At 46.5% G+C, this 136,791-nt stretch overlaps 1 protein-coding gene across 1 annotated transcript; it reads right to left on the bottom strand.

The window, feature by feature from the left end:
* Nucleotides 1-15,246: 15,246 nt before the first annotated feature.
* LOC142802989 (uncharacterized) lies at nt 15,247-108,203 on the bottom strand. The gene is made up of 8 exons (XM_075888082.1): nt 107,920-108,203; nt 68,262-68,616; nt 59,487-59,705; nt 56,605-57,188; nt 55,466-55,726; nt 46,458-46,688; nt 40,941-41,084; nt 15,247-19,438 (listed from the first exon to the last, which is right to left on the bottom strand). The coding sequence occupies exons 1-8, from the start codon at nt 108,201-108,203 to the stop codon at nt 17,749-17,751; spliced, it is 3,768 nt and encodes a 1,255-aa protein (XP_075744197.1). The 3' UTR covers nt 15,247-17,748.
* Between the last annotated feature and the right edge of the window lie 28,588 nt (nt 108,204-136,791).

The following is a 136,791-nucleotide window of genomic DNA, read 5'->3' as shown; positions in this document are numbered from 1 at the left end:
TGTAATTTATCGGTCAGGCCGCAAGCATTCGGACGCCGACGCTCTTTCTCGCTCGCCACTTTCCCACGATTATGTTACAGCGTCTGTTTGCAGCTGCGAATGTTCTTAATTTGAGCATGCTGACATGTCCGCTGAGCAACGCCAGGATCCATGGATAGCATCTCTCTTAGAGTACCTGTCTCGGACGTCTCCACGCACCGACAACCGTTTACTTCGACGAACTGCTCGCCATTTTACCATTGGTGATGGTCTTTTGTACCGGCGAAACTACCTATCTGATGGCCGCTAATTGTTGCTGGTAATCCCCCGCCACCTACGTTCTGACGTCTGAGCCTCCTTCCACGCGGATCTGCAAAGCGCCCACGCAGGTGTAGTGAAAACGTATGCTCGCCTACAAATTCGATATTACTGCAGTGCGGAATATACTCCTTTCTTAGGCAGTACGTCTGTTCATGTTCTTTGTGCAAACGCCGGAACAGCTTCCCTCGCACAACCACAGGACCACTCCGGCCACTGCCTTTTCCCTTTCGGCCTTTTGGCTGCATCGGAATTGACTTGTATAGTCCCCTACCATACACACCAAATAGAAACCACTGGGTCATCGTAGCCATGGACCACCTTACGTGCCACGCCGAAACTTCGGCGCTTCCCGAGGCCACTGCGCGTGAATTCGGCTTGTTCATTCTGCGCAACCTCGTCCTTCAGCATGGTGCACCCCGCGAACTTCTCAGTGAACGTGGGCGTTGCTTCTTGTCGGAAGCTGTAGAAGTCCTCCTTTTCAACTCGACTAGGAAACATTTCAGGTTGCCCAGGCTGTGACGGCTGCATTTTTGATGGAGGCGAAAATAATGTAGGCTCGTGTGCGCAGATTTGGGCGCGCGTTTAAAAAACCCCAGTTGGTCGACATTTGCGGAGTCCTCCACTATACAGCGTCTTACATATTCATATTGCCGCATTCAACCTGCAGAGAAAAGCTCACGCAGCAAGAAAGGAAGATTAAGTTCTTGCCCGGTCATCTTTACGAGTGTCTTGCATGTATATAAAGTGAGCCCTCTTATATCCAACTTATGCTGTGACTGCATCGTGACACTGGTGGAGGAGCTAGGTACATGTCCAGTACACCTTTCAACAGCCTGGAATCTAGTTCACAAAGGCTTCTAATCGTCGAAACACCCGTTCACTGCGCCAGCCACTGAGGATTAGGCCTGAGCCCAGAGTTCGGTCCCTGACCGGAAAACATGACCGCACCCGGAAGCAATAGCCCCACCATGACCAGCCCAAGCATGACACAGGTGACCGTTTTCACCCCTAAAATTCCTGTGGACTTCCACGGCAACACATATGAGGACGCAGATGACTGGCTTGAGGAGTTCGAGCGCACAGCCAACATTAACGGGTGGAACGCCGCACAGAAGTTGGGTTACGTGTATTTCCCTCTTCAGGACGGGGCTCGCACATGGTTCACGAATCGCGTGTCGTCAATGTGAGATGAGTTCCAGCGGAAGTTCTTGGACACTTTCGCAAACACCGAAAGGCGGGGACGTGCACAACGACTCCTCGAATCATGGATCCGAAAGCCGAACAAATCTGTTGCTGTGTTTCTTGAGGACATGGCTTGTCTCTTCCATCGAGCCGATCACGATATGTTCGAGAGCAGAAAGATCAGCCACCTCATGCGCGGTGTTAAAGGGCAGCTCTTTGCGGGTCTCTTGCAGAACCTACGTTTAAGCGTCGACGAATTTTCGAAGGAGGCAACCGCCATTGAACTCTCACACAGCTACGCTGCCACCAGTACGACCGCCCAAACAGCGAACAAATCAGCGCAACCGCCGTGACCACTGTGACACCTGACGAGTGTTCTTTGCGGGACCTGATACGCAAAATTGTGCAAGAAGAGGTGAAGCAGCTCACCGCCACACTGAATGACTGCTCGATTGCGTCGGTCCCAGAAGTTGTGCGCCAAGGGATAGGACAAGCGCTTTCACTTCCCGAACTGAACATTGACATGGTTAGGCCAACCTATGCAGATATTCTCCGTCTACAACCATCTAACGTGCCGCCACCACCGCAGTACCACCTCAGCAAAACCTACATCTGGCGTACCCCTGACTACAGGCCCTTGTGCTTCCATTGTGGAGAAGCAGGTCACATCGCGCGGTATTGTCCTCATCGCCTCGCCGGGTACCAAGGATTTTCGTCCACTACCCATCGGCACTATTTCAACGGAAGACGCAACGTTGATACGAGCACGACGATTCCGCGGGACGTTTCTCCTGGGTTCCGGTCACGCTCGCCCTCTCCTGGTCATTTTAGCCAATCTAATAGAGGTAGCACCACGGACATGGCGAGAGGAAGATCTCCCACTACACGCCGGAGAAACTAAAAGCAGCGACCTTAGGAACGAAAGTTGCGAATTGCCGAAGAGTTCAAAATCCCCCATTACCAGCGCACGAAGCGCCGCACATTTCGAATGAATCGATGAACGATAAGATTGTCACCACCGACATTACACTTTCAATTGACGGTCACGACGTGACGGCACTGGTCGACACTGATGCGGACTTTTCCATAATGAGTGCGCATCTGGCCGACAAACTCAAGAAGGTGAAAATGTAATGGACGGGACCGCAAATGAGATAAACTGGAGGCCAGCTGCTGATGCCTACTGGAAAGTGCACCGCACGAATCAAGATCGGCGATTCACCATTCGTCGCAACCTTCGTTATTCTTTTTGAGTATTGTAAACAGGCCATCTTGGGTATGGATTTCTCGCGGGAGTACGGTGCTATCGTAAATATACCGGACGGTGTACTGACCTTCTCAGTGGACCATAGCGCAGCGCTGCAGCACAAGTCCATGCGCGTCATTGACGACGTGACAATGACACCATTATCATGCCGCCTCGTCTCTGTCACATGTAACACGCAGCATACTGGAGAAAGTGTCCCGGAACAAGTATCGACGCTTTTATTCTTTCGAGGAATTGCTATTTCCAGAAGTCTCGTGAGTGTAGTGTCTGGGCAAGCAGAAGTCCTGTTGACGAACTTCAGCAACGAGCGTCGACACATTACAAAGGGTACCACAGTTGCATACTTCGAAGAAATTGTATAATTCCGCGAGTGCTACTCAGTGCAATGGGCAGAGACGCCAGCCACTTCAGCATTACCACCAGTCGACGTAAGCACAAATTTATCGCCAGCGCAGAGGCAGAGTCTTCTAGATGCTCTAGGCCAGTTCGAAGATTATTTTTCATCGACCTCGAGGATAAATCAAACGCCACTGACAAAACATTGAATTATAAGGGAAGAGACGGTAAAGACCAATTCAACAAAACACATAGCGCGTGGCACCAAAAGAAGAAGCAATCCAGGAACAAGTCCACAAAATTCTCGACGATGACATCGTTCAGTCGTCAAAAAGACCTCGGGCATCACCGGTAGTGCTGGTTAAGAAGAAAGACGGCAGCTTACACTTCTGGGTGGTCTACCGCAAGCTGAACCATGTGACAAAGAAAGACGTATACCCATTACCGCGTATTGATGATTCGCTTCACAAGCTGGGGCATGCACGCTTCTTCTCGTTGATAGACCTGAAAAGCGCATATTGGCAAATCGAGATCAATGAGGGAGACAAAGAAAAGACTGCTTTTGTTACGCCTGACGAGCTTTACGAGTTTAAAGTCTTGCCTTTCGGATTGTGCTCAGCTACAGCAACATTTCAGAGACAGATGGATAGCGTCCTATCAGGCCTCAAGTGGCAGACGTGTCTGGTATACATCAACTACGTCATTGTTTGCTCAGAAACAGTCGAAGAACATCTAAGACGACTGCCATTAGTATTTCGAGCAATACAATCCGCTGGCCTAACGCTGAAACCCGAGAAATGTCATTTCGGTTTAAAGGAACTCCGATTCATAGGGCATGTGGTGAGCCATAAAGGTGATCGTTCGGACCCCGACAAGATCGATTCCGTCCGAAAATTTCCGGTAATAAGAAGGCCGTGAGACGTTTTCTTGGCCTCTTCGCCTACCACCGCAGATTTATCGCCAATTTCTCGCCCCTAGCGTCGCCCTTAACACGCATAGCGATAGACGATGGTCCATTTTTATGGGGCGAAGAGGAACAAGCAGCATTTGACGATCTATGACAGCGCATGCAGACACCACGTGTGCTTGCTCATTTTGACGAGGATGCTCCTACCATGAACCACAGCGATGCCAGCAACGTAGGTTTAGACGCTGTAGTCGTCCTGTGGCAAGACTCAGCCGAGCGAGTGATCGCATATGCAAGTAGGACGCTTTCCCGTGCCGAGTCCCATTATTACACAACGAAAAAGGAGTGTCTTGCTGTAGTATGAGCAGATATGAAGTTTCCCCCATACCTCTACGGCCGTTCCCTCCACGTAGTCAGCGACCACCACTCCCTTTGCTGGCTGAACAACTTGAAGGACCCATCTGGTCAGCTAGCGCGCTGGAGCTTTTGCCTTCAAGAATTCGAGATGACGGTCGTCTATAACTCGGGACAGCAGCACTCCGATGCTGATTGTTTATCTAGGTCACCTATAAAGCAAGACGATGTCCCATAAGAGGATGACATGGCGTTTTTAGGAGTGATCGACGCGGTCACCACTTTGTCTAAGGAGAAAGAAGACAGCGAGTTGCTTCCTCTTATTTTCTTAACGGCCAATCTACAAGCGTTCCCAAGATATTTGCAAGGAGCCTGCCGTCATTCTGCTTGCGCAGTGGTTTCCTATATAGAAAGTTTTCCTCCTGCGGAAGTGCCCACTTACTTGTCGTCCCGACATCCACTCGCGATGAGATCCTGAGCGCTTGCCACGATGAGCCAACCTCCGGCCACCTCGGATACAAGCGCACATTGGTCAAAATCTAACAGACGTACTACTGGCCGAAGCTTCCAAGCACTGTAATGCATTATGTCCGCACGTGCCTTGCTTGTCAACGACGAAAATCGCCACCTTTAAAATCAGCCGCATTGTTGCAACCAGTTTAAGAGCCCACCGTGCCTTTTGCACAAATCGGAATGAACCTCCTTGGACCATTTCCGACTTCGCATACTGGAAACAAGTGAGTAATTGTCGCTTTCGACTATCTTACTCGCTACGCAGAAACAAAGGCTTTATCAAGCGGAACCGCAGTAGAAGCGGCAATATTTTTTATTGAAAATATCGTTCTGAAGCATGGTACTCCTAGAATTATGATAACGAACAGAGGCACCGCTTTCACGGCCATGCTCTTTAAGTCAGTGCTTGAGCTCAGTAAAACAGCGCATCGAGAAACTACCTCCCACCACCTACAAACCAATGGCTTAACATAACGCCTCAACAAGACAATTGCCGATATGATGAGTATGTACATTAACGTGGATCATAAAAATTGGGACGACATTCTACCATACATGACGTTTGTCTATAATATGGCGCAGCAAGAAACTACTCGAAGCACGCCATTTAGTCTTCTTTATGGCCATGAAGTGACGAAAAATGCTTGATGCCGTGTTGCTGCACGACTGCGACGATACAGACAAGGATGCTTAAGCCTTTGCCCAACGAGCTGAAGAAGCGCGGCAGCCTGCACGCGTGCGAATCACCCGGCAGCAAAGTTACGACGCACAACGTTATAACCTGCGACACCAATACGTCACTAATCAATGAGGCGAGGAAGTGTGAGTCTGGAGCCCTATTCACCGACGCGGCCTTTTTGATAAGTTACTGAAGAAGTACTTTAGACCCTACAATGTTGTACGGCGCCTAAGTGACGTGAACGTTGAGGTCATCCCTGACAGTTCCTCGCGAACTCGCCAGCAGAAATAAGAAATCGTACACGTTGTGTGGATGAAGCCATATTGCAGTGAGCCAGTTGCATAATACGTCAACTATATACACCGCGTATTTTGTAGCAGAGCATCGGGACGATGCTCTTCCTGGAGGGAGGCAAATTCCGCATTCAACCTGCAGAGAAGAGCTCGCGCAGCAAAAAAAGGAAGACGAAGTTCTTGCCCGGTCCTCTTTACGAGCGCCTTGCATGTAAATAAAGTGAGCTCTCCTATATCCGTCTTCTGCTCTGTCTGCGTGATAATATGATGGTTTCGGGACGTTAAACACCACATATCATTTTAGGTTGGGAACAGGACATTTGTGAAGTCCGGCAAAGTTTTCACCTGAAAGTGTTCAACTATTGAGGGGCGTTTACACTAGAGAGACACGACACCGATTTTGGTCTGCTGACTGTCTTTGCGAGTGTCTTTTGTCTTGACGTCGTCCTATGCACACTGCGAAGACAAAGTCTGCCAATAGTCTCTCGAAGACTCCGCCCGCACTTTGTTGTGCTCACAGTCTTTCGTTGTCCAATTCTGTAGTCACAATGGAGGCACACGCAGTGACACCAACTAAACTTGCACACCTGCACCTCATTTTTAGCAATGCTCCCTGCCCTGCCATTGTCCCTCCCTCTCCTGCTACGGCGCCATAATCCACGGTGTCGAGGGACGGGGGTGGTAAGACATAAAAGGGAAGCCAGGAGGCCTCGGAGGGGGCATTAAATGTCATATTGTCACGGGGTCGTGACGTGACCGAAGAAAAGAGACTTCGTGTTGGGATTAAACTGTTTATTTGGGCGAACCTGTGCCCGGCAAACGGAAAGTCCACTTACAGCAGTAGTCTTGCTCAGATAGCAGTCTCGGACTGATAGCGGTGAACGGAGCGTCGGCCTTCGATCAACAACTGACAAGCGGCGAAGCGCGTCGGCATTTATACTCTTGCTGTCTGTCGAATGTTCTAGCGTTATCGCTGGCGGTGGCGTAGGTTCCAGAACAATCTGTACCATTCGCAAAGTGGGCGTGATCTTATCGAAATAATATACTACAGTCCGGAACCTTCTCGAAAACTGCAGGCGCGGTTTGCGCTGAGAATCGTGTGGTGTTTTGGGACGATAACAAAAACTTGGGAAATGGAACGTGGCATTTCCCCCCTCTGAAAAAAGGCATCGTCCTGATGCTTTAACTAAATATGAAGGTACAAAAATATTGCAAAAAGTGCAATGAATAAATTACGATACAACAATAATACAAAAAAAACACTGTTTCAGTTTGTTAACGCGCATGAAACGGCTTGAGGCGCGCGACATGTACGACTTCAGGTCGTGATCAGCGTCGTTGAGAGTTCGTGATGCCGTCGGGGACAAGCTCGTAATCAAGTGGGCCGAGACGTCGAACCACCCTGTACGGTCCGAAGTACCGTCGCAGAAGCTTTTCACTTAGTCCACGTCGGCGTATCGGCGTTCACACCCAAACACGTTCACCGGGCTGGTATTCGACGAAGCATCGTCGAAGGTTGTAACGGTGGCTGTCGGTCGTCTGTTGATTCTTGATACGGAGACGCGCAAGTTGTCGGGCTTTTTCGGCGCGTTGAAGGTACTCGCTCACATCAAGGTTTTCTTCGTCGGTGACGTTGGGTAACATGGCATTGAGCGTCGTTGCCAGGCTCCTTCCGTAGACCAATTTGTATGGAGATATCTGCATCGTCTCCTGCACCGCCGTGTTGTATGCGAAGGTAACATACGGAAGAATGGCGTCCCACGTCTTGTGTTCGACATCGACGTACATTGACAGCATGTCGGCTATCGTCTTGTTAAGCCGCTCGGTGAGGCCGTTGGTCTGTGGGTGGTACACTGTCGTCAGGCGGTGGTTTGCTTGGCTGTATGCCAAGATCGCTTGAGTTAAGTCGGCAGTGAATGCCGTTCCTCTGTCGGTGATAAGGACCTCCGGGGCGCCGTGACGTAGGACGATATTTTCGACGAAGAACTTAGCTACCTCGGATGCACTGCCTTTTGGCAGGGCTTTTGTCTCGGCGTAGCGGGTGAGGTAGTCGGTAGCTACCACGATCCACTTGTTCCCGAAAACCGACGTCGGGAACGGCCCCAGTAGGTCCATACCAATCTGCTGGAAAGGTCGGCAAGGTGGATCAATTGGCTGCAGAAGTCCCGCTGGCCTTGTCGGCGGTGTCTTGCGTCGCTGACAGTTCCGGCATGTCCTCACATAACGAGTGACGTCGGTGGTAATACGTGGCCAGTAGTACCTTTCTTGTATCCTCGCGAGCGTGCGAGAAACACCGAGGTGCCCTGTCGTCGGATCGTCGTGCAGGGCCTGCAAGAGTTCTGGTCGCAGAGCTGAAGGCACCACAAGGAGGTATTTAGCTTGAAGCGGTGAAAAGTTTTTCTTTTGTAGAAGACCGTTTCGTAGAAAGAACGACGCAAGTGCGCGCCTGAATATCTTCGGGACTTCGGCGGTCTTGCCTTCGAGGTATTCTATTAGGGCCTTAAGTTCCGGGTCGGCCCGCTGTCGTTCAGCGAAGTCGTCGGTAGTTATCGTTCCCAAGAAGTACTCGTCATCCGGGTCGTCGAGTAGCGGTTGGTCGACAGGCGCACGAGAGAGACAGTCGGCGTCGGAGTGTTTTTTTGCCGGACTTGTAAATGACAGTAATGTCATACTCTTGAAGTCTCAGGCTCCATCGTGCGAGGCGACCTGAAGGGTCCTTCAAGGTGGCTAGCCAACACAAGGCGTGGTGGTCGCTTGCAACTTTGAAGGGCCTGCCGTAGAGGTAGGGGCGAAATTTCGACGTAGCCCAGATGATGGCGAGGCACTCCTTTTTTGTTGTGGAATAATTTGCTTCTGCTTTGGATAGCGATCGGCTGGCGTAACTAATAACTCTTTCAAGTCCGTCAGCCCTCTGCACAAGAACGCCACCAAGACATACGCTGCTTAGGTCAGTATGTATTTCTGTCTCGGCGAATTCATCGAAATGGGCAAGTAACGGAGGCGTCTGGAGGCGATGTTTAAGCTCCTGGAAAGTGTGTTCCTGTGGCGTTTCCCACTTGAACTCCACGTCGGCCTTGGTAAATTCAGTGAGAGGATCGGCGATGCGGGCGAAGTTTTTCACGAACCGCCTATAATAGGCGCACAGGCCGAGAAATCGGCGCACGGCCTTCTTGTCAGTGGGCGGCGGGAAGTCGGCGATGGCGGCTGTTTTCCGTGGATCGGGACGAACTCCAGACTTGCTGATAACGTGTCTCAGAAACAAGAGCTCCTCATACGCAAATCTGCACTTTTCTGGCTTGAGTGTGAGTCCGGACGTCTTGATGGCTTGAAGTACAGCTTCAAGGCGCCGAAGATGCTCGTCGAAACTCGAGGAAAACACGACGACGTCGTCCAAGTACACAAGGCAAGTCTGCCACTTCAATCCTGCCAGTACGGTATCCATAACGCATTGAAAAGTTGCAGGCACTGAGCAAAGGCCGAAGGGCATCACCTTAAACTCGAAGAGGCCGTCCGGTGTTATAAACGCCGTCTTCTCTCGGTCTCTTTCGTCGACTTCGATTTGCCAATAGCCAGTCTTGAGGTCCATTGACGAAAAGTACTTGGCGTTATGGAGCCGATCAAGTGCGTCGTCTATTCGTGGGAGAGGATACATGTCCTTTCTAGTGATTTTGTTCAGGCGGCAATAATCGACGCAGAAACGTAGGGTCCCATTCTTTTTCTTCGCTAACACCACGGGGGATGCCCATGGACCATTGAACGGCTGGATAATGTCATCCCGCAGCATTTCATCAACTTGTCTCTTCATGGCCTCACATTCTCGCGTCGAAACCCTGTACGGACTCTAACGGAGTGGTCTGGTATTTTCTTCGGTTATGATGCGATGTTTCGTGATTGGGGTCTGCCGAATTTTCGATGACAAGGAAAAGCAATCTTCGTATTGCAGGAGCAGGGCCTTGAGCTGTTCTTGCTTATCGTTCGGAAGTCTGGGATTGATGTCGAAAGCTATGGGAGGGCCTTGGTTCCTCTGAGCAGGTTCCGCAGAATCGGCGAGGGCGAAATCACTGGTGGCTTCGACAATTTCTTCGATGTATGCGACCGTTGTTCCTTTGTTCACATGTTTGTACTCATTGCTGAAATTCGTGAGCATAACCGTTGCTTTGCCTCCCCGCAGCTCTGCAATTCCTCTTGCGACGCAAATATTTCGGGTGACCAACAGATGCTGACTGCCTTCAACGACGCCTTCCAAGTCAGGTGATTTAGGAGCGCCGACTGAAATAATGACGCTTGAGCGAGGCGGAATGGTGACTTGTTCTTCCAGCACATTAAAGGCATGGTGTCCTGACGGCGTGCGCGGTGGTAGTGCTTCTTTTGTGGATAACGTTATCGACTTTGTTTTTAGGTTGATGACAGCACCATGGAGGCATAAGAAGTCCATGCCAAGGATGACATCTCTCGAGCAACGCTGTAAGACTACGAAGTCTGTAGGATAAATACGGCCGTTAATGGTGACTCTCGCTGTGCAGATTCCTGCAGGCGTTACGAGATGACCTCCGGCTGTGCGGATTTCAGGGCCTTTCCAAGCTGTCCTAACTTTCTTTAACTTCGCGGCGAACGACCCACTGATGACAGAATAGTCGGCTCCAGTTTCGACTAGAGCGGTCGCACTGTGGCCGTCGATAAGAACGTCGAGGTCGCTAGTTCGCCGTCTCGCATTACAGTTAGGGCATGGCATCGGGTCACGGCTGCGTCGGCTTGTTCCGCTGCTTCCATGTTGCGTCGTCAGGCCACCTTCAGTAAGTGAGCTTTCACCGTCAGGTCTTTGCCTGGTTGGCGTTGTGTTCGGAAAGCTCCGTCGCGGCGTCGTCGTCGTCGGAGTATCTTCGGTAGTTCGTCGCACAGCAACCGCACCTCCACCGGTTGCTGCCCTTAGTATCCCGGATACGGGCTAGGAGACCGGCCCCGCGTTGGGCCGGAGTACTGCCGGGGGTGCGGTGACATGCAGCGGCTGGGCGACGGCGAACGGGAAGGACTTCGGGGTGTCCATTGAGTTCCTGTCAGGTAGTCGGCGATGTCATGTGGACGTTCCCCGGGCTGCGGACGTGGTGCACCGACGGCGAAGCCACGCAGTCCCATCTGTCGGTACTGGCAATGGCGGTAAGTGTGCCCGGCCTCGCCGCAGTGGTAGCACAGTGGGCGGTGGTCAGGGGTGCGCCAAACGTCGGTTTTCCTCGGACTGCGTTGGCCCGCTGGTGAACGGTAGGTCGTCGGTGGGGGTGGTGGCGGCGGTGGTGTCTGGCGACGGAAGTGCGACGGGGCGGCGTTTTGGCGTGGACGGGTAGGAGCGTTGTGGCGCACTGCAGCGGCGTAGCTTATAGTTTCTGGCTCGGGCAGCGGTGTTTGGGGAATTCGAAGTGATTGCCGAACTTCTCGCACAATGTCGGCGATCGAATTCACTTGAGGGTGCGCCGAAGGCAACAGTTTGCGCAGCTCTTCCCGCACGATCGCTCGGATCGTTTCACGCAGGTTTTTGGAGTCACTGGTTTGAGCAGCAGCGCATTCTGGAGTCAGGCGACGATTATACTGTCTGGTGCGCATGTCAAGAGTTTTTTCGATGGTGGTCGCCTCGGATACAAATTCTTGGACGGTGTTCGGTGGATTCCTCATTAGTCCCGCGAAGAGCTCCTGTTTGACCCCTTGCATGAGGAAACGAACTTTCTTCTCCTCAGACATGTCTGGGTCAGCGTGACGAAGTAGGCGGGTCATCTCCTCTGTGAAAATTCCAACCTTTTCATTTGGTAGCTGAACCCGGGTCTCTAGTAGAGCAGCTCGCGATCGTCATTCATCAACCCAGGGAACCACCAACGTTTCATGGGTCATCCTTTGAAGACCCGGAAAAATACGACCGTGTGGCCGCCCTCAACCACTGGGACAACGAAGAAAAGCTCCGTCGTGTGTACATCTACCTGGAAGACACCGCAAGGACCTGGCTGAGAATCATGTGGTGTTTTGGGACGTTAACAAAAACTTGGGAAATTGAACGTGGCAATATTACCTGAGACTGCCCTCTTCGTGATCCTTTCAAGCAAAGACCTGGGCACATTTTTGCTCAGCCGCAGATCTCGCAAAGACACGCCGACGACAGGTCCGTCGATGCGTTTTGCTGGTGTTTTCGGTCTCTCATCATAATAAACTACGTCTACGACGACATGCTGTCTTTTGAGGCATCGTCTTCGGGCTAGAGTGACCAGAGGGCCTGGTGACTTCGTCAGCGGGCGACATGTCGGCATCTGGCTCGTGTCTTCATCGGGCTCGAATCAGTGTTACATCGCTCTAGTGTAAATGCGCACTTGTCAGTGCTTAAGGCACGTTTACACTAGAAACATGACATAACAAGAACTTTCTAGGGGCTGTCCTTAGGCAAGGATTTTACACGTAATGCTGCACCAAAGGCTTGCTTTTTATGGAATTCGTTTCAACTATTTTTCCTGTTGTATTTCACTTGTAGGTGATTCTAATTGGAATTAGTTGAAGCAGGCGTTTAGATTTTAATCTGTCGACTGTCTTTGGGAGTGTCTTCTGTCTTGTCATCGTCCTATGTACACTGCAAAAACACAAACAGTGCGCCGATGGCCTTGTCGTGCTCAGTCTTTTGTTGGCCGATTCAGTAGCCACATTGGAAGCACACGAACGACACCAGCTAAACCTGCACACCTGCATCTCATTTTCAGCCATGCTCCCTGTTTTCCAATTATCCTCTAGGGCTCCGCCGCGAAGCCCCCACCATAATTTATGGTTACGAGGGACCGGAATGACTAGACACAAAAGCGAAGCGATGACTTATGTGGAGTGCACAAGATACCTATTCAGACGCCGCGGAAGCCTCGGAGAGGGCCTTGTTACCTCTCCCAAGATGGCCCTCTTCGTAGTTGATTGCTATGTGGGGTTAAACGTCCCAAATACACTATATGATTATGGGAGACGCCATAGTGGAGGACTCCGGAAATTTTGACCACCTGAGGTTCTTGCCCTCTTCGTGGTCAATTGAAGAAAAGACATGGGGCAAATTTTCGCTCAGTCACAGATCTCCCGAAGACACTCCGACGACAGGTCTGCGGATGCGTTTTGCTGGTGTTTTCTGTCTGTCATGCTACACTACGACGACATGCTGTCTTTTGAGACGTCGTCGACCTAGTATGGCCATGACTACTGGCGACTACGTCAGCGGGTGACTGGTCAGCCGATGGTCGGCGTCTGCCTAGTGTCTTCATTGGGATTATGTCAGTGTCCTATCACTCTAGTTTAAACGGGCCTATAGGAGCGATATTTCCAGACCTCAAAATGTCTACATGTTCGATGGCGGAGAGCTGTACTTGCGGCACTCACGCTCGATGCAAAGTGCGCCTATAAGAAGTCAAAATAAATCACTTGTGCGTCATCAACGATTAGGCCACTTTTTTTTTTCAACGCGCGGCGAGTAAAGCGCGTTTGTTTGATGTACGCGCCTATAAACAGGCAATAAAGCAAAAAAAGAGTAAAGCGCGCCCGATGTGCCTGCCTTGATTGATTTGTGGGGTTTAACGTCCCAAAACCACCATATGATTATGAGAGACGCCGTAGTGGAGGGCTCCGGAAATTTTGACCACCTGGGGTTCTTTAACGTGCACCCAAATCTGAGTACACGGGCCTACAACATTTCCGCCTCCATCGGAAATGCAGCCGCCGCAGCCGGGAATCGAACCCGCGACCTGCGGGTCAGCAGCCGAGTACCTTAGCCACTAGACCACCGCGGCGGGGCCCGATGTGCCTGCCTCGCGCACCCTTTACGGAGAGGCAGAGGGTTAGGATCGCGGCGCCGTCACTCAAAGAAGCGACGAGAGGCATGTACTACATTCCATTCGAAAGCCGCAAGAAGCGAGCGCACAGGTGCCGTCTAGTCCGGCCTTGATGGAGCATACTTCAGAGCAGGAAAAGTAGTTTTGGAGCAGCCTCTAGTATTTTTGAGCTGCAAAAAATCCTAGTTTAGCACAGCTATCAGTGGTTTAGGAGCAGATAACTTTGCCGTACATTAGAGGGCTGTTGAAGCATATCGTAAATATTACTTATGGAACATACTTAAAAAGACAACCAATATGAATTTTATGACGCAAGCAATGGTGGGTTCTCTAAAATGTGTTCCAAAATGAGTTAAAGTTTAATATACCAGTGTTTGTGGCAGAAACCAAACCAATCCAGAATAGTCCAGTGCTACAATTTTGAAGCAACCGCAGTCACATTTATATAACTGTTGCCACTGTTGCTAAATAACCACTAAATAATCGGTTCGAGATAATTGCAATGCTGCTCATTTTTCCATTCCACCGCCTACATGTCTAGATGCGAATAAAAAAATGGCCAAATAAGCTATACGCTTAATGTCCAGTTCTTGTTACACAAAAGATCAGAGCCGTTAATGCTGCACTCTAGCAACACACTGGGATGATAGTATACAGATTATTTTCAGTATCTTTAGGACTTACTAGTTGGTCAAACAGTATACAAGAGCTTGTATTTTCATTCTCTCAGTGTCATTTCGTAGCAATTACAAACAAAATCTACCGTTTTGAGTAGCATTTCTCCTTAGCAGTTTGGACCAATTGGATCAGCATTTTCATCATGGGAGTGTTTATAGTGCAAATCATGTAAGCGAAAAATGTCCCTTCTGGGGTGCCTTAAAATCATGCCATTACTCATTGCAGAACTAGTGGGCATGGCCGGTGTGCGTATGCCAGTAAAACTACCCCTGCAGCGATTCAATACATTGTTTTCTCAAAATCATGCCATTACTCATTGCAGAAGAACTAGTGGGCATGGCCGGTGTGCGTAAGCCGGTAAAACTACCCCTGCAGCAATTCAATACATTGTTTTCTCAAAATCATGCCATTACTCATTGCAGAAGAACTAGTCGGCATGGCCGGTGTGCGTAAACAGGTAAAACTACCTTTGCAGCGATTCAATACATTGTTTAGAACCTCGAGGTAGTTCATGCATGAAGGTTTCCTCTCCATTTTTGGCGTCCCCAGATTGATCATGCATGAGCAAAGAAATTCTGTACAAAATATGAAGTATAGTTTATTGCCTTTATTTCATAAGTGGTAGCGGCACTGGCCATTCCCGATGCCTCGAGATTATGTGTGGTGAGTGGTGTATTCTGCTTCGTCGCCTGCTTTAACACTCCCCATTGCCAAAGAAGTTGTGCATGCAGCTGTGTCTGACCAGTGGTGACAATGAATGACATGTCGGCTATGCCGAAAAGTTTGACAGCGCATCACCACAGACAATATTGAAGCAGTTGTAAGATCAAGAAGCTATGTGGACAAGCACTGCCCAGTGCGATTTTGAAAATTGAGGACAAAAAATCATCAAGCACAAAAAAGTATGCACTAAAATACTGCAAACAGAAACGAGCAGTTTATTTCCACATGACATGTACATCCAAACAATAATGATCTTATATGGCTTGATGCCCACTGAGCTAAGAAGACAAAGAGAAATGAGGAAACATTTTATGATGATAATCTCTGGCAAGTAACAATGAGGACACTATTCACAGAACAAAAATATGCATAAAACTTTAACATTAACAACTACAGGGCTATAGAAAATGAATGAATATAGATGTTTACTGTTTGAAGGCACAACCCTTTGCCACTTGCTGAGCCGAAAGCAAATGGCTCTTGAAAGACGAGCAAAAAAGGAAATGAAATCAAAAACTTCAGAAGGCTGTGGAATACCAAAGCTTTTGGGCAACTTTGCATAGGCTACAAAACCTATTCGTGCTTCACCAGCTAGTGCACATGGCAATGGACATGCGGTCTTCAATTATTTGATGACTCAAGTGGTCGTGATTCTTCAAATGTAGCCAAATTCACTGCATATGCACATCCCATCGCAGTAATTTTTAAGCAAAAAATCACACAGGCTCGCGGGACTCATTGCGTTTCTTCCATTTTCGAACTACGTTAACTGTGCTCGAAAGCAATCACAATACCAACAGAGAGACTGTAAGCATGCCATGAACATCGCTAACCTGGAACTAAAATTATCCCTGCGTACACGACAGTAACAAGGCTAGATTTCTTCTAGCCAAGGCACACAGCCTGTGCGCCCGTTCAGGAAAGAAAAAGGCTTGTAAAATAATTTGATAAGCGCTTGATTTCCAGCAGCATATATTTCAATGTAAAAATTATTTGCCACTTTTCTGCCACTGCATCCATACGACACTTAAAGTGCAATATGTAATTTATTTGCTAACCCAAAAGTGCCTAAATAAAGTGCACATGCTGCAAAATCTTCCAAGGAGCCACGTATATGAAAAGATGTGCAAATCTTTGAAGCATGAAAGCCTGATTAGTAAAGCATAAATTTCGATATAGCCCAATCGAACCTTTGGAAAATTCTGGAAAAAAATATTCATGTCCAAGGCCATTTTGTGCGGCATGTACAGCATTATATACCTCGTTAGTACATCTACAGTACCATGTGCAGGTGACACATCTACTATCAACAACTCCTGAGTGATCTGTGCACAATTCCCTTTGCTTGTGACAACTGTAACTTCTACAGGTAACAAACATTATGTGCTGCAGCCAAATCACTCACCAGTCAATTTACTCAAACAAGGTGACAATAACATTTCGGCACGTTTCCTTTCAACCAGCTTGTCTTCTGCTTTCACAGACCTAAAACGTTTAAGTAATAAAAATGTGGCCGGCAGTCATATCTCCAAGTTCTATGTAGGCATTAACTTTAACACTCAACATCAACTTCTGTACACTATTACAGTACTTCAATAAATGCAACACAAAACTCTTGCACCAAACAAAGCGAAGAAAAGGGTCTTGTATAGGAACACACAAAAATAAATTCAACAACTAGTAAGTTTTGCACTGAGCACATAGATACGATTACACTTTGCACAAGTCTTTTTTTTTAATTGTCAAATGAAGTAACAGAAATGAGTATTATAAAATTCTGGCACAGTGGCCTCTGGGTGCAAATAACTTAAATGCAAAGTATACATTGAGATGAATGGTAGCCTAAATATGCAAATTTCCCATCACTGTTACAAACACACAAATTGCAACAAGTGTTGCAACCTTAGAGGACTTTTCTGAAAATGCAGCTCATCTGCTTCTCTTGAGAAAGCCTTGACCGTAGGTATCACAAACAGACACCCTGTGTAAACATATTGGCCAGAAAAAATGCAATGGCCGCTGCGATTAACTGCCACAGTTAAAGTACGATTAACTACCAGAGTTAAAGTACTGATCACTCATAACTTATTGCACATAATGCCCAACACAAAGCTTTACTGTCACAGAAGGCAGTCACTGTGGCAATATGCCTTGCCCTGAATTCGAAGTTGTCCTGGTACAGGCTGGAGCACTAAGCCTTCCCTTGAGATCTGCTGGCTTGGCAGTCAAAGAGAAGTGTCACCACCATCTTCTGCAAGATGGCTACTGGAAACTTCAGCTTAAGCAGGAGGATCATGAATGGAGGTCGGTGGATGCCATGTTGACTTGCTTCGCTCTCTATAGGCCCTGCCAGGTACACCAGACCCTGCCATTGAGTTAGGACTTTGCTGTGGCGCAGAAACTTCTTGTTGCACTAGTGCTGAAGAGGAAACTTTGGATCGTGCCCCAATGTTCCTTTTTCGCCCTGACACAGATGTATGGGGCACCGGTGTGCATTAGAAATATCACAATGTGCGGTGTACTGTCACAGAAGGCAGTCACTGTGGCAATATGCCTTGCCCTGAATTCGGGAGTTGTCCTGGTACAGGCTGGAGCACTAAGCCTTCCCTTGAGATCTGCTGGCTTGGCAGTCAAAGAAAAGTGCCATCACCATCTTCTGCAAGATGGCTACTGGAAACTTCAGCTTAAGCAGGAGGATCATGAATGGAGGTCGGTGGATGCCATGTTGACGTGCTTCGCTCTCTATAGGTCCTGCCAGGTATACCAGACCCTGCCATTGAGTTAGGACTTTGCTGTGGTGCAGAAACTTGTTGCACTAGGGCTGAAGAGGAAACTTTGGATCGTGCCCCAATGTTCCTTTTTCGCCCTGACACAGATGTATGGGGCACCGGTGTGTGATTAGAAATATCACGATGAGCGGTGTTTCTTTTTGGCTCTGGCAGAAAAACTTGGTGCATGAACACATGGTTTTGTGCCTCCGTGGTCTGCCAAGGATGGGCCTTTGCATCTACTCTGTACTCGTCTAGACTTTGTTCTGCGGCATTCTCTGGCAACCCCGATTTGGGCGCTCCATCCAACTGCCGATTATTCCACCTCTGCAGTGTATTCTGACACGCTGAGTAAGGCTTGGGCTGTTTCGACTGAGCAGTCCATGGTCGCACGAATCCTACAGGGGATTCTGATGAAGTGCTTTCTTCAAAAATGCCTGCACTGCTGTTGTTCCTGTCAACCCTTGCCTGTGCTGAAGAGTCGCATGAGAGCTCTACAGTGGAGTCCTGCAGCGGTCGCTGGTAGGATTGACAGGCTCGAAAGTGCCACTGCTGGGCCTTCTGGGGTGCACTTATTGCAAATGCATGTAAAGCATTATTTATCTGCTGCCGCAAGAGCAGTTCTCTTTGAGACAGCTGCCTTTGTTTCAGTGCCTCAGAGTGTCCTGGCTGCTGGACAGGAGCTGCTTTTCCAGCTTTTACTTTGTTCACGATCTGGTCGAGATAACTTTGCATCTGTAGCCGGTCTAGTACTTCTTTTTCTACTTCAATCAATGCAGTGTCCATGGGGACAGCTCGGAAACCATAACTTGCCGACGGTGAAGGTAGAAAACTTGATGCATTAGTATTAGCTGCATACTGTTGTCCTCGCTCATGCTGCTGCAGCAAACATGGCTCACGCTCTTGGAGTTGTGTGTGTGCATTGCTAGATCCTTGCAGTAAATCTGACTGTGGTGAGAAACTCTGTGCATGAGCAGGTCTTGAAGCATCACCCGATAGCACTGTTCTTCTAACCCAACCGGGAGGCACATGATATTGCTCAGCAGTGCTGTACGGAGGTCCTGCCGAGCCTTGCAAGTTTCTTGGAAAAGTATGGGCATTCGCACTCATCCAAGCAATCTGCTTTGCAAGCTCTTCACGCTGCCTTGAACTCATGACACTTTGCTGTACGGAAGCCATTTCATTCTGCCCAGTGTGCTGTGGCCCAGTTGAGATGAGTTGTGAAGGGTCCTTCAGCTCCACATTTACTTGGCGGCCCTGTTGAGGCTTGCCAGCAGCTGAATATGCCAGCTGTCCTTGCCTAGAGCTTTGACTTGAAAGAACGCCTTGTAGAATGGCTTGCTGGCTGCTCACTTTGGCAACTTTCCTCTTTGGTGCCTGGGTGCTGTGCTGGGCTGTGCTGCAAGTGTCACTCACATTTCCTCTTGAACGACACCCTAATGGGCTTCGAAGTGCACTCCTGTCTGGCTGCTGTCTGCCTTGCATACTTAGGTCCAGTTCCATTCCAGCGTCAAGCACTGAATGCTGGTTCACACTAGGTGCCATTTTTGGTCCCTGATCCCACCTCTGCTGTCTACATTCAACAGCCTTTTCCGTGAATGGGAGTCTGAAACAGAGCATGAAAAAAAAAACGTAAATATGGATACTTATCACTTAAGCCACACAAAGAGTCGGTAGAGTGAAAAACCTGCAGCCTGCCATGATACACAACTAATCAACGAAACAGCACATGCCAATGCTATAAGCCCACACTCTGTGCCAGAGGACCTCTAACGTGCTCATACATTATTCGGACATGTCATAGGAGTGAGGTGCACTAAACAGGTGGTAATTTTGAATATTTATCAAATGTTGCAATTGTAATACATTTGTATTCGAGCCGAAGACCACATATTCAAATGTTTCAAATATTCTATCTTTGCTAATGTCCAGTTGCATATGTTATTGTAAAGAACTTCTGATTTAGTACCTTTATAAGGATACTAAACCAAATAAATGACCTGGTTTACATTAAGAACTCTAATACCATGTGTTTCACTATTGTAAGTTCATAAATACCAGATGAAATGCTTCATTTTTTAATTTTCAGTTTCAAATAGTGCGCTGTACTGTATGCGCTTGATGTCAAAAAGGTTGAAAATTATTTTTCGTATTTTCATGACATTCGCCGATAAAATTTTCAGAAGCTTCGTATGCTAGGTCGCTGGTACCCACAGATCACAACGTACTTCCCTTTTTTTCATCTAGGAGCTACATAGGGCCCGATAGACTCCTTGAAAATCGATGACGTCACGTGTTTGGTACAGTATTCTCAAAGTAGCAGCTCCACTCTAGTTTTCTTTTTAGCTCCACTCTCATCTTTTTGCGCATTTGCTCGCTTACCAAGCATCGTGCAGTGGTAAGAGTTTTGTTTTCGAAATTGTGACATTGTGCCTTAGCATTACAAGAAAAATGGTTTTCCTCTTTAGTGTCCCTTTAAGATAAGTGCATCAACAGTTGACCATGCAATGATTACTGCAACTTCGGCGCAAATGTCATGATCCCTACACATAAATACACGGGAGCGTGACGACTTCTACCGATGAACGTGCCGGCACATACGTAATCATGACTAGAGGCCAGATGTTTAGGCACTAAAAAAGCGTGTTTTAGGCGCTAAAGACAGGTAGACAGGTAGAAGACAGGTTTTAGGCCTTCAGTATCATAAATATAGGCACAATCAAGTTATACAAAAATTGAAATATTTTAAAACAAAGACTGGTCATTTCTATTTACAATAAGAAGCAAAAAAATGGTATTGCTTAAGGTACCACAAAGGCACTAACGGTTGAACATAGGCATGCATTTCCCACGCGATTTGCACATTACGGATTTTAATTTTATTGTCCAGCATTTTGAGTCGTGTCCACCATCCAATCCCCACTGTACTGGGTTTCTTTTCCTTCGTCCTGGCTGGGAAAGGCAGAGCAGGAGTAAACAACCAGACCACTGATACCCCAGAAGAGAGGGATGCCAGGTTTAATCACGTGAATTCTCTGCTGTCGGTGAACAACTTAGAGGGCTCCTCACTAGGTATGGGCATTTGAAGCTGACAAGTGTAATGAATGTACTGGGCACTCGGGATCATGCCTGTTAAATTTTGGAATGCTAGGTGTCACAGAAATACGCAAAATTTGTACTGAATGCCACTTCACCTTCTCGCGGGCATGCGTTTCAAGATGGAGGGAGGGACGTAGAGCAAAGAATGATCCTGACATTACGTCGCTCCTTTACGTTGACATTGGTGCTCTGATGTCACTCACCATACAATCTTCATCAGATGTTGGTTAAATGCTGGCTATATCTAAAAAAAGATGAAAAATGTCCCACTTCCCGATTATATCTTGCATACTAAAAAGCTACTACACTAAGAGCGTTGAACGTGAATTATTCTAGTTGGCATGTGTGATTTGTGTATTCTGTTGTGTAGCATAAATCAGGAGTACTTTGGTTTGAGCTAGCTGCTTCCTACCATTTTGAAAGAGAAGCGCAAAGACAAAGGGAAAAGAAATACAGCGTTCTTTCTCTCTATGTCTTTCTTTTTCCCGAATCCTTGCGCTGCCTTTTCAAAATGAGTATAATGATTTAGAGCTGTGAAAAATTTTAAAACGTGCGAACAGAATGCCAGCTTGTTATTTTTATTTTCAGAGGCTAATCGGTTCTCATTTCACATCCGCCTCGGTGGACCAGTGGCTATAGGGTGCTCCTCTGATGACCCAAATATTGCAGGCTGCATTCCGACCACACATACCACCACTACTACTTCAAGTATTATATGCTACCGCTGCTACTACCACATTTCTCTTGCGTTTGTCTTCTCGTCATTCCTGCATCGTGCCTTTGCCAACCCTGACAGCACTTTGCTTGTGTTTTGTGCGTCGTCTCTGACAGCAGTTTCAGCAGAGCAACGTCGTGTATCGCGGTTACAATACATGATGCGTCCCAGCCTCTCCAAAAGTACGACCACTGTCAGATCTATCCCACAGAAACGGGTAACACACAACAGAGACCGCTGAAGTGGCACAACATCGATGGCGCGCGTGCTCTAGTAGGCTGGGGCACGTCATGTGCGCATGACCTTGCTTGCACATGTTCTTGGTGTGTTTGCATCATGTGAAACTCCAGCCCTGATACCGAAGATAGCAAGGAAGGGATTAGGCTCGCGGTGGCTACATGGGGCAAGAGCAAAGAAATTCAAGCTTGCCTCTTTGCATCATGGTTTTGTGGCTAGTAACGAATCAATTTGAAAAATCAGTGGTAGAAAGCTTTTCATTGGACACGCAAGAAGTTCTAGTGTCTAACTACAACTTATGTCCCCTAGAGAGATTGCTTAAAGAAGTAAATTACAAGTAAAACAAAAGCCGCACGCAAATCACAAAGAAGTAAATTACAAGTAAAACAAAAGCCGCACGCAAATCACAATTTTTATGCAAAAGCGCTGCAGCAGATGGGTTGAATTGAATTGTTTATTTTTTTGGCAACAAAAGAGGCTGCCTTGCGCAACCTCTTTCGGCAACATTTAAAGTTGCCTGACTAGGCCCCTAGCCCCAAGCAGCACAATCACACAAGCAGCAGTTTAATACAAAATGCAAATAGCTTAGAAACCAATTGAAAAACCTTCTACAATTGTATGTTCAACCATACAACACTATCAGGCAAACCATACACAGTTTGTATTCATTTCTGGAATCTGTAGTCAAACTTTGTAAGCATAAATCTGTGTAATAAAATAACTTTTGTTACACACCAAAAAAAAGTTTTTTAACACGAAAGCATTTTTACAAAAAAACACAAAAACACATTCGCACACAATAATAGAACTACAAAAGAGAAGACAGAAGAACATGACATTATTGCTCGAGTAGAAGCTGTTTTAACTTTTTTCCGGAAGACTAGCAAAGAAGAGCAGCTGTGCATCACATCAAGTAGAGAAGGGTACATAAGAGTTGGTATCTGCCATTGGAGCAGTTGTATGCCATATCCTGTCCTAGTCTGAATTTTTTTAAATGCAGTGTGAGACTATAATCAGGATCAGCATTAGTGTATAAAGATAAAGCATTAGTGTATAATGATAAAAATATTTCTGGGTCCTACTTCAAGTTCAGGAAGGCAGTTTACGCTAGGCATTGATTATATATGTCCTTAATAGTCAATATGTAGCTATATTTAAAATAGGAAGAAAAATGTTGTCGGCTTTATAAGTTGTGAATGAATCGTAAACCACGTTCTTGCATTAAATAAAGAACATGAATGTTTGTTTTTGACGTAGCGCCCCAAACTAGTATACAATACTGTAGCCTTGTGTGAACAGTACAAAGGAAAGTTTTCGTTTTATGTTTTTGGGTAACAACATACGAAGTTTGTTTAGGGCGCCAATTGTTTGGGCTATACTACGTTTTACATAATTTACATGATACGTCCACCAAAGGGATTCGTGGAAATGGACACCAAGAAACTTACATTCTGAAACTTGTTGTAACACTTATGACTCGAACGATATAGCATCTTGACATTCGACCGGTTTATTTATAGCAGAAAAAATAATATACTTAGTTTTTTGTGTATCTAAAAGTAGCTGATTTGCACTTAACCACTGCGATAAATTTTGGAGGTAAATATTAGCATCACGTAGGATGACTATTAGATCTCTTGAAGAGAAAAACGCATTACAATGTCAAATAAAACACGCCTTCATTGATACGGCACACTTGTTAACTTTATAGGCCATTTAATTCAGTCTTGAAACTAACAAAGAACGAAGTGTATAAAAATTAGATCTGATACCACAATCTTCAATTTTAATACAATTACCATTGCGCAAAGAGGACTGTTTTAGGTACAATCATTTTCTAATGCGAGTTTTACCATAAAATGTTAGACATAGGAGCTTTAACTGCAGATTAATTGGACGTGATGATAGCACTTCCCTTCCTAGTTTATTTTTCATATTTGGTACAGCTGTCATTTTTTGACTAATGCCTTACGTCAAACTTTGCAGCCCGGTTCTGTACTTTATCATCTTTGTCACTTAAAGACATGTACCAAGGGATCTCATACAGCACAAGCGTATTCAGTCATAGGGTGAATGTATGCCAAATACACCGTTGATTGTCCACATGCCGGCGCCTGCCTCAGGCTCCGTTGTATAAAGTAAATGTCGACTTTTGTACATGAATAAAGGTTTCAACTGACGCTCGAAAACAAAATTTGGGAATAAATAGCGCTCATATAGGTGCTTATTTGAAATAGAGGCATTTATACGCACTTATAGGCATTTAGGCATGAAAATCTAAAATAGTCATTCATAGGCACCATAAAAACACCACAAAAGCCGTTCTTAACCTCTAATTCATGCTCATATATCAAAACGGCATTATAAGGACGCAAGGAAGAAAATAGGCATTTGCCTATGATCCAGTCTCTAATCATGACATATCTACTAATGATAGACATATTAAAAAATCGAAGCCATGAAGTGCCTCCTTTGCAGTATGTGTGGCTTGGTGGTTCATCACTGTTTCCGCTCGTGTAAACGTACTTTAAGTGTACCGAACCCACTGTTCACCGGCGCGCCTTTGTGCGCGAAAATGCTTCAATAAAGTGTGTATCACTTATGGAAATCAAGGCAACTCACCGCCACTGCATTGGCCCAACAAAATACTCATAGTACCTATGCCCGATCTAGGGCTGATCAAGCTCTCCAAAAAAATGTTACTGCACGAGGGAAAATGCACGCGTATGTTACAACGGATGGCCCTGATGGAGTGAGCTTGGGCGACAGGCATTGCAAGCAACTAGCTAGGCACGCTCAGCTTGACAATGCAGCAGGTAATGTGTATCTTTTGTAGCTGTGCCATTTTTCGCTAAGTGATTGTCGCAAGAACTTAGTTGCATGCACCGACGAAAGCCCGACAAGTCGTCTGTCAGCTGTGCAACCTTGTCAGTAAAGTGAGCATAGTTAAAAAATGATTTGATGGTTGCGCACAATTGCCAACTATGCACATGTAAGGTGAGAAAAATTTGAGGCACTCGCTACATGCTTATGCCGCGTTCCCAACAGCACCTTTGGAAATTTGTAATACGTGCATCAAACTCTCAAGGCAGTATCTCGTGCAATCAATCCTCTGTAACTATGTTTCAGCAACCTCGCTGTTTTTGCCAACGTCAGTTTAGCGTCATCAGCAGCCTATGCATCAAAGGTGGTCACATTGCAGCAAAATAGTGCCCTTGCCAGTGGCAGTTGTGGCTCAATTTAAAAAAGAAAGGCCTACTAGGGGTGTCTTATTGTCGCATAAAGTAATCATCCATCTTGCAGGCCTTCCTTGTGTTATTACCTTGCGCCCAGTACGGCCTGATCATTATTGCAAGTCCATCAGCGTGACAGAGCACTTTTGATTGTAAAATGGCAAGCGCGTATATGTACCGTAAAAACCGGAATATAAATCGAATTTGCGTTCGATGCAATGAAAACACAATGAAAAGTTGACCCTCGTCTTGTGTACCGGTCATTGGCAGAAGAAAATGTGAAAGTATAACAAGAATGGGCAGCTGACGTTGAAAGCCTCTATCTATTGCCATCATGAGCATAAGCAGCCGAGTCATTGGACAAGGCTAGGCAAGGCCTGCAGTGTTCTAGCAACGCCATTTTGCCTCGGTTATCTGCTGTAAGTCTGCGGTTTTTCTATTTCTTTCAGAAATGAGTAGCAGTCGACGAAAGTTCATGGATAGGCTTTTAAGAAAAAAGTTAACGAGTGTGCTGAAGCACAATGCAACCTGGCGGCAAAACTAGAATTCAGTGCATCTGAGAAAAGCGTTTGATACTGGAGGAGCCACAAGCAGTACAACACATTCAGCAGCAACCAAAAAACAAACAACATTTCGTGTACAGAATGCTGTGCACCCCAAACTAGAAATGCTACTCGCTGAATTCGTTCGGGAGCTGCGTGTAAGGTCGCTACCCGTAACAGCATAACGTATCCGCCTGAAAGCTCTCGAGATAGTGCGCGACTCTGGGCTCACGAAGAGTAACTCAAGGGATCGCCATCGTGGGTGCACCTATTTATGAAACGGAAAGGCATTGCACTGAGGCAGCGTACTTTCGTCTTCCCACAAATGCTGCATCAGTTATGCACCGAATAAAACAGAGGACGATGCACTCTTGGACGTTACTTGTGGAAAACAGACGTCGTTGGACTGAAGTTCGGACAAGTCTGAGTGACAGCTCTTTGTAGTCTTCTGGTGTTTAACTACGTAATATTAGTGCCCAAATAAGAAGAAATGTTACTCCGGTGCAGCTGGTTGTTCGCGTATTTACAAAGTTAGGAATGTACCACGATACTCTGCGATTTTTAAAAAGTTATTTTTCAGAGTTCAAAGTTTGAGGGGTCAACCTATATTGCGGTCCTATCTATATCTCCGTTTTTACGGTAGCTATTGAGCAAGGGAACAAAAGCAAGCCACATAAGGAGCCTTAATGTGTAGATGAAAGATCAGTGAAGTATGCCTGTTGGCCTCAGTGACCAAGGGAGAACAGGGAGGGATAAAATCTGGAGTCGTACATGACAAACCTGGTAGTGTGAAAACCTTGGTCAATTGACCACCTAGAGTGTTTTAATAATAGCTTTGAGTGCACAGCCATCAGCTGTGACATTTCGCCTCATTGGAATGTGGATGCCGAATCAAACCAGTCGTTTCATACTGAATGGTCATCATGGCATGCAGGTACAAACGGTTTTTGTTTTGTAACACATTGCTCCCACATAAAAAAATGTTTAACATGTGAATCGAACCTTAAAGTATCTCAGTCCCAAGCTCAACTATTCAACACAGTCAGAAGCTTCCTAGAAAGTAGAGATAGTGGCATTTTTTCAGAGCAGTAACAGACCAGAATCGCTAACATATGTACTGTTTTTCAACATAAATATATGGTAAATAAAAATTGTTGGTGAAAAAAAGTTCTATCTTTTGATTATTCGATATGCAATTCATTATTGGAGCTATGCATTTGCAATTAATTTGTATTAAAAAATTTGATAATTTGCACACCCCTACAACAGTTGAACCTGCTTATAATGAGCCTCCATTTCACGAATTCCTCAGTATAGTGAAGTTTTCCTATTCCCCACCGTTACCCCATAAAAGCGCACGTATTTCCGACTTCTGTGCATTAAAGTAACAGTGGGAGACATCTTTGATATAACAAATTTTTGCAATAGACAATCTGGGAATTTAGCCCCAGAATTTGCCATTTGGACATGACCATGCAACTTCCACGATTGCCTCACCACCGACAAAGTGCAGAACGGTGGCGGCATGCTCATAGCCCCGGCGATTTCAGGAGAGAGAGAGAGCACTTGTTATTGCGCAAGATGCGGGCAGGCTGGCTTGCGCTTCACGAGCCAGTGCAGCCGTTACTCTTTTCGCCACAGGCGCATGCACAGATGTGCCCTCTCCCTCCCTCTATTGGTATGCACGAGTGACGCAGACGAAAAGTGTTGAGAGTCTCGATACCAACTAGCTTTATTGTTCGTTCAACTCTGAGATCCATTTCCCTTTCCTCTCTCACTATGTGTCTTTGTTGACAGCTCTGTCAGCAGTGTTGGCAGTGCTGCGGCGTGGTGCCTTAGTTCACAAAAGTACTCCCCCCTTAGTGAGAAAAAAAAAGTTAAATGCAAGGTCGGTCACTGGCTACAGGTCACCGAGATCTGGTGCCCCAGCCCGTTTTTCACTGTGTGTGTGTGATAATACTTAGTCTCTTGGGGAATTACTGTATCTGTCGCTCCGGTTGGTGCGGGATGTGGCATTGTTCTGCAGGTTTCAGGTGGACAGGCGGAGATTGCTGTTGTGGACCAGTTGGCTTCCATGTGCGCTTGGCTGGCTTAAGCTGGTCCAGTGACAACTTTTTGCAGCAGCGCATTTTGCTGATAATCGTCCTCTTTTCATGGCGGTGTGACCCAACTTTCACCGTGATGTAACGTAGGTGTGATAAATGGCTACCAGCAGGAATGTGGGCTTGTTGTCAGTCAGGCACAAAAAACTCACCAGGCAGAAAGAGAGTTGTGCCGTAGACATGTTCTGCAGCACTGCATCCGACATCTGCCTTGAACGCAGTGCATATGCCCCACAGTACAATGGGCAGTGCTTCAATCCTACAGTGTTCTTTGCTTGCCATCAGTGCGGCTTTCAACTGCCGGTGGAATAGCTCAATTCTGTTACTCATCGCATGGTAGGTCATTGTTTCGATCCGCAATGTACTGATGAGCTTGCTCAGACTGGTGAATAATGCGGACTCAAATTGGTTTGCTTTGTAAGTTATGATGGATGACAGCACACCGAAGTGAGAGCCCTAACAAAAACATGATAGGCTAACGAAAGCATGTGCAACCGTTTCAAATGCGATTTAAAAAAATGGGAAAAGCCTCGACATAAAGTGTGAAATGATCCACAGAGGTTAAGGGGAGACCCGGGTATGGGAGGCCGAAAATTTTCCGAAAAACCGATTTTTTGAAGCTTTTTTTTTTTCATAATCATTAAGGTCTAAGGAAGCTGTTCCTAAAATATTATTGCCCTGTAATGCGTATTTGTCGAGTTATTGGGTCGCAAAGGCAGTTTGATGACCATTTTCGCTTCCAAAACCACCTCAAAAACGGTCATATTCAACGCCGCAGCGCGCGAGAACCGCACCAAGTAGCATGGCCATTTTGGTCTCATTTTAAAGACGCATTTTTCTATTATCATTTCCTAGCAGAAGAACGTTTTTCATCTAGCAACAATGCAGCTATCGCGCATAAAGAAAAACTGAATACTCGCATGTTGGGCTCGAACTTCGTGCGTTCGCCGAATACCTTATGTTACCCACCCCGCGGCCGGCGACCCCTTGCCAACAAGAAAGCAGGGCCACCGGAATGCGGGACGGGACGATGACTGTCTGCTGGCCACAAAGGACGCGACAACTCCCGTGCCCCAAGGGGTTCAATTATGGCGCCTTACAGGAGACCAAGCCAGGCTGCAGGTGGCCGGTACACGTGGAAGGTACACGTAGAAGGTACATGTACGCGTCCGCCGGACAATCGGAATCAGCGGAGGCGACGGCATTGGCGCACGGGCCAATTGTATTGATGGCCTGTCAGCCCGGCATCGCGGGAACTTACTCGGAGGCGCTTTTCCACGACCCGGCAAAGCCCGTCGTCGACCATTCCGGGAACCGGTGTGAAAGAAACCTGAGCGACGGCGGAGAACCGATGAGTGGGCAAGAGGCGGTGGGTCTTCGAGGTTGTGGCGAGGAGAGACACATCCGTGCGTTCCGATTGGACTGTAAGAGTGGTGCGTTACGATTGGACTGTAAGAGTGGTTGAATGCGGAGACAAAGGATAAAACCAGGGGTGCAGGGACAGTGAGGGGAGAGAAGAGAAAGGAATAAACGTCTCTTTATCCAGATGATGTCGGAGCGGTCCTTTCCTCAAGGTGCCAGCAGATGAAAAGTTCTCGTCTTCAGCTTCCTTGGCGGCAGCAGCAAATGTCGCGCAACGAGCGAGAGGCGAGTGGAAAGAACCAAACGGAACGTAACTCTCGCACATCCTTGATGCGTTTTTGTCACGTGGGGCAGTTCCCGGTTTCCTATTGGACGCGAAAGGATTCGTCTGCTAGACAGCGGCATGCAAGCCGCCATTTTGCGTAGAAGCCTAACAACGGCAGTGCATTCGGTGCAATGGCAGGAAGTTCCGGAGTGCTCATGCGTTCGGAAAAAAGGCGAAAACGGCGTCCGAGCGCCCGCACCTTATCACCAGCAAGACCTTCTGCCGCCGAGAACTCGGAAGAAGCAGGCTGTGGCAGCGCTATCACCGTCGCGGCACCCGCGATAGCCGCGTCCAAAGATCACACGAGAGCTGTGCGCGTCGACACTCCCCTGGTTTCCGACGCTGAAAAAGTGGCCATCGAGTGTCGTGCGAGCGATGTTCTGCAAGATCTTTCATCGAAGTCTGCCACAAAACGCAAGCGGTCTTTTTTTTCGAGACTCGGATGGAGCCGCAACGCCTAGTACACCATTCACGGTCATTAGCTTAGAGTTGGTCAACGAACTTCTTCAGTGTATGAAGTGCGGTGTGTGTGGCGGGCCTGGCAGAATCTCCAAGGAAGACCGCGAATATGGCATAGCCGCGAAACTTGTTCTCACATGTGACGTGTGCGGTAAACTGAGTACCGTATGGAGCTTGCCGAGAGCAGGGGGAAACGCAGCGCACGGCCCCTTCGAAATTAACGTGCTCGCGGTTCGCGCGGCAACGTGCACAGGAAACGGGCAAACTGCGCTCAACAATATTTTTTCCGCCCTAAATATTTCACACCAAGACATACCAGGATTATGTGAAATTGAAAATGAACCCTGCCGCGCGGAAGGCTGCCGCGCGCGTTATTGACGACTGTGCGAGCACCATGAAAACGGTGTGTTCCGAACTCAACTATGGAAATCCTGGAAATATCGCCGTTTCCTTTGATGGGACTTGGCTGACCAGGGGCCACTCATCCCATATTTGTGTAGAGACCGTGATTGAACTATTCACGGGTTATGTGCTCGACTTCGTCGTCCTATAGAACTTTTGTTTGGACTGCCAGCTAAGGCCGAAGAAGGACAACCCAAGTTGACAAAAGAATACCTCCAGTAAGCCAGGGCAAATGGAGGTGGAAGCAGCACAAATTTTATTTGGCTGCTTATTGGAGAAACATGGGCTCCGCTACACAACGATGTTGTGTGATGGAGACAGCCGGGCCTTCAACAGTCTGCAGGAGGCACAGATATATGGCTTTGTGCCAATAGAAAAAGAGGACTGTGTCAACCATGTGCATAAGCGCATGGGCACAGCACTTCGAAACCTCCTGCAAAAACAAAGAGCCGAAGAAAAGCCAAGCCTTGGCGGCAAGGGCAAACTGACAGGCGAGCTGGTCACAAAGCTCAAGTCATTATGGATGGGCTTTACAAAGCAACCAAGGAAGCATTGAGGCCATGAATAATGCTGTCTGGGAAACCTTTCATCACGTAGCATCTACTGCTGCAAGCCTTCAGCACTCTCACTGCCCAACTGGTGAAGAGTCATGGTGCAAGTACAACAAGGCTGTTGCCAAGCAGGAGACTCCTCCGAATCATCGCTACAACTTGCCGGAGTATGTGGTTGATGCCTTGCGGCCTATTTACACGCGCCTCTCTGACAAGAAATCGCTGGAGCATTGTCAGCTAGGCAAAACACAGAACCCAAACGAGAGCCTGTACTCCGTCATCTGGTCGCTCGTGTCCAAAAACAAACACTCGTCGCTTTTCACCGTTGAAGCTGCTGTGGCCGAAGCTGTCGCAAGGTTCAATGCTGGCAAAGGGAGAGCAGATGCCGCCATATTGAAGGAGCTGCACCTGCAGCAGATTGTTGTGGCCACTGAAAGATGCTCAGAAAAGGACAGTCGCCGACTAGTGGCATCGGAGAAGAAGCATGAGCATACTGAAAACTTCAAGCATGCCATGAAAAGAAAGCGCACCAAGGAGAATGATGATGACTACATTCCTGGTGGCTTCTAACATGGTTAATACACCGATTCACACCTTTTCTTGTTAAGTATATTTGGCTCTGACAGGATGGCAACGGCCCGGCAATGTCGACGAATACACGGTCAAATTAAGCATCTGGACTAGGAAATGTCTCCAACAGTATCATCGAGTGACGCTGTACCTTGGAGCATGGGAAAGTGAGACATTCAGGAGTCCATTGTTGGGAGTCAATGATTATGCTTGGCCATATGAAACGTGCTGCGAGGTGCTTTTGCATAGCCCCGATTACCGGGTATAACATCTTATGTAGCGTTGCAAATACCTCGTGACGAAAGTGCGTGGGCATGATTGGTTGTGCCTTGCCAGTAGACGTGTCGCAGCAAAGGCTTTCCGTACCTGGCGAGGAAAACCACTGCAGGTTTAGCGGTGTCAAGGTTTCTTGTAGGCAACACAATTCATTATCATTGTGTTGAGCAGCTGCCATTTTGTTTAGATCTATTTCTGTGAGCAAGATTATGGCGCTAACAAGGCTATACAAAAGGGCATCGGCAACAACCTTTTCTACTCCTTTGATGTGGAGGATGTCCATGGTAAATTGAGATATGTATGACATCTGCCTCAATTCATGAGTAGCATTGGTGTCCCCCTCAGTACTCGGTGGCGGCAAAGCATATGCGAGAGGTTTGTGGTTCATTAGGATAAAGAACACGGCACCTTTTAAGTAATGCAGGAGATGTCAGACTGTCACGTAGACGGTTAACAGTTCGGGTGCGAAGGTGCTGTACTGCTGTTCGGTGGGCCACAGTTTCCAGGGGAAAAAAGCGATTGGTCGCCATACTCCTTTGATGCATTGTTGAAGTGCGGCACTCATAGCTGTGTCTGATGTGTCAACCATAATAAACTGTAGAACTCCCAGTAGTGGGTAAATGAGGAGCACGTTGTTGGCAAGACGTCTCTCGATCTTCTAGGAAGCTGCTTGGGCACCCTCTGTCCAGTGGAGCTCCTTAGCGGCACCTTTGCGAGTCGACAGCAGGAGGTTAAGGGGCAGCAGAATAGTTACACACCGAGTTATGAAACTGTATTAATAGCTCACAAGGCCAAGGAACTCACGGAGCTGATGTTTAGTGTTGGGTCGTGGGAATTGCTGAACTGCTTTGACCTTGCCTGGATGAGGTTTAATTCTGCAGCTCGACCAAAAATGTCAGCTCGTGCACCCCAAACTCAAGCTTGCTCGTGTTCACCAGTATTCTATGCTCTGCCAGGCACTGAAACACAGATTGCACATGGACCTCATTCATGCTCCTATGATGAGCTACTTGCCATGAGTAAATTATCGAGGTACGCAACACAGAAATCATGGCCGTGCAAAACACCATTAATAAAGTGCAGAAATGTCTGTCCAGTGTTTCTCAAGTGAAAGAGCATGTGGAGGGAATCAAACAGGCCAAACAGTGTTGTTATCGCTGTCTTTGAGGATGTCATTTGGGGCCATGGGAATTCGATGGTTGGTGCATACGAGGTCGTTCTTCGAGAAAAGTGTCACACTATGCACGTCGGCCATGACATCATGAATATTTGGTAATAGACAACGGTAGGGCAGGGTTGCTCAGTTAAGGGCTCGATAATCACCGCAGGGTCGCCAGATTCCTGATGTAGATTTAGGCACCATGTGTAGTGGGGACGCCGAAGGGCTAGTGAACGGGCGAATTATGCAGAGCTCGAGCTTGTGGTTGAATAACTGATGTGCTACTTTTAGCTTCTGGGGGGTCAGGCAGCATGAACCGTCTTGTGGTAGAAATGTGGTGGTCCGTGGCAGCGACGTCAGCACAAAGAACTCTCGTAAGATAGCCATAAAATTGGCAGTGCCCGGTCGTATCACGAGCGTAGGGCTGACAGGCAAATGCTTAGTAGGGTTTCTGCTTGAGAGAGGGGATTTTAAGAGAGGGGACATTAACAAGAAGTCTAAAGTGACTGAAGAAGTCCGCTTTCAGGATAGCAAATTTTATGTCGGCTACCCCAAATATCCACATGAATGCCCTCTTGAAGCCAAGGTTTAGCGAGAAAGAGCGGTGCCTGTATACCGGTATCGTCGTGATATTTACAGCTTACAATGGCAACGGGCTCGGGCCTGTGCAATGGGCTCGCGACACCGGCAGCACGCTCACTTTTGACCCTGTGTCGGCAAGGTAGCGGGTGCCTTTTTTGCAATCAGTCAGGAAGAAGACAGACGAGTAACTTTGCCCCAAGCCGGTGGAACCTGTCGTTCTCAGTGCTAGGCTTGGTGCATTTCCTGATGTCTCGCACGGTGTCACACAGTTTCGTGCAGTGCCACCGAACTTACAGTGGTACCAGCACAGCTGTCGCTGTTGTTATGCTGCATACTGTGTTCTTTGGCTTCTGCTTGATTGTAGTGCTGCGACAGTGTCGGCAAGGCGAGAAATTTCTGCCCCAATCTCCAGCAAGGCGAGAGATGGCAAAGCTTCGGCAAGGACGTTGGCGACTGCTGGGGGGGGGGGGGGGGAGAGAGTCGGTCAGCTTGTTTGGCGATCTTATGAACGTCCACCTCTCCCGAGGCAGTGACGTCTATATACACGGTCGCAGGCAATCCCTGAAGGGAAAGCACCAAGTGACTGCCCAAGCTTGTTGTTCTTCAAGCTAGTTGCTGCATCTGGCCCAACAGTTGGCTTGAGCGGTACTCGCGCAGTTTTGCTTCGCGAAGTAGTAGCTGCTGTAGACACACCGACTTCGAAGGGGTGAGATAACAAACTGGTACGTCTTTCAGCACTCTATACACATCTGCTGGTGGGGCAGGCAAGATGTCGTGCACCTTACTTGCTGTGGCAGGTGGAATGTTAGCCACTACGTGGTGGTATTTGGTGGTGTCGGCACTGGCGCAGTGTGCGGTGAACTGAGCTTCCACCTCGGTGAACCAAAGTGCCGGGTGTCTGGTTCAAAAGAAAGGAAGCTTCATGTCTAATACAGCCACTATAGGGCATTCTTCGCAGTTGTATTCCATGTTCCGGACTACAGGTCACCAATTGTTGGTACGCGCGACTAACGCAGAGATGAAGCGTGTTGCTAAGTCTTGATACCAACCAACTTGATTGTTCGTTTAACTCGGGACTTGTTCTCCTTTCCTCTCCCCCCCTTCGTGCCTTTGTCGGTGATGCAGAAGGAGGGAAAGAAATGTGGTCTGCAACATGTTGGAAGTGAACCTGCTGCGCCGTGGCACACTTGAAGTTCACCACGCCTCCAAACCAAAAACAAAAAATATTTGTGTTAGCACTACCATGCTTCTAGCTAGTGTCACACATATGAACCATGCTGCATATGGAGCACACTTTACAAATTAATTTTCTACAGTATCCGTGTCATTCGCTCTTCGTTTTCAGCACCGTGCACAGAAGCATGGTGTCAATGCACGCACATGAAGTGGCCCCTGGGAACGTGAAGCTTTGCTTTTTTTTCCTCTTTTTTTTAAGTGGACAACTGTGCCATCTCTACTTAGGGAATGTCAGATCAGGCACTGATGGAGGCTCTCCGAGATACGGGTGACGACGGATCTTCAAAGGTCGACTCGTCACACACTTCCATCATGCGCCGCATGTTTGCGGGACCATAGCTTTCGCAATTAACCAATTAGCTCTGGCAACAACACGATGGTGCATTGAATGCAATGCAATGAATGCCATAGCAACAAATTGAAATGTTATACGAAGTAAGGCTGGAAGCCAACTCTTTTGGATTCGATATTGCCGAACTCCTAGAAAATGCCAGTGTAAGCAAACACCGCCACTCCAAGGAAAAGTGCTTTTTTGATAGTCTCTTGGCATTGAAAGTGCTCTTATGCTGGCAGAGATAGCATGCGTGCCAGCGATCGTGACCGTGCCCTTAAGGGGAGACGCGGGTCGAAAAGTCGCGTTTTTTTTCCAAATTTCACCTTTTCTGTTTTTTGTTGCTTTATCATCTTTATACATTATATTTTGACATCTGAAAATATCACAGCGAAATAAGCATCAGAAGTCAGTGAAAAACGCGTCTGAGTGAGCGGCAGTGACGCGCGGCATCACGAAATTTACACAAAACGGGCTGCTGTTCGCGTGCTCGCGGGGCCGCGAAGAGAGCTGTCCGCCATATTGCGGCCGCTGGCTCGTGTAGAGTTGTCCTTACTCTCCACGATCCCGGTTCTTGAAGTCTCGTACGTTCACGAAAAATCTAAAAAAAAAGCAACAAAAACAGTCTTTTCCCGCCGTTTCAAACCGCGCGCCACTAACGCAGGGCCGCCATTGGCTGACAGCACCCGTGTTTTCTTGCCGTAGTTCGCTTCACTGTTTTCCGGAGTTATTTTTCGCTGTTTTCGTGCGATGGCAAGCCCGAAAAAGGCCGTTGCCGACCATCGGAAATACAGAAGTAAGAACAAGTTCAGAGGGAAGCGGCGGAGGACGTACAAGAAAGCCACCGCCAACGAAAATGTCCGCGACGGGCCAGCGGCCGGTAGGCCTAACATCGACCACGGCAACTGCGACGACGAGATCAACGCTGCAGTGAATTTTGTGAGTGCATCGCAGAAAAAGATCGCGTTATTCGAAAACGACGTCAGGCCGAATGCCGATCGTGCCGAAAGCGTAGTGCTGTGCGAGTTGGGTGCATTGACGGCCGTCGTCGCAGGCGCGGCATGCCCCGTTTGTCACGAGAGTAAACTCGCAGTTCGGGCACCGAATAAAAAGCGGAAAGGCCTTTCGGCGTTTCTGGAGCTACACTGCGAGAATGCAGAGTGCTCGGAGAGCATCCTTTCGTCCGCGTACTCGTCGAAGCGGGTCGCGTCAGATGGCGGCCGCGGTGCAAGCAGAAGCTACGACAGCGGGAGTTCGCGTGACGCCTTTGCCGTGAACCTGAAAGTGGTGCTTGCAGCGCGTGCCGTCGGTATCGGGCATGAGCAACTTTCACGATTTTGTGCAGTAGTTGGATTGCCAAACCCTATGTACCATAAGACCTTCCATGCTATCGGCAAAAAGATTCACAGTGCGGCAGTGAAGGCTGTCTGTGAAAACATGCAAAGGGCACGCAGCGTCACCAAAGAGGTGGCTGGTAACAGTGACGTGCCAGTCATGTTTGACGGCACATGGCAAAAAAGAGGCCACAAAAGCCACAATGGTGTGGGAACTGTAGTGTCCTTGGACACTGGTTTGTGCCTGGACTATGAAGTGCTTTCCAACTTCTGCCTGGCGTGCAGTTTGCATAACGACATGGGAGGCGATGAAGAAACATGGCAGGCGTTTCATCATCCCGTTTGTGAGAAGAATTGCGACTGTTCTTCGCATGCCATGGAGGCCGAAGCTGCAGTGCGCATTTGGCAGAGGACTGTGGACTATGAGACACCCCTGCGGTTCACCATCTTCCTAAGCGATGGAGACAGCAAGGCCTACAACGGGGTCTGTGATGCCAACGTGTACCCTGACACTCCAATTGAAAAAGAGGAGTGCACCAACCACGTGGCGAAACGTCTGGGCACCGGCCTGCGGAAGCTGCCAACGCCACTTCCACGAGGGGAGAAGCTGAAGGAGACCACCATCCAGAAGCTTCAAACTTACTTTCAGGTGGCCATTGTGAACAATCGGGGAAATGTCCACAAGATGTACACTGCCATATGGGCCTCATGTTTGCACTCGTGCTCAACAGACGGTGCTGGAAGTCACAAGTTCTGTCCTGCAGGCCCAGACTCGTGGTGCAAGCACCGACGTGCTGAGGCGCAGGGCCAGCCTGCACCGTGCCACACCCCCCTCCTGACCAAGGCCCAGGGTTTGGCAGTCCTCCCAATCTACAAGCGTCTCACAGATGCGAAGCTGCTTGCCCGGTGCCTCCACGGCAAGACACAGAACGCGGCCGAGTCCCTGAACAGCAAAATATGGCTGCTGTGTCCAAAGACCCGGTTTGCTTCCCGGACTGCTGTGGAAACAGCCACAGCCATTGCAGTCCTGTGGTTCAACCGGGGCCACGCGAGCTTTGAAAAGGTGCTGGAAGAGCTTGGGGTGCTTCCTTCGGAGGCCCTGGTTACCCTCAGCGACCGCCGAGACAGCATGCGCATGCACAAGATGAATGTGCGTCAGACCGCTGAGGCGAGGGCACACCGTCGCAGTGCAGCCAAGAGGGCCCGGGTGGAAGAGTCCTGCCGCACCAGCCGGGAAGGGAAAACCTACGGTGCTGGAGAGTTTTAGACAACTGATATTCCCTCTGGACATGTGTGTATGTGTTCAGCACAAGTTTCGTGCTACTGCGTTTTTCATTTTTGTAAATACAGACTTTCAAACTTTCAAACGCGTTTTTCTCATTTCGCAATTTTGGCCAATTTGCATTTTTTTCGGGAAGTGTTTCGGGCACTTAGAATGGTCATACGACGACGAAATTTGGCACACACATTGAGGAGAGTGCGTAGGGTGCCGATATCTACTTGAATCAGCACAACCTATCAGCTGTAAATATCTATTAATAAATTTAATGGTGGTCGAGTGGAAAAAAAAGGGTACTTTGCTACACAGATGTTTTTTTCATAGTTTCAAAGTTGGAGCACAATTTCTAGCTAGATATCGGCACTCTATGGCTAATAGGGAGCAAAAGGAGCCATTGAACAACTCTCTGCATGAACATTTAGTATGCGCGAAAGTTCCCGGAAAACTTATCAAGTTTCACCATTACTTGAAACACAACTCCCAAACTATTGCACTTATGTAAAAACTGATTACAGATTTGGAATCAGGAGAAAAAACTGCATCAGTGGTCCAATTTCTGAAGCTCTAAGTTGAATAACAAAAAAAAAGTGCTTTCGAGGAGCGTCTCCCCTTAAAATCAACGTTCACTGTTGCTACTCAATTGGTCAGTTTTGTAATATCCAGGTTTAACTGTTGTCCCCGTTTAAATAACTGACTTTTGGTGTTGTGGTACGGCTAAAGATAATGAATGCACCTTATTCATGAAGACATGGACGAAGAATTACTGTCGACTAGCGTCAGCTTGTCCTAAGCAGAGTTTGCTGTATTGTACAGAACTTTGTGAAGGGCAAATCAATAGTAATATCCAGCGCTGAAAACCACAACACAATCATGAGGCACGCCGTCGTGGAGGACTGTGAAACTTTTGACGATCTCACGTGTTTTAACGAGCAACGACATCGCAAAGGATACGGGCTTTTAGCATTTCACCTCTATCAAAATGAGAGCGTAGAATTGAGCCAGTGAGAAGGGCAAATCATGCCTCAATGTCAAGAGGTTTCATGAAAAAACTTTGGAATGTTTGAACAATGCGCATTTCTATACATTTATAATGGACTCCTGAAATGTAGTTGAAAACCTGCACACGTCCTATATTTTTGTGCTTTCACTATCCTCGTTCTTTGTGCTACTTGTCACTCATTTTAAGCAATAAGCCTCCTGGCCTAATCCTAAACCTTGTTGTGATATTGTCCTAAGTTGTGTGCTGGAAAGTGTCCCCAAGGTTATAGCTGAGGCTATGGGGGGCAAGGCAGTGAAAGTAGTAGTGGACGAGGCAACTGACGACAGCAAGAATGGTGGCTGGTGCCGACTGACTACCTTAACTAAAACTATCACTGGACTTGAAAGTTTGCACATCTTTCAAACAATGGACAATGAGAATGTAAAGAAAAGTTTGCAATGTGTTTAAAACGATCCGCTTCTGTGCAAGAGTAGCAAACCAAAATAATATGGCCATGTCTTGGAATTGATTAAATCAATGTATCTACCTCAATTTTTACTGAATTGTGATATAGATTTGCCCAAATGTTGCATTTATTTGCCACATTTTTTTTTTCACAAAAACTATGAACGAAGCTCTACTGCACATGTCCATGCAAAATTAAACAGTTTTCGGGGAAGCTCAAAGCCCCATAAGCTACACTGACCAAATACCAGACTGTGACTTGATGTGATCAAAACGTTGCAGTGACACATTTCAAGCACTTTTATTCTTTTCTTTATCCAAAATACCGCTGAATTAATGCCTTGGTGTAGACTTGCAGCACATTAGGAAGCTTCACAAGTTTAAGCACTTTGCGCGTAGGATTGAGGGGCATCATTTTGTGGACCTCTACGTGTGCTCTAATTGACTACCGATGCTGCAACATCGACCAGTTAAAAAAACTGATATACACTCACGAGGAAGCCATGACATTTTTTCGACAGCAAAGCACAACCTTCAAGGTTTGTGAGGGCTGTGCTCCTCATTGATGAAAGAACTTAGTGAAACCAATTGTTTTGATGGAGACATTTTTGTAGCTTTTAGCTGTTAAAACCTACAAGTATTGCTTCATACAACCACTTCATTGTTTGCTGGCTTTGTAAAGTAGTGTACACTCCAACCTCATTATAACAGTCACATCTGCTACAAAAATACTTTGTTATATCCAAAAATTACTTATAAACAAATTTGTGACACTGTATCACACAGCTATTCTTCACTTATTTCGTCATAACTGATGATTCGTTATATCCGGTTTCGTTATGGCAAGGTTTTAGTATAACAAAGAAACGAGCCTGCAGTCAATCCACCCTCTTCCTTTCATTCAGCGACAACAGATATCACATGAAGAGGGTCATAATGGCTAGCAAGTGGCATCAACTAGCTTAGTGGGAAAAGTGACGACCAGTGCGAGATATGGCAATGATAGCATGTAGTTGCGAGTTATCCATTGGAGCTTCAATCTCCACGTGAACCATTGAGCTCTCCAATGAATGTTTCTTGAAGCTTTGTCTACCTGTGTACCGTCGTTTGAATAACCGAAAAATAGGAATTGTTTAGTTGAAAATGAAGAAGCTTTTAGTGAACAATGATTAAGCAACTCACTCAATATAAAGGCAATGAAAGTGAATTGCGTGAACAAGTAGCAAATTATTCAGTATGCTACAACAGAAGCCAGAGGTTCGGAGCTATTCTCGCGCTCTTCAATCAGTGGACATACCAGCCTTCCCGGGATGGCTGGAGCTGGCGAGCAGCACGCCGGCTGTTTCCAGTCTTTCTTCCGCAACGTCATTCTGACGCCACACGGCTTTCACTACTCTCGACACAAACGAAAAAGATGGAATGCAATTTGCCACAACGAATGCTGCACCCAGAGATGCGCTTGTAGATCCACATTTCCGAGGCAGTGCATGGACCGATTACTTTACCCTTGAATCAGGTTTAATGCGGCTGCTCGCCTGATGCCCCTGGAAGGTCTGTACGCATTCCCTGCAGCGCTCTTCAATTACCTCAACACGCTCATACGCACTCTAAATTTCATGCACTTTCCTTTTACGCTGAGAATACGCTCGTGGGTTTGGTGCCCCGATGTGGTCAAGCAGACCATAACATCACGACTCACTGTTACTTTTGCATAACTGAACGTGTTCCAGCAAATCAGACACCTCAAGAATAGACCCCCCATTACCTCTTCAACTTTTTAAATTTAAAGCTTCGAAGAGTGAAATTATAAGTATACAACGTAACATCAGTAATTTTATACCACAGTAAAAAAAAAAACATGAAATTTCACCTGTACTTATCAGAGCTGTTTATTTGAGTTGCTGCAACTGCAACCGCTGTATCTGTTGGTACTCTGGGGGCCTCCTTTGCATTGACCACCCTGGAGACCTTGGCACTAGAAGCAGCATCCAGATTTTTCGGCTTCCCTGTCAGGCTGCAGAAGCAAAAGCCAAATATTATTGAAGAAACAATCAGAGAGGAAATTGCTTCTTCCACACACTATATACATAAAAAAATGCATTCAGAATGCATACCTCCTCAATGCATGGTATAATGCACTTAAATAATTAACATGTTGGTTGTTCACCAGAGGTAGACCCAGTCACTCATTTTGCGGGGGTCACTTGAAATAAAACCGGAGGAAGAGGGGCGGGGTATCACGAAAACACCATCTTAACGTAAATACTGTTACTGTATGCTCACAGTGGTCCCACTCATTTCTTCTAATTGGTGACCGGAGGTGTAAAACAAGCATGGAAGAAAGGGGGTGGGGTACTGACGACACAAGCTTCAGAAGTGGGGAGTGGTGCAATCACCCCTACTGTCTCCCCTCTGGGACCCACCACTGTTCTTCACTATGATGCAACTGAATTCTTAAAGTGAACGTGAAACAGCACGCCTAGACGGGACAAAACGTTACCAAGAATCGCACACACAGTGCTGCTAACTGTACGTACGTGTGCTTGTTGTAGTTTGTTGTTCCATCCAAGAGCCCAGTTTCATGTTCAGTACGAACAAGCTGGCTCGCAAACAATCTATGTTGCAATCAATTTTTAAGCATTTAGCCGGGGAATGCTCTACAGGTAAAAGACACCAATTTTCACTTTGTTTGCAAGTCATTTATCCATCACACTTACTGGCTAAATTGCAGTCAAGCTAACTACGACTATGGTTAACCACGGCTAGAAGTAACGTATGCTGTCGGGCTAGTTGGTGTGTGGCTGTGTAAAACATCATTGGCGCAAACTTGAAAGAAGACGAGAGAAGAGACTCAGAAAAGCGCACACTAGCAACTGACTTATGTTTAACCGAAGATCACGCATGCACACAACTACACGAAAAGCCCAAACAACTACAATCACAACCTATCAAATAGAAAAGCAAATTCATTATCATACAATGACAGGGAGGGAACACTGATAAATTGTTCACCAAATTGCCTAATACACATCGCCTGTGCCTATTCACGTGCCACTTTGTCTTTGCTTCTTCGCAAGATTCTCGTACAGTCCAGTAGCGATTCACACGAGCACTCCCTACAATGACACGGCAAATGCGAACCCGTGCCGTTTCTCATTGACAGCACATGTTCATTAAGTGATCGTTTATACAACGGCCCGGCTGGCAAATGTACACCTAGCCACAACTGAGCAGGATCAAGTAGACAACACCTACCAAACAAATCAAATCCTTCCTTTCGTGCTTATTTACACAATGAGCAATTGGTACACAACACGAACGAGCACAAATACGCGAAAGCCTCCGAGGTGCCGAGAACATGACAGGGACCTCAAAACGAGAGGCGAGGTTCTTCAATTAATGAGCCACTCTGTGCACATAGGGAAGCTTCGGTTCAATAAAAGTCAGTTGCGAGTGTGCGCTTTTCCGATTCTTTTCTCTCGTCCCCTTCCAAGTTTGCGCCAACGATGTTTTACATGGCTAGACGTAGCTACACAGCAGAGACAACAGTAGCTAATCTTCTGACCGCAGTTATCACAAGCTGAGCTAGGCAAGTGCAGTTTACCCTCACAAACAGAGAAGCTTACAAGATGGCAGACAAGCTGCAAGTGCACCAGCTGTGAACCAGCGCAAGTTAATTGGCACCATTGGGCTTTTGAAGGATTTTTACGGAACATGACTACAGTCGTAGAAAGTGAGGTTTCAGTGAAAGGCTAACATTAGAGATTATTCCAGTATCAGTGGGGGTATTGAGAGAGAACGGCACTTAGTGCTAACTGCAAAATCACGCGATTTAATCGACTTGCTCAACTGAGCTAAAGCCACACTGTAATGAACATTATCCTGACGAGTCAGCACAGTTCCACTGAGTTGGCAAGCTCTGCATCCTGCAAGCAGCCTAAATCACAGAAGTTGGTGCTGGGGTCGCTGGAGAGAATCTACTCTACGCTGTCTAAGCCTGCAATAAGCAGACAACGGATATGCCGCTACTACGGTGCAAATTGCTGCTTTGCAGCTTACTGTAACATAACCCCGACATGACAGGTATCAAAAAAGCCGCGCCCTTGACAATGAAACCAAAAGTGTCCGTTTCAGGTAGCAGTATTGAAAATATATGCGAAGCATTCGCAGGCCCCACAGCACTTTGTTTAGGGCTATCGACACTCGTGTTCTCATATACAGCAACAAGTCCAATATATTTTACCTTCGTGTCTCATTTAAGAGGAGGTGCGGGTCTTGAAATGGCCAAAAAAAAAAAGTGAATTTTCGAAAAAGTGTAGTATCGCGATGTTCAACCATTTAATAATCTTCCGGAGAAATCTGAAAGCTGTATTCAATCTAGAAATATTTAAAAAACAGCATTTTACATGCTTAGGTAGAAGCAAAATGACCGAAAAATGGCTAAATATGTTCGAAGTTCGCGCGCCCATAACTTATGAAGGCGGCAACCGGGTGCCGCCATCTTAGTGTTATTTTGAAGCTGCTTTCTTTGTGCGCCTTTTCCTTGTCTTCGAAATGGCACCGGTGCAGGGAGAGTGGGTGGTGCAGGGAGAGTGATGCTACCACTCCTTTTCCGAAGGTCGCCTGCACGCACATGGTTGGTTATAGCGCGTGCTCGCCCCGCGCGCTGGCCTCCTATTGGTTTGTCGTGTGTTTTTTGTTTGTTTTTTTGCCCGGTTTCACGTTCTGATAGCGCACTCGCTTGGCTCGGGCTTTCGGCTGCTCTGCGACATTCTTCAGGTTCACAACTTCACTATCAGGTTTCAACTACTGTGATTATTGAACTGCGCAAATGTTCAAAGACATTCGTCTTAAGAAAACCACACGCCACGTATTTGGCAAGAAACGACGGTGACCATGGAATGTCCGACAAAATTCGGCCAAGCATGCCCCGCAATAGCCGCTGGACGGAATGAACACGATCTGCATCCAGCGTGGACGCCTCTAATGCCAGCACGGCACTCATCATAATTGCAGAATTGCCTGTTGACGCATCAACTACAGCCCCGCAGCCCACTACATCAAGTGTGTGCGCCTCGTTCAGCCATGCTTTGAGTGCTGCCGCAAAACGCATCGGGGATGGTCAGTTGACGGTTTGTGCACGAAAGCGCAACTTGGCACATGTAGTATGTATATTTTGTAGGCCCAAGTCTCGTGTGTAATCAGAAAATGCGTCGATAACATTTTTTTATCGCCTGAAGAAAATGGCCAGCATGCAGCAAGTGCGGCCGACGTGAAGAAGCACTTGGCGTCAAGTCGGAAACTGAAACAGAATTTGAACTTTTCGGCGTCGACAAGGAACAGGGAAACTTCAGTGATAGTAGATCGGAGTTCTCCATAGTAAATTTGAGCGTGTTTAATTACTTTCTCGAACTTATGATTTGCGCCGACTGTGACAACAGCGTGCAATTAGGAAAGAAATGAGGACTTTAGTATAGAACTCGATGACGTGCTCAGCGCGCGGCGCGCGCAAGTAGCGATTTGCTTCACCGAGGATGACTGGAAATTCTCAATGTCATTTATATATGCAACAACGACAATGCAGCCAGGAATGCCACAAAAAACAAGCTCGTGAAAAACAAACACTGCTTACAGTTCTGGTCAGCTGTTAAGTATAGATTCAAGCCCTTAGTCATTGCGAAAATTCAAATAATGTTATTTTTTCTTTTTTTATTTTTGTGACCCTGACTTAGGTGCAAATAGCGACAGCACAGACCCCATAGGCATGTCATTCTTATGCACAGTGTACACATACAAGCTGAAATAAAACTGTGAAGTGTTTGGTAGCAGCTTTCTCGCACTATTTACAAGGACTAAGCATGCTAATACAGCAAATTTTTTATGGTTCCTGTGACGTTGTAACATATATGACATTATCTTGTTCCTGAAGGGCAGAGCTACATAATGATGCCATTTATACAGTTATGTTGGCATAGCTCATCAATTTATGGCAAACTAAAACTTCAAATGCATTTTTCTCTGTTTCATGATTTTCGATGTAATACGTAGGCTTACGGGGCTTTTTGACATGTTTTTATTGACTCACAATAGCAATTTTAATACCAATGCAAATGTATTGAATTGATCTAGCCAGTGTAGCTATTCATTTTCTTCCATATGTTGTTCTCCAAATTGTAATTTATGATAATTGTAAACAATATAAGGCAGAAATATTTCACTCACATTTTTATTCCTTTATTTCACACTTGATGTTTGTTGCAAACAATAAAATTAGCATCACTGGCAACCAGCTCTCTGGCAATCTGGATGTATACTTTGTTTTTGTGTTTGACATGGCGAAATCACCAAAAAGCCCCGTAAGAAATACGTTCATTGTGTATTATAAAAATTTAGTATCTTCTGTGAAAAACTGAATAAGTGTATTATGTTTCATTCAAATCAGATAATTCTTTTAAAAATTTTTTTCAACCTTAGTGGGACTGGAAAGACAATATGCTGACAGAATCAAGCATTTTTTTCATGATTTCAGTAAAATTTCTCTTTTATTAAATTGCTTTTGAAATTCACAAAATTAGCATGTCAAGCTACCTGGTCGAGAAGCCTTGGCACTGCGCGAATGAGTAGTTCAAAATGCTGCGAGTAGTCTGCCATTGCCTGGGTGTCTAAATCTATGCTTAAACTTACAGTCTGTATATTATTGGGCATCCCAACTTTATTCTGTGCTCATTACGAGGTAAAAAGGAGCAGACATCGCAAAGAAGCACTGTCTTCATGGCAATTACTGGATCAGAAAAACCTACATCAAGACAAATGTGAAAATACATTGAACACGCACAGCAATGGCAGCAACACAGGTTTGATAAACCCATCATTACTTCATGTTCACCCACCAGTGCTCAAAGCATTGGGTGTGAACATCACCGATGCTAAAAATTGAGAAAATCTGATAAAAGATTAGTAACGGCATTTTCAACGTAAACTTTTTATCATTAGACACTGACCAGCGAAGCTTTGCGCTGCACTAAAAAAAATGGGTACCATGAAAATGAGTTAATCAGTCCATATTAGGCCAAGTCAACGCAACTCAGCCAGCAGTGGGCCAATCCATATCTCCAAGAATAAAAGGACTGGAAGCCATGGCAGTATTCAAGACTTCCTTCAATTCCCAGTGTTGAGCACCATTTAAGCACGATAAGTTTTACACAGTTACTGCACATTACAGCCCTCCCTCTCTCACTGCTTCATAGGTGCTGGAGGCCACAGAGATATCTTCTCGCACATAGCAATGTTCTTGATAACTCTAGACACAGACAGGCCCAAACATTAGTAGTGCAAGAAGATGCTCCCCATAACATCACTATTAACAACTTTACTCAACATAACTTACGGCTTGTCAAAAACGAGATTCTGGACAATTCCTGTGGCAGCATGTGGTGGACAAGTGATCCCCATGCTCAGCTGTTCTTGCTCAACGGGAGGGACATCAACAGCAGCTGCTGTATGTGCTGTGCCTTGAACTGCCACGTCAACTGTCCCTGCTTGTAGCGACTTCGGTTGGCTAGCGATTTCATCCTTTCCTGACACAGTCTTCGATGGCTGCCGCAGCCCAGAGATGCTGCTGCAGTCCGGATAAAGGCCCATCAGCAAAAATTGAGCATAGAGTACATAGTAGGGAATATCGCGCTAGTGTCTATGTGGGCTCTTTCACCGGTGCTTGTACCCCTATGGGAATTATGGGAAGTACAAGCTTCGGATCTGCTTCAGATGGATCACGTTCGCGAGATTCGAGACACTTGTTTGCGTAGTGTAAAACAACATGGCAGTAAGTTGTACACAATTTAAACTTGCTTCATTCCTTTGTACATACATAATATCGCAAAACATTTTTGTGACTAAAACCTGGACAAATTTAACCACCAGGGTACACATCGCTACACCATTCCAATCCAAGTTTGTCTTGAATTATTTTTCTTTTTAACACAATAAAAGAAACATGCTTGTTTTTCCCTCGAAAGAACGCATGATCTATTTACGAAAGAACAGTACAATATTAGGTGAGAAATGTTTCGTCTGCTGTGATGCCAGGTAAACCTATGCAAAGGATTTGCCCCCAACACATTTCTCGTTTTGTTAAATAGAGTCAAAAGAGCGCAGCAGTGCATCTGGTTAGCCTTGCCATGGTTTTGCAGTTGATTTGAGAGTTATGACAAGAAGGAATCATGAAAAAAAGTGAACTCAATGCAATATCCTGCACTGGCAGGGGCGCTGAATCTATTTGCAGCAGTGAATGGACAACCCTTCGATTAAACTGTCAAATAACCACTTGTGAAGCGCCAACATCACAGCAAATCAAGAGACCTAGCGGTCTTCAGCCTTATGAAACAGCAAAGGCACTGTTTCAGTGCTTTGCACTGCACCCCACAACACACGCCGCATGAAAAAGGAAACTGAAACTGTTAAAGATATCTATAGACAGTTTGCTAGCAAACGCTACCTAATCTGTAGTATGTACTCATAATTCCCAGGGGGGTACAACGATCGAAGCGCCAGATTCCTCTCTAGGTAATGTTGTAAGGAAGCACAATTCAGAGCTTCAAACCTGCTTTGTGAACATTGACAACATAACACTTTCGAATTAAGAAGTTTGAATAACTAGAACATTAAAATTGGCCCGGGTAATTTTTGAGTGTGATAACTATCAATGCATCAAACATACGCAATGCACATTATAACAGGGTAAAAAGGAAAGGCCCAAAAAGCTAGCCTTGCATTGAGAGGTCATGTTTCGTAAGTGCAAGCAAGTTTCAGACTTTCAGTCTCTCTCGCAATCTTTTAGTTGCCTGGTATTGGTCTCGAAGACAGTGTGGTGCCACTTACATTGTGACATCACTCATAGGATGTCAGGTTATGTCGTCTGCTCGAACACGGCACTTCCAGTGCTTCTGTCATTGCGCGAGTGCGTGTGTGTTAGTGTACCACATGTTCTTGTTATGAAGCTTATAGGTTAAAGAAGGGGTATGTAAAAATAAAAAAATGTGGACTCAATGCAATATTCTGCACTGGCATGGCGCACTAAATTTATGGCAAGACGCGAGTGGATGACGCTTCGCCTAAACTCCGATTACTCCAGGGGAAATCGCATGTGGCATGTTACAATCAATCGTCCCCTAAGGCCGGTGCAGCTGATACCACAGAGGACGATGCCAGTGATGTGACAAAATCTAAGCTGCTAATAGGTTATCAAATACAATTTTCTTGTGAGAATTCTAATGTTATTTATAAAACGTTAGAGTGAACTTGCACAAACAAGGGAAATGAGCCCTGAAAAGTATTATCTTTCGCGAGTGCAGTACAAAGCAGAACTGCCAACGAGCCAGCATGAATGGTGAGCAAATTATCACGGATAATTGGAAGTGCTGGTGGGATTTGCCAAACAAAGTGCCAATTTACTCTCTACTGCTCAATTTTGTTGTGCTCTGACTGAGCATCATCAGTGTTTGTTCTTTTTCTTACTACTGCTAAATTTACTTTTCGTACTTTTTACCCTGGTTTATCACTTGTTTGCAACGTATTGATGTTAGATTTCAGAGCTTTCAATGAGATCTACAGAAAGCTAACGCAACAGTTTTTTTTTGCAAGGAACTTGCAGTGAGAAATTTCTTTTCACTTCTTTTCGCTTCTTTTGTTAATTTACGTAGTGTTATGATTATGACTCGAACTAACACATTAAACAGATAATCTACGACAGATGGGTGTCATCTGCCATTTTATTCGAACTTCTTTCTTCAGTCCCCCTTCCTTCAACTTCATCCTTATTCGTGCGCTTATTGTAGACTACTTCACTCTTCCCACCTTCTCTGATTACAGCTCCGGGTGTAATACTTGAATACGTTGCCAATGGAAGCACACTCTCTTTGACCCGAGGCTGCAGTGTACACCTTCAGAATCCCGTGCTGAGATACGGTCTTGACAACTTGGAACGGCCCATAATATTTGGTATTTGAAGAAAAAAAGGATATAATCTCCCAGCTGAATGGGTGGTATGTCGCTGTTGTGCCTCTTATCAAAATTTTTCTTTATCCGCTGCTTATATACTTCTTGACCTTCAGCACTTTTCTCAGCTTACGTAAGTTGGAGTTTTTCAAGGAGGCCCAGATCACGATCTGCCAGTAGTATGGATGCTATTCCAGTTGTAGCGAAATGAGGACTGCATCCTAAACCTGTGGTGAATGAACATTTGTGGAGCTTTACAGCGGCCTCAAAACAGCCTTCCACCCTCCGATAAAGTCCGGATACATCTCCAAAAAAACTGTTCAATGACCCGTATGGCCCGTTCTGCTAATTTTTTTGCTGCCGGGTGACATGGAGAAGAATATGTACTAACAATTCCTTGGTCTTTAGCCCATCTTGCTAGCTTCGTACTATGGAGAGCAGGACCGTTATCGCAGACTAGCGTCTTTGTGCGCTTAAAACACGCATCTTTTCGTAGACTGATCACACAAGTCGCGTCTTCTTTCCCTGCTTTGGCTACAGTAGTTCTGGTACATTCATCAATAGAAAGTAGAAAAGCTTGCATTCGTCTGACTCCTTCGACTGCTCTGCGAAGTTCAGATACCACTTCGAAGGTACCTTTCGATAGGTACCACTTCGAAGGGTACCTTTGAACATTCGGGGTTCGTCATGACATCTGTCAACTGCTTGCACTTCACTTTGTTTATCTGGCAAAGACGGCATGTCCAGATATAATTACTGACGTCATTTTTCATGTCTGGCCATTTGAACCTCATAAGCAAATTTTTGTATGTGCGCCAGAAGCCATCGTGTCCACGCAATTTAGGGGTGTTGTGGTAGAGTCGAAAAATCTTTTGAACCAGAGTGGGTGGGACATGATACTTTCCATCAATAGACGGTACATCTCCTATCTTCCCATAGCTTAATATGATCGATCATTACTGCATTTTCGCTGGTTCAAGAACAAGGAATTTAGACAGCACATCAGCATCGATGAGAAGCGGGCCTGGACGGTGCAAAATGGTGAAATCCAATTGTTGGAGATAGTTCACCAATCTAGCAATGCGTCCTCTTGGTTGTGCCATATTAGAAAGTTGTGTAAACTCCTGATGGTCCATGAAGAGATTGAACTAGTCCCTTCGAAATAAGTTCTGAAATACTGAACTGCTTTCAAGACTGCCAGTGCTTCCTTTTCTATAGAAAAATTAATTTCAGCTGGCTTCAGCGTGTAGCTGTAAAATCCCACCACATAATGTTTCATTGGATCGGCCTATTTTGGGGGTTACCGATACAAAATTGCACCAATTGCGTAGTGTCATGTGTCTGTATTTAGTACGAAAGGCAAGTTCGGTATTCACAGGACGGGATATGATGATATTAGCTTTACAAGCTCAAAATAAACAACTTCGCACTCCTCATTCCATTTGAAAGATATGTCTGTTTGAGTTAAGCGTGTAAGGCATCGTGTCTTCAGTGCGCAGACCTTGATAAAGGTTCTGAAGTGTCCTGCCAGGCCAAGGAAGACAAGCAAAGAGTGCACATCATAAGGTTTTGCCAGCTGAGAAATTTTGTCTACTGATTCTCGTTTCGTGCTTTTGGTACGTCTGTCGAACACCCTTCTGAAAATACAACTTTGTCTTCAAAGAAAGCCCTTTTCGTGAAATTGAAATTGACTTTGAGTTGCGAAAAGCTCAAAGTATGAAGAACTTTTGAAGAATGATCCCAGTGTTCCTCTTTTGTCTTTGAATACACGACGATGTCATCAATGCAGACGTTGCAAAATACACCCAAATAAGGTTCCAGAATATCAGTCATCATTTTCTGAAACCATGCCAGAGCAGAAAATTTTTTCAACCAAATCGTAAGCGGTTGTATTCAAATAAGTCAAAAGGGGCTATAAATGCAGTTTACTTCTTTGTTTCTTTAGTGAGTGGGATTTAATAGATATTAATATGAAGCCTCTTCATGCCTGGGTGCGACAAAACAAAATCATAGCTGACGTCGGGGATGGTTAATATGCTAGCCATAATTGTTTGGCCTTAAAATTTATTGTTTAGGGTAATTCATTCATTATGCGTGCTCAATGACCGATCATAGGCTTGCACGCGCAATGCTCTACCAGCATGCAGTCGACTACCATCCACTCTACTCTTATTGATGATAGAGACAGAAGCCCCAGTGTCAACAAGGGCCTTCATTTCAGACTACTTTAATGGTTGATGATAGCAAGTAAACTGTTACGGTGCACGTTTCTACTTAGGGCTTGCCATCGCAGATGATTACTTCACGTGGAAGCTCTGCATCCTGTACCACTGAAAATTGCCCCTTTTTATCGAGCGTTTGTTCCCCATCTTCTGTTCTCGTGAAGAGAATGCTGTCACTAAGGTCTGCACGCATCACAGAAGATCATGAAACGTTCCTGGATCACCGATTTGTATCTGTGGATGTCGACGGAAAAACCTTCTGATACCAAAGCTACAACATCAGATGATGAAAGCTTTGGCTCTGCAAAATGCAGCAGGCAATGCTTCTCGAGACAGTACTCTAGAAAAGAGCCAGACAAGTATGTAAAGTGTAGTGCCACATCCCATCTTTCTACAGCATTGCTTTGGAAACTCGCCAAGAAGTTGCTCTTCCACCTTTCCCAACACGTTGGTGCTCTGTCCATAAGTTGGAAGTCATACCACTTCCTCACCATGGCACTCAAATAATGGTGCCTGTTTACAACCTTTGTGTGGTCACTTTTCCCCATTTTTCTTTTTGCATGCATACTCAAAAAACCGCATCCGATAGTCTGCATTTTTTGAGCCTCCTTAAAAAAAAGTCTGGTTCTACAATCTGTTGTGGCTTTTCTTGGCTAAGCAACTTGATCAGCATTTCAATTATTTCAGTCTATTGCCTCATGTGTCACTGTTGTCGCTCAATAGCCGTCAAAACGATGCTCACCTTCTCGGAAGCTGTTTCTTGCTTGAAGGTGCCACGGCGAATGGGTTCCAGAACAAGTTCGCCGAGTCTCTGGAGCTGCAGGTTCACCTTCACTGAGCCTGCTTGCACAAGGGTTTGACAGCGCATCGAAGCTTCTTTCAGTACTGTGTCTATCAATCTGGTGGAGCTAACTTCACGAGGAATGTCCATCGCTGGCTCATCGTGGACTTGGTACCACATGAAAACTAGGGGCTTCGTTGAGTCCTTGACGATGAGGAAGGTAACCCACATTTCTGGCTCTTACAAGCTGACGACTGCGCCAAAATGTAGCGTTCCGACTAGGAGCTAACACATTAAACAAAGATAATCTACGAGAGACAAGTGTCATCCTCCATTTCATTCCAACTTCTTTCTTCAGTCCCCCTTCGTTCCACTTCATCCTCTTCCGTGTGCTTATTGCAGAACGCTTCGATTTACAGAGAGCATGTCATTTTCCATCAACAGCAAATTCATAGGCAAACTCATGCGATGAGCTGCTGAGAGCGCTCGTGAGCATGCGCAAGTTCCAACCAAATATCTTTGCTGCCGGGCATACACAAAATCTTCTTCCAGAAAGTGCTTTCCACGGACCCGCGAGCTAACATTGGCATCTTTTTTTCTATTTTTGCCTTACCAGCCAATTATTGCGCATTTTTTTGCATTTGGGTTAATGATGAAAACTTACAGTAGTTGCATTCATCTGGAACTGAAGCATCGAACAGTACACTAACAAACTGAACCTGGTTGCAGTCCGCCATGGTGGTTTAATGGTCCCGTTTCGAAGGAGGTGAAATGCTGAGGGCACGTGTTCTGTGCGATGCCAATACACATTAAAGGGGCCCTGAAACACTTTTTCAAGTAAACATGGAATGAATTCACTAGAAGAACTTATTGCCTCGCGAATCTTCTAACTTAGCCCCTAGACCCTTGCGGCAGGGCTAGAGGCTGCTCCAGCCGAGAGAGCTAGTGGCAGAGCCATAGCCGCACTCACAGTCTGTGCGACATTTGCGGCTGCGAAAGGACATGGTTCAGCACCCCAGCGCGTCACATCAGCAAAGGAGGAATCTGACTAGTTATGGACCGAGGAGCATTTGATGGCCTCTTGGAAGGACGTGATGAATTTGACTTTAAGCTCTACAATTTCTTTTCTTTATCACGATCGGCATTATCGTGAGTGGGCGGGGTGATCTCCTTCGAAGTTTGCACATCATCATCATCATCATCATCATCATCATCATCATCATCAGCCTGACTACGTCCACTGCAGGACAAAGGCCTCTCCCATGTACCTCCCACATGCACACGTCAAATAAGTTTGCACAATGGGCTGCTAAAGCGCAAGTGTCTGATGTGTGCTCATTGTAGGCACATTTTTCTCAAGTAGCGCACCCTCTGCAGGTTTACGATTCATGTCCAAGGCACTTACATTTGAAACATCGACACGTACTTGGGACATCAGGTCTGACACGGAGTTTACAGTAACCGGTTTCAATTGATTCGGGTAGATTGCTCATGGCGCCGCAGCAAGCACATGCAGGCGTGCTACATTGAAGATGCTTGCATAGCATCTCCTCAATTCTCCTGTTAGAAACCCAAGTGAAAGCAGTCTCTGTGACAATATTTATAATCATTTTTATACATTTTACAACCAGCGAGGCAACTACAACCATCAATCTTGAAGACCTTCTCAGCTGCTCATAAAATACTTCAGAAAGTGCCAACAGGCGGGGAGACACAGTAGTACAGTGTGTTGTGACCGTTCTGGCAGTCATGGCATTTATCGCCCCATTCCCGTACACCATACATCTTGGACAACGTGCTCTCTGTAGTAAAGTGGTTAGCGCCGCATGCTAAGAATTGAGAGGTCGCTGGTTTGAGTCTGCGCGACAGATGCTTGCTTTCTGGTTTTTGTTTTTTCAATCTATTACTACATATTTTTCCGTGACAAACGTATGTCAAGGGCGCTGTGGTGGACCCTGGCATAAAACACTTTCGTGTTAATAAGCGAAAAGAGTATGAGAAAGCACAAATTGCAAGTGAGAGAGAAAGAGGAATATGTGGGGAGAAAAAGAGATGGCAAAAGGCGACTGCCGATTTCCTCTGGGTGCGTCAAATCAGGGGTGCAGTCTGCGCGATGCCGGGGCCAAAGAAATGCGTTGCCTCTGCCAGGGGGCCTTAAAGGTACAATCACCTGCCATTGGCTCAACCTCCAGGACCCCCTTTTCCCCAGACATGGCTCAGCAACCCACAGCTAGGCGTGGGCTAGACTTGAAAGTCTGGGGCCTTTCCAAGTCAATGAGATAGCCCACTCCAAGGCACGACGTTTACACTTACCAAGCCGTGACATGAGCGGCCAGACAGAGAAGTCGATCGATGATTGATATGTGGAGTTTAACAACCGAAACCACCCTATGATTATGAGAGACGCCGTAGTGGATGACTCCAGAAATTTTGACCACCTGGGGTTCATTAATGTGCACAAAAATCTGAGCACACGGGCCTAAGGCATTTTCCCCTCCATCAAAAATGCAGCCGCCGCAGCCGGGATTTGAACCCGCGACCTGCGGGCCAGCAGCCGAGTACTTTAGCTGCTATACCCCCGCGGCGGGGCTCAGACAGAGGGGTTCGCCCCTAGCCTACATTTTAGGAACTACATTCAATAAGGTCACAAAACATTTTCAAATGGGTTGTAGGTATTTTCCACTACCACACAAAAAGTTGTTTAGGCCACAGGCAAACTCCCTTCACATGCTTCAGATGGAAGCATACGCCAACTTCAGTTACGGGGCTGAAGAGCCCAGTCCTCCAACAACGCAAGATTGTTCAGAAGACCCACAATGAGGTGGTGCGGCTAGGCTTCCCTGTGCCTAAGTTCAAACTGCAGGTGGCACAAAACGAGCGCACAAGTATACACAGGACAAGCGCGAACAACTGTAACGATTACACCTGTGTTGTGTGTCAACAGTGCAGTCCTTTCGTAAACGCAGTCGTAGCACGTATGAAGTGACCTTTGCCTTCTCCTGGGTTACTAATCTGATAAGCACATGCGCAGTAGAGGCCATGCTCTGTGGAGGCTCACGATGCGGCTTATGATCCTTCCGCTAAAAAACGGGGAGCAGAATCCTTCAGCACCTCAGTGAAGGTGTTCTTCATACATCTATTAGTTCAATTTTAGCTTTCTTGGCTAATAATGAACTTATGATAGCGGAACTTGTGACAGTTCTCAGAGTACAGCTTATTAATCTAAACCAAGCCATTGTTTCAATTTAGTGTCCCTTAAAGAGTACTAGGTATGTCAGCTCCTGTACATGATACATCCCAGCTTACCAATGCAAGAAATCAGATTTCACGACATGGCAATTATCTTTATATTAGTGCATAAAGTCTCGCTGAAGCCAAAATGAAAGACTGAAGTCTTACCCAAGTCTTTGAATCCTGTTCCTTTGCACCCCGGTTAATGTCCCTTGTGGACTTGCTGCCAGTGCATCAGTCATCAGCCCCTCATGATCAGCATCATCAACAATTATAATTTCATCATCATCCGAATTTTCTGTCGCACAGAAATCCACAGAAGAAGCAACAGAAACTGGCGATGCCTCTGCTCTCCCAAGCTGGCCAACTGCCTCTGAAGTCACATCTGCTGCAGGGTTTGACTTTGTGCGGTGTTCGAGTACATCATTGCTGAGAGAAATTGAGAGAGAAAAGATACACAATGAATGTACTGTGTTTTTTTCCACTCATGATGAAGTGGGACATGCATTTCAACAATGTGAATAATCCTCCCAAACTTGTTGACTAGGTTAGTTTGCGATTGTGATTAACATCAAGCCATAAACAAAAAGAATGCCAAGAGGGGTTCTCTTCCAAGGAGCTGGCTCACTTCAATTATACTTCGTGCAATCCCAGGTTTCCCAACAACTTCAAGTTCAATTGGTTATGTTCTGATGAACAAAAAATTACAATAATTTTGCAGCAAATGGGTTCTGCGAAAACCCCACAAGGTGGCAGAAGACACATCAGGCATCCATCTTTTCCAAGAAAATCTGTAGCAACTTCGTATGGAAGTGAACCCTACAGAAACCTGCGTGGATTTTCCAAAGGTAAAGCTCTCTAGATAATGAAAAGTTGGAATTCTGCTGACTTCAGTTAAACACCGAGCAATCAGCAGTGTTTCTAACAACCTTAAAGTCAACAGGTTACGGCCTAAAATGATATTACAGCAACTCATGCCAGAATTGGGTTCTGCAGAAATTCTACAAGTGCGGAGAAGAGTTACAAAAAGGGAAATTGGGTATCCACCCAAATGTAGCAGAGCAAGGCTCCAAGAAAATTCATTTGAACTTCCCAAAACAGAAGTTTTCCAACTAGAAACCTTTGAAAACCCGACAGAGATGTGCATGCCAAAAATATAAGTATGACCTCAAATTTAGGTGAAGAAAAAAAGAAAGCTTTGCTAAGTGAAACAACCAAAATAGTTGGTTACACAAAGAATGTGGGACACTGCTGAAGTTCACAGAGATAGCAACATGCAGCCGTGACAAGTTTTTCAAGGTTCTCACCAGTTAGTACGCTGCTCGTCATCTGCCACTGGCTCACCAGGTGGATCGGCCAGAGTCGGTAGCTGAGGCTCAATGCACGCCTCAATCGTCATGAAGGCCGGCAGGTCTTGCTCTGTAGTAGTCTTCGAGAGGCTATCCGCCTGTTCCATGAGCAGGGAGAAGATGCCTTTGTCTAGGTCCGAGACTCTGTCTCTTCCCAGAAACTGCAATTCAGCCTCCATTTTCCACACCAGCTGAATGATTGTCTTCAATCCGACAATGCCGTGAGGCAACAGGGCACTGACCAATTTATCACGATAGCTTGGTGCACATTCAGATAGGGACATGAGAAATCCCTCTATATTTTTGACGTACTCATCCAGCAGCTGACACAGCACGCCTCCTTGGCCAGCATGGCCTTCGTCAGTGGTGCCAATTGCATCCTTTGATATCACAAAGACAGTGTCCACCAGAGAGACTATGTCAAGTGAGGCATTGCTACCTGAACTGTCTATATTTCCTGCCAAAGACCTCACTGACTTGGCTGTATCACTAGAATCCCGAAAATTCTGCAGTAAAGCATTTCTGAACCTTTGACTGTTCACCTGAGTTGGGTGCACACAAGATGAAACTGTGTGCAATGAATCCAAGTGCAACTGAGCCACCCTTGAAGACAAGAGGTCATCACATCTACTCGGGGCAGCTGTATCTGCTGTGATTTCGCTGTCGCTGTTGAGGCAAGGCAAGGGTTGCAGTGCAAAAGTAGACAATGCATCACGTTCCTCTTGTTTTGATGAACTAGGTTCCTCAGCCTCTGTTCTTTTTATCTTTGCTCCTGTTTTCTTTGTGTGTGTGTCTGTCAAAGCATGCTCTTTGTCAAGATGAGACTTTTCAACGGCCTGTCCTTGGTTCAAATTGAAGCCACCCTCCTGCAAGCTTGCTATAACAGCAGACGCATAGTCTGCGCCACTGGAAGAGGAAGGCCCAACTTCTTGAGGCTGCAGCCCCAGCCCACCCACTTCATTTGTAGGGAAACCTTTCTTTTGATTACTGACACCATCACTGTCTCGAATAGTGACAGACATTGTACCATCGTCCTCAAATGATAGCAGGAATGGCAGTCTCATGGGACACTTCGCTGTTGCATCAACAGGCAGCCCATTAAATGTGACAGTAGAAGTATCGGTGACCACTGCAGAAGGTAAAACTGCCTTTTCAGCACACTTCCTAGAACTTGCTGATGCATGGACGTCTGACAGAGGCAAGCTGTAAGCAGGCGTGACTTTGGTAACTACGCTTCTAACCACCTCGGAGTTGAAACTGTTGACTGAATCATTTGCCATGCTTTCCCAGTCTGTCAAGCTGAGACTACAGCATGACGCAACCACTAACGCTGGACTACTTGCCAAGACTAAAGAATCTGAAGCAAGTCTGCTCATATCAATGGCAACTTCACCACTTTGCTTTGCAGATGCCGATTCTGATGCATGTGCGAGCTCAGTATGGTCACCCTTATTGCTTTTAAACTGTTCATGCTCTTCAAGTTGAGGCTCTGCATCAGCATGGTTACCATTTAAACTTGCAAGCTGTTCACAATTTTCAAATGCTTCTTTTGCCTCAGTGCAGTCGCCCTTAGCACTTTCTATCTGTTCACGCTCTTCGAGTGTAGGTTTTACACCAGTATGGTCACCCCTAACCCTTTCAAGCTGTTCATGTTCTTCAATTGTACGTTTTCCATCAGTGCAGTCACCCTTAACACTTTTAGGCTGTTCATGCTCTCCAAGAGCTGTAGGTTTTACACCAGTATGGTCACCCCTAATCCTTTCAAGCTGTTCATGTTCTTCAATTGTACATTTCCCATCAGTGCAGTCACCCTTAACACTTTTAGGCTGTTCACGCTCTCCAAGAGCATGGTCACCCGTCACCTTTTCAAGCTGTTCACACTCTTCAATTGCACTTTTCCGATCAGTGCACTCACCCTTCACACTTTGAAGCTGTTCATGCTCTCCAAGAGCACGTTTTGCATCAGTGTGGCCACCACTCCTGGTTTTACACTTTTCAGGCTTTTCGCTTTCCTTGGGTATCGTACAGAGAGTCTTCCTACTTTTCGTGCACTTCTCTAGTTCACCCAGCGTTGTCAAATAGTCATCTGTGTCCTTTGCTTTTCTCCATGCTTTTCTCATCACTAGCCGCCTTTGCTTCTCTTCTTCGCTCCCTTTACATTTATTCAGCTGAGCCTTCGGTTTGGCTGTCTTACTTTGCGATCGCCGAAGCTTCGCTTCTGCTTTGCCATTTTTGGAACCGGTAGTCAGAGGCTTCTCGGAAATCTCATCGATGCCCTTTCGGGGTGGCTCTTCTCTCATATTCTGTGGACTCTCACTGAGGGCCCTGCATTTGCGTTGTGGCCTAGCCTGCTCAGACAGTGGCAAACTCGCACTACAAGCACTCGCAGCCACAATGCAGACATCATCCTCACTGCTGGAAGAATGGTCACTAGATGAGATGATAGGCTTTGTAAGATAGCAGGTCTTGCGTTTTCTTTTTTTGAAAATACTTTCGTGCTCATTTGCCTGCAGCACTGCACTGCCCACTGTATCTGTGTTGCTGGTCCTCGATTTTGATTTGGATCTGGACCTTGGCCTGGTAGGGATGTTAGCCACCATCTCCTTGTTCTCAACATCTGACGAGCTTCGACGTGCTGATAGTTCGGCTGGCATAACTGGTTCACAAACAGCTAGCCTCTCCTTCCTCCCCTGCTCTTTTATTGCAGCCTGTTCATTGTTAATCTCCTCGTATAGAGAGCACCTGACACAGGTTCCTTGACCTACTCTCTCAGAAACATTTTTGCGTTTGCACAGAGTGCAAATCTTCATTTGTTTCTTCTGTTTGATCTGACTGCTCACTGGTGCACAGTCGATGTTAGCAGACTTCGATAGGCTCTGATTGTCTTCAAGTGGGCACTTTGCAGGGCTCTTGGGCATCTCATTAACTTGATTTCGATGGGGACAGTAGCTGCTGCCCGAAACGTAGCACCCAGAGATCTTTGGGTAAGCCTTGTCCATGTCCTTTATTATTTCGTCCACAAGCGAGGGGCAGGTTCTGGATATATCACTGCAATGTTCCTGCAATAAGACAGAGGACAACTACCGATTAAATGAGCAATAGAGCTACATCAGGATCGCAAACAAGTGCATATAATCTTCACTCTTATCACACTGTACTGGACTTTTTCCATAAATATTCTACTTTCAATAAATGAAATTTCAATGTAACCAAGCGAGCAATGATGCAAAGCCAACAAAGCATAGGTTGTCTTGATCTTAAAAGAGCCTAATTTTTCAATTAGAGTTGCACTAGAAAACATACATTTACTAGCTACTGCTACAATAAAATAACAGAGGCCTTCAATAAAAATTTGTAAGCATTGCAGAATATTGATGCACTGCCATGTGTACATTTTGACGTGTGTGAGAAAGCACCATGAAACTGACTTGCATATGTTGCATTCATATTTTGTCTGTAAGTTCTGTCATAATACCCTTAACACTAAAGCATTTTAGCATCTCATATAATAAAAGCTTGTGAATACACCACACGGTAGCCAGTTGAAAATTTCTAAAACCGATTAAAATGTGTAAACCTGCCCTTACTCATTTTCTCCTTTAACCTGACTAACTTAAAACCAGTGCACAACACTTAGCAATGGCATATAAGATGCCTTTAAAAATGTTGAGGGCCAAGCAAAGAGAGGAATGTTCAGTCTGTGGCCATTGAAGTTGTGCTCTTCATAAGTGAAAGAATAGCTCATAAATAATTATTGTTGATTAATTCAACACCCAGTAAAAGAATGATGTGCATCTAGAACAAATGGGTGGCCTAAGTTGTATTGAAGCTTCTGCACCATTCTTCTGCAGCTTCTGCACACACTTGAAGGGACCACGGTCATTTGTTCGTCCTATCAGAAGGTCAGCTTATCAGGATGGCCCCCAAAAGGAAATGTTGACATGCCAAGAGGATTCAAATATGTTACATGAAAATGCTGAAGAGAGTGTATTTACTATGGGGGGAATGTCACAAGAAAAAGCATTTATTTAAAAACTATGCCTTCAGGTATAGTACTTAATCAAATCCAACGAGTCCCGAAATTTGCAAGTTTATACCATGCTCATAAATAAATTGCTACTAGATATTAAAAGTAAAACTGTAGCACAACCATAATTTGACGATTAGAAAAAAAAAGAGACATGCATAACATGTGATTTTACTGGCTTTTGCATCACTTTTGGATACTGTCGTTATGAACGCACTTTTTTTTTTCCAGGAAATCCTAGAAAAGTCATAAGTAAGTTTATCATGCGGGGCGAATTCGATGAAAACTTTTTCAGGATAAGAAAAAAATACAGTAATGGGGAAAAAAAAGTTAGGTCGCTTAGCCTTTCACAATCGACATACACACACACTGTTTAGAAACAGCTTTTAGGTTGCACTTCACTCAACTTCAGTGGTTGAAGGCATGCTATCTTTTCAAAGCCGTCCCTGCACCACCCGCACACTCCATAATTGTGTTTCACCCCTTTCTTTTTTCGCGACCGTTTAACCGCAGCAATGGTATCTGCTGTGACCTCTAGGGTGACTTAGAAGCATGTGCTAGGATCCTATGATGCACTTTGCCAACTTCGTAACAACCTCGCATGACGATCACGCTGCCGCCATTGACATTGAAGCAAATAACCAACATTGCAGCAAGCAACCACGGAAGCTTCAAAACAAAGCATCAATAAAAAGATAACCGACAAACTATGGCCACCGCCTCCCTGTCCACATTAGAAGTTACCGTAGAAATGGTAGCTTACGTGTAATCATAGCCTACAACTTGCATTCTTCGAAGTAGACAAGATAACAAGCATTATGAGCAAATTGCAGCCGAAGTGAGAATCGGGGGTGCTACCATGTTACAAAAATCGACGTGATCTTTTGTGGGCTAATTTTTCTGGTTTTCCAGAAACCTGCGACGTGGTGGCAATGAATGGCCCATCGTGACAGCCATGGCAACAGCAAATCTGTTGTCGTCCCTCGAAAATTGTGTCCATAAGGTTAGGCCTGAAAGTTGGGCCTTTAACTATGGGCTCTAAGACCCATGAATTGCACTCATGGCTGTTGTGCAGTTGCATATAAGACCCCTGTGTTGAGGAAAAATATGAGTCATTTTTGAGACACTTTATAAAGCCGTCGTGTAGTCCCCTGACCCTCATCAAGTCAAGTTGATGCTGTTTGATGAGTGCTACAAATAGGTAGTTTTCAGCATATGAGTATTGTACTGCAAAATCAATAGAAATAGTGATCGCCAAATATGCTGAATGGTGGACTCCGATGATAGGTCAAAAAGATCTTCTGACATGTGGACTCAGTCACATGACCCTCGATTGCCGGTTTGGAGAGGCCATGGCAAGTTTGTGGCCAACAATGTTTTCAAAACACGTGCTACCCGTCCACACACTTCACTGCAAGCTTCGCGGGAGTAGTGTGTCAACAAGTTTTAAGTGCCTCATCAAGCACGAAAATTGACTGTTGAACTGAATGCAAGGAATCGCATGACAGTGTCACTATGCCACGTTAAAATTGAATAGCATGATATCACACGATGATGTCACATGCCATTGTCACTAGATTAAATGTGGGCTTTTTACAGAAAGTGCAAGGACAGGTTATATGCAGAAAGCTTGCAATGCCTCTAATTCTGGAGTCAGCGCAAGGCACTTTAGGTTCAGAAAGCATTCAGAGGGGTCTGAAGAGAAGGTTAATACATTAATTTAGAAGTAAACAAAGCAGATGGCTTTAACCTTTAAGTCGTCTTAGGCAGATGTGCAAGAGACCCTGTCAGCTCGGCACCCAAAAGTTGGGCACGTCGACAGCTCTTCAGAGCATGTGGGCTGAATAAAAAGAAAAACACATGCCCAGCAATGTTGGTGGTTAGAAGTAACCTTGGCACACTTTCACTATCATTTTGACTAGTTGCATGCAGTATAAGCTGTCGCGCCGCTAAAGGACCTCCCAACTGCACCCATAAAGGTCAATTGTGTTAAACCAGCATCGTCAGTGAGTAAGAACGAGTTTTGCCTTGCAGTCCCTTCAATGCCTTCATGCAGCAGACCTTAGCAGCCTAATCCCTCCGATAATTCTAACGGGAGTGCTGGCAAATGACCGGACGATAAAGAAGAAGTGGCAGCAAGCACAATAGAAGAAACAGGGTCCTCAGAGCGAGTAGGGAGCCGGGTCTCAATGGCCTCATACGTGTAAATATAAGTCTCTTTTAACTAACTTGACGGAATCGAGTACTTCCAAGGCTGCTTCATGCCATATCCCTCGTACCTCTTTCTCGTAGCAACAGAGATGATGTGACAGCAAAGGCAAGGCAACTCTTCCTTCTCAAGGCATAAGAGGCATTGGTCCCCTTCTCCGAGAATATTTCCACAAGTGAAAGGCCAACCTCACATTGATTTCCAGCTAGACAGTGTATGTTGGTGGCTACTTATGTGCGACACTCCTAGCGGCTTTAAATAAACCAAACAATGAACTATGTATGAACTATGTATAGCACTACCTCTTACTTTTTAGCAAGACATTGAAATGCCTTACGCATTGCAGCTTGACTTACTACAAAATCAACGCACCTTAGTTGGTGGCACCTGTTGTTTTATCTTTGGGATCTTGTAATAGCGCAGGTCTTCAAAGCTCGAACCAATTTTTGTCACAGGATTCCCTGTCGGTGAACCTTGTGAGGGATTACTTGTGAGGGAATGGCACTGCTTGTCCTGCGTAACAACGTACAATATTAGCGAAAACAGCCTAACAATGTGGACGTTTTAGCTGCTTCACACATTCAGCAACATAGTGAAAGTTTTAAGGGGAGACGCTCCTCGAAAGCACTTTTTTTTTGTTATTCAACTTAGAGCTTCAGAAATTGGACCACTGATGCAGTTTTTCCTCCTGATTCCAAATCTGTAATCAGTTTTTACATAAGTGCAATAGTTTGGGAGTTGTGTTTCAAGTAATGGTGAAACTTGATAAGTTTTCCGGGAACTTTCGCGCATACTAAATGTTCATGCAGAGAGTTGTTCAATGGCTCCTTTTGCTCCCTATTAGCCATAGAGTGCCGATATCTAGCTAGAAATTGTGCTCCAACTTTGAAACTATGAAAAAAACATCTGTGTAGCAAAGTACCCTTTTTTTTCCACTCGACCACCATTAAATTTATTAATAGATATTTACAGCTGATAGGTTGTGCTGATTCAAGTAGATATCGGCACCCTACGCACTCTCCTCAATGTGTGTGCCAAATTTCGTCGTCGTATGACCATTCTAAGTGCCCGAAACACTTCCCGCAAAAAATGCAAATTGGCCAAAATTGCGAAATGAGAAAAACGCGTTTGAAAGTTTGAAAGTCTGTATTTACAAAAATGAAAAACGCAGTAGCACGAAACTTGTGCTGAACACATACACACATGTCCAGAGGGAATATCAGTTGTCTAAAACTCTCCAGCACCGTAGGTTTTCCCTTCCCGGCTGGTGCGGCAGGACTCTTCCACCCGGGCCCTCTTGGCTGCACTGCGACGGTGTGCCCTCGCCTCAGCGGTCTGACGCACATTCATCTTGTGCATGCGCATGCTGTCTCGGCGGTCGCTGAGGGTAACCAGGGCCTCCGAAGGAAGCACCCCAAGCTCTTCCAGCACCTTTTCAAAGCTCGCGTGGCCCCGGTTGAACCACAGGACTGCAATGGCTGTGGCTGTTTCCACAGCAGTCCGGGAAGCAAACCGGGTCTTTGGACACAGCAGCCATATTTTGCTGTTCAGGGACTCGGCCGCGTTCTGTGTCTTGCCGTGGAGGCACCGGGCAAGCAGCTTCGCATCTGTGAGACGCTTGTAGATTGGGAGGACTGCCAAACCCTGGGCCTTGGTCAGGAGGGGGGTGTGGCACGGTGCAGGCTGGCCCTGCGCCTCAGCACGTCGGTGCTTGCACCACGAGTCTGGGCCTGCAGGACAGAACTTGTGACTTCCAGCACCGTCTGTTGAGCACGAGTGCAAACATGAGGCCCATATGGCAGTGTACATCTTGTGGACATTTCCCCGATTGTTCACAATGGCCACCTGAAAGTAAGTTTGAAGCTTCTGGATGGTGGTCTCCTTCAGCTTCTCCCCTCGTGGAAGTGGCGTTGGCAGCTTCCGCAGGCCGGTGCCCAGACGTTTCGCCACGTGGTTGGTGCACTCCTCTTTTTCAATTGGAGTGTCAGGGTACACGTTGGCATCACAGACCCCGTTGTAGGCCTTGCTGTCTCCATCGCTTAGGAAGATGGTGAACCGCAGGGGTGTCTCATAGTCCACAGTCCTCTGCCAAATGCGCACTGCAGCTTCGGCCTCCATGGCATGCGAAGAACAGTCGCAATTCTTCTCACAAACGGGATGATGAAACGCCTGCCATGTTTCTTCATCGCCTCCCATGTCGTTATGCAAACTGCACGCCAGGCAGAAGTTGGAAAGCACTTCATAGTCCAGGCACAAACCAGTGTCCAAGGACACTACAGTTCCCACACCATTGTGGCTTTTGTGGCCTCTTTTTTGCCATGTGCCGTCAAACATGACTGGCACGTCACTGTTACCAGCCACCTCTTTGGTGACGCTGCGTGCCCTTTGCATGTTTTCACAGACAGCCTTCACTGCCGCACTGTGAATCTTTTTGCCGATAGCATGGAAGGTCTTATGGTGCATAGGGTTTGGCAATCCAACTACTGCACAAAATCGTGAAAGTTGCTCATGCCCGATACCGACGGCACGCGCTGCAAGCACCACTTTCAGGTTCACGGCAAAGGCGTCACGCGAACTCCCGCTGTCGTAGCTTCTGCTTGCACCGCGGCCGCCATCTGACGCGACCCGCTTCGACGAGTACGCGGACGAAAGGATGCTCTCCGAGCACTCCGCATTCTCGCAGTGTAGCTCCAGAAACGCCGAAAGGCCTTTCCGCTTTTTATTCGGTGCCCGAACTGCGAGTTTACTCTCGTGACAAACGGGGCATGCCGCGCCTGCGACGACGGCCGTCAATGCACCCAACTCGCACAGCACTACGCTTTCGGCACGATCGGCATTCGGCCTGACGTCGTTTTCGAATAACGCGATCTTTTTCTGCGATGCACTCACAAAATTCACTGCAGCGTTGATCTCGTCGTCGCAGTTGCCGTGGTCGATGTTAGGCCTACCGGCCGCTGGCCCGTCGCGGACATTTTCGTTGGCGGTGGCTTTCTTGTACGTCCTCCGCCGCTTCCCTCTGAACTTGTTCTTACTTCTGTATTTCCGATGGTCGGCAACGGCCTTTTTCGGGCTTGCCATCGCACGAAAACAGCGAAAAATAACTCCGGAAAACAGTGAAGCGAACTACGGCAAGAAAACACGGGTGCTGTCAGCCAATGGCGGCCCTGCGTTAGTGGCGCGCGGTTTGAAACGGCGGGAAAAGACTGTTTTTGTTGCTTTTTTTTTAGATTTTTCGTGAACGTACGAGACTTCAAGAACCGGGATCGTGGAGAGTAAGGACAACTCTACACGAGCCAGCGGCCGCAATATGGCGGACAGCTCTCTTCGCGGCCCCGCGAGCACGCGAACAGCAGCCCGTTTTGTGTAAATTTCGTGATGCCGCGCGTCACTGCCGCTCACTCAGACGCGTTTTTCACTGACTTCTGATGCTTATTTCGCTGTGATATTTTCAGATGTCAAAATATAATGTATAAAGATGATAAAGCAACAAAAAACAGAAAAGGTGAAATTTGGAAAAAAAACGCGACTTTTCGACCCGCGTCTCCCCTTAAACAATGGGGTACACCAGCATAAAACTCTTGCTGCAGACCGCTGTGCATTTCATAAGCCAGAGATCATGAAGCAGTGAAATAGCGTAGGCTCACCTAGCGAGTTTAGTATCATAATCTTGATCACCATTGACTGATTGATCTGTATAGCCAAAAGCAACATTAGAGCTACGGAATATGTTTAGTGAAAGCAAGGCCACCCATGGTTTCCTAACACGTCAACTCAAGCACATTCTGCTTCCATTTACTGCAAAATTAACTACAAGTAAGACGTTACCTGAGCTCGATCACAGAATATGTAAAACATTGCCCCCCTGTATTCCTAATGTACCATTACTATCATGGAGGGTGGCTAAGGAGTTGTGAAAGAAAACTGCCAAAATGAAACTACTGCTTGTTGCAGCTCTGAAGTCAGCGGCTACCAGTGCAATAAAAAAAAGCAAATGCAAAGTTCACTTTCACCGTGTAGGAATGAAAATGAAAAAAGTTTGCTGCATCCGCTGATGTTTTGGCTGCCAACGTCGCAATTTTTTCAAGATTGTGGATGGAGACAACACATTTCTGAAGGCTCATGGCATCACTAACCTGAAGGCCACAGGATCAAATGTCATTTTCAATGCAGGGGAAAATGCTTGAGGCATGTGTACTTAGATTCAGGTGCACATTTTCAAAAACATAGTGAAAGCTCAGCATTTTCAACACAGGGGGTCAAAATTGCTGGAGTCTTTCACAACGGCATTTCTTATAATCACATCTTGATTTTAGAATGTTAAACCCAAGCTATTATTATTAAGCCTTATAGTGATCTTGATTGTTCGTGAATGTCATTTTCGCTCCTTTGTATTGCACGTTTTTGCACCTCTTTGCACTTGGTACCCTCGTAGGCTCATCCAAACTAACCTGAAATATAATTTAGTTAATTAGATTGACATCATTAATTATTATATATGTTGAGACCGGAGTGTGTCTGAATGATCAAATTCTTTAAAGAGGGTCAAGTTAACGAGCTTTCACTGCATCACACGAAATTGTGCAATAGAACTGTAAATTAACATTGTAGGTTTAAATTTAACGCAAAAAAAGTTGCCACTCCACATATGTGTGATCTGCCTAGTAATAAATGTTGCTTGTCAAAATTGGCAAACACCAAGTTAAATTGCTGTTTTTCAATGCCAGTCGCATCACCCACTTAAGCATAATGTGTGCGATAATGCTTACGCTACACCTTTACCACAGTGCAGTTTCCAGAAGCTGCCTAAAGAAGCAGACTTCATAGCTGAACCGAAAAGTATGTCAACAAAAACAATACCTGGTGAATTAGGAGGTACTACAACTGTGAAAAAGTCAACAAGCTATTCAGGACAGCTGCAGCTGTGGTCAGAACATACAGCCTAACCACTACCTAGCCGCTTCAGAAGAGGAACTTCAAATAAGCTTAATGCTCTTTAAGCAGCTGAGAAACTTGGTATAACTTCACCACCCTGTTGCATCTGAAGCAGTCTACTGACATAAATTTCTGGAGGTTTACTAGCAGATGCACCAGTACACCAGTATCTCCAAAATCTAGCTGAATTGAGGAGATATGAGAAACAGGTCAGAATCACTGAATCACTCATAAAGTGTGCCTTCTATTCGTAGATGTGAAACTAAGAAAAATAAAAAATATCACCTACTCGTTTTGAAGACTGAGCATAACTCAGCCGAGACTTGAGCCGAAAATCGCTGAAAATTTGTATTGTTGCCATGCAACTCTTAGGTTGCCATGGGCTTCTAAATTCGCCAATTTGGCAGAAAGGAGCCACCAGTCGCAACCTTACTGCAGACATCCCACCTGTGTTTGGGGTTTGGCAGGTCCAGTATAGTCATCCCGCATGGCACAATCCTCAGTGGGCTCTGGCAGGTACTGCTTGTCTACCCTAAATGACTCTATGGCAGTGGTGGCTGCACCTTCATCTGGAGCTTTCACGTTGCCACACCCGACGAGTGTGTGTGTATTGACTGCTGTGGCGGGCCTCTTCTCCGCCAAATGGGACCCAGAAGCAGCGGTAACGTGGACCTCTCGCTTTCTAAAGCCGGGTTCCCCAATCTTTTCCAATGACGTTGAATGTGCCCTGGGCTTGTGTCGGCGTGGCTTCCGTGTGCCCCACGACAGCTGCTGGAAGTTCGCTGGATCCTTTCCTTGCACACTACAAAAGAATAAAGACACCAAGCCATTCTTGTACCAAAGGCTTCATGTTTTTAAACGTTAAATCTTCAGAAGAATTTGAGATCAGTGCTAAGGGCAGTGCACAACTGCCACCAAGAGATGAGTCTTCGGGTGTGTCTCTGTAAGAGGCTCTATGATTGGAAGTGGCCGCCAACATCAGTGGGAGAGCAAAATGCGAAAGGGAACATTCTTTTCTTTTATCCCCTGAATGCTGATAACTTCCTTTACTGCGCACCAATTTTAATCATTCTTGTTACACCCGTATCTCAACATTCAGTACTGCACACACTTCAAGCGCTGTAGAATGCAGACAAAAACACCCCAGGGCCTCTTTAAACCTACGAGTGCACATCTTTAATGACGTGCAATGCAACTGCCACTTCAGGACGGGGGTGAAACATATGGCTACAGCCTGCCAGAATCCACATCAGAAGCACAGCTTCTCCATTTTGCCAGAAAGCAGGGGTGAAGGTGGATAGGGTGAAAGTCGAAGTGCCAATGTAGCTACGTGTTTACAGAGGCATTTATTCTTACGAGCAATGTCTGAAGTTTACTTAAACAAGGTTTGTCGTACCCCAGTCTGCAACAGAATATATATACAGGACGCATGTGTTTGTGAAGCATGAAAGCTACTTTAACTGTACTTTCCAACAGAGGAAGTTTTTTTCACTGTTTTCACAAGCAGAGGAGGTGTGACCAGGTGGTAGAACATTAGCTTGCAGTGCAAACGACCTTGGTTCAATCTCCACTCTCACCCTAACAACCCTGGTTCGGCCCCACTCGGCTCCAGAGTTTTTTATCATTTATTTGATTTCATTTGCATGGTTCTCAGTTTTTTGACCACACATGAGAATTTTCGCTCATGACCAACAAAGCTGATGCAGGCATCGAAATTTCTGCGCAACATTTCTGCTATCGCGTTATAAATCGATATTCTTACAAGGAAACGTATATTTACGGATATTTACAATGTTTACACGCGGCGACAACCGCTGGCACACTGGCGGACTGGGACCAGTTTCTATCCACTTCGTAGTCTTTTCTTCCAGGCAGAAACCTTCTACCGCTTTATGCTCCAATCCCACTACTGCCTTGAGGCACTACCCCATGGCGTTAAAGCACTGACCCGGTGCTTGTCACGGAAGCGGAGTGTTGGGTGACACATAAGGCTTCAGTCTTGTGACGTAGACAACAGTAGATGGTGGTGGCATTGAGTGCGCTGCATGACTCGATGTATCTCGTAGGCGAGGTCAGTGACCTTGCGCAGGACTTTGTATGGTCCATCATAGCAAAATAGAAGCTTTTCAGAGAGGCCGATGTGACGACATGGGGTCCAGAAGAGTACAGAGAACCGGGTGTATGTGAAACTTTATGGTGGCGATCATATCGATCTTTCTTAGAGGCTTGAAAAAGTATGAGCCATTCTCGTGCAATCTGTTGCGCTGTGCCGGCTCGCTCTATGGCATCGCAGACGTATGTGACAAGGGAGCTTGAACCAGCGGGCAGGAGTGTATCAAGAGGCAGAGAGGGTTCACGTCCATAAAGAAGGTAGAACGGGAAATAGCCTGCGGGGTCATGTCTGGAGGAGTTGTAAGCGAAGGTGACGTGGGGTAACGTTGTGTCCCAGTCACAGTGTTCTGGAGAAACATACATCGACAACATGTCAGTGATAGTGCTATTCAGGTGCTCTGAAAGTCTATTAGTTTGCAGATAGTATGCCGTTCTAAATTTATGGTTCGTGGAAGAGGAGCGTACGATATCCTGGACGACATGAGAGAAAAAGTATCGGCCTTGGTCAGTAGCAAGCTGTTGAGAAGCACCGCGATGCAAAATGATGTCATGCAGTAGAAAGTCGGCAACATCGGTAGCGCAGCTGGTTGGGAAAGGTGGGTGATCACGTAACATGTCCATAGTTGGTCACCACGGTAACCCATTTGTTCCCAGAGGCAGAAGTGGGAAATGGCCCGAGAAGGTCGAGTCCTACGCGGTAGAATGATTCAGCAGGGATCTCAATAGGGTGAAGGAGGCCAGCTGGAAGCGTTGTTGCTCGTTTTCGACGTTGACAAAGGTTGCAGCTGGCGACATACTTTTGCACAGAATGATGTAAGCATAGCCAGAAAAAATGGCATCGCACGTGATCATTAGTGCGGCTGACTCCCAGATGACCGGCGGCAAGTTCATGAAGCTGTCAGAGAACATCTACATGCAAATGGGAAGGCACAACGAGAAGGCGGTCAGTACCATTAGGGCACATGTGGCGGCAGAAAACCCCTTCATGAAGGAAATACAAGTTCCGAGAAGTGGGTAGAGTAGCGGAACTCAGGCTTTCTATGATGGGAAGCAAGTCTGGGTCGCAGCCTTGCTCAGAAGCGATATCAAGAAAGTCTGGTATTGACAAGTCGCAAGCCTCAGTAGCTCTCTCTGTGGCGTCTGGCAGATTCACTGAATACCATGACAGGCAGTCGGCGTCCTGATGGAGGTGACCAGAGTTATACACGACTGAGGAGGTGTATTCTTGGAGGAAGAGAGACCAACGACCGAGACGTCCCACGGGATACTTGAGCGACGAAAGCCGGCAGAGCGCATGATCAGTTACAACAGTAAAACTGCGGCTGAACAGGTACGGGCGAAATTTAGCGACAGCCCAAACAAGAGCAAGACACTCTCTTTTAGTGATGGAATAGTCCTTCTCGGCAAGGGACAAAAGACTGCTGGCAAAGGCAAACAGCACCAATTCTGTGGCCACTCGCATCAGTGCGAACTTCAGTCGGTGCAGTGTACTCGAAGTGGGCTAATATTGGCGTAGTTGTGAGGGCTGCAATGAGCGCCAAAAATGCAGCACTTTGAGGCGAAATCCAAGTAGAGGGTCCTTTTTTTTGAGAAGCTCGATAAGAGGCCGCAAAATATCGGCCTAATTCCGACGAAGCGATGGAAATAGGAGCACAAACCAAGGAAGCTCCCGACATCCTTAGCAGAAGAGGGTATGATAAATTGTGTCACTGTGCGAATTTTGTCCGGATCGGGCTGTACCTCAGAAACATTAACGAGGTGACCAGTTACAGTTATTTAGGAACAGCAACGGTATTTGGAAGAGTTCAGTTGGAGAATATTGGACAGTCCCTTAAGATGGCTCCCAAAGATCGGTGAAAAAAGAATATTATCTAAGTAGCATAAGCAAGTAGACCATTTTAAGCTGCACCAGAAGGGAATCCATCATGCGCTCAAAGGTGGCTGGCGCATTGCAAAGCCCAAACGGCATTACTTTAAATTGGTATAACCCATCGTGGGGTTACAAACACTGTTTTCTTTCGGTCCCGTGGGTCAACAGAGATTTGCCAATAACCAGATCAAAGGTCAATGAACAAGAAAAACTTGGCGAAATGAAGGCAATCAAGGGCGTCACCTATTCTTGGTAACGAGTAAACATCCCTCTTAGTGACCTTGTTGAGATGTCTATAGACGACGTAAAACCGCCACGTATTGTCCTTCTTGTCAAGCATGACCAAGGATGCCCATGGACTAGATGAATGTTGGACGACGCCTTTGGAGAGCATTTTCTCGACCTCTTTCTGGATGACAGAGCGTTCGGCAGCAAAGACAGGGTAAGGGCGGCAATGTATTGGGTTGGCATCACCGGTGTTGATATGATGGGTCACAACTGATGTCTGGCCTAAAGGGTGGTTGTCAAGATCGAATATGTCTGCATAGAATGTCAAGAGACTGTGGAGGTCTTGAGCTTCGGAGGAGGAAAGATCTGGGGCTATCATTTTGGCATTGTCAATGCTTGAAAGGTTGGCAGCAGTGAGCAAGTTGACGTGCGGAGTAGGCTGCGCAGCTGACAGTTCTGAGATATCACACTCTTGCAACGACGACACGACGCCTTGTTTAATACCAGCAGGCAGCACGTGCACGGTGAAACCAAAGTTCAAAAGAGACAAATAGGTCTGTACTCTCACCACGGTGTGCGAGACAGCAATGGAATGCTTTAACACGTCTATAATGGGTGAAACGACATTCACCATCGCGAACACGCCAATCACACATGAGCTGCACGCAAATCTCGGCTTGCGGCGGAAGATGCAGGAACTCAATTGCACAAAGGTGGCTTTAAGCATCACAGGCGACCGCGGCGTCAAAAGGCAGTTCCAGCTGAAGAACTGCTTGTCAAGCTGTCGATAAGGGCAGAGTGCGCAGAAAGTTGAGACCGAGAGTCACATCATGTGGGCACTGCTCAAGCACGGTGAATAATACGACGGTCTGACGGCCAGCAATACATACGCAAGAGGTACACATGCCGAGAAGTAGATGTGCTTCCATCAGCAAGCATTACTGCACACTTAGGAAGCATGATCACTTTGCACAGTTTACTACAGAGAGCAGTGCTCATGACTGAAATTTGTGTATGTGTCTATGAGGGCTGTAACTGTTACGTCATCCACCAAAAAGTCCAAAATATCACCACATGTAGGAATCGTCAACAGAAGATTTGCAGATCGGGTCGTTTATGCAGAGTCACCTCGGGGAGCAACATGTTCTAGTTTCCCGAGGTTGAGGGCCTAGGTCGTGCAGGAGACCTGGATCGAAGAGTCATTGGCGAGAGAGACTGGCAGCCTTGGGGTGATGGTGACCGGCTGAACCTTCGGCCCTGAACGTTAGTAGCAACAGGCTGGGGATCATATGTAGAAAACAGGCGAAAGTTGCCTCCAAGCGACGCCATGTCCCAATGTTCCAGAATGAATTGGACGCCCAATGATTGTGACAGTAGGGCGCAATGTGTCATGTGCGAGAGCAGTAGAAGCAGATCGGTCGATCATCTGACGTCCTCTATTAAGCAGGATTCCGGTACCGGGAAGGGTAGCGTGAAGGGTAGCGTGAAGGGTTCACCGGGATCTGGTTAACTGAAGCCACACTCTCGGTAGTACAAACAGTGCAAACAGGTGTGATGCCGAAATTTGCTATTTCTTGGCGAACGACGGCTTGTATGAGGGAGACGGTGAATGCATTGTCTTGAGGGCCGTCGGCTGCAAGAGCCATTACTTTCAGTTCGCGGCAGAGGATTCGGGTGACACTGTCCGATGATGTAGCTTGCGTGAACTTGGGGCAGTCTTTGCAGGTCTATGTGGCTGCAGTATCAGGCAGACGCGTATACTGGCAACTGATGCGACAGCTCTAGGCGTGCTTGAAGCGCTGACATTCTTTCACAATGGCATCGACTGTAACGCAACCTTTAATGATCAACAGATTAAGGGCACCGTCGGCAATTCCCTTTAATATGTGGGCGATTGTGTCAGTTTCGCACATGTTCTCATCAACGTTACAACAGAGGCCAAGACAAAGAGGCCAAGTAGGTCTTGTATATAAGACACATATATGATACCGTCGATGTCTGCACGCGGCATTCCAGGTCTTTCCTCGTCGCCTGCTGATGCCCAAAATGGCCTGCTGAACAACTTGACAAGCTTCAGTTTGCAAATGTCCCAGCTGGTCGACCCCGACTCATGCATCTCATACCCGATGAGTGCCGCAACCCGCAAGTAAAATACAACAATGGCCAGCATCAACGTGGGATCCTACATATAGTATTCGCTCACGCGCTATACAATGCGACCAAATCTTCGACAGTCACCTTGTCCTTGCCGGCGCCCGAGAAGGTTCTGGGGTCTTGTGGAGGCAGGAGAATCAGAGTAGGCAGCAGCTGCTGCTGCTGCTGCTGCTGCTGCGGCTGCGGCTCATGTAGGTTAGCCTGTTGAGCTATTGCAGGAAAAAAGATGGCAACCGCTCCGAAGTTCCGTGCTGGTTTGCTGGGAGAAACAGTTAGGCGTACCCAGCACCTCCACCAATAATCTTACAAGGAAATGTATATTCACAGATATTAACAATGTTCACATGCCATGACAATGGTTGGCACACTGGCAGGCTGGGACCAGTTTATCTACCTTCGTGGTAGAAAAACTGGCATAGCAGGCTAGCGCAGAACAGGGGCCCTGTAATATTATATCACTTGTTCATGTTTTTATTATGCTGCGACTGGCCGATGCAGTTATAGATGGGAACGAAAAACACTTTTTATGGACTGGTCAAAGCATGTGCTGCTTCACGAAAATTTTTCTTTTTATCGAAAACATTACTATCACCGCTGCTCTGTCGAAGCTGTGATCACACCATTGCGACTAATATTTTTAAATATTTTAGTTTTTTTGTGCTAGAAGCGCAAAGAAAGGTTTCCACTTGAATTTCCGATAAATATGATCAGCCTTGCTCATAGCAACTTGACGCGATAGCGGCATGCTTGCAAAGTGGCGACGAATAAAGCGGTGGACTCATGCTCAATGGGAAGCTAAGTAGAAAAAATTTCTGAATATACCCTTGGTTCCTCAAGGATTGCTTCACATTTTAAACAGAATTTTTTGTGAGCTGTCTTTAGTCTTTAGTGAGAAAATATTTTCTGTTGAGGAGGCCGCCATCAACTTAAGGTGGTAGCCCACTCAAAAACAAACATTTTGTTAAGGGCAGGCAGCATTAAAATACCTTTTTCCTCAAAACCAGCATGTATTATTTAATTTACCCAGCTATTTACAGTGCAAAATACTGAATATTTATTTATTGGGTGGGAGGTAATCTTTGTCAAAAATTGCATTAAAAGTGCTATACACGCCAGCTGTGATAAGTGACTAATGGGTGGCTTTATTCAGTAAAGCTTTGACATTTGTGTAACTAATGGCTGGAGCTATGCAGTGAACTGGAATAAGTATTATGCAGTGAATATCAAGGAAGTAATGCTAAAGAACAAAACGGGGGAAAAGAGCCAATTTAGACTGAACCTGTTGGAAAATTCAGCTGTAAACTAAAAAATATTCGATGTATTTCTTTTATTCTAGTTCACTGCACAGATATATATGTTGTAAATCATTGTGCAAAACTTCAGTTCAAAGTATGCGCTGAGAAATACGCTATAAAAGTTTGCATTGATTGATTGATATGTGGGGTTTAACGTCCCAAAATCACCATATGATTATGAGAGACGCCGTAGTGGAGGGCTCCGGAAATTTCGACCACCTGGGGTTCTTTAACGTGCATCAAAATCTGAGTACACGGGCCTACAACATTTCCGCCTCCATCGGAAACGCAGCCGCCGCAGCCGGGATTTGAACTCGCGACCTGCGGGTCAGCAGCCGAGTACCTTAGCCACTAGACCACCGCGGCGGGGCAAAAGTTTGTGTCGCAACATTTTGAGTAAATTGTTATTTCCAGAAAAACGTTAAAGATTTCCGAACTTTTAAAGAGGGTCACAATTTTCGCATGCAGGCCTAAAAAGCACCAGATTCATAGCTGGGCCCTTCTGCGGAAACATTATTGCCTCCTTTTGTTTGGGTGGCTGCTCGTCTTTTCTTCCTGGCTTGTTTTGTCCCATCCGCCGACTTGTGTTTAGCACTCTGCATGCGCAGGTGATCCCTGGCGATGCAAGCTTTCGTCGTGTGGTACCCCGGTACTATGCCAGCTTGACTCAGAATATCTAGGGTGCTTACACTACTATTATTAAAGGTTGCCACAGCATCATGCAAGGCAAACATTACTGTAGGCAAGCTTACGTAGACTTCTTTGGGTGCCCGCTGCCATATTAGACCATTGAAACACTCTTAACATTTTGAGCCTTTCCCATGAAGGCACTTCATTAGAGCTGCTTGACGGTAGAGCTGAAATGAAAAAAAAAAAAAAGACTGGCAAGGATAGCCTTTATCATTGCAGAAAGGTTGCCCACAATAGCCCTTATGGCGATGCCATAGCAGTTTTGCAGGCGGCCAATGAGGGCATCAGTGAGCTTTCCCTTACCAACGAGTCCACGCACTGTCTTCTTCAGTTTTATGAGGCGGCAGCCAACACGCTTCTGGACATGCCCAATACATTCCAGTTTCTGCACACTGTCCTTTCCATACATGTCTTTGACAGCGGCATAGCTCTTGGAATCCCCATCGCCGTAGTACTGCAGGTACTTGAAATCTCTTTTGCCTTTCAACCTTTCAAATATTCGGTATAGACCAACCGTCTCCTGACTGCCAGCACTTCCTTCATGGTTTGCTTGACAGGAAGTGTGGTTTGCCTTCCATTCCTGGTACGAAGCACTATCTTGCCTCAACTTGCTTTTGGTTTTACAAGACTTACACAAACTAGAAAGGGCCTCTACATCAATAACCTTTCCCATGTCAACAGAACTCACAGACACAACCGTTCAAAGATGAGTGGCCACGCTTCTGCCACATGCCATCACCTAAAACACCACACTCTGCACTCCCCACAACACGACGAACTTCCACAGCAGCATCAGTCAGACTTCGACGCCACTTCTCCTGCCGCTGCAGAAAGCCGAGATGACAATTCGTCGTAGGGGGAGTGAAATGAAGGAGCAGGCATGTTCATCACTTTGGAAAACGTTTTCGCACCAGCGTGCCCTTTTTCTAACTAGCGCATCACGTAAACCAGATGCAAATTGTTCTAATTGACATGACCCACCTTTCTTGACGGTTAAAATGGGCCCTTGAACCCACAGTCAATACACACGACCGCACAAGCCAAGCATATCCTTTGGTGAGAGCGTTCCTCAAGCTTCAGTGTTGTCTTCATGCATTCGGAACATGCCAGCGATGAAAACACTGAAGAAAGAATACCAATGTCTATTATTCTGTTCTTTTGGAGTGCAGAATTCTCTAGTGGAGCCTGGTACGCCTTGTTTATTTCCCCAAGCGTCTTCGCCGTCGCCGAAATACCGGCATCTGTGTCAGTAGGCAGCCTAGTCGTCATGTAGCAATTTCCAGCCAACTTGCGCTTCCTTGTCTTCTGTGTTCTGCACTTCCCCATGCTGGTCGTAATATGGTCCAGGTGGCCTAAGGATACAGCCCTAGTAGCATTTACATGTGTAACAAATGCAGAACAAAGCCTGACGTAGCCTGACCAAGGCAAACAACAAAAATTCAGACGAGCATCGTGCGTCCCCCTTGTGGCTGTTGATAGAGATTATTGAAGACTTTTAAACACAAAGTTGTATTTAATGACATCATCTTATATAACAGTCACAATAAAATGCATAAAGTATTTTGAATAGCATTAATATAGATGAAACCACACTTGCTTTTGAAAGCGATTTTTCAACACCGAAACCACAGTTGGAAATGTGGTTTCGGTTTTGCTATAGGAGCATAGGGTATAGAAAACTTGCTGTAACTCGCAAACTAATGATGCTAGGAGGATAATTTTGGTTGCAACATATATGTGAATGTTTGGGCGTGCAAGAAAAACAAAACTCTAAAAATTTATTTTGCGAAAAAAAAAAAAAAATGACTTTTGAAGGTGGCCTACCACCTTCATTGTATTCATTCTGAAAGTTGTGAGGTAACCATGATGCATAAAAAACGTCGCGTGTAATGCTATTACATGCCTGACCAACAGTTATGTGTTGTCCTAGTACATGCTGCTTAAAACTGATTGATTGATTGATATGTGGGGTTTAACGTCCCAAAACCACTCTATGATTATGAGAGACGCCGTAGTGATGCTGCTTAAAACTGACTGCCGTTTTTTGCGCGATTGAACGATTGCTGGTTGTATGAAAAATCACATAAAAGTGCAAGTGCGTCGAAGAAGTTGTCTCTCCTTTAAGGTGTGAACCAAACCTGCGACCTCTCGCAAATACGGTTCCTGTCCAGGGCAAGTCATCTTTTCAGCACTTTTCTTTCTTCGCAATTACCATACAATTTGGTCTAAAAACTTGCCCTATACTTTCCTTGGCATTATTGTATGTTACATATAAATATTGTGTGAAACAGGGAAAAAGGAGTCCTTTATATACACTTTATATATATATAGGGAAGAGCAGAGACAACTTGGTGGTTACCTTACATTAAACTTATTTCCAATGGTTTCGACCGATGGACCAGTCTTCGTCGGGGTTCGTGAACAATATATATACATTTTGGGATACATATGTATATATATATAAAGGATTTTTAGCTATACCTTTTGGAAGAGATGAAATTATCAAATAGGTTCAAGCGAATATGCTGTATTTCAACTGAACCAAATGGAATCTATCTGGGTCATATGAATCAAGTTGGATCGCCAAATCACAGCTCACTCTGTTGAACTATGCAGTTCAGATGAAAAGTTGCGTGCACCATCTTGTCAAAAAACTACTTATCAAGTGCTTTAACTTAGTTTACTTGCAAAATATTGAAATAAACATTTCATCAAATGCAAATGTTATAGTTGGACACCAAAATTTGGCTACATTAATTCAAATGGTATCAGAGGAGTTGGATATTACACGACGATCTAAAGTGCTCCATATGGCTCGATTGAAAAAAGGGTAACTGAAAAAATGCAACCTTTTTTTTTCTATCTTCCTAGTAGACCTGAAAAGATCACGACAGGAAATCCGCTGTTCCTTTGGCAATGCTATTACATGCAAAGGAAACCAGGTTGAAGCGGTCATTTATTAGGTCATGAACTCAAGCGCAGGAGGGGCCAACGGGTTGAATTTTGCAGCATTGTCGCCTTCTCTCTAGGTCCAGCTCAGGGTAGCCAGCAGGTTTACTCATCTTCATTGTCCTTGCAAGTATGCGCAACAATATTGAGCTTTGTTATCTTTCCGTTATCTGCCAGGATCAGAGAGCACTCAACTTGGTGCCAACACCGTGCAGCTCAGGGAGCAGGGATGATGCAACTTTGGAGCTGCTCCGGAGTAGTAAAAGGTGCCTCTTGGAGCTTTGCAAGTTACATTTGGAGCGAATTTCTAGAGTCACGCATTACGGTTAATTAGAAGTGTGTTTCTGCTAAGCACAAAATATTTTGGTGCTTTTTACTAAACATACAATACTGATGGAGTGACTTAGCACAAGTACATGCTCTAAAGATTAAAACATTACTGCTGAAAGTGCAGCAACTAAAAGACAAAGACATGCAATGCTTTGGATAGCTACTAAACCTTAGATAAATAAAAAACATTAATGTTGAAATGTTGAAATGTTAAAATGGTCATAAAGAACAGATCTCGCAAGAACAGCAACTGAAGATTAAAGATAGATCTCGCAAGAACAGCAACTGAAGATTAAAGTTATTGAATGTTATCCTAGTATTAAAGTCAACAGGATTTTTAAAAACACAGGTGCAGAAAAATCCTGAGGTTGTTTGCTAAGGTGAAAACACAGATATGTTAATGGTACGACAGGAGGCAGGTTTTGACCTCTAGTCAAAAAGCTAAATTGTATAACTTCACCATGTGTCTGGATACTCTACTACATGTAGACAACATGGGTGCGGCGCTTTGAAGACATGGACAGGAAGAAGACAGGTGTGTCCTGTTTCTTCCCTGTCTGAGTCTTCAAACGTACCCGTGTTCATCGTCGACATGCAGAACTAACTGGCCATAGTAAGTGCCCTGAGAAACTTCTTTTCTGGTTAAGGCATTTTTCGTTTCTACCTCTCACGTGCACGTCGAGCCCCTTCTGTAGCCACTGGAAATTGCTCTAAACACATGCTAAGGAATAGGCCAGAAATAATAGAGCAGCAAATTTGGAACAAACTACGAAAACACCACAGGGATCATCGAAAAAGCATTGCCGGAAGTGGAGCACTGGAAGTCTTCTTGGGTAGGTTGTTTGGTGCGAGCCAGCTTGTTTACAAACACTGAAACCACCTATATATGTTCATCGCAAATATTGGTGTTCTTGAATATTGGTGTTCTTGATAGCATGGTGTCAATGCATCGTGATGCCGTAGATGTTTAAAAATACACGAAAGGCAGTGCATGCCAATTTGTGCAAGCATCCATTCCATGGTTCTCATTTGCACAAGAACGCGGACGACTGACAGTCAATGGTGTGATGAAGTACCAAGGCATACCAAAGGGGAAAAGTTAGAGGGAGAATCACTCGAAATTTTTGACGCCCAGCCACAGAAAATTCAACAGAGGCGGGCTGGAAAGTAAGTCCTGTGTACGACGGGGGGAGGGGGGCAGCGCCCAACGAAGTTGGCTCTGTTGGAATGCGCGCTCTCAAGTTTTTTTTTTGTTTTTTTTTTCCCGAGCATTTCAAACAAGGATATTTTTACGGGGTCAGGAGCAGAGGTTTTATGTGAAACTTGTAGCCGGTGAACGCATAGAGTTTCCTAATATACACTAGAGGGAACTCTGTAATATACACTAGAGAGGAACTCTTCAAAGTTTGCTTTGAAGTTACAGTAGCTAAACAGAGCGCGAACGTCACTTCACTCGCTGCCGCGGCAGCGTTCAATAAGAAGAGCAATGCTCACACACGAAGTAGGAATTGTGCCCGTTGTTTGCGCTCGTCCTGTGTATTGGCCTGGTGTGCAACCGATGGCAGCGTTGCGAACCACGCTTGTATGACATCACTTCCGAGGACTCACACGCTTTCAAAGCGTGGCGCTACGTAGAAAACACCGTCGTGGTAAAACTCGACAAATAAGCAGTTAGAAGGTGGTGGTGGCTATGCCTTTTCTGCACGACAACGCCCGTTTTGAAACCGCTAGCGAGATCGGAGATCGTGAGCAGCGATGCAAGGTCATTTCGCAGGTAAACACAGCTACCGGCGTCTCTGCGCTGGCTCGCTTCGCTTCCACCTTTTCTCTTCACATCAATGGCATCGATAAAGTAATAATGTATCAACAGTACTGACAGTTGGGCGAGTTGGTACTCATTCATGACTTCTTTGCGCAAACACGTACACGCCCGTGTTGTTTGCCTCTTTTCCTTGGGTCTGTGTACATGTTTGCGCAAAGAAGTCATTAATAATGTATGCTAATGCATCACATACGAGTGAAATGCTTGATAGTGTTGTCAAAAACAAGCGCTCGATGACGAGCTCACGTGTGAACAGCGTAGGTGACGGCCGGCGTCCGACATGCTAGGCCTACTTGTTGGAGTCGTGAATAATCAGCTGTTACCGCTGTTGCGACGTGTTTGTCGTTCACGAAGGCAATTTAGTAATTATTTTTTGTGGAACTACGCGTGGCTGTGCAATGTTGTTTTTGTCTTGAGCCTCATTACGAGGATACCAAGTCGTTCGACCCTGCATGCCGAGGCACCGCATAGGGGCGGAGTCTGCTGCCGATAGCTCCTTCGCCCTCGTGTGTCCCGAAACGTCGCATGCGGCACGCCACACTATGCGACGCCGCACGCCACATCGCATGGAAAATCGCACATCTGTCTCGCGCTTTAAACGTACGCACCGAGAATGACAGCGACGATGAACGATCAGTTGCTAATGCTAATTCAGGAGCAGCGACCAATGGCGTACCAACTTGTTCGCGAGTGGGGCAAAATCATAAAATGTTTGAAAATTAACTTACAGACTGCATATTGTGTCAAAACATCAGATTACGTATATCTCATCCGTATTGAAGAAGGAAAACTTGCAACTGGGAAGTTTCCGGGAACCCCTTTAAAGGAGCACTGATATCAAGTTTCAAGGTCGAGATGTACCGGTCATTCTATCACTTGGTATGCATCGGTCTTCTTGGCCAAATTTGAATGACATCCGTCGCGTGGAAGCTATTTTGATTCGATGTCAAAGAGCGTAAAAAAGCTTAGGAAAAAAAACGGAAAATAGACTGCCCTGTGACATCGACAGTAGTGCTACGTGTTCGGAGTGACACATTCCACAAATACCATCCTGAGTGACGATACGCTAGTAACAATGATGTGGACGATCCGAGTGGGTTTGGAGCCGACTCTCGGCCATGCCCTCACTAATGGCTCTCCTTGCTGTGTTGAAGCGTGCGTGCGATTCATCGTGTCGCATCGACTAATTTGACATGCACTTCATAGCGTGAGTGCAAACATTCCGAGTGACAACATGAGCCAGAATGTCGGGGAACCGCTGCACCTCAACGCAGCCAGTGGGTGGACTTCGTACGCACCTATGGACAGAGGGACTGGAAGCCTAAGAACAGACGTATTTGCTCGCTTCACTTTGCGCCGGCAGCTGCTACAGGGTTAAATCCTGTGTTGGCGAATGAGTTGGGTTTCACTGGCAGTACAAGGCCCCTTCTCGAGGCCAGGGCTAAAGGGAGAGCAAAAAAGAACGAGTTGGCGCTACTTAACCTACCTAGAGTTAGCTAGAAAGTCACTCTGGCCTAGCCGCCAAAATACGCATGGAGGTGCTTCAGTCTACATCATCAGAGACACAGCTGGACTGAGCGCACGTGCGCTATTAGCAGACAAAATGCCAGTGTGAGTGACGTCACATTTTTGTGAAAGCAGCATCAGCTGTTGTTACAAAGACGCGACCCCAACACGGTCCCGAAGGCACCACTGCTCCGAACTCCGCCGACAGGGTCATCAGCCATTTGGTAGGGTAGGTTTCTCAGCTAGGGACTGCTTCTGCCCAGCACTCATAGACGAGCGGACAAGACGACGGTGAGTTAAAACAAGCTTTATCTAATCCACAGCATAGAAATCGAGGCGTTACAAATTCAGCACTGGGGCCGACAGTTTAGCGACTCGACTCGAAGAGCCGAGATGTCTTTTCGCCTATCTCTCGCACCCTGTTACGAGGCGCACCGCCGACGAGGTTACGATGCACGCCACGAAACTCGCCGCTGCAAAGGACACCGGGCACGCCGACTGCGAAGGGGCTCGAACCGACGAGAGGCTTCTTTCATGCATAGGTCAGCTGCTCGCGACGCTCCACAGGGCTTTTTTTTTTTTTCGTAGGCACCGGGTGGATTCTTTGAGTAACCAAATGTCCAACCAGAAGCGCCGCTGGCCGTGATGTCGGAATTCTCCAATGGGGCCCACCGCTGCGCGTGGTTGCACCAAGGACAAGGGATGTTGCCACGCATTGCGTAAGACTCGCCAGACTCGAAGGCGCCGATTGCTTCAACGGGCTGAGGGAGCTCCCGGTGCGTTGCGTGACAGACCGGCGCCGCCGCTTGATGACGTCGTTGAGTTGATCGCGTCAGGCGGGCTCGATTGCTGGCCTTGACACAGATTGCCTTTTGCCGAGGCATTGACGTTCGGTGTGGACTCAAAGGCGTAACACTGTGCAGCGGTCTCGACGTGATCGCGAGGAAGCGCTTAGAGCACTACAATTTGGTGGGCTTTACACCCATTTTGAACCACGTTCGATAGCGGATATATTAATTAATATTACAGATATTCATTCTTACCTCAGATGTGTTTCAGGCCGCGAATCGATACTAGGGGCTGATAGCTACACGTTGGAGCAAAAATCTTGACATGTGTAAATTTGATGTCAGTGCTTCTTTAAATGACGAAAAATTTCACCACGTAGTTTGTTATCGATATGTGCGATTTAACACTCCAAAACCACTATATAATTATGGCAGACGCCGTAGTGGAGGGCTCCGGAAGTTGCGACCACCTGGTGTTCTTCAACGTGCACCCAAATCTGAGCACACGGGCCTACAGCATTTTCGCTTCCATCGAAAATGCAACTGCGAAGTCGGGATTCCATAGTATAATAGCTCTATGCGGGATTCGTTCCCGCGGCCTGCGGGTCAGCAGCCGAGTACTTTAGCAACTAGAATACCGCGGCGGGGCACCACGCAGTTTGTACTTCAATCTGTCTTTCCTGCACCCAACGTTATTTATTACTTTGGTAACCCGCACTTGTAGTGGCACAGTGCCAGACAACGAATACACAAGCGACGAGGCGTGATCTCAAATGAAATTGAACGTCTATCCGTAACTCCGCAATGCCTTTTATCTCACCCTCATGGCCAACAAACTTCATAGCTTCGGTGCTCCTGCGCACTATACGCGCAATGTTAGAGAGTTTTAGCAAGCTACGGAAAGACGTTACGGAAAGGCGGCAATGGAAGCGGCTTTACGAGCACGCATGCGCGACCATTGCACGCGCATACGGAAAGTATGCGCGTGCAATATTCGCGCATACTTTCCGACAGTAACGCGCAACACGTTACTGTCGTATTTCAGTAACGTGTTTCCGTAGCTTGCTAAAAAATCTCTAATTGCCACTTTTGTCACATCTTCCACAACGACACGCGAGTTCACACATCTAAAAGGAGCATATCCTGGAAACGTTGAAATGCTTCCACTTGAGCATATATAATGCAGGTAACAGAAGTAGTCCGATGCGTTTGTCCCAGGCGACAAGTTGGGTTTCGTGTGCCTCTATCCGGATAAAAATGCATAAACAGGCGTGATGCGCTCTAGCCATAGTTTCGGCACAGTGACTCGTCACTTTTAAGGCTACAACTGGTATCCTTAGCGCTAGTGTGTAAATGTTTCGTGCCCTCTCCCCGGTCGGCGAGGGGGCAACTGTGGATACAGGGGTGCAAAAGGGGGAGCGCCGTGACGAATCTATCAAGGCACTAATAGCTACACTCGCTACGGAAGCATCCATCGCGGACGTGAGCATGATAAAGAGAATGCTTATCTTACACGTCAATGTCGGTTGCAGGGCAAGCACGGTGGTGCTGAAAGCAAAGCGTACCGAAGACCCAAACAGCAAGGGACTAGCCCAAATAGCCGTTCTCCTTCAATGTATTATCTTACACGATTACGATTGGGTGAGCCTCGAGCACTCCGAAACTATATTCCTTGATGATATGTCTGCTTTAACGTCCCGAAACCACCATATGATTATGAGAGACGCCTCGAAACTATATTCCTAGTGAGGCAAAACTTTTAATCTCGCTACAGTCCACGGAATCAAGTACCCGATACAATGTCCGAACCGAAAAGTTCCAAGGCATGGTTGACCAAAAACACAAATTAGGTACGCAACAAATGCAGTACCACGCGCATGCGGTACTGCAACAAACTTAACGTGCAGGAGGGTTTCTAACATATTTGAACGAAAACGCGCCATCCCCTGCCGGGTAATCAGCTATACGCGCGTGCATAGCTCCTGTTTAGTGCGCAGATGCATCCTTAAGAAAAAAAAAATGCATGACTGGGCGAGTTGTTTCAGCATCATCGTAAATATTTGCGCAAAATAAGGCCAAAGAAAGGGTAACTAGCATGAATTTCGCTGTGTACGTGTAGTCCTTCCAGCGTTTTTTTTTTTTTTGCACCGTTTCCTACAATTATGCAAAACAAGCAGCCCACGGTGAAAGGCTGCCACAGAGCAGTCAACATTCCCTCCTCCGTGAGCAAACCAAGATTTGAAACACTGACCTGGCGGCCCGATGCATTCAGCCTTCCGAGCGACTTCCAAGCCGGCTTTAAAAACTGAAGAAAGCTCCTCTCGCAGAGGGTGGCGAAACGAAACGTCATCCGCTGGTGCGCGCGAAGCGTCCGTAACACGAGATGAGCCAAGGACTGAACGGCAGGGGCGTGTGGGCTCCGAGAGACGGCCGTACATCGCCGACGCCTCTTAGCCGCGGCACAAGAACGTAGCGCTTAGGAGACGAGCACCACGTTTTACGGGCAGCGCAAGCACACATGGGGAGCGTGTGCCTCGCCGAAGATCACCGCGCACACGAAACAAACAGAACGACGCGTGCACCGCCGGACGATAGATGCCGCACAAAACGAAAAGAGCGCGGCGTATCTGATACCTCCGTCGATTTCGACGCCGACACGAGCACGCGTTTTTCGGAAGGAGTCACAGCAAGGCACGAGCGAGTAGGCGCCGACAACGCTCCGAAAAGACCGCACTGACGCCGGTTGCGGCCGGCACGGAACTCGCCTGGTACGTGCCCCGGTAACGGCCGTCAATCGCGATGAGGCAGCGATCACTGGCGCGGCGCCAAGAGGAGGAGTGATGGGGCAGATAGCGGCGGCGCGCAATTCGCGTCGCAGGTTCTTCGTTCGTAATCGGCCCTCGAGCTCGCTGGCTCCAGGAAGGGTGAGGTGAAATTTTACGATGATAACGGCGGGTGGTGTTGAGCACGCAGCAAAGGGGAAAAAAGGAGGGGGTGGGGGGAGAAAGCCGTCGCGCTGACGGACTGTCGAATGACCTTTCAACACCGTTTTCACGGCAAATCATTTTCAAGATGCGTTGAATTCTGAAGAAGCGCGGAGTCAAAGCCAGAGTCGTCAGTTAACACACACACGCGCGCGTTTCCATTGTCGTTAGTCACGTAAAGTATACGGGCATATTGCTACATGAGAGGTCATGTGAGTGAAAACAGCATTTGACGGCCTTATCAACATAGGCTTTTGTGAACACAGGTGTACGTAACAAAATTCGTGACTGTACACGCAACCTCCAAAGCTCTTGGCGAGAGAGACCAAACTAGTACGATCTGTATTTTTGCAAGGCATTTGATAGGGTGCAAATTACAGAGTTTTAAATACCGTGCGCAAAGTTCGCAGACGTTGCGGGCGAAGCGTTCGTCTCTCAACGGGAGCCCACAACAAGTGAGCGAACGGCGCAACGCAAGACGTTGCGTACGCTATTCTAAAAATTTACATTTTCAAACAGGGTAAGCTAACTTGGCATGGTCTGCGGTTGCCCCCTATTTCAGTCACTTTACGGGAGCCCACATGTGCTTAGCGCACGATGCATGCACACTGGCGCGAAACACTAACGCAAAGCTCTGCGTACGCTATTCTAAAACTCCACAAGGCAAGTGCATTGAGGGTTTCGCTGGTTTTAATTGAGATAAATGAGCCAAAGATAATATGTTGGATTTCACGCGCCAAAACGATGATACGATTATGAGGCACGCCGCAGTGAGGTGCTTCGGAAGTTTCGACGACCTGGGGTTCTGTAACGTACAGCTAAGCACACAAACCTCGAGCGTTTTAGCCTCCATCGAAAATTCGGCCGCAGCAGCCGGGTTCTGATCCAATCATGCAGCTTTGGGTGAGCTGCCGAACGCCTCGACCACTGACCACCGAGGCGGTCAACGTTTAGGAGATAGGTCGGCATCAGGGTCCGTAAAGCTGTTAAGATATTACCGCTATTTAAAAAAGGTAGCTTCTACATTTGCTTCAAGAATCTACTGATAGCCATTCCTATCGGTGTCAGTTAAATGAAGTGTTTTGCTAAAAGTCTCCAGGTGGTCGAAATTTCCGGAGCCCTCCACTACGCTGTCTCTCAAAATGATATGGTGGTCTTCGGACGTTAAACCCCACATATAAATCAATCATGAATACTAACCCCCGAATGCAGAGATGTTACTTGACTCGTACTTGACTCGTTCTTGACTCAAGACAGTCTTGCCGGTCGCCATAACTCGTTCTCGAACTTGCGGATGACTTGAAGGCGACTTGGCTCGGTCGAAGTCAGGACAAGTTTCAAGTCAGCTGCGGGGCTTGCTTGAAAGCGACTTCACGCGTTATTCCAACATGGCCACCTCTCGAAGGAAATCCGATGGAGTTGTACGACGAGCAACAATACCACGCTAGGTATAGATTGATGAAGAACGCCGTGGGGCAGCTGCTCGTTATGTTGCCGCTCCGTGAAAGTGGGGACAACCGAAGACAGCCCGTGCATCCAGTGTTACAGCTACTGATGGCTCTCAGGTTTTACAGCGCTGGCACATACCAACCAGTCACCGGAAATTTCGTCCGCATTCCGTAGTCGACAGTGTGCCGTGCAGTCGGAAAAGTTACGCTACTCATCGCAAAGCACCTGTACGCGATGCTGGTGCGCTTTCCGCAGCCGGCGGACTGTTATGAAGTGGCTGAGTTCCCTTGCGTTACAGGTTGTGTCGACTACACACACGTGCGTGTTAATAACCCCGGTGTCGACAACGCCGAAGTGTTCCGTAGCCGCAAAGGCTATTTCTGTTTTTCTATAACACGACGACATTTTCCGTCTCTTTCGGTAAAAAAAAAAATTGACTCGGTGCTGAGTCCGTGTGCCGCGTCTATCCTTTCGTCCCGTCTAGGCCGCTGTTTCTCGCTCAGAAAGGCATCGCTTGTAGCACAACGCTACGTGAAATTACACACACATAAAAAAGTGGTGCCCCTATCACGGGTTTTTTAATCCGCATCGCCATCATGCAGCGATACATTGCTGCACCCCGCGAGACAGAATTCTGCTGAGGGCAATGTCCTGACCCTCGCTTTTTCTCTTGTTTACCAAGCTCAACAAAAAGATACAAATGCCATTTGTTCCCAGAACTTGTTTTTTTTTTCATAATAACTGCGACCTAGCCCATAACAGGCATGCACACAGGCGAACAGAAAGGCAAATACCGTGAAAATCGCGTCACCTCGTGAGCCAGGTCAGCACAAATACATGCCATGGCGTTCGATTGAGAAAAAAAAAAAAACGACGAAAGAACCCAACGCGATGCTTGTTTCGCCTCCAAACAAGCAACCGTGGAGAAACGCACCGCATTTGGGTGGCCACTAAAACCAGCGGGCAACGAACGCTTTACGGAAGCAACACTGCGCATCGCTGTGGTGGCAGGCACCACGTGCCGCTTGTTAGCCGTAAAATGGCAAGAATATGCTTGTGGCCCTTCGTTTTTATAGTTATTTTAAAACGTATGGTCTTTTTTTGGTGTAATGCGTGCCTTACGCGAACACCTTCATTATTACCCTCGTTAGCAGGCGAGCAGCGTGTTTCTGCTTTGAAGCTCGTTCTTGACTTGACCAAGCAAGACAGCCTGAGCATCTATGAAACGCGAAGGCTGACTTGGGCGTTTTGAAGTCGGCTGCTTGCTTCGCGCCGACTTGCTCAAGTTAAGTTGAAGTCGCTAGCCAAGTAACATCTCTGCATTCGGGGGTAAGAGTCTAAAAAAATGGGGGGTGGCAGTAGCGTAGCCAGAAATATTTTTCGGGGGGGGGGGGGAGGAGGTTCAACCATACTATATGTATGTTCGGGCTTTTGTGTGTGCTTGTGTACATACGCAAGGAAAATTGAAGGGAGTGTTTTAACCCTTCCACCCACTTCTGGCTACGCCAGGGGGGGAGGGGGTAGCGCATTTTGGTACTGCCTTAACAGTACTGCCTTTGAAGACGCTTAAAGCGGTGAAGGAGGAAATAGACCGTAGCCTGTCCGTCCCACCGTCCATGCATGTATGTTCGTCCGCGCATCTTTCCTTTCGTCCACCTGTCTGCCCGCTTCGGCGGGCTTCAGTCCATTCACCATCTGTCCATCCATCCGTTCGTGCATCTGTGTCCATCCGTGCTTCAGCGTGTCTTTTCATCCATCGGTTCATGTATCCATCCATCCTTTACACTAGTCGGCGACTTCAAGGTTGACATTATAAGCCGTAAGACCTAGCCTCGCTCCACCATCAGCATTCACTTCGTGGACTGGCTGCCAACTTTTTATATATTTCGCCTCACCATATAAGAGCGACCTAGAACTCAGTTATCAGTACCGTAACATTTAATTTTCTGTGCTGTAAAGTCTGCGTCAGACTTGACAAAACCTGAAACGAGACGGAAACGATAAAACACCGATATTTCTTCGCAGTGGTACCAAGACCGCACAACAAATGTTTAGAACGACAACAAGAAACCTTTGCGATTAGCCTGTAAACAACGAAGTGGCACTCACACTGAAATAATTTTGGAGAACGGAGCATAAGCGTGCGCAGAATTGCCTTTAGGGTGAGGGGGGTACAGCGGTTAGCGTTTTAGCAAGATAGCGTTTACGTGCCCCCAAGCTAAGATGGTGGCGCCACCTATCGGAGGGTTGATAAGTTAAACAACAGTGAAAGTAGAAGAAAACGAGAATGATTGCTTGTGTCACCGCGCGAAGCATTGTCACAAGTTTATTTTAGTAATAATAAAACTAAATAAATATGAACCGCGCGTAAATGTTTTCGTGTTTGAAAGGGAAGCTATCTAAAAAATTACGCTAGCTTATTCGTAATACTCGGTCATCGAAGCTAACCGAAGCCATTTTAAACAATCGTTTGCTACGAATGTAGTGAATCTTTCAACTACGCCAAAATCACATCCAAGCGGGCGTCTGAAAGCGCCGCCATGTTTATGTGCACCACGCTAACACGGTAACGTTATATCTAAAAAATAGCGTGCGCACGGTAAGCGGTACGGGCTTAGGAGGGTGCAAAAATTTTTGCAAAAGCGGAGTTCTTGCAAAACTTTCTTTCTGAAACGTCGCAGTACATTTTCGCGTAAAGATCGGTAAATTACGAAGTCTAAGAGTTTCGCTGCAGTTACTGTTTGTGAGAAAACGTGACCGCCAATTTCATGTAGCTTTCTTTTTATCGTGAAGGCACCAGCATCGAGCCTTAGCTTCACCTAATAGGATTCGATTGGAAAATATACGCGAAAAGATTTGGTACTGATCGACTTACCACGCACAGCTTCCCTTCGCGACACTCGAAGTTATTTCTCCCGATGCGATGGAGCCATACTTCTTGCTGTCCGAGGTTTTCATTTCCATGAGGAATAGAAAAAATAGCTTGTCACCCCTGACAATAATGTTCGAGCAGCTAACAGCACAACGCGTTGGCATCTCGCTGCAGTCGATGGCGTCTTAGAAACGTTAAAAAGCTACAAAAAGCCTACGCTCATGTACAGCGCACACGTGTGTCGGTGCTTGTTCGCCCGATAATGGCCTCGCTTTCCGACGAGAGTTCAAGCGGCGACGGGGGAGCGGAGAGATCATCCGGGATAACCAGTCAAGTGTCAGGCCTCGTCCAATAAGGAAGTACGAAAGGGCGAAGAGGGGAGAGACGTAGAGGTTGGGGAGGAAAATCACCCTTTTCTCTTTGCACAATGGTTTGCAATACCTTTGAAAAATGGATGATCCTCGTGGCTAATATGGTCTCTATACCTCTACGAAAAGCAAGGTGAAGTGTCGCTTTCCTCAGTGTAGGCGCCAACCGGTTTAATGAATTTGTGCGCACCCCACAACCCCACAGAACAGACTTTCAGGGAAGGTACCTATTGGTCGGGAGGGAAACCTTTCGGTCGACAATAACTTTGAAAATAGGTGGGATCTATCAATAACCCTTCATATTGTAAGAAGTCACCTCTCTTTCTTTAGTTCTCTATGAGGCTTAGGCCTGGCATTCCTGGCACATGTGCGTCAGATGTTCACTTGCAAGTTGAACAGTACTCGCGCCACATGTAGGTGCCAGCACAATGCGCTTCCTGGATTTGCTCGAATTCCAGACACGAACGCACCTGCTTGCAGTGTCATATGCTTTGTGTTAACATACACGAAATGCCCCAGACTTCCTTTTTAGAAGGTGACTGTTACAAGCTGCCACTCTAGCGTCGCCAGCGCGAAGTCGGCGACGGGAATGACAGCAGGTTAGTTCGTTCCGTAGGCAAGCAGAGACAGTGAAGAGATCAGAGACCTGAGAAAACAAAACAACTTTACTCTAGTGATATTGCAGCACACGGGATATAATACAACACTTCAATACAACTAACAAAATACATCGACACTTGATACAACTAAAGAAATATATAACAGAAACAATAAATCAGCTTACGAGAGAGAACTATTACAAACTAACAAGAATAGAACGACGGAGGAGAAAGTTCGAAGATATAAACAGGTGAAGGCATACGTGTGATGACCGGCAGCGTTGTGTCCCCGACGATCGGATGCGAGAAGTCGAAGAGAGTCCTGGCACGACTGTGATGTCGGCGGTGTTGCAACGCTGGTGGCTCCGGGAGGCTAGTGCTTGCAGGTGACTTCGAGCAGGTTGAGCTAACTCGAGGCGAAGTCCCGATGTCTACGTTGCAAACGTTAATATCGCGTCACAACTAGACGAACGGCTAAGTTTAGGTGGCCAGCCGATACAGAGCCACACTAAAAACTTCTAGAAGAGATGCTTGTTGATCTGTTTCTACACCATCTTGGTCAGCGACTAGTCTGCCTAGCAGGGTAAATACCTGTAAAATACCAGTAAGTCTTCTCGCTCTCTTCCTTGGGGACAAGAGACCTCTACATGGGTCCAATCATGCGCGTTTAATTTATGGGAACTCCGCCCCAAAAATATTTTGACCTCACCCCTTTTTAATTGGGAGAGGGCCCGCAACTAGCGAGAGTGACAACCTGTCGGGTTGTTGTCATACGGCTTGGCCACCAGAGCGTTTCCCACGCTTTTCCCCGTGGGAACGGTCAACCATTTAGCTCTCAGCCGGTGTGTCTCGTAGTCTAATCCTTGTTCAGGGTATACCGCGGCCTTCTACGACCTTGCAGACGCCCCACAGTTACAAAAGGATTAACCGTCGGCGGCGACGTTCTAAGAAGAGCACCCCATTTTGTCCTTCTCGGCTGCCTTTCATGCGCCGCCGTTTCTCACGGTCAGTCGGGGAGTACGGCGCCCGTTAATTGCCGTGACATTGTGCCGCCAAAAATAGCCGTCCGTGACAGTGACTGACTACTATGTATTTGCTTTAAAATATTTTGTGTATCTGCTTACTTATACTGAAGTCGGGCTGGTGAACTTTCATATGGGCTAGCACACATACCATGCCACCTTTTTACCTTCTTTTCCAACCTCCAGTTCTGGAGTTTTTTTTTTTTTCTTGTTACAGTACTGTACCAGGCTCTGAGTGGTACCCCACCTATTGCTGTGAGTGAAGATGTTTTTTCAGGACTTCTTTTGTTGATACAGGGGCCCTTTTGTTGCTCTTGTATTCGGACTTCTTAGGATCTCGCTAGAGCCAACGAATACAAATTGACGAAGGCGCCTGCTCTATCTTGCGGTTGAAAAATACACCGTTCTTCGGTAGAAATGTAAAGAGAGAACGAAAGACCCACTCTATATATTGTACACCGGTGGCTTTGCGATTAAACTCTAGTCCAGAAACGGGAGACTGACGACAACCACTACTGTAGTACAAAGCAACAAGGCAATCGGCACAATTTTTTTTTTCTGAAGGAAAGCTTCATTATTGACAAAAACATATTTCCTTTCAGAACCTTACTGCCAACTTGCAAGATTCTCTATAACCGATTTTCAAGGCCTTTGATGTTACCGAGAAAACAAAGTCAGGCCATTGTGCCTGGATTCGAGATAGGTTTTTTTAACGACCGTTTTCACCAAAAACATTGCGGTGCCGTGAAAGTGCTTGCAACTTTGCGTTAAAAAAACAAACTGTGTTGCACTAAATAGCATGTACAAAATTCGCGCTCGAGCAGCGACAGCAAAATAACAGTGTTCATTATATGGAGGTGTCTGCCTGTTATTAAGACGATAGTTTATTAGGTACCGTTACTTTTGACGGTAACGTAGTAAATGCAGCATTCTTAACGCTTACCAGGCCCAAGAAAAACACTATTTCAAAGGGGGAAATGTGTACACATAATAAGCTGTAGTCGCATACTCTGATTAATATAAAGCGGGAACGAATAAGGAAGACATTTTGTACGAAAATGTGTCACGAAGTAGGAAAACATGACGTTTTCACCAGTGAAGCAGCGTCACCTTCCCAGTGCAGTGCCCCGAGTAAAATCGCGGCCTAGAATGAATTATGGTTTAGTTGGTCACTTTTATGGCCTATTTGGTGAGCATTTCGAGCGACAATGCTAGTTACGACTCGTGGAGTTTGATGGATCCGTCGTGCGTGCAAAACCCGGCGCTGGCCGAGGACATATTTGCATGTGTTGTTTTCAATAACTCATGCTTTTCTTCTCGCACCTAAAAGGGGAGGAGGATCTTTCTGCTAATTAAATAAATTTTGTTCATCATCATCATCCCAATCAAGGCTTGTCGGCGATCATCGGTTCTGATTCGGCAGTGTAATTTTTTATCGCGGGGACTCATTTCCCGTCGCGACGTTTCACTACTGCCCCGATATGAACGCATGACCAGTTTTATTGCGCGCAGCAAATTAACCGCTGCGTGGGCGTCACCGCTCACAGCGCAGATCAAATTTTTTACGCAGCTAGCATTGCCGATTCATGACGGGCATGACGACGTATTCGCAAGTTAAAAAGGCGAAATTGATAGCGACGACCCAACGGAAGAAAGTGACTACATATCACTAGTTTAAATACCCAACGCACTCTGAAACGTTGGTTAGTTTTACAATGCAATTCTAAAGTAACCATAAGAATTATAAGAAATTTCGGAACAGGAACACCAACATATTTAGTGCATGTTTCAGAGTAGGCGTGGCTACCTGTGATCAATGCCACGGCATAAGCAAGCGAAGCTGAAAATGATTTTGCTGTTTCACATTACCTGCTGAATCAACGTGTCGAGTCATCTGCGCTTTATCCAGACAAAGTCCATCGCTGTCACCAATCTGAGAAAGGGCCCATTTCTTCCACATGCCGTCAAAACTTGCGAACCTGGCTTTGCTGAAAGGTCGGATGAAACTGTGGAAGTCCGCGGCTATCCTTCTCGAAGGCCAATTCACACAAGCCAGCACCAGTGGGCGAGTACTTCAGACTGACACCGTGAAAGATGACCCGGACTATTTCTTTAGCCGCCGAGGCAGCGTTCTGTCGTCCATTGGTCCTTTGCATGGTCTACATAGTTTTCACGTGACGTCACAGACAGGTTCTCTGTATCGTGTACGAAAACATGGCAGCCACCGTGACCATCTTTAGGAATGCCGATGAGGTCAGATTCGTTTGGTCTCCGCCTGCTTTTGTGCTCTAACCGCTTTCTTCTGTTTGCCAGCCGCGCCACCGGGGAACAGAGGGGAAACGGGTACTAATCTATTGTCACGGTGTCTCGCTCCGCGAGCGGTTTTAACCAGCCTGCACTACAAGATGGCGACCACGGTGGCGTCAGAGAAAACTATGAATAATTGCATTAAGCTCTCAACATTCCAGCGAAGGTGCAATAGCACTACAGAGGCATTTCAAACAACAACGGCAGTAATGCGGATCAAGTCCTCCGTCATGAGGAAAGTGAAGGGGGGGGGGGAGGGGAAGGCAAGCAGGTGTGACAAATGAAAGTGGATTACCGAAAATGTCCTATTTCGTAGAATTGCAACTCTTGAAGGCCCAAGGAAACATATTTTCCACTTGAAAGTAAAGCAGGAAACTAGATCCCTGTCACATTGCAAGCGGCTTCTGAGAAGCAAAGGCCAAGAGGAATGGCTTTCCGGGAATTGCGGCGGCTTTCCCAGAACTGGTTAACAAGCGGAGCAGGGACAAGGTTTTCTTTTTTTTCTTTTGTAGCATTAGCTACACTGGCTGAGGTTGGGCAGTTTCGCGTGGTGATCAGACGTCACACAGCTGGCTTGCCGTAGAAGACCTGGAAGATCCTGGAGTGAAGCTTGACTAGTGGGCTGGAACGTGACTCACGTGAAATCATTCGGTAGTCTGTCCATCCGTGATTCGCCCATCCGTCTATCCATTGATTGGTGATTCGTTCGATAATTCAGTCCATCCATCCGTAGCTCAAGCTAGGTATATCCTGACATAGTCCAGCTATGTCACTGCTCGATTTTTCTTTTTCCTGAAAGGGAAAGACGTACCTTGTCCGGCGCACGGGATTGTAGCCTCGCGTGTGACATGCTCATTTCTCGATGCACACTTGGTGCATTTCTCGAAAAATACGCCTCCCCTTTTTGCTACGCCCAGTTACCCAACCCTCAATGACATTGAGCCGTGCCCCTTTACGGTTGACAGAATTCGGCTCCCTCGCTATGGTCAAGTTGGTACTTCTATTGAGCGCGATCCTCAAGCAGTGACTTCGGACACACACATCGAGTTGTCTTCTTCCGATGACCCTGAAAGAACTGAAATGGCATTAATGGCGGAAGAGGTAGGGGAACTAAAGGAAGACTCTAGCGAGCTCGGACGTCCCGGAGCAGCAACTTACTCGCGTCAGATCCGTGGGGGCGCTGCTTTTGGCCGCTGGCGTTCCAGAATACCAAGCACGTACTGGACCGTGACTCTTTGGTTGCATGGCTCTTGGGTCATGATTTTTCTGCTAATGTTAGTTGGCACTTTTTCTTGGTTACCCGGCGGTGGCGCACCGTGCCAGAGATGTCTCTGTGTGGCTCGCGCCTTCTTGCAGAGTTGGCATATATCTGTGGAGCGTCTCCGGGTAGACCTCAAAGAACCTCCGGGAAGACGTGTTTTACCCAGACGGGACTTCATACGGCTTGTACTTGCAACTGCTGTAGTGTGGCTGCTTCGCTCCGTTGTAGGTCTCGGTGCGGCGGTGGGTAGAGGCGTCTGCTCGTTCTGCAGTACTGCAGAACGTCGCTGTAGGTTATGAAGGAATACTCTTCGGCATCGGGTCGTTCCGGTTCCAGATTTCATTGCAGAAAAGGTAAACATCAATGTCCCGGTCCCGCATGCAGCTGCCAAATGGCTTTCGCATGGCCTTAGACTCTTGTTCTGCGAGCAGCGCGGCTGGCCTCTCCACTTGCCTTTGACTCTAGCTTGCTCCTTTGTCATGGTGACGATGAGCTTGAAGAGCACGGAACACTGTGTTCGACATTACCATGTGAGTACCTTCTTCTGGAAGGTCGATAAACCCTCTGGTGTTCCATTCTCGCTTCTGACTTCCAATACTGTGTAGGACCTACTTTCTTGCATGTAAACATAACCGCCTTTGCAGAAAAGTTTTTTTTTTCCTTTCCTCTTTCGGGAGCACACCAAACCGCCTCTTCGTTAATTTCCTTTCGAAGGAATAAAATTCCACGTGTGTTTAACATGACTCAGGTAATGTTCGGCATTAGGTATTTTCGGCATTTCGATACAAGAAGCTACACGGCAGGCGTATTTTCGGGACGGCGTTGCGAAGCTGCTTCAGTGAGTATCACAATGAAAAAAAAAAGCCGCTGGTTCAAATTCTGCGTACTCCAGCGAGTAGCAGGAACTAAGAAGCCATTTTAAACGTGAGGCATTTCTCAGTGAACATCAGCGACTTTGAGCGCATCTACATAACCGCTTCCGTTTGCGTGCTCTCGTGATCACCCCCTTAACTTGGCGGGAACCAAAATTAGCATGGGATGTTCATTTGGTTGACACTTATTATCTACCCAGGAACGACAAGAACACACCGGGGCGATTTTAACGCGCCAGCATCAAGAAATACCCGACATCGGTAGCGCCGACCCGATGAATGAAAAGAATAAATGTTAGGGTCCCAGCTGGAATCAAACCCAAGCACTCTGCGTGGCAACGAACCATTTTACCACAGAGCTACGCCAGGTCTCGGAACTACTTTTTGAATAGACGCTAATCTTCGTGAAACGTCAATAGTGGTTGCAGTGTTGCCTTTCCAATTTATTAAGCATTACATATGTACTCCTTTGATACAGCCGTCACGTCGAGTTAACGTCAATTGTGGTTAGTTGCCATGCGCTGAAGATGATTTATGTATAGCAGTGTTCAGGGCCAGCACCTTCGCGAGCTTCAGCGCTTCATATCAACTTCTGGTGTTGCTAATACGCATGTTCTAGTTGGCATCGTTTCGCAAGTGCAAACAACTGGTTATACAAACATCTGCAACTCTTCAACATATGTCTGTGCGTGCAACATTTGTACATATATTTAGAGTCATTGCATGACGCGTCGCTCAATAAAAAAATGCAATACGGTCATTTTCCCCCCGCAATGCTTCGCATGACTTCGATCTCCAGGTACGTGGGATCTGCCGAATTTTTTACCATTTGACTACCTGAGCCATGATGACCATACTTGACGCCGCGTTCATTATTATATAAATACTAGCAACAGTGACTCAATTTTTCATTTGTGGAACTTGCACGTGACGTCACACAGTGTTTTCTGCGCTGGGTACCTGAAAGTGGCGGTCGACATGACTTTTCAACGCATTAGAGTGCAAGTGCAAGTGACGACAGAGTTGTTCACCCTTTCTGTTCCGTAGTGCGTTCCCCGCTCTCTTCTCTTCGCCAGTCGGCCCAAGGGCTAAAGCGAGGAATGGGAATGACCACTGGCACTAACCTGATGTCTACCGTTTCGCGTTGCGCGAGGTCGAGCAAGAGTGGTGGTGATAGTGGTTAGAAGAAAAAAGGCACCCAATTTCTGCAGCCCGGTACCTGAAGATGCAAACCACAGTATCTTGAATTCAAGTTATGTCTTAGGAAAACACGGACAAAATTTAGGGCTGAAAGGGTTAGGCCTAACCCAGGAAGGAGGGTAGACCCACGCCTGGTTCGTGGCGTACCCGGTTCGTCTGGCGGTGTGGGAAAAGACATATGACCAGTCAGAGGTGTCGCACATGCAAACCAGCCGGCCGAGTCGCGAAGGCACCTTGAAACTTGGAAGGGGTGCCTGCTGAAGGATCTCAAGACGCTCGGTTGATCGTCCGGGTCATGTCGCAGAACGCTGGACAAAAGCAGCACACGGTTGACCGCATTTTTTGCAGCCCTGATTGCAGACAGCTCACTTCCAGGCCTTGACAACTTAAAACTCGGCCGGGTGCGCTTGACGAGGTTCGCTGAGAGCTTTGATGAACACAACCATCAAGTTGTCGATGCCGCAAATTCACATCGGGGAACGTTGACTCGGAATAAAGCACGGCAGGCGCCGCTAAAATCATTCGGAGTGTCCATGTGGTGTCAAGTCGTAGTCCGATCATAACAAATGGCAAACCGCGTCAATGTTGACTGCGGTCAATTCTGAAAGCAGGTAACGGATTCCGCTGTTAAAAGCTGCGTATGACAGTAACGTTTGTGCTGTATTCACGCGACGGATGTGATCGTGGACGAACCAGTCACGTGACGTGATTCGGATACTGTAGCTCCGAGGCCGTTTACCCCTCCACCGTACGTCCACATTCCGGTGAAGATGCGGAAGAACCACAAAGGCTATTCAAGGCACACTGCAAAAATGTGACGCCTCATCATGTTCCCACAAAACGGAAGAAACGAAATGAAGGAAAAGTTTAAGCTAAAGAGACTGCCCGCAGTCCTTCACTGTTTTTCTGTTTCGTGTCACAATAAAAAGCGTGCAATCCGAAGTGTATGATTGAATAAAATGTGGGGTGTAACGTTCCAAAACCACCATATGAACACGAGAGACGCCGCAGTGGAGGGCTCCGCAAATTTAGGGCACCTGGGGTTCTTTAACGTGCACCCAAATCTGGGCACACGCAATCTGTAGTGTACAACGTTGTAGCGGTTTCTCTAAAAAGTATGTGTGAATTTTTAAAACAGAATTTTTCGATCTGCGTTCGGCCTCTTTCCAACGGCGGGATAAATGCCAGTGAACATTAAAAGGAAACCTTTTTTTTTTTTGGCGGCTCCAATCAAGGTGCCTTTATTAATAAAACAAATACCTCAGTGGTCGTTTAATGCTGGTACATTTTTTTTTTCTTTGTATCAGCGGCGGTTGTTGCAGTGCTCGCGTTTCCCCGCCGTTTCCAGGCAGGCATGTAGTCAAGCGAACACACCGCCGGCAGCGCCACCGGGCGCCTCTTTGAACGCGTGAGAGAAAAAGTAAAAATTGTACTCTAGTGCAAACAAAGGCTGCCTTGAATGCTTACAATTCAATTTCAAGCTATGGATGTTTGTTTTCGGCAAAATAACAACTTGCGGTGATTTCTTGTCCTGTCTGTAATTGAACCAGCTTGCTGTTCAGAGCTGCTAGTGGTTATTCTTTGTCAGCTTTCAACATCAAACTAAAATTATAATTCCTTCTGTATGAGAGAAAACCATGCTCGTTGCCGTACTTAGATTTTTTTTGTTGAACATGTGGTTGCACCACCCAATATGAGAATGTGACAGGCATGGCTAAGGCACGTGAAAAAGACTGAAAGGGCAATAATTGAAGCGTATTTTATCAGGCAATTGATTGACAAATGCATTAGCATGCCATCAATCTATGTGAGTAACACATTGCAACGTTTTGCTTTCATTCTTTTGTTGACCTAATGAGCGTTCACTCGTTTCTCTTGCATTATTCGCCATGCGATGCTTAGTAATTTTTTATGGGGTTTCATGTTTTTTGACTCTCTCGACGTAGTGCTTCATCGCTTTGCAAATTTGGTGCTGGCTTAGGGTATTTTGAATTTTTTTTTTCGTTTTATTCAGTGTCAAGCGTTTTTTTTAAGATTTAAAAAAGGGAAGGTTTTACAGTTCCTTTTCACGCTTTCATGTCCTTGAGGAAGCTTGGTGCAATAAAAAAATAAAAAGTAAATTAGATAAAATAGAAGTTTACATGTTCAGAACACGCAGTTTAGATTATGGCGTCTGTTACTTTTGGAGTGCTTTGTCGTGGCTCTGGTGGCGGCACCTCTGCAATATAAACCTGTTTTGTGCGCATCGTGGTAGCGCAGTGTGGCATGCCTATATATTGGTGTCATGAAACAGTCGGTAGTCAGCGCTCTATCCTGTCTTCCATCTCTTCTGCCTTCAGCTTGCGCAGCAAGGCAAGTTTACAGGAAAGATTGTGGAATTTCTTCCCGCGACTCTCCCCCGCTGTTCCGCGAATCGCTACGAGTGTACTGAAGCGGTAACTTGTAAAGCAAAGTGAGGTAGTACGCAATCCGAGAGCTTGAATAGCGATTTCGTCGTCGTGCGAGTAAAGCGCCCACCACACACACAGTCCGCCGCTTCGGGATGGATGGATGGATGTGGCTGTACCCTTCAGATCGGGCGGCGGCTAACGCCACCTAGCCATAATACTCAGTGAACTAAGCATTACATTAATCTTTTTTATTTCCTTTAAATAGTGAGGTTGAGGATTCGTACTTTGTTGTGAAGGGTTTAATTCTCACTCGTGCCTTGACTTTAGCCACCAATCAGATAACCTCGTTCTAGTTAAGTCTACCCGCTTAAAGTCGCTTAAACATCGACCACAGCGCCCCCCCCCCCGCCCCCCGACTGTTCCATAGAGAAACATGACTGTTCTGGTAAACGCGAGCTGTCGCTGTCGCCTAGCGTCAAACACAGTCAAAAACTGCAGGATCCCGATCCCGGTGGCGGCACTTTCAGAGGGGGGCTACACTCGTCTGGTCGCGCCGCCGCGGAAACAGCGGATGGAAAATAGCTAAAGAAAACATCAAAGGAAATGGTCGTACAAGACAGGGCACCAGAGAAGCCGTTCCGTGAAAAGCTGAGATGAAGGATCAGTGAAGGGAAGGCCTCTGCTCAGAGCGCGCTCTGAAGTTGACGCACGACAACCTTTCATCGAGTGCATCGTTTCCCTCGTCATGAGGGAAAGGGAAAAAAGCGTGAGGTGGAACAACAAACGTGGGAAAAGCATAAAAGAACGCGGAATGCCCGACCAAGGAAAAAATAACAGTACGGTTTTCGAAAACTATCCGAAGGTAAGCGTTTCCTGTACAGGGGCATCGTTTAGTCAGCCTGTCACTTGTGAAGTTTTCCAGTCGCTAGCAGCGCGTTTCGGCTGATACCCGCATTTATGAAAATTCGAGAATTTCACTTTCAGCAGTGCCGAGAATTGCGTCGCCACAGTGAAGCCGGCAACGACAACCACGGGTCGGTACCGAACAAATGGCGCGCTCGTAGACCCTTTGGCAGAACTAGTCAACGCGCTCAGTTGTCTATTGTCTGTGCACCGTTTTTACGCAAGCTGCCGAGACAGATATTGATGCTTCCACTAGGCTGCGTGTTCTGTCACTACTCTCGCGTATGGAAACCCGCATTGCCGGCGGCTTGTTCGTGTCATTGACGCTTGAGCGTTGAGTTCAATAATAAATAAATCTGCCACCTTATGTTGCTTCAGTGAATGACCCACCATTCGCGCTATTGATTGATTTGATTGATTTGTGGGGTTTAACGTCCCAAAACCACCATATGATTATGAGAGACGCCGTAGTAGAGGGCTCCGGAATTTCGACCACCTGGGGTTCTTTAACGTGCACCCAAATCTGAGCATATGGGCCTACAGCTTTTCCGCCTCCATTGGAAATGCAGCCACCGCAGCCGGGATTCGATCCCGCGACCTGCGGGTCAGCAGCCGAGTACCTTAGCCACTAGACCACCGCGGCGGGGCATCATTCGCGCTAGGCAGACGTGCAATGACCAGAGTGAACACTGCAGCGTCCTTCGACGAATCGCAGCGGGACACCTATAGGTGCTACGATGATTGGACGAAACGCAACCAAGGTCGACCCGATGCCATTTGCCGATGAATATCTCATGCGGTAAAAAGGAAACACGTGCATTCTGTTCTAAATGCGCATAACTTCGCTCCGCAAATTCATTAGGACTGGCGCTTTACCGTCCACATCTCGCAATAAAATAGGCGCAACTTTGACTCCCGCGAACACTCGTACAATAACTCGAGTTCATCCAACCGAGAAACGCCCACGATACTCAGCATCGTGTATGTTTCTCGGGTGATTCCAACCAAATCCAGCAACAAGTTTTATTGAGCTATATTTTCTCCTTCCACTTGCTTCCGAAACCAGTTTTATCAAAGTTCTAAATATTTAGAATAAGCAAATCCATTCACCTTTCGCTTAATGTGGACATCCTGACAGTAGCCCGCCTGTTTTAGCACTTACTTTAAAGGTGTTCATTTGGATATTAATTTGGCAGAAGCTGCAAACGCTGGTCAGGTGGATATTCAGAAATGTAAAACGTTTAGCTGCATGGTTTGTTAAAAATGCTTTTTTTTTTGTCGTCATCGGCCCACGAAAATCGTCCGAAATTACGGCTAGTTCAGAAAGAATTCAGCAAGGTTCCGTTCGGCGTTGCATAAATGGTTGCCAGACAGGGAGGGCCAGTGTTGCCAGACTGCCGCTAAATTTGACTGCAAATTTTTTTTTTCTGTTGTAGTTTCTCCGTGAGGGTTTGGTTCCATCCGCGGTGCATTTCGCGAACGAGCGACGCTGGTCGTTTTAATTAACGAAATGAACCGCGCCTAGCAGAAGTCGAGCGCGGCGCTGCTGCGCAATTAAGAGGCTAATTTAATTAACGGAATGAACCGCACGTAGCAGAAGTCGAGCACAGCGCTGCTGTGCAATTAAGAGTTTGTTTTAATTCACGGAATAAAGCGCGCCTAGCAGAAGTCGAGGCGCGTTCTCTTGCTGTGTGCGCAGCTGTGCGATTAAGATACCGCGTCTCAATATTAGGAATGACGGGGAAAACTGAATAGAGTCGCAGGAGGTGATGTGCTGCCCCCCCCCTTACTTTTTTTTTCTCTCAGCTGATCGTGTCGCGTCGACCGCGCGCTACGACGGGGCACGCTAGCTGTGTCAGCACAAGACATATCGTTAGGACTCGTATATACAAGCGATGAATAAGCGCTCCAAGGCTGGTTAATCGGGGTACGTCGGATATGCTACGCATGACTTTATCGAAGCAGATGGAGCGAATTAAGCGCGACTTGCGCGCACCTGTAAATGGGACCCCACCGATGAGTCGCGGTCGCTTACAGGGCCCCAACCACAATAAGCACAAACTACCAAAATTCCGAATAATGATTGTGTATTGTCTCTCAGCTCAAGAGCTTAGAATAAAACAATAAGAATAAAGTGACATAATAAACAGAATAATGACAATAATAATAATACAACATAATGACAATATAAACATAAGAATAAAATGACAATATGTCTCACTAAGCGCTAATCACAATTAAACTGGGTACCGGCGAGCAATCACCTCTATTAATCGAAGAAAAGGGTCTTTCACGTTCGGACGTGCGTTAATTGATCTCCACCAAAGCCAGGCGAGGTGAGACGGCGTAAGTGAGGTAGTCGTCTTGTTGCGAACGAGACGGCGCTTGGCCTTTTGCCATTCACTTTCAATCCTTTGGGTGTTGGCGCCTGTCGTAGGATCAACGAAGTTGACACTGTGGTTCACGGTGTGCCAGTCCACGTTTGGCGGTGTTCCGTTGGCATCCACAAGTCTGGGTATGCAGTGGTACGCGGCCCACTCGTCGCTGTACACCGTCGTCCCGGGAAGAATGTGCTTGGCTTTCAGTGAACCAAGGGTGGCAGCATCCCTTTTATCCACTTGAAACAGCCTCAACTCCTTCGTGGACACGTGCAGCATGCCGAAAATCCACGGGCCCTTGTTCGAAACGCCACCGTAATTGTTGCGGCGCCTTGAAGGAACATTGTCGCCAGTCAGCAGGCGACCTCGATTCGCCTTGCGCCGACCCCTCAACAAGCATTCGTCGATTTGGACAACCTCGCCCACTCCACCCATCGCCGGCTGTGCGCGCAGCTCTTCGAGTGTACTTCTCTTATATAATTTCTCCAGTCGGCCCGCGTGGAGTTGCTAAATTTAAACTCCTTCTCTGTAAGCTCTCTCGTGTTCTTTGACGAGAACCCTTTGACCATGGCGTACATGAGCCTTATTATTTCGCGTCGAGCGAGTTTTACGTTAGGACGACCAAGTACGTCTTCAGGCAAAGAAAGAACCTTGGCCTGGCCTACCCTGCAGAGCCTGCGTCCCGCTGAGCTGGGGAGCTGTTTCCTGCAACGATTTCACCTGAATGTGGGTCTGCTTCCTTTCTTTCCCGGGCGATTGTACACCACGACTTCTCCACCGCATCCTGGCTCACATGGATTAAAGCAGAGATCCTTGCATATACCCTAGTACTCTGATGTCGATGGCCGCCCCATTGTTGTTCCGGCTGCCTGAGGTCGAACTGCCGGTCGAAGTGATGGCGCAGGCAACAGTCCGATTTCACGAAGGCTTCTTCCACGGCAGGGTACCTTATGATGTCGGCGATTTCGACAATTCTGGGGTCTATCCGTGGCATGGACATGACGAGACGCCTCCTGAACTGGTAACAGTGTAGCTTGCATGGCTAACGTTAGGGCATTTTATAAGGGTCATGAAGTGAAAGGGCGATAGAGCGCTCTAACGTTGACAGGGCGCCTACGTGATGCAGCATCAGCGGGGAAAGAGGGGGTGGGTGGCGGCGCCGTCGTGGCGCGAGCATCTGCGGAGAAAGAGTGGATGGGCCACGGCCTAACGCCACGCGAGCACCTGCGGAGAAAGACGGGATGGGCAAAGACGCCTCAAATCGAAATGGCCATAAAAAAAAAAAGCTTCTAACGATGACATGGCGCCGACCCGACGCGACGTGTCTGCGGAGAAAGAGGGGGTGGGTCAAGGCGTCGACGCGACGCGAGCATATGTGTGAAAATACGGGATAGGCGAAGACGCCTCGAATCGTACAACACCTAGGTCACGTACTCCACTTCAGTGCCCCTCCTTCTCCACAGAAATGGTGACTTGAGCGGGAGGGCGAACGACGTTACGTGATGCTACGTGATGTGACCCACGTATCAGGTAAACAGTACACCAACTAGGGCACGTACTCCACCTCGGTGCATTGGGTGTCGAGACATGGCCAAACTTGCTCATGTAAACCTCTTAAATTTCCTTATTTTGTGCTCCCTATCTCGGTTGCCACCCCTAAGCTTTAGGATCGTGATACTCATGAAATGCCGCAACGTTAGTTGTGCAAAGTACATTGTCACCATTTCAGGAGCCGTCGCGTTATTGGACTGTCGAAGACGCCATCGCTTCGAGCGGCAGTTCGACCTGCAGACAGTCGGGAACAGCACAGAAGCGGCCGCCGACATCCGAGTGATGGGGAATTCGCGAGGACCTCGGCTTAATTATGGTGACCCAGGATGCAGTAAGTCGTCACGTACAATCGCCCCGGCCAAAAAAAAAAAAAAAACGAGCAGACCCACACTTCAGCTACAATGGTTGCAGGAAACAGCTAGCTGTCCCACATCCGCGGGACACTCACGATGCAGGGTAGACAGGGGCAGGGCTCCTTTTTTGGCCTCTCGAGACGTACTTGGTCGTTGCACGTCCCAACGTGAAAGACCCTTTCCTTCGATTAATGCAGGTGATCGCTCGCCGATATCCCGTTTAGGGATCCCTGCCATATCGTGAGTGATGAGCGTGTAGTGAGACATATTATGCCATTTTATTGTTATGCACCCACCCTATTGTTTTATACTGCGTTCTTGAGCTGAGAGACAATTCGTGCTTATTGTGGGTGGGGCCCTGAAAGCGACGGTTACTCGTCAGCCGGGTCCCATTCACAGGTACGCGCAAGTCGCGCTTAATTCGCTCCATCTGCTTCGATAAAGCAGCCTTCCAGGCGTACATAGCTGTAGCATATCCGACGTACCCCGATTAACCAGCCTTGGAACATTTATTCATCACATGTATATACGAGTCCGAACGATATGTCTTGTGCTGACACAGCTAGGGGAAGCGTAGCGTCCCCCGTCGTAGCGCGCGGTCGACGCGACACGATCAGCCGAGAGAAAAAAAAAAGTAAGCGGGGAGGGGGGCTGCGCATCACCTCCTGCGACTCTATTCAGTTTTCCCCGTCATCCCTAATACTGAGACCCGATATCTTAATCGCACAGCTGCGCACACAGCAAGAGAACGCGCCTCGACTTCTACTAGGCGCGGTTCATTCCGTTAATTAAAACAACCTCTTAATTGCACAGCAGCGCCGCGCTCGACTTCTGCTAGGTGCGGTTCATTCCGTTAATTAAATTGGCCTCTTAATTGCGCAGCAGCACCGCGCTGCTCGACTTCTGCTAAGCGCAGTTAATTCCGTTAATTAAATTGGCCTCTTAAGCGCGCAGCAGCACCGCGCTCGACGTCGGCTAGGCCCGGTTCATTCCGTTAATTAAAACGGCGTCTTAATTGCACGGCAGCGCCGCGCTCGACTTCTGCTAGGCGCGGTTTTATTCCGTTAATTAAATTGGCCTCTTAATTGCGCAGCAGCGCCGCGCTCGACTACAGCTAGGTGCGGTTCATTCCGTTAATTAAAACGGCGTCTTAATTGCACCGCAGCGCCGCGCTCGACTTCTGCTAGGCGCGGTTTATTCCGTTAATTAAATTGGCCTCTTAATTGCGCAGCAGCGCCGCGCTCGACTACAGCTAGGCGCGGTTCATTCCGTTAATTAAAACAGCCAGCGTCACTCGTTAGCAAAATGCATCACGGATGGCACTAAACCCTCACTGAGAACCGCAACTACAGAAAAAAATTTTGCAGTCAAATTTAGAGGCAGTCTGGCAACACTGACCATTCCAGTCTGGCAACCACTTGTGCAACGCCAAACGGAACGTCGACAAAAATGCGCGGGCGTTATCATTCACATGAAATAATAACAGGCAAAACTTGGTCCTCCTAGACGGCCTTTACAGGCGAAGAGCACAAGGGAAAAAACAGCCAGTGACCACTAAAACGTGCTAATATAAAAGCGGGCAAAAGCTCCGAAAGCGCGAATCGCAGTGTTGGTAACTCGGGGAAAAAACTACAATTAAAAATGCTCAATTAATATGACGCTATGATTCCAGTAAAATACCTACGCGTGTTCTTTACATCGTCAGACGCTACACGGGTTACACGCGATCACGACGAGCACAAAATTATGCTAATGGGAGGCTCAAGAACGGTGCTACTCCTTTTCCGAGCACTACTATAACGAACAGGTGCAATCACTAATCTCAACTCGCTGATGCCAGCAGTGAACTCACCTCGAGTGGCGGGTTTCGTTCCAATTGAAGTCCCTTTGAGGACAGGGTATTCGTGGATCTGGTTGCTCGGACGATTTCTCCGGCAGCACGGTGGGACCGACAGAGCTTACCAGCATCATAACCGCGCGCAAATTGCGCGGCACATTTCGAAGTTTCCAATGTTGCGGCCTCCAGCCGCGATCGCCGCGCGCGGCCCGATGATCGAGCCGGCCGGGCAAACCGGGCGAGTACTGAGGTCGTCCGCAGTTGTGCATGTAACGCACCCACTTGCCGTAGCGGCCCATGACACGCACAGTTCGCACACGTTCTGTCACTATGTCAATGAAAAAAGGCGAGGTCACAGAACACCTTCTGCGAGGTTCTCAAGCCGCCGCACGCGCAGACACGTCCGCGTCCCACCACCACATCTGCGGGGCAACGCGCGCGATGTATACACTCAGCGGCACTGGCTAGGCTGGCGGCGGCGAAAGCGCTGTCTCACGTGGTCCTCACACATTCGTCCACTCGTCGCCAGGGGTGGCAAGAGCGCAGGGGAGAGAGTGTGAAGGAACGTAGAGAAGCACCCAATGCGAGCACGAAGCTTGTTCAAGGCCGAGCAAGAGCCGACTTGGGGGGGGGGGGGGACGAGCACGAGACTTCAAAGAGTTCGCGCATCATCACTGGATCATCAGAATAAACAATTCGAGAGAGGAGACGGGGGGGGGGGGTACTGCTTACGCGTTGCCCTTCTCTAGCGGCGCCATGGTGTTGGCGTTGGTAATAGCGGCGCGCACGCTGCAAGTTGTCCCCCATCTTTTCCCCCTCTTAGTAAAGAAACATTCATGAATGAGCAAGCGGCCGCCGATCTTTCCCAGACTGCGGTAGGCCCGTAGACATTGGGAACGAGAAGGAAAGGGGGACAGCAGGGAAGGCGCGACGAGTTCGTGGCCGCTTTCCTCCTTTACCAAGGCATTGCGCCGTGCTCCCTACCGGGTTGGAGAAATTAGGTGCCTTTTCCCATCTTCTAACCACTACCACCTCCTTTACCAGCACTCACGCTATCCTTCCTCTATGCCAGCGCTTGTTTTCCGCCGTAAGAATGGCAGACTAGGCTTGTTGGTTTAACATACTTGAAGATTAAGGCATGAATACGACACGGACGAAGGTGAAGTACACACACACAAGGAACGCGTTGTGCGCTCCGCTTCGACGACGTGGAGGGTGAGGCAGACAGGGGGGGGGGGGGGGGGGAGACGTGAAAGATCCTGATGAATGGTCTCAGAGGGTTCTGCGAATGGGCAGTTTCTTTTTGCTTTTTTATTCCTTATTTTTTGTCTGAATTACAAAAAAAAATGTCGGAAGTAGTTCTGCGCGCTCGCAAGAACCTTGGTCATCGCTCTTCAGAACATGATGGTAACGTGGTAACGAAGTGTGTGCATATATATATATATATATATATATATATATATATATATATATATATATATATATATATATATATATATATAATTGACCGTTTGCGCAAATTACCAACTCCAAGCTGGCATTCGTGCTCATTGCATTTTTGCCTTCCCCCACTCCCTTTTTACAAAGGACAGGTGTCTCGCATGCTGGGCTGTGCCCAAAAATTTTTTTCGTGGAGGAGAGGGGGTGTTCATGTGTAGAATGGTTTAACTTACCACTGATGGCCGATGTTAAGGTATGTAAACATTTCAGTGTCACCCGAAAAGTTAAAGCATGAAGAAACTTCGGGTAGAACTCCCGAAGCTCCTCTCCCCCCCCCCCCCCCCCCACCTAGTTGTGGCCCTAGTCACGAGGTCATGACGTTGACGAAAGCAGCAGTCGGCGTGCCCGAGACGAAAACTATTTGGATGGCCGTACTTGCGGCCGGAATACGGAACATCAAACTACAACAATGCACAATGGATAGCGGCGCACCCCGCGTGGGCCGTCGGAAATGTGATCAGGGGTAAGGCGCGTCGGTATTTCGAGACGTGGCATTGAAGGTTCTAGAGTTATCGCTGGCGCGTGCAAGAGCTGCTGAAAAAGCGCGACTATTCACGTCCTGAACGGAATCCGAACGCAATATGATCTCGGACGATCGGGAAGCTGCTCAAACATGTCAGCATGATGTATGCAGGGCATTGCTTTTGCGAGTGTGACTGGACTACACTATTATAAAGGAAGGTAGCAGAAATTTTGAGGTCTGCAGTATCGAGCGGCCGCTGCCACCTATTCATCAGGTGGCTGATAGCGCGACGAAGGTTGATTTATCATACATCGATGGAAAAACTTTATTTTGTCAGAAGGCAACTGCGGACGATTCTATGTTGGATGGCCATCTGCCCAAGGTTGACGGCGACCTGCGTGGCCCACTCCACGGCCCTTGTATGGACGACTGGGTCTGAGCTGGTTAAAGCGGACTCCCATTGCTCGAGAGAGAAATTACGCATATCGTCCACTGGCGGCAGCGCCATGCTGTATTTTCTCAGTATGTAGTTATAAGTCGCCCCTGCCTGGCACCACTTGCATTGAGGCTGTACCATACAATCTCAATGAGCTTTTGTCGTCGTGTAATTGCTGTTTTGTGATTGTGTTGCGTTCAATTATGCTGAATGACTTATATCATATTTCCAGCCTACAGAAAAAGGTGGCCGCAATGCTGACTTGGTTACATCTGATGCGTTACAAATTGTTAGCAACTAAAATAATTCAACGTTTTTGTTTTTCCTTTACGAGTAATAGTAGATAGGGCCCTCAACTTCCACTAGAGGGATTGCAAAAAATACAAATGGCCTTATTGAGAGAAATATTTTCAAGCTTTGGTGTTTTGGAAAAGCCACTTAAAATTTCATCACGCTGCAAAGTGAAATGAGCATTGATAGAACCGTTGAAAGAGACTTAAGACGAAAGCAAAAGTAGCAAGATTAATATATTTGTAAAGAGTTTTATTATCCTCAGCTTAAATTTCTTAAAGCAATAAATTCCTGAAATACACGTACTTTGTGCCATTTGCTTTGCTTGTGATTTTTATCCCCTAAGGCTTTTCAACTCGGAATGAAAACCGATGGACAAAACAACGCAGTAACAATGAAGACGAGAAAAACAAAGTCAGAGAGGGAGGGTAAGAAAAGTTTTTAGCATCAGAGACGACCGGACAGTCATCTCTGAAGAAGAAGCTGAACAGTTCTCGAAACGTAGCCTGGGCAGTTTTTAGTATGAAAAACTAAACGTCGCTGGAGTCTGTATTCGTATACGTTTACCCAGCCGGGCAGAGGTCCGTCAGATCTGTCTACCTGTAGATATAATGTGTCTCGTTATTCAACTCCCCCTTCGACTCAAATTCGAATGCACGTTAAAGAACCCCGGGTGGTCGAAATTTCCGGAACCCTCCACTACGGCATCTCTCATAGTCATATGGTGGTTTTGGGACGTTAAACCCCACAAATCAATCAATCAAATCTTGTTGACTGCTCCGGGCACGACTCTGTTATGATCGGCGTCTAGGCCGAATGGGCAGTGGCGATCTCTGTTCATTGTTCTTCGAACAAGTTGCCGAAGGGCCACGGGCCTGCTGACAGCCATGTATTGTCTTTCCTCTAGGAAAGGGAGGTGCCATGCAATCCAACGCCACTATGTGTCCGACGAGACGAAAGGAAGGAACATTTCACGTCAAGGAACGAACACAGTGGTGTAACAGCAGGCGAAGAGTGGCGGTCGTGCCCCCCCTCGAGGAATGTATGGGAATTTTCGCCATTCAAGTGCTTCAATCAGCCTCTTGCTACCGAGTCTCTGGTGCCTATAACGGTAACAACCCGACAACTGCAGTACCAGCGGTGGGATGCTGCAAACCATCCATAGGTCCCTATATACAGAACCGTGTGGTAAATTTTCTATTTGGGGAAGTATATAGGAAGCTTTTTTTTCTTTCTATCCTTATTCAGCATACGCAGCAATCTTTGTCGGTTACAAATGGTGCTTGTTTCTACGGTAAGAGCCGACCATTATCCTCGCGTCTTTTAGATGCTGGTTGGCTAGCTCTGTGGCAAGTGGAAATGAGATACGCTATACGTTAGACCAACGCCTCGTTATCACTGAAACGTGCCCAATGACTCGCTGTGTGTTGTTGTTTGTTTCCGTGCATTTACTGACTTTTGTTTGGCTACATCTTTCAACGATCGTCAGGTTCCCACTTTCATTTCGTCGCCCTGCTTGAAGAGGAGATTATCGGGCTTTTAGATTCTTGATGTTGTTCCTTTGCTAGGGGCACAAGGTATATGACAAGTATTCTTTAAATACGGTTGGCAGCACACCGGCAGCAAGTTTTTTTTTTTTCATTTTGGTGTTCACTGGCACAGTCACTCGAACTAAAATACAACCTGCTGCAAACGCCAGAGGAAGAAAAATTGTTAGTGATGATTTTATTTTTCCGGCAAATGTTTCTACTGCGTAGCCATTTAAGGGCCCGGCAAACAAGAAAAAATGAACGCTTTGCCACCCTACGTCACAGCCAAAAAAAGGTAACACGCCAACGTTACCGAAAGAAAGTAATGGACGTTACCTCTGCCATTACTATACGATCGTAAACATCAATCCATATGTCTTTTACAGGAACTCACAATAAGAATTTTGTGTATATCAAATTTATTTTTTGCACCAAACTTCGAACCAAAAAAAAATGATTATATTCAATTAGCTCGGAGAACAAACACTGGCGTCACTGCAGTCGCGGTGAAGTGACGTCACGGTGACTCGCACATGACTAACGCGCTGCCGCCGACGCATGCCGACGATCGCTCTTACGCGATAGGGCGGTGATTTCTTCTAAATTTCGCAGTGTAGATCTCGCAAGGGAGAAAGTAAAGGTATTTAGTACTACCAAAAGTCAACTAAGATACAGAAAGTATGGATAACGTAGCTTAGGATGGGGAACTGCGAACTGACGATACATTTTGATTGATATGTGGGGTTTAACGTCCCAAAACCACCACATGATTATGAGAGACGCCGTAGTGGAGGGATCAGAAAATTTGACCACCTGGGGTTCTTTAACGTGCACCCAAATCTGAGCACATGGGCCTACAACATTTCCGCCTCTATTGGAAATGCAGCCACCGCAGCCGGGATTTGTACCCGCGACCTGTGGGTCAGCAGCCGAGTACCTTAGCCACTAGACCACCGCGGCGGGGCCTGACGATACACTTTGAAAATGAGGGTGCAGAACAGCGAGAGGCTAGTTTTCACCGTGCATGTACTCCCCGAAATTGGGGCTGACAGCATTACGATTTATCGCGTTAGTTATGTCTGTCTCTGCAAATAATGTAGGTTATATGACAGAGTTCTACTTTCTGTTGCAGAAAACCTTAGATCAATATGTCTGTCATACATAATCACTTGTAATATAAGGAAAGTTAATGTAATGCTGCAACCCACACGATGGTTTCCGGATTTCTGAGACGTCGGTATACTCGGCTCTCATGTACCGATTTCTTCTCAACAGTCACTAGGGCTTATATGTAGTCACACATGTACACATCAAAACAATAAATTCAATGTGTACGAGAGCATATATTTAATAACATAAATACGTGCACACACTATATGGTGCTAGTGCACTACGTACGAGTAAAGAAGCCAACCGCTTACCATTCCTTCCTTTGATCATCAGTGCTCACAAGTGCAATCTCTTTTCTGCCCGAAAATGGTGTCAATCAAAAAATTAACCCGCTCGGTGGCTACATTGTTGACCATAAGTAGAACTGTTCCAAAAAAGGGGAATTAGATTATATATACTTACTATTAATCTCACCGGGCAAACTGACAATGCTTCGCTTTATGTAAGTTTTTTTTTGGTCATCGGTTACAACCGTATTCCCTAATATCTCCAGCACTAGGACTCACCGAAGTAATCTCGCACGCTTTTAGCCTAAGAAGGTTTCCGAATAAGCAATTTGAGGCATGAACCAAATCCGAATTATGAGGCATAAACCGAATCCGATGTATAAGACGTAATAAATTTACGTCTCATACATCTTTTGAGGCATTGAGTGCGTGGTGCATGTGCTCATAAACTATACAGGCGAGCGAAGTGTAATATGTGTGTTTGCTCAAGCGATGCCAAATAATTTTGCCTTCTGAAAGTAATAAACAACACCTCTTTCACTCAGTCCTTCTCAGCTGATTTTTTAAAAGCAGTTCACTGTCTCAACTTTTGTATGTTTCCTGGCATATGCATGTGCATTGGCTCGCGTTGCAAAAGAAAGAAAAAAGATAAAAAGCAGTCGTTTCTTCTTTTTCGTTTTTTTTTCTTCACTGAACGTCCCATTGTAATGCCCCCTCCCCAGTAGGTTTCCTGAACTCCAGAGCAAGACGGCCTTGCGGCAATGTCAAAGTGGCGCCGCCGCCTCGGCCGCCGTTGTGCGGATGCGTTTGTGGTGGCTCTTGCCCTTGTAACTTTTCATGTGGTCATAAAAAAAAAGAATGCACCTTCCCAGGATGCTAGAAACCCGTGGGTGGCCGATGATTAAGACGCTGCGCCGAGCTCCCTAACGGGCTGCAGAAATTAGGCGTCTTTCCTCTAATCGCTACCACCACCACCGATGATAAGCCGGCGGTGGCGGCGTGCGCTTTGTACTGCCACGTACGACCTTCCTCCTCAAAGAAGAAGCGACGCGCGAACTGTAAAACGTTATCAGTCAGAGTGCTGAAGGGGTTGAGAGATAGGAAGACAAGAAGATGGTGCACTACGCCGACCTTCGGCTGAGATGCAGATGGTTATGTTAGTCGGACCAAAACAGAACTGCACCGCGCTCCTCCCGCAAGGGCTGCATAAGATAGCGCCACTTTCTCCTGCTTCACAAGAACCGCTTCGGTTTGAGGTGGTTGTTGCGGCTCTCGGCGCTGTTCACCAGTAGTCGCCCCGAATCGCAGCGCTGATCACCAGTTGTTGCGGACCGGGGTCTGCCCGGTCTTTTGCGGTAGCGTGGTGTAGCTTCGGGTTTAGGAAACGAATGCTCACAAGATGGGGATACGAAAAAACAAACAGGTTTATGGCATTATCTACAATTATTTACAGCAAGAGGTTAGGAGTTCACAAACCACGAGCGTGGTGGTTGAACCGTTTCGCAGTTTAGAGCGACGTCTTGCACTCTGCGGCGTCGTTATAAGCCCTGTCGGGCTTCTCCTTCTTGAGTCGAACACCAATCACACACACACAACAGGCGAGGGGTACGAGCATGCACGGCCCACGTGAACATCCAATATTGAGTTGTGATCACAGCACTGCAGGGTGGCGCCAGAGGGGCTCTTCCTCGTCGTGTGTGTGCCGCTGGTCGCGGGGTCCCAAGCTGCTGACGGCATACATCAAACGGTCCGCCGATCTGTCCGCTCAATTAGCAGGGCAATTTGTGGCGGCGGCCACGGTTTCTTCCAAGGAAGACGCTGTCTTTGTTGTCCTCTCTGGAACGGCTTACGGCGTCGTGGCGACACGACGTCTCATCCTCCGGCTAGCAGGGACAATACCTGGCGGGCATAAGCAGCGGCCAGTCGGCTACTTGTTTGAGGATTAAAAGAGCGCCGCTCCCCCATTAGCTCTGGACGCTGGTTCCTAGAGAACTGGGGTTCCAGGCGTGGGAGCGCTGCCCGGATACGCTTCTCAGCGACAGCATGGCGCCTACTGACGACGGTCACAACATGGTGCAGTTATTCTTCTGTCGTATAAGCACGTTTTAATACGGTGGTGTCATGGCCGCAAAACAGTAGGTAGTTCAGATTGCACCACCAGACGACGCTGCTCAATCAGGGCAAACTTCATGACTAATCAAAGCAAAGTTTTCTGTTGTTTGAAGACAGGTAAGGGTGTCTGAGGACGCGACACTCCAGAACTAGGCTTGCTAATGAAGTCGATTCGTATTTACTGGTCCAGAAACAATCCATCATACTTAGCCTATTCTCAAGACAGTTATCCAGTAATCGAACAGGCATTGTCTTTCCGAGATTTTGGGTTAAAATGCAGCTTTGGGAACGCAATTGAAACTGCAGCAATGGCCACTACGATAAAGCTGGAAGATCGTTAACAAAGTGTGCCGTGAATCAAAGCAGTGGATAAATAAACGAGGAAGAGCAGGAGCATACGCTTATTGACAACTGACAGCTGTGCCTGTCGGCAATACGGAAAACCAACGAGCACAAGTCACCACTATTGAAGACTGGTGGCAGAAAACTGGATCACACATAATGAAAACAATTTGTGAGACTTAAGGTGCCAATGAACAAGCCTCTTACAACGGGTGATTCAGCCAATCCTCATAATCAGAAAAAAAGAGGAAAACTTCGTTTGCCTAAATGAAGCGCAGTATATAAACAGGGCAACAAAGTGAGATAGGCAGCACGGACCCCTTTGCCCTGTTTGTCTTCCCTTCTGCTGTCCCGTCTACTCTTCTTTATTTCACGAATAATGCATTAAGTACCGGTCCAAACTTCTACTCTTCAAAAAAATGCTTCGCCCATTCAAAGCTATTGACCCACCGCAACCGACGAGCACTGCCTCACGAGGCATGGTCAAATTCTCACCGGGACAGCCATAGTAGCTCGTCCTGAAAGCGCTTACTTCAAACAGTTTTGGTAGTAAAAGAGAATGGGGCGATCCACGGACATTGTTTCAACACTTGCTTTAATTGCGTTTTGTCCCCTGCCATTTCTAGCGTTTGCGATCTATCACGCCTTGAAACCAAGTATGAAGGTTCACTACCTCGCCGAACAATGATTATGTCTCCACCCGACGTTTCCTCCAGTTGTGGCCCACCAACCAGACTTTCACTTCCTTTTCCCCTCCTCACAGGCGCCGAACCACGCTCCCCACTTTGCAGAACTACTCTCTCTCTCTGAACACCTTGGAGTACCTGGAACGTTTCCCGCTGAGTACTACTAGTTAACAGAGTCGCCGATCGGTGCACCGTCCTCGGACTTCCTTCGACCGTGCCCCCCATCACTCATACTACTCCTCTCTTCTTTCTGTCACTTGCGTGCGGCGAGTGCTCTCTTTCTACTATTCCTTCTACTATCCCCTGAAAAGAGCTGAGCCGTGTCGCCAGATTAGGCAGACAGAAATTAGCTCCGTTTTCCTTCCTTCAAAAACCACCCATTGATGCACCGCCACACAATGGTTGCCGGCGGCACGCGCCTAGCCCCTCGTTTCTGAGCGCCTGCGGGAGCTGTCCCGACTTCTTTGAACAAGGCCGCCTTCTTTGACCGGCTGCCCTTCGGGCGGTTCGTGTACAGTATTACTAAATTACCCCTATATTATCAAACAAGTCATATGAAACGCTATTACACTGGAATAAGAAGTGACTACTTTTTGGGCACACTTGCTCGTATAAACCAGCGGACCCTTTTTTTTACAACACTCACACGAGGTATCTTCCACGCACGCGCACAAAGTACGGCAAGTAAATGCTGCGCTTTGTCTTGCCGTTTCAACTGAATCAACAAGAAATGTGAAAACATCGTTGAATACAGCTTTCTTTGTCTTGTTTGTGTAATACTATCGTAATTATCGAAATTGAAGTCGGTACATCGTTTTAACGGCTTTATTTTTCGATCTGCTTCACTTGTGTCTATATATGTGCGTATGTAAATATTTGTGTGTCTATTTAAAAGATCGGTTAGATTTCTAATGGAGCGACATACTGTTGCCTGATTATATTATACCATAATTTTTCTCACTCAGGTTATGTTGTTTTTTCACTCCATACACTATTCTATTGCCCTGTGCACTTGCCTATCCCTGCCATTTTGTACGGGGTCGTGGTCCTGGTGAAGCCTGTGAAGAGGCATTTTAACCCCTCATGTGCCCTCACTTCCTCCTGTTGTTTACGTACTCTACAAGTAAACTTACTGGGGATGAGCTATACCTAGAAGCCCACATCGCATGTCCCGGCCCTCAGCATCCCAAATGATGGAATGGCGGAATGAATAAAGTTTGAAAGTGAAATGTGATTAATTTATTAGCGAACTGTGGTTACTTTGAACGTATCTATCTATCTATCTATCTATCTATCTATCTATCTATCTATCTATCTATCTATCTATCTATCTATCTATCTATCTATCTATCTATCTATCTATCTATCTATCTATCTATCCGCCTACAAATTTTAGCTCTCCTGGCAGTGTCGATAATGGTATCGATACCAAAATTGGTATAGAATAATAGACCGTATAACGAGCATGAGTGACTAGTCATAAAATAAAAATGACGTATGACGTAAAATGACGTATGATTCATAAATAAAATGATGTATGTCATAAATGTCATGATTTACATATCATGGTTTAGCTGCTCCTTCGGTGTCATGATTTACATATCATGGTTTAGCTGCTCCTTCGGTGGTTTCGTTCCCATGACATTGCAAAACTGGTATGGTATGACATGACTGCATGGCGAACATGAGTGACAGACCCTAACGTGGAAATCATGACATGCATGTCACGTAAGTCATGACTACACGCACCACTCATTGTGCGCTCGCAGTCGTTTCGCTGACTTCACATATACAAGATTTGGTATTACGGGACGTGAATGGATGACGCACAAATATGACTAGTGCAAACATGATAATCTTCAGATGCGTGTCATGTAAGAAGATGACTACATGTGGTGCTCAAGATGTGCTCGCAGCCGTTTCGCTAGCTTCACATATATCAAATTTTGTATTGCGTGATGGTAATGGACGACGAAGGTAAATGACACGTCCAAACATGATAATCATGACATGCGTGTCATGTAAAACATGACTACATGCAATGCTCATAGTAGACTCTGGTTCGCTTCGCTAGCTTCACATATACCAAATTTACTGTTACGGGACGTCAAATAGATGGTTGATTGATATATCAATCAATCAATCAATCATGATTTATTTCAGCTTCAAAGACATTCAGTGGAGCTTGGTGGGTACGGACAAAAAGCCATAGATGAGGCTTGACAGGGTCCGTACCCCCGGGCTTGGCAAACGTGGCGTACAGAGTGGCGTACAATCGTAGCGTACAAAGGCAAAAACGGGCACATAACAGTTATCTTCATTGCAACAACATAAGCGAGCTAGTGGAACTGAAAAATGTACACAATAAAGAGAAAAGAAAAAAAAGGCACTGGTACAGTATACTGAGATGCACTCGTTCAAAATGAAGGGGGAGAGAGAGATTCACAGGTACATTTATCATCATACACATGCGAATTGAGTACGCGGAAGTGTTACTTATGTTTTTCGGATATGTTAAGTAGTAGCGGTAGCTGATATTTCAACATCTGTGTTGCGTAATTGGTTCGTGGTCTTGGTAATCTCCAGACTTCACGAGTCCTCAAAATTCGCACATGTTCAGCGCGAGTTAGCGCCGACAATTCTGTGAAAAATGTGTCGTTATTTTTTGTAGCCGACTTATAGCGATTGTTTAAAATTGTGTGATAGAGCTCATGTACTGGAAATAAGTGCAGAGCCTTGAAAATCGGTTCCGTGTGGGCATCGTATGCGGCACTAACGATGTTACGAATGGCTTTCTTTTGAAGTTTGTGTAATTTCTGAACGTTGGTTTTGGTGGTCGTGCCCCAGACTAAGTGACAATAAGATAAGTTAGACAAAAATAGTGATTTATAAATTAACAATTTTATGTTTTGAGGCAGGACGTAACGGAACTTTGACAATATACCTACAGTTTTTGAAAGTTTATTTAAGGTGGCATTCACTTGATCTGTCCACGTCATATGCTCTTCAAAAATGACTCCCAGGCTTTTAGCAACGCGTGATAATTCTATAGTTGATGTACCTAACTTTAGACTGTTTGTGATGCCCAGTGTTTTGTTTTGAGGCCGAAATATAACAGCTTTCGTTTTAGCCGCGTTTAGGTTCAAAGAGTTGGCGATACTCCAGGTGTGAATTTTATTTAGGACGACATTGCCTTTTTCAATGAGGTTTGAAGGGTCACGTCCTGTAATAAAAACACTTGTATCATCTGCGTAAATGATAAATTTAGTATTAGCACAAATATTTACTATATCATTCACATATAAATTAAAGAGCAATGGGCCCAAAATGCTACCCTGAGGTACACCAGCCTTAATTGGTTTGAATTCGGATACAAAACCATTAATAGTGACTTGCTGGTGGCGATGATTAAAGTAAGAAATTATAAGTTTTAAGAAAGTGCCTCTAAAGCCATAATGCTGCAGTTTCTCAAACAAGGAATCGTGGTTAATTGAGTCAAATGCTTTTGAGTAGTCAATGAATATGCCTAGTGTACAGAGATGATCTTCGAAAGATTGTAAGATAAGCTCCTTTTGGCGCAATAGAGCCATCTCAGTGGAGCATCCCTTCCGGAAGCCAAACTGGCAAGGCGTAATAATGCTATGCTTCGTTGAAAAACTGGACATGCGTTTATATATCAATTTCTCAATGCATTTAGAAAAGACTGGAATAATTGAAATTGGCCTGTAATTGGAGAAATTATTGATGTCACCACCCTTGAATATTACAGTTACCTTTGACATCTGTAGTTGTTTGGGAAATGTGCCAACAGAAAACATGAGGTTAATAACATGTTCCAGAATTGGTGCGATAATATCGATTACAAATTTTATAGGTCTGATTTGGAAGTCATGAACATCCGTACACATACTGTTTTTTAGTGACAAAACAGATGTTATAATTTCATGCACAGTAGTCGGACACAAGAATGCGCTTTTCTGTATCGGTGCTGTTAAATATTGAATGCAATTCGGATCGTGCTTACTATTCACAAGTGATGTGAAAAAGTCGTTGAAGGAATTCGCCAAGCGTGCATTCGTTAATGCTTCGCCGTTACTATTAATTGATAAAGTGGATTGTTCTTGGGGGTCACCGTGTAGCACAGTGTTCAATCGTTTCCACATAAGGTGTGGCTTTTTAAGGACTTCTGGGGTGAAAAGATTGCTTAAGTAAATTTGTTTCGCTTCTCGGAGCTGTTTGTTCAGTTGGTTCCTGAAGCGCTTAAAAGCGTGTAAATCTGTTAGAGCTCTTGTTTTCATAAAGATCTGATACAGTTTGTCTTTTTCTTTCATGCTCTTGAGGTGTTCCCCCGTGACCCATGGCTTACGGGCTTTCCGAGCTCGTTTCGCTAATTTACGTGGAAAACATTGTTCATACGCTGCCTTAAAAACATTTATGAACTCATTGTACGCTGTCTCGGGTTCATCAACTTCTAATACTTTGCCCCAATCTGTTACACGCAAATGAGAGCGAAAGTTTTTCAGCGTGAAAGAGTTTATCTGTCTGTAAGATTTAGTGGACGGGTGTCGTGACGCAGTGGAGGGTTTTGTTTGCGCCGATAGTAGATAAATGGGTAGGTGGTCGCTCACAGAAGAACTGATGACGCCAGAACTAAGATGCTCGGGTGAAATATTTGTAATAAAGACGTCTAGTAGTGTCGAAGAAGTTGGTTGTATTCGTGTAGGTAGACTGATTGCATTAATATAACTGTTCGCGTCCAAGATCCTAGAAAGTTCATCATGACTTGTTGATTGTTGCAAGCAGTCTATGTTTATGTCACCTCCTAGAATGACAGTGCTGGCATCATCATTAAAATAACTAAGGTAACTATCTAAAAATGTGAAGAAATTAGACACACTCGCATGAGGTGGACGGTACATAACGCTGTACACTTTAGCACCATTTTTGACAGTGAGAACCTCAAAATCAGCAGTGGCTCTTGAAAATTCTTCCACAATAACACAATTCATGCCATTTTTCACTAACATCGTGACCCCGCCTCCTTTTTTAAAGCTGCGGTTTACGAAGAAAGAAGTATATCCTGGAATTTTGATCACTTCTGTAGCATCGCGATACCATGTCTCGGTAAACATCACGATCTCGAACTGAAAATCCATGCGCGATAACAAACATTGTATTTCTTCCTCTTTATTTCTAGCAGACTGGGTGTTAATATGCAGTGCAGAAAATGAATATTTGTTTTGTGACAACCTGCAAATTTCCGAGACCGACAAAACTCGGTTTTCCATATTTTATATCGGAAACGGTATGTACGTACTCGACTTACTCTATCTTATCAAGGTCGCTGAGCTTCGTGACGCGTAGGACACGTGACGACTCATTTTTCCTTGCAAAGATTTTGCCCTTTTGGAGTTTAACGTCTCAAAACCACCATATGATTACGAGGGACGCCGTAGTGGAGGGCTCCGGAAATATCGACCACCTAGGGTTCTTTAACGTGTACCTAAACCTGATAACACGGGCTTACAGCGTTTTCGCCTCCATCGAAAATGCAGCCGCCCCAGCCGAGCTTCTATACCGCGACCTGTCAGGAGCCAAGTAACTTAGCCTCTGAACCACAGCGGCGGGGTCAATGGATGGTGAAAGTACACGAGTGGTGCAAACATGATAATCATGAAATGCGTGTCATGCTAGGATATGGCAACATACCACGCTCATGATGCACTCGCGGCTGTTTCGCTAGCCTCACATATACCGAATTTGGTATATAACGTGGTGTGAATTGACGGCGTCTTAACATGCTAATCATGACATGCGTGTCATGTAAAACATGACCACATGCTACACTCATAGCGCGATCGCGGCCGTTTCGCTTGATTCACGTATACCAAATTTAGAGTCACGTGACGTGAATAGACGACGAAGGTAAAAAAAACATGCCAACATGATAACCATGACAGGGAAGTCAAGTATGGAAAAAATTAAGTCCGCTTCGTAACGTTGTGCTGATTTTAAATTGACATAACAACCTTCCTCATTCGTGCTTCACATATCATCGATTCCAACTGTACGTGAGATCAGCCAATTTTTTTAGTGCTATTTCAATTGTCATAACACACACAAAAAAGTGCGATGGAAGTTATGTTGGAATGTTGCTCCAATATCGATAACTATCAGCAGATAATTTGTTAGCAAGGACGAAGAAATGTGGAGGAATGAGGGCCACTAATAACAGCTTCCTCAATGATTACAAATTCTCAGCTCAGTTACGTTCACGTGGTATACTGTCTCCAAAAGGTGCACAGAAAGATAACCCTGGACCACCAGAAAAACATCTTTTTCTTCTTTCTGTGTGGGCTGTCATCTCATATATTTATTATCCGCTTCAACACTGTAGAAGCCATCGCACATGTCTGTTATCCGCTTTGACACTGAGACGTGAGACTCTGTTAAGGTGGCGCTACGAAAAACACTGACACCAACGCCCTCCGTCCGCAAGCGATTGCGAGTAAGCCAGACTATAGAACACCCTTTTTCGTTGGTGTTGAAGCACAGTTCCGTCAAAGTTAAAAACATGAAAAGCTTCTAGAGCCAATCTAGGTTTCAGAAAACTAGGTACCTGAACGCGAACAGTGAGTTCAATGCAACAGAAGTTTGGAATTTTGCCGCTCTTCAAATCACTATTAAAAGCGAACATCGGGCGACATCGAGTTCAAGGCAAGCGCTTCAGTGTACGTTCGGTAGCCCCTAAATGCATTAAGTTTCGATATCTACACAATGTCAAAGGGAAGGAGTACATAAACGATCAGTTGAGGTAGTAACGCTCGCGATCAGTGGTACAAAGACCGCTTCATCAGGGATGAATAGCATTTTCGCATTCTTAATTGCATTCTCCCTTGATCTTTCGCTTTCTGTGCGTTATAGGCTGTATCATTACACATCCTACAATGTTCTGTTGACCGTTTTTAAAGACGATAGTCTTTCTTGGGGGACCTTCGACGAAAAAATTTTGGTCTGTCTGTCTGTTTGTCCGCCCTAACGATACCCCTAACGGCACCAAACGGCCAACCCTATTCGCAGCGCCCACCAATATTACTCAAGGTTTAGCGTTCATAGATGCGCGATTGTCCATTCAAAAGCAGTTATTGCGCATATCTAAGGCGCCACAACAACGCTTCGATGTTTTGTAGGCCTGCCTTTATACTAGAAGAGACACACACAAGTAACTCTAAGGAATGTAGCGTTTATCGCGCTGCGCTGACAGTGCAACGCGATGCTCAAAAAGGCGTTTCCAACGCTTTGCTACGACGTTACGGTATAATGGCACCTGCCCGTCGCTTTGCGTTCTACACCTTATCACCTCCGAGACTGGCGCGTATCTTTCTCCGCGGGCTGCATGCCTTTCTTTTCGAAGATAACTGCCAGATGGCGCTTGTGTCTAACGTGCCTCGATGCGCTCGTTCGCCTCCACTACACGCTCGAGGCACTCTGACGCAGCGGGTCCAGAATACCATTCACCCATTTTCTTGCGCAGAACATCAAATAGACATTTTGTTCACTCTCTCCAGATGCAAGACTATCGTCTTTCGACTACATTTGTGGTGTAACATGCAGATTTGGAACCTTTTTTTTTTTTTTCGTTTTCATATACTACGACTGTGGACGCGCGCGTGTCCACTTTCGCAAGGTACCACCAAAAGCGAAGCCGTGGCATTCGAAATCAGCTCTGCCAATTTGACAGGCCACGGGAAAAAAAAAAACCGATGGTAGTGGCAATACTTGGGAGGTGATTTCAGTGTTACAGCTTGCTCATGACAGCTATTCCATTATATCACCGTTTTCAACAGAGCTCGATATCTATAAGTGCTTCGTGGGAAAAATAAGACAAACTTTCGAAGTATCTTGCACTAAACCGATTAGGCATATCGAAAGCTTAACACGTGAACACAGATAGAAACTTACAAACACAATGTAATTTTGCGAGGACTCAATTTCTGGCATTGTGTTGTAGTATCGTGTTTTATATTTTTAGTATTAAACCGGCGCTTTCAGAGCAATTTTCAGAAACGTAAACACTGAAATGCCCAAATTATGGTAACGCGAGTGTACAATAAACCGTAGTCTTTAAGAGTTATAACAAGTTACATTTCCAGGAAGTTATATCAAGTCTTTGCATAACAAAATTTGCCGGAACTAACGAGCCAAACAAGGCCACAATCCACTTTTTGTCCTAACTGCATAGAAAGACAGTCACTTGATTCGTACATTTGTACACCGCATGGGGTTGTTCGGGATCGCAGTTCGTGGGTACACATCTCGAGATTGTTCTGTACCTACGACGTGATCGGTTCAACACCTTCTTAAGGCGCATTGAAAGACGCGTATCAACTGATATGTCACAATATCACCTATAATGTTTCAAGTTATTCCGATTTCTTAATGTTCCCATTGCCATGTCTCCATCGAACCCACGTAAACACAAACAATACATTGCCGTAAAATTATCGGCAACCTATCAGATACACCGCTGGAAATCTCGCAGCCCACAAAATACCTACAGCAGTTTACCTGAAAGTTTGACAGAAATGAGCAACCTTGAAGAGACTGACCTGACAACTCGCTACAAGTGCCACAAGTGCACCATCGTAAAGATGTCAGCGAAGGCGCGTTGCTATGGTGTTGCGTGAGAACCAGACAACGTCGTGATATAATAATCGGAATCACGTACAGAGTGAATGGGAAGAGCGCGTGCTTGGTCGCAGCCGCACAGCGCCTGGAAACGGCTTATAATACGAGTTGGAGCCATTTGAGCACTCGCTAAAAACGACACTGCCCTTATGTGATCGCCTTGCCTGCTGCGACCACCAGCGTGCGCCGCTTACCGCACGTCTCAGACACTAACGACGATAATAGAGGTACTTCGTCAGTCAGCAAAGTTCTTTGCGCGAACCTCAGGAGGGCGGGTAGATGATGCTATCTGGTGAGACCCTGATGTATGTATGTATGTATGTATGTATGTATGTATGTATGTATGTATGTATGTATGTATGTATGTATGTATGTATGTATGTATGTATGTATGTATGTATGTATGTATTGAGGGCCCCGCCTCCGCTCATGGGCGTCAGTCAGCCAAAGTTCGCAACACGAGCCAGCAATGCTGAGAACAAGAACCGCCTTTAATAACAGCTCAAAAGAATCCCAACCGGCCTTCCAAACCGGCAGAACAGAGCATTGGCGAACGCAGGAGGACCAAAAACCCGGAATGAACAAACCCCGCAGAGAGGAGGTCAATGGAACATGAACGGCGCGGAACAGAATGGCAGGAAATCCGGCGCGAAACGTAACAGGAAGAAATCAAACTCACACGTAACAGGCCGTAGAATACGAGTCATCGACTCGCCTTGGCGCACGCCCAAACTCGCGTGACCTTTGTACTTAAAAATACAGCTGTTTCTCGTTGCGCTTTTTCGAACATTCGCATCAAGTGCCTTCTTGTCGCTCGTTCCATGTTCGCGCTGCGCTCGTTTATTTACGGGAAAGGAGAGCTTGGACATGGCATTCTTTCACAGGCGGCGCCAACGTCGAAGTACAACATGCTTTGAACCAAGCGTGTACGCTTGGAGCACGTGCGCTGCTCAAGGTTCTAGCTGCCAGGCGCAAAACGGCCACCCATTCACGCTCTGACCCTTTGCGTGACGGCACCGCAATAAATCACGTGACCCACGCGCACCAGCGCCTGTGATTACCCAAGGACTCCGCTGCGGGCGGGAAAAGAAAGAGGGGGACACGTCCTTCCCGTGGCAGACGCTTTAGAGCTTACGCGGGACCAGAAAATCGCACCCTGCGCATTACTTCGACCGACCTTGGGATGAGCCTGCTGCCGCCATGCTCCGTGTAGTATTGACAGACGAAAGGCCCCAAAGCAGACAGCATTCCCGGAGAAAAAGGTTCCCCGCTTCTCACACTCATGTGCTATGTCCGTATCTGGGTGATGAAAAACGGGTAAACGGCCCGCAGTCGCCGCGCCGACTGTAACCACAGACAGCTGCTGTTAGTACCTGTAATCTACAGCAAAAGAGGAGAAGGTAAAAGGATAAGCTGTGACTTATCTTTTTTCGCCGGCGAGCTGTCCTCGTCTAAGAAACTACGTAAAGCCAGATGTAGATGCCACTGAGCCAGCCATGCGTACACACCCAAGCATGCAACCCGTTGTGTCAGTTGCATCTAGCGGCCAATTCTTAGCAATGTTTCAAGCTGATAAACAACGAACCTTCATCGCTGTTGTGGCAGACGGGAAGGTTCTTCTCAAACTAAAAAAAAAAAAAACGCTAGAATATACACACTAAAGGTTTTTTTTTTGAAGTAATAAAAGCATGTAAAGAAAAAATTCTCGCTGGGCTAATGCATGAAAAGCAAAAAAAAAAGAAAGTCAGCTATAGAATTAGGATTGGCGAACCTCGCTGGGTGATTCCACGAGAGATGTAAGCATATTTGTCTGAACGATAGTTTTGTTTTGCCTTTTTTACGTTATGTGCCTATATTTGAGGGGCACAGAACCACAAAAAAAAAAAAAACAAGTGATCCCAGCGCACACAAAAAAAAAATATTTGAAGGTGGCGGCGCGCTTGTCTCGCTGTTGCTTGCCGCAACATTTTTGATTTCGCAGGCGAATTAAATGGCGCACTGCAAACGTTATGACGAATTGTTTTTTTTTGTTTTAATACAAATCACAATGAATTACCCCCATGCTTCCCTTAAGCTGTCTGCAGAGCCAAAAAAGTGAAAAAATGACGAACTCGGTCGAAATAAAAAAAAAAGTTTGGTATCTTTGACGCGCCCATTTCTCATTTCACGCAAGAACTTCAAAAAATGCAAATATAAAGAAACGGTATTATAACATTTATGCAAACGAATGTTCTTCTAGACCCAGCACGACAGAAGAAAAAAATGTGTAAAAAAGCAACTTCATTTTTTTTCAGAAAAGCTCATTTGCGAAAAAGAAATTAAAAAAAAAACCGGTCCCAATTTTAGCCAAAAATTTTTATTGATGTCCGCTTATGCCACTAAATACCTGTATCAATATTTTACGTCCTCATTTTCTTTGTTCATGAAATAGAGCGGGCCAATAGCGCCCTCGCTGAGGGTGCTTGGCCCTTACTGGTTGTCCATAAGCCTGCATTCTACTAAAACCTCGAATTGTAATGTTCTGCAGCAACAGAAGAACTTGATTCTGATAGCTTGCATTCAACAAGATTATATCAAGGTTATATAGGATCTAGGGCACCCCTGCGCGCCAGACTGGAGGTCGGACACTCAGCGCAAGGATGTTTAGGTGACCCTGCCGAAACCAGCCAGGCGCACACGGTACAGCTTATGTGTTATCGGCGCCCAGGAGGCAATATTTACTACCGCTTTCCACAATGAGCGGGTGTGCTGTTATGGAGGGGCTTTTTTTTTTACTGCATCTTTCCCTAGCACACCATGCAGCAGATACAGAGACCTGTAGACACGTAGTGGAACGCACAACAAACGCAAATTATATTTTTGAAGACATTACCTCTGCCATCTGTCGAGCCATTATTTCGTTTCCGGTTATCACCTCTTTTGAAGTATCTTTGAAGTAAAGGGGAGAAATGAGCGCGGTGTCGTTACTGGTTCTCTCTATGGACGACACCTCGAGAACACTGCACAGGGGAGGTGGGCATTGGAATGAAAAGAATAGGAACAAAAAGGTACGAGAAGCCTAAAAATAAAAAGTCATTCAATCTGCCTCATGTACGCGCGCAAAAACACCCGCATGCCACATGGAGTCGACCGAGAAGACCGCCCAGAAAGCCAGGGGAACAATACAGAGAAAGGTGCTTTTCGAACTCACGATGTGTGTCCCGTTGTCCTGGAGGAAGCGCCGCTTGAGAGGCCAAACCGAGGAGCCATGGAATCAAAGGCGAGCAGGGGCACCACACAGAACTGTTGCTCCCGATAGTCAACAGGGAGCAACCTGATCGCCACGAAGTGCCGAAGCAAGTTCGGTCGTGCTTTGGTTCCTGGAGGTGATGTCAGGAGCCGGCGAAAACGGCGTTGCTCTCAGATAACTTCTTCCTGTATTACCTCAACCCCGGCGTTTCTGCTGTTCTAAAATGCGAAGGCGGCGTTTTACGTCGCAAAACCACCACAACATTGCTGTAACGGAGGGCTCCGGAAATTTCAGCCACCTGTTGTTCATTAACGTACACCTAGATATAAGTTCACTCGCCTTTACCACTTTGCCACTATCGAAATGCGACCTTTACGGCCGGGATAGAGAACTGCACAGGGACACTGGTGGGGTGGTGGTAGTGGTTAGAAAGAAGAGGAAAAAGGCACCTAATTTCTGTCAGCCTTCAGGCGACACGGCGCAGTGCCTTATAGGGTTGGGGGGAAGGAGGGATAAAAAGAATAGAAGGAAAATAGACGGAGAAGAAGACAGCCAGCGAGAGGAAAAAGAAGGAGATAGAAAGATTGAGCACGGTCACTGGAGTCCGAGGACGGGGCGCACCTGCGAGAGCTCCTTTCGGCGTCGGTGGATGGCGTAGAACAAGTCCAGTAAATCAGAGCTGCACTGTCGTCGGAGGTGGAAGGTCGTCGGCGGCAGGAGATGACGTAGGGCGAGTCCAGTCGGCCAGAGCCACGCTGACGCGGGAGATCGCAAGCGCGCGGAGCGCGCGAGCGCACGACCGGTCAGCTCGAAATCCAGCAAGCGAGTCCCACACACTGGTGGGGGTCTCTTCGGGGAGCACCCCCCTATCTTCCTTCTTCTTGCCCATTTCTTCTCTTTATTCTTTTCCTTTTAACGTCAATATCACTGTACCCCCCCTTTCCTCGGTGACCTTCCCGCCGACTACTTGTCGCACGCGGGTGTTCTTGTGCGCGAACGTGAGGCAGACCAAATGTTTTTTTTTTCTCTTCTTGTCCCTTTCTTTTACACCCCCCCCCCCCCCCCCGCGCGGTGTTGCCGAGGTTGTCCTGCATAGAGGGAGACAGTAACGACGTCGCGCTTATTTCTTCCCTTTTCCTTCAAAGTCACTTCGGGGCACCGGTGGCGCCAGACGGATTTTGTCCTTTGACCCACAGGGTGGGCCACACGTTATTAGAGTGAAAACTTTTGAAAGTCCTCGTCTTAAAACGTGAATTCGCAATGCCTTCATGAGTCACAGCAACGCCGTAGGAGAAGCGACAACGAGTGCGGCGCTGTTCAGTGCTAACCTCTCGACTTGCATAGAGTTCACAGCTATGACTGAGTATTCTGTGCTGATTATTTACGCACTTACGAGAAGAAGATTGCTAGGGAAAAAAAAGATATTTCTTTGCGTGAACTTTTTGGATGTTGCGTCTCCGTGAAAGCTCCCGCCAGAGGCTGAGGCTATTTGGCACCGACTAGGTTTGGCAGCATTGTTTTACTCGCTTAAAGAAAATTCTGTTTTCAATCAGCGAGGAGCGCGACCAACTCAAACCTTTCTGAGCCGTAACTCTAAATTAACTTCTTCGAGCACCACAAAGAAGTGTCCGATTTTGTTTTGAATCCGAGAACACAAAGCACAAAACACGTTCTCGATTATTGTCATGATAAAAGACGCACGCGAATCTTTCTTAGTTTGTACCAATCGCTGCCTGAACTTTTTCGTTTTTTTAACATTTTTTAGATGGATCATTTTCAAAAAAAAAACTCGCTTCTTAACTATTTGTTTCTTCTATCACGCTGCGTCTAGGGAAACAATATTTTGCAGGAGTGTTGAAATGATATTGTTCTATGTTGGCACTCTTGAAAAAAAAAAATTGCATGAAATAAGAAATGCGCCATGCCGCATCAATTTAGTTTTGCAGATGAATGTAATTCACTGTGAGGAGTCTCAAAACAAGAAAACAAATCGACACAACGTCTGCAGCACACGTTTAATGCACCTGCAAAATGCAAAAAATATTTGCGTCAAGCAATAGCGAGAGTTTCTTATTTTGTACCAATCGTTGCCTAACCTGTTTCGTTTCTTTTAACACTTTTAGATGGATCATTTTCGGAAAAAAACCTCGCTTCTTAACTATTTGTTTCTTCTATCACGCTGCGTCTAGGGAAACAATATTTTGCAGGAGTGTTGAAATGATATTGTTCTATGTTGGCATTCTTGAAAAAAAAATTGCTTCACATTAAAAAAAAAACTGTTTCACATTCAAGAAGATGAGCACGACAAAACACGGCGATTGTCACTGGTGCCGAAGCTAACATGCGACACTTCGCGTCCAGCTTGGGGCCTCGACGCCGATTTTCCCCGAATACGTGGAAGCAGGGCTTCGGACCACAGTGTCTCCAGCTGACAACGCGTCTGCGCTCGGACCAACGCGGGCGGGACAGAGCCGTGCTTTGTGGTGGAAGGTGAGCTTCCTGGCCAGCAGCCGCCGTCGGACATCCCGGGTGGTCCGCTCGACTAACAAGACGGACTCGCCGCACTCCGCACGCTGGCGGCATGTATTTCTCATGGCGAAGACGTCGCAAGAAGTATGCGCGTGTGAGCGTGTGTTGAGAGTTCATTTTCTCCTCCTCGACTAGCTTCTACACTAGCTAAGGAGGGAAGATGTTTGAGGTTCAGAATGGGTCCCCTCGATGACTCGAGTGCACGATGACTCGAGTGCAGCTTCTCCACGTTTCACACTCTCTCCCTTGCGAGGCCGTGTATCGGCCGACCTCTGTCGGTAGCCGTTCTCACGCTCGGGCTCCATCACCTTTCTCATTAACGTCGCTTCGTAGAAGCCTCCGTAAGCGCGGAGATTACACCGTCTGGCCCTGTGCGCAGACCAGGTGTGCATGCGACAGCGAGGCGCCACGCCACCCTAACAACAGTAGGTAATGACGTATTATAGCGGGAGAGGATAAGCTCGTGTCTATGCCGCCACTGTGGCTCGGTCAGCTCAGTGGTCACGTCCCGTCGTCATTCTAAATGGCACAAGTGCATGCCAACAATGGCTTAAACTCAGACGGCGGCGCCTGGCCTGCTTTCTTGCCAGACGCTTTTCCGAGTAAGCTTTCCCCTTCTAGTCCCAAAACGGGGGCGACCTTGACGGCTCCGCTCGGGAACCGTGTGAACGAAGGAGTCTCCGTTACTTCCCGTGCGCAGGTTGCCCGCGTTCGCCTTCGCGGAACCGCTCAGCTTCCTCAGTTGACGAGTCGGGAACTGGCTCCGCGCTCTGCATCAGCCGCATTAATTGCGCTACACACAACACGCCGCTAAAGGTAACCTCATACTAATTGTTGGGGTTGGCGCCAGCGAAGTGACTCGAGCGTAAAGTTAAGGGTCTGACGAAGTCTCATCTGGTCTGGATGAAACATCGGTTGAAACACTTTACGGTTGCAGATTGAGGCGAAAAATATTTACTGACGTTTCGGCTCCCACACGCAGGAACGTAGCGAGAGAGGGGAGCTACAAGTTTCCCCTACCCCCGAACTTTTTCAATTTTACTTGCGTATACATATACGCACACATACTAATCCATGCGCGAACACACAAAGTGTGTTCGAGGTGCTTCCACAAGCGAAAGGAAATTGAAGACCATCGCCGACTTGATCAGCTCCCTTGCCCACCACCTGAAACACGTGGCTCGCAGACCTCTGCTGTCCTGCATGTGGTTGTTTTCGACACATTTTTAAATATAAGAATGCTCAATTGCTACACCCCACGTGACTGGCCTCAAACGTTTTTATTTTTGTGAGAAAACCCACGCGCTGACCGTGAGTTGAAACATAACCGTTGAACGAGATCTTTATATTTCAGAGCCGGGGACTTTAGCAATTTTGGACATTGGTATCCGTCAGTTTTCCTAAATCTCGTGTGAAAATCTGATGCGAAATGCCAGAAATAACGCATGTATGCAGTATTGATAGAAAGGACCTTCTTTCAAGTTTCGTTCTAACTTCCCTCCCACTTACCTATGCTGTAAACTCCTTGACTGTCCCTAGGCGGAAATGTTGTAGGTCGGTGTGCTCAGATTTGGGTGCACGTCAAAGAACCCCAAGTGGTCGAAATTTCCGGAGCCCTCCACTACGGCGTCTCTCATAATCATATGATGGTTTTGGGACGTTAAATCTCACATATCAATCAATCTTTGACTGTCCCTTTTCTTGCGGGAGGGAGTTTTGGCACAGTACGTAAATTCAAGACTTGTGCGGCTGAGGAGCAGGCTTTGTGAGACTGAGGACTACTTTACCCTCAGTCACCGATAACCTTACAGAGTGGTGCGGAGTACATAAACAAATGTGACCAAAAAAATATCATAGAAGTTAATCACATCTATCATACACATGAGGATACCTTTTAGGCTGATACAACTGAATCCGAATGCAACTACTATACGGTAGAAAAGACATAGCATACAAAAGCAAAAAAAGTGCCTTTCGCACCATGAAGTACAAATGCAAAAAGTGCAATAGAACAAGTCATGCATGTTATAAAATAAAAACGATCTCACAAGCAAAGCGGTTCCTCTCTTTGGACTTGTGTGAGACAATGTAAACGAGATGAGCAATAATATGGGGCCGTAATGACTTGCAGTTTAAAACTGCATGATAGAATAAGCCTATGTGACAAAATGCTTTGTAACGTGACTCAAGTCACTCAGTCCAAGGTTGGACGAACACTCGTGAGGCGACGGGAGTTTATCGATAATATAAAACACGCAATGGGCTTTTCCGAAAAAAATAAACATATTGGCGATTAGGGGCCACTACCTGTACCTGATTCACAATGAAGATGATGCAGGCAGAGTGTAATACGCGTGAAGGATCGTTTAGATGGCTCCAGATTTCCTAGCGTTATCTATACTAAGCAGAGATTGCGACGCATCCTACATAGCTGAAACTGGAAACCTTAAAAGAAGAATCCGGCAGCAGTAGAATGGTGGAGAGAAGGGCAACGCAATATTGAATGCTTTTTCTGATTATCACTTGAGCACAAACCGCATCATCGACTGGGATTCTGCAAGAATAATTGCGACAGAGAAGCGCCTCTCGACATGGTTGCATTTAAAATATACGCCAATTAAAACAACGTGGTGTAATCTCAACGAGATGTGCACTGTTGTCCTTTATGAAAGGAAACACGCCAACGCGTGGCCTGCGTTCTGCGGCGGCTGCCTACACCACCATAAACTGAAAAGTGAAGAAAGCACGTTCAATTTTGCGTCATCTATGGCCAAGCAAGATAAAAATTCATGGATGACAGACAAGCGCTGCTAGATTACGTTCCCTCACTACTCACGTGGCGAGCGATATTGGCTGATTACTGCATGCAGCTTGCGCCGTGGTCGCGCACAAGGTTTGATATGTTGGCAGTGAACTACGCACTGAAATGCAATCTAGCAGCGCTTGTCTACCGGCCATAACTCGTTATTATTTTTTTTTGGCAACAGATGACGCTGAAAACGAGCTTTTTTTTTGCTGTCAATTGATGGTGCTGTAGACAGACGCCGCAGTGCGCAGGCCACGCGTTTGCGTGTTCCCTTTCATAAAGGACGACAGTGTACATGCGCTCTGTATGGTAAACCCACCACATAGTCAGTTCCTCTTGCATGCTCTTCAAATTATGAGCAATGAGCGCCCGTATACCGCCGGCCCCGAAACGACATTTGCTTGACTTTTTCTTCGGACAAGGCCAATGCTTGTTCTGTGTCTTCCATTTACTAAAGTGACTACAACATTTTTGTTTCAAGAGGGAGGGGGTCTAAATTTTATCGGGCGTAGAGTCATTTAGTGATCTGTATGCCATGACAAAAAAAATTGACAGATTTCCCGTATACCATGGGAATCGATGTCATGTGAAACATGCGGAGAACAAGTGCATGACTGGGGTGTAGCTTTTTTTGGTAAGCCAAACGTTACGGAATGGCGCTAAAAATATGCACAGAAAATACTGTCAAATCTGGCTTTAAGAAAGTCGTCTACAGTGAAATTTCCACCAAAACAAATAATTTTCGATTCCACGTCCGCCATAAGAAAGCAATGAGAAAAATGACTCGTCACAATGAACATTATTCCGGGTACGTCCGCTTCTACGAAGATAACACAAGTACTACCACAAAAGAAAAATGAGCTTGCTTAGAATCGCCGTGAAATAACGCTACCAACTCGGCCAGTTTCTCTTTGGCTTCTGTCACGACTCGGGGCCGAAGCACAAGCTCCTCCCAAATTGTGGCACGGTGTTGGGCCTCTGGTGCTTGCGCCAATCGCTGCTATAAAGGACTCAATTTCCCTTTCCAAACAAAAAACAAAAGCGTCATTTATTCATTTAATCATGTATAAGAATACCTCCCCCCACCCACCCCTTTCCAAACGAAGAGAACAGTTAGTTCAAAACCAAGGTGAACTGGTTACACATTTCACAATACAAGTGCCAGTGTTGTGCGGAATGGAGTTCGAGGGAATGACATTCCAGGAACGCATTAGTTCCCTTTTGGAGGAACGAAGGAACGCCCCTGTTCGACTGAGGATCGGCGAAACTGTAACGGTAGCGCGTTACGTTTACGTACACAGGAATAACAGAGGGAACGGTGTTCATTTTGTAAACGTTCCTTAGCATTGATCAGGTGCATACCCGCTGCATATAATGCAGAACAGGGCAGAGCGTTGACTGCGTGTGGTGCTACAATCTGCCACTCACCTGTTACTTGACTGTGCTGCATCCTTGATTGAAGTGCGTGATACCGAGACTGACCACGTGTAGGAAGAGCATCCGATTACTTTTCCTATTGGTATGATTTATTCTATAGCAGCAATCAAGGGCCGTTCTGGAGGACATGAGTGTTGACACACCTTGGAGCATTTTTACTTGACATTCGAGAATGACCGAACTCCATTGTAAGGATGCCGCCATGAAAGGGCGCACAATTTTAAACTTCAGGGACTTTTCCGTTCAACCAACTCATAAGTAACGCGCGCGCGCGCGCGTGCGTGCGTGCGTGCGTCTGTGTGCGCGTGTTTCTGTGTCTTTCTCTCTCTCTCTTCTGTGTGTGTGTGTGTGTGCGTGTGTGTGTGTGTGCGTGTGCATGTGCGTGTGCGTGTGTGTGTGTGTGTGTGTGTGTGTGTGTGTGTGTGTGTGTGCGTGCATTCTGGCGGTTCTGCAATGTGCCCATGTGACCTTGTCGGTATGGTCGAGGCGCCTGCGTGAGGTTCCACGAGGTCTCTTCGATTTGGCTTGCACTGCCTGCGCTAGTTCCGAAAAGTGTCACAGCGGTGCCAGCGGTGCGGTGGGAACGCAGCACCGGTTCAGCAAGTGCAGGTGCAGCCGCGACAATACAGCGCGGCGTCTACGGCCAAAACGAAGATTCAAGTGCAGGTAGAGTTCGCCGAAAAGCCGACGCGGTATGTATAGATAGTGTTGTTTACAAAAACACGGCCGCGGTGGCTGTCAAAAAGAACTGCCGTATAAAAAAACTGCTCGGCAGCGTCGATGATTCCGACAACGGCGATCTGTACAGTAACAGAGGAGGTGTTGACGGGGTTCGTGTTTTATTTGGTCGTTTGCTCGTCGAACGTGAAAATGTCAGACATGTTCCCAGGTACAGGAACGCTGTCGGACGGCTCTATGAGTATGATTTTTAAGAGACTTGATACTGTCTAGAACAACTATTTAGCAATTTAGTATTCAATCCCGTACTGCTGACCGTCTATTCAAGTGCGTGTGAGGCCATAGAGCAAGAAAACGTGAAAAAAACCTCGATGGTTCTTTGACCGACAGAGCCTTTTTCTGCACGCTCTATCATTAAAAGTCATATATGCAAGCTCCCTTGAATACATGTTTTAACTTAACAGACTTCTTGAAGGCTTCCTATCGCATAGGCTTCACGGTTTCGTAATGACGAAGCAAGCGCGCAGCTTGCGCCTCGAGATACATCTTTTTGATAAATCTGAACCTTTTTCTTCTACGATTCTTACCGCAGTCAACCACGGTGGACTTTCCTGCTCATGAAACACACATGTAAAAAAAATTGGCCCCGTACCTACAAGTTTCACTGCAAATGTCGTCGAAATACGATAGTTTCGCATGTGGAAAGAGTGAAGAAAACATTGATTCGATGCTGTGTGCGAAAAAAATCGGTGAATTGTATTCTG

The sequence above is a fragment of the Rhipicephalus microplus genome, chromosome 3, assembly GCF_043290135.1.
Source record: "Rhipicephalus microplus isolate Deutch F79 chromosome 3, USDA_Rmic, whole genome shotgun sequence".
NCBI classification, from domain to species: Eukaryota; Metazoa; Arthropoda; class Arachnida; order Ixodida; family Ixodidae; genus Rhipicephalus; species Rhipicephalus microplus.
Note: the sequence above shows the minus strand (reverse complement) of the source record. Positions and strands in the feature narration are given on the sequence as shown.

What these genes read in the sequence shown, in the direction of transcription:
- LOC142802989 (XM_075888082.1), bottom strand. Translation starts at nt 108,203, where the DNA reads ATGGGCCGCTACGGCAAGTGGGTGCGTTACATGCACAACTGCGGACGA. An exon ending in AACGAAACCCGCCACTCGAG is followed by an intron (nt 68,617 to 107,919) that starts GTGAGTTCACTG and finishes ATTCTTTTGTAG; the next exon opens with TGTGCAAGGAAAGGATCCAG. An exon ending in CTAACATCGACTGTGCACCA is followed by an intron (nt 57,189 to 59,486) that starts GTGAGCAGTCAG and finishes CACCCAACTCAG; the next exon opens with GTGAACAGTCAAAGGTTCAG.